Genomic DNA, 121896 nt, shown 5'->3' with positions numbered 1-121896 from the left:
ATTTTAGAAGGATGCTATATAAATATCACATCATACAAGTCCCAATAGGAATATTGGAGTATTATCATGATACCATAAGAAATGTAAAACACCATAAAGTATCATAGGGCCACTATAAACCCACTACTGAGTCACAGACACTATAAACAGTCACATAAGGAATATTATAAGAATAATATAGCTAGTGATATCATAGCAGAGACAAAATACCATAAACTCACTATTGAGCACCATAAACACAGTCTAAGTCCCTATAGGAATATTATATCAATTTTTCGGTAAGCAAAACGTTCCAACGTCATTGTGTAGTTCCACGCTCCACCGCTAGATGGTGCTGCTGCTATTCAGTTCCCCGTTCCTGCCGGAGAAGCTGGAGGTGCTGCACCTCCTTCATTGTCTGAGTAAAGCACCGGGAGTGGATCCGCGTCTCGGTTCAATGTAATCCCGTCTCTCCCCGGCACACTCACTCAGTCGTCCGCCATGGCGACCACGAAAAGCCTTCTCGCCGGCACGGCCAGCATCTAAAGTCAGACAGAATTCACTACGACCGGAGGTGGATGTAATATCTTCCTTCAACTGGGAAATACATACGTGGAGAAGCCCGCATTTCTAAAGAAGGGGTAAGAGAATCCTGCAGCCCAAGTCCTCTGTGTGCTTTTAAGGGAAGTGATCAACTTGTTTGAGGAGATTAGGGTTAAATCGTGAGAGTATCTTCGCCTTGGTTGTTTTGTGATCTTGTGGACTTAGGTTGGAGAGAAATAACTACCACACTATGTGTAAAGCTTCATTTGCAATCAGTAAATGTCCCATCTCTCTCCCGGTGCGGGTTGCATTGCAGAAGGGTCGCTGCCCAGAGGCATACCTTAGCTGTATGGATGTATGCAGGCATTGCAGTCGCTGATGTTTCCCGGCTGTAATGGCTTATGCTTTGCTTGACATTTAAAATGCTCCAAATGTCGCAAATGAGTGCGCGTTTTATATCTGCCAGTTTGTTGCTATAGCAGCTGGTCAGGTGAGTCCAGGCGGTGCATATGTCACATCTACTAATGTCCTGAGGATTACAGCAGCCTGCTCTATTAACCTACATTACATTAATGATGTAAACATGACCAGATCTGTGCGAGGAAGGTCTAGTGGAGGGAAAGACCTCAGCACTATTATTTTCTCAATTTATTCTCAGTATCAGTATTTTAATGTGTTCTGAAGAGGTTCAGGTTACAGCACAGTAGCCTGCTGGTAGTCCTTTAAATTGAATCATACATCTCATTGTGCTTGATGAACAGATGTCATGTTGCCAGTATTTCAGAGGGAACTTTTGCATACTGATTCATGCTATGTGAGCCACACCCAAGTATCAATGTCATGTTGCTGAATACAGAGGAAAATGAGGCTTTTTTATTTCTGAGTTTGCCTCAGGTAGACAGTTGACTGGCTGAAGCAGCCTGTCCTTCAGCCATTCAGCTGTCAGTAAAGGAATCCAGCTGTGCAGTGTTGGCCCGCACTAAGGGGCCCCAGTGTGCCCCCGCATACAGAGAACCCACTGTTACAGCCCCTGAGACTCCGCCAGCCAGCACAACCAGCCAGCAGTCACGGCTCCATGTTACACACTTGTGGGGAATTTCAAGCAAACAAGTTCAAAGGCAGGGTAATTCACCCCGAGAAACACTCAGAGGTCTGTAAATGTCCCTCTGGCATTGTATCCTGATCTACTATGCTGCGAGCCTTATGTCACAGTCTGTCTGCAGGAACAAGGTGCCATTTGTACAACTAGATGGTGACTGTTTTGCGTGTTTCGCCAGAGCCCGAGTTACTTATTTAGAGGAGCCCGAGACTCATGACTGGTTGATTCATGAGCCCGGGGGCAGGGTAGGGTAAGTGTTGGCTGAAACAATCACTGTCTGCTCTTTCATTGCCCTCCGTTTCACTGGTCTTTTGTTTGAAGAGTGTTGGGTTACAGCATGCGTGGGTCATATAAGCCATGAATTTACAGACTTGACGTGAAACACTTGCCAATAATCAAGCCTGCAGGCCAGCGATGATGGCCTGAGGATCAAGTGTCATAAATGGCTGGGGTTGGGTTGAACAACATGCATGTTTCCATCCCCCCCCCGGTGACAGCATTAGCTCTGGTTTCCATCAGCCTAAGGGAATCTGTCTGCCCCCCCAGCCCAGCCATTGAGCTGGAAAACTCAAACAGGCCTCATGTCACGCCCACTGCCCTATGATGACAGTGTACGGACAGGTGCAGATGATAAGAACGTGCTCTCTAAACATGGTTGGCTGTGTGGCATCCCCTTTTATTCATCGACGCCGACTACAGTGTGCACTCATTCATTGCATGCAATGGTGGAGTGCCTTCTTAATGGAAACAAACTAGTTATGTGATCAGCTCTCAGGGAACAGGCAGACTGAATTAATCAGATACACTCTATTTAGTATATCCACCGTCCTTGGCCTACATTCTCCATGCGCTCTGCTGGATTGAATTATCCACTCTTTTGAAATGCCTTATTCAGCTTTCAGCTTGAACTTGGCAGCAGTCATTCACCTCTGTGGTGTCTGAACAACTGCCCACTGGCCTGCACACTCTGATGAACCACTTGGTGCGGTCTTGAGATGACATCAGCCGGCTGGAATGTGTGATGAAGAGAGAATTAAGCGGGACGGCAGGGCCTCAGGGGATCTGGCTGGGTAGATGGGGGGTGGATAGTGGCCTGCTCATGTGTCAACCTAGAATGAATGACTCCACAACTAGTCCAAACACAATCCTCCACCTGGGACGAGCCCTCTTTTAAACCGATACAGAGTGAGTCACACTGCTCATTATTATTCCAGATACTGCACCGCGTCTTTAATTTGAATATCAGATGGGACCCGCCATATTTGCTGCGGTTGCAAATGATTGGGGCTAACTATTCTGTGCACATCAGGTCTGCACTATGCCACTCAAAATGTATCTGAGCAAAGCATCTTTCATAGCAACAGTACAGTTACAACATGAGGTTTCTCTCTCAGGTTTCTTATTAATATTCACAGCTGAATCTGAATGAATCCTGTATATTTTATCTTTCACCTACTACTGTCTGTCTTTTACTCTGATTACTCTGTCAAGTCACAGCACAATCCAGTCACTGTTCCTTCAATGTCCACATTCAGATTGGACACGATGCCCTTGAGAGCAATTACAACCTAACTAAGCTCATGTATGTGTGTCTTTGGTCCCAATGCTGTGCTTTTACGACTTCCTGAATCAATTGTCATTGTATTGACTCTTTGATTTTTCACTCTAGCCTTGTGATTTGTTTGTCAAATTAAGGCTGCCTGATTTGTGCTTTGAAATCAAGAACACGCTTGGATCTCTTTTTATAGTAATTGGTTCTCCCAAAGGCTACAATTATCAGCCATTAGCTGAGAGTGCAAATACTTCATTTGCAATTACGCTCTTAGTGTGACACAGAAAGTTGTGAAGCCTGTCATCTGGGCCCTGGTGCATTTCTGTACCTCACCTACCTCACCAGTAAGAGGAGGGGTAGAGTCTTACTCCTCAAGACAATTTTTGATAAACGGTTATCAGATATCTCGTCGGTTGTGTTGTTTTGCAGACAGATGTGTGTGTGTGTGTGTGTGTGTGGGTGCAGGCATACGAGTGTGTATACATGTGTGTCTCTCTGTCTGCCTGCCTGACATGTTGTCCTCTGTGCAGGCTGGGCAGTTAGCAGAGCAGCGCAGCATGGCGGAGCCAGAGCCAATGGCCTCCGCAGCAGGCCAGCGTCTGGGAGCCCCAGAGACTCTGGGCATCAGCACCCTGGACCCCGGCCACAGACCCCCTGCCATGCCCCCCGGACGCCATGTCACCATCAGGGTCCGCATGCTGGATGACACAGAGGAGCTGTTTGACATCTCGGTGAGTTGTTAATTCCTCCCCACCCAGGCTCGTCTCCTGATGAGAATACTAATGGCAGAATGTGATTCTTCATTATTGCCTGCTGACGCGGTAGCAGAGGAAGGTTTTTCTGTTTCATCACTGCAGCAGCAGTCTGTTGTTAACCTGGTAACGGATTGGCATGGCAACTGAATAACATTAAGGTGCTGAATGAAACTGGATTGATCTTCTTTAGTAATGTCAGGGTTCTGCCAGCGTACCTCTTCATTTATTTTTTAACTGTTTATCTCCCAAGCTGTCTCAAACCTGTTGATACTATTAAAAAAATCCATTGGAAAGGCTGAACTGTTGTACTGCAGTCATCTATCAGAACAACTTTGTTCTTCTGCTGTGAAATTCTGGAGCTTGACAACTTCTCAGCAAACTCTTTTGGAAACCATAAGCCCCTGATATTTCACAGTTCTTTCCCTTGCACACATTGGTGTGCAGAACAGATGTGAGAGCCACTGCTGCTGTCTTAGATAGTGTAGTAAATATAGGCAAGCAAGAGAGAAAGAACAGTTTTTGATGTCCTTGAATGGGCAGAGCTGCCATATGAATTCCATTCTTGATTTCTGGATTGAGAGGATTCAAAGTGTTTCATTAAAGCCCAGCAGAGATCTATATTCAGACATTTCTGGTCGAAGCCATTTGCCCAAATTACGTAAACGTGTCGATAAAATGAGAGATTCATTTAGAATTTTCTATTATATGTTTATAATGCCTTTTAATGTAAAGTAAAGATATAGAAGTTGTAAAAACTAAATGTCGAGATACAAAAACAATGCTTTTCAGATATCAGTCACACATCGGTAACTGTGAATGTCATACACATTTTTGTATGTTTTACCCTTCACCTATTTATTATTTTGGTAGTACTATACCTGAATGTTAAAGCATGCAGAAATAGATGAGATGCACTGAACACTCCTTTCCCCCAGCATTCCTCTGAACTTGTGGTATTTCAGTAAGGTATACTCTCTGAACTTGATTTAGCGGCGCAAACAGGGTGGAGTAGGGGAAAAGACTGTTATTTTTCTTAGAATAGAAGAACTGGCCATGTTCTCTGACCACAATCCTTCCTGCCTGGAACAGAGCAGAAAGATGAGTAGATAGAGAAAAGAGGAAAGGAGCGGTGATAGAGAGAAATAGATACAGCATACACCGAGAACTTGTTTTGTGTGGATGAATGGGCCTTGGTGCAGCAGTAAAGCTGCCAGAAACCGACCTCTGTGACGGTGAGAGAGTGGGCAGTGCAGTGTGGATGTGTCCGCCTGGCTGTTTCCCAAGGCACTGTGGGTAAATCTTGTTCCCAGAGCGTGCTGCGAGGCTTCCTGTGCATGATTACTAATGTTTCTAGTGTTGTCATGTGTGGTGTGTACTTCATACTTAAAGCTCATTGGAGATTCTCACAGTGAGATCCCATTTGATTAACCGTGTGCATTGCAAGTCCTCATTTAACTCGGATTGTGCCCGATAGCTATTTTGTGTCTTTTGAGTCATAAAAGTGTGATTGGCTTTTAAGACACTATGACTAATTAGTTGCTGTTTTGCTCCATCCCTGCTCTTTTCTGGGCCATTAAAGTCAGCACCTTTGTTGAGGCCGCAGGCTAAACCCAAACATTTCTGTATCCGCCTTTGGCTATGTCTCAATTAGGGTTAGACCGATATCAGTTTGCCAATATCAGCCTTTCAGTAAAAATCTGATACTGGTCGAACTCTAGTCTCTGTCTTCTTCAAGTGAACAACAACTCTTTGGTCCACATTGCCACCTGCATTGAGGTTTAGTACAGTTTGATGCACATGGAGAGATAGCAGAAAAGTAACATTGCCACTAGAAAAATCAGGATGAGGAATTTACTATATTTAGATTCCTATTATGTGTTGGAACAATATTGTTCAGGAGGGGTAATGCATACATTTAGTCTTGGTTCTTCCACGCTTCGTTGGCATTCTTGTAGCCCCAACTGTGTCATGGTGATTTAGTTGAGCTGTAGTGATGGTGAGCTGTATCCGGCTTTTGTTACTGCTGCAGGGAGGCAGGGCTGAAATAAACTGAGGGAGAATAGAGGCCCAGCTAACAGAAAGCTTTCCTCAATGCTCAATTTAACACATATTCAATCTTTTATGTCAAGTCAGCACTCGGGATAGAAATCCCAGTTGTGTCAGTACTGTTTTGCCTAAGGGTGTCCCCAAGAGTACATTCTCCTAAATCATTGGTTCACAGTTTAGGTGAAAAGGTCTGATATCCTTTGAATAAATACAATGCAATTCCGCTCAATTTGTCTCATATTTACTCCAGTGTTGCAGTGGTTCTTCTTCTTGGGCATGTCTTTTTCTACATACTGTGCTTCAAGCCTCCAAAGCCAGTGGACCATTTTACATTTTGATGCTCCATCATTCATCGGTGCCTCCAGTGAAAATCTAGATGTCCAGAACACCTCCCCTCCTTCCATCCTGACTGATGTGTTATGTCCCAGTAGCATCCACTTGATAAAGACTGGTTGTTCTTTCTCCAGAGGCATAAGATACCTCAGCAGAATTTGCCTTTACAATGACGTGTGGATGCTGGATGCCGCCAGCACGAGGCGCTTCATTTTATCAGCAACTACCTGCTGCTTCTCCCACTCCCATCCCATAATGACCAGCTCGTTCTACACCAGCAGAAAACAGAGGATATACGGCTGAGAGGCTAACTTGGCTCAGTTCCATCTGAGATTGATCTTACCTCTGCAGCAATGAAGGAAGATGATTGCGTGGTTTAGAAATCACTTTTCTCAAGCATTTAGGCAATCTTTTATTCCACCAGAGGAACATTTTGCTCAGATAGCGACAGTTCATCTGAGATGGATTTATGCTCATTGTGACTCAAGGCAGGAAATGTTTTATATTTCACTTTAAGAGAAAAAAAAAACTCTAACCTCCCTCTGTAACTGATACTAAAGGCTACAGTTCCTGTTCCTCTGGTTCAGAGGGGTAAGTTTCCACCTCGCCAGGCAGGGTATCAGATGGTGGAGAAACAAAAAGGGGCCATCTAGCTATCTCGTGGGTCACATACCATGCTGTGGCCTACTTAGCACACTGGCTGTGAACACGCTTGTGTAGATCCCGATGGTCTTTGGTTGTACAAACTTGTGCAGACAGACAGGCTTGGATCACACACTACTTGAGTCAAAACAGTCTGGTTGTACCTGTAATTATTGCTTTTCTCATGGAAGTGTTTGCAAAAAATTAGAAGCCATCTGTCGGATTTCATTGAGTTCAGTAGAGCAGGAAATCCAGACTGTAGCCCTTTGTCTGTCCGGCAGTCCTTGGCCTAACATATCCTGACTGTCTCCATGCTGATGTTTTGATGCTTATGTTTGCTGATGGCTGGTGAAAGTTCCACTGGCAGAAGTTGCCTGTGATGAGTGTGAGGGCAGCATGTATTTAAGGGGTTGGGGGTTGGGGGATGGGATGATGAGGACGGAGGGGAGGGAGGAGAGCCATGCTCATGTGTCTGAATGAAGGAAACAGTCAAGCTCCATTAGCCCCTGTCAGACAAACCTTACTGGTAGAATACTGACTAATGCAACCTAACATGGAATGTTCCACTTGCCTTATAATATTGACATTAAAAACACAGGCGCACACAATTAGAGATCCAGACACACTCACTCTCTCTGTCTCTCTCCCTCTCTCTCCCTCTCTCTCATCCCCCTCTCTCTATCTCATGTTGCACTACTACTTTTGTTCTTTCTCCCTAACTATAAATGAGCCACCGAGGACTGTATTCTATCCTCTCCAGCAAATGGTCCGTCCATTAGAGCCATGGTGCAGACTCTGTAAAAGAAAAGTTTGCAGAGAAAAACCCTGAATTATTTAATTACAGACCCATACTTCTCTCTCTCTCGTTTTCATTTGCTTTCCATAGGACATATTCCAACCCTTTTTTTGCCCACCACGGACTGCGATGCATTACTTTCCTTGCCCAATTACAGATTATGTCAAGCGTAAATTGGTTTAATCTTAATACACAAGCGCAAGCGAAACGCACTCTCCCACACTTTCTCTAAAGCCACAAAGCCCTGTACATTATCAGCAGCAGAACGTACCCAGTGTAATGTCCTCAGCATCGTTTTCTCAATATACTGATCAGAAAACAAAGGGGTGGGGTGTGTGTGTGTGTAGGGGGGTTAATCCTGCCAACAGCCTCCCAATCCTCCCCCTTAGCATTATTAGCTTTGCCTCCACAACAATGGCTCGATCAGAGAGTTCAGATTACAATTCATCGGGTGAAGATTAGGATTTATTTTTTGTTTCTACATGTTGTTTTTGGATGTACGCCTCTAGCTTAGTTTGCACTCACTTGATATTATCCTCTGATAATCCATCTGCATCCTCTATAATACTCTGATCTAATTACAAAAAAAGAAATTAACGGCTGGATCATACCAGTTCATGATGGAATGCACACATATTAGATGCTTGAAAAAATGAAAGCCAATATATTACTCTATAGGAACTTCCTATTTATGTATACTACATATGTGATATAAGACCCCCTCCCCGTCCCAGCAGTAGGCAGGTCTGAGGTCAACTCATTCAGTCACAGTGATGTGGGATTCAGGGGTTCATGTGACGGGGTGCAATTCATCTCCCACTGAGAAGTTGACCCCGCTCTCCATGATATGCAATGCATTATTCCCATGGCGGCATCCATGGTTTACTGCTACCATTCGTAACATTTGTCAGGGCAGAGTAGATATTGATGCATGCAGTGAAAGTGAGATGAAATCGCCAAGAATTAGCCACCGATTTAGCTTTTGTTATTTCTCATGCCTCTGACAAGTAGTATCCAGTCTATTTTGGCATCTGGCGCTTAAGATATTGCTACTGTTTAGGAGATTCATTATTTTCATTATTTTCTATTTCTGCACATTCCCATAACTTAAGGATGTTTACAACCAGAAACTGCACAGGGAAAGCAGGGCAGGACCACCCAGGCTTAAGGAGACTGTCACAAAAGGAAGGACCTGCAGTTTTTAAGGCAAGTCTCTCACACCAGTCCAGAGGGCTCACCATCACCCCACCACTCATTCTTTCCCCTATTTGCTGTCAGCCATTCATTGCAACGGAAAGCAATTAGGACACTAAGCAGCTCCAGCGTGCCTTGTTGTCAGATGAATGGTAATGAGGTCCTGACTTAATGAGTAGAAACATGATGAAGGGCTTCTTTCAGCTCTATCTTCGGCAGCTTCAATATGGGTGCCCACCGACTGACTGGCCAGCCATGAGGAGGAAGAGCTGGGATGTTGCTGCAGGACTGCTCCTGTGCTTTTCTATAGGTAGATGGATTTATACGCATGGAGAGTCTGGGATATGTGGGAAAACCATGCTATAGGACATACTTGTCCCAGGCTCCTCTTAGATTCATATCTAAATCACTTCTAAATTCTGAGATTGTTGAGATTGTAATCTATTTTTACAGTATATACACTACCAGTCAAAAGTTTGGACACACCTGATTGAATGTACTATGTTTTTCATTATCTTAAAGCCGTTTTGATCCGTTTTGAACGGCTTATGCTTAAATACTCGAAAGTTGTTTCTTAGACAAATATAAATAGTAAAGTTGATGCCTATGTTTGAATTTCTTTCCAAAGCCTTTGCCTTTCCTTCAAGGCAAAGGGCGGTTACTTTAAAGAATCTAAAATATAAGATAGTTTTGATTGTTTGATGTCTTTACTATTATTCTAAAATGTGGAAAATAGTAAAAATAGAGACTGGTAGTGTATATATTTTTACTTTTGTTAGCCCGTCATTAGGTTAGCTATGTCAACTATCATATATTTTACCAGCAGGTTGGGTGCAGTGAGTAGAGAGGTTGCCCCTGTGTCAACATTTGCCCTGCTGAAGTGTCCTTGAGCAAAACAATGAATCCCCACCAGTTCAAAGGACCCTACAACAATCAATAAAGTGTATTATCATTATTATTATTATCGTTATTATTTTTAGCATTATTATTTGTCTGTCCCAGGTGTCACAGGCTGTGAGCTATTAGGAAGTAATAACTTTATAATGCTAATGGGCATAAAGAGTCACTAGTAGCATCACAATCAACATAGCTGCACCCTTGAAGCCTGTGTGTGTGTGTGTAAATATAATTTTACTCTCGGGAATTCCCCCACATGTCTTTCACATCCTTGCCTCTGCACGGCGAGACAGGTTGGCGTATAATTGAAAATTCAAGACGCATATTATTGCCGCATATTACAGACCACCGAAGTTTCTCAGTATCTCGTGTTTCACGTTGTGTATTTTCAAATGTGACATGTTGACTGTGGTTAAGGAAGGCAGAGCTCAGAGGGAGGGAGACAGTCTAGTCTCCAAGCGGTGTGCTAAATCCTGTTTAACTGTGAGCTGTGGTGGAGACACGGTCCGCTTCCCCAGCCTCACAGCGCTGGAGGGGGAGAATTGGCGGTGGTGGTGGTTGAATGATTCGGGCATGGCGTATGATTTGGCACCAGTATTTTCTGATGAGCTGTCATTGGCCAAGTATGAATATAAATGGGATTTGATTGGCCGTTCAGGAGGCAGGAGCATTCAGGAGAACGGGGCAACACCTAGGTTGTCCATAGCCACGAATCCTATTATCTACCTTTTTATACCGTGTCAATGAGTTTTCTCATCCCATTACTCTCTCCCCATTCTCTAATATGACTCATGCGCGAGTAACATTACGATAGGCTATATTAAGATGGATTGCGCTGTCACTGTTACCCTCCTCTAATGCAGATATAGTATAGTCAGTTTTACGTTTCTACAGTGTGGTAAATGAGATTTTGAAAAGAGAAAGAGAGATATGAGCTGAACTGGTAGAGAGATGCAAGAAGACGGTGACCATGGCAACCTCTTCCCCCCTAGGGTATAGGCTTGTCTTTACAGAGAGTTGTGAATGAAGGGATTGTTGAAGACTGTGCAGATAAATAGCGGCTCTCTGATTTTATCTCCCATGTTGACTGGGAAAGTGTTTGGGCCCGACATGAGAGAGAGAATCAGAGAGGAGCCTTGATTTAGCAAAGAGGATGGGAATTGCTCACACCCGGGCATCTGATGTTTGTCACTGCTCTCTCTCTGTTCAACGCACATATATTTCATTTGTTCACTTTTGGGAGCTCCTAACATGGGAACATTCCTTATTCAGTCCAGATTGCACTTCAGGACAGCTGAATTGCAGTAGATCTTAATAGGAACGCTTCAGGCCCCATTAATCTGTTGTTATATTCTCTTAGAAAATAAAAATGCAGCTATATCCTTATGTGGCCTGCTGCCATGGAAAGGAATTTGCCATTTATCATTCCTCCCTCTACTGTAGAAAGCATCCCGCTGACTGCCTGACATGACTAACCGTGTCCTTGGAGCTTGATATTCTCTTAAGGCGATAGTCCGCCATCCTCCGTTTGTGTTCTCTCTGTGTATACATGCCCGTGCATTTCGTCACGATACGAGTTCGCCGGTGAGAGGCCACACTGAAACCGTGCTCGCCTATGTGTCGGTTGCCATGGCTACCCCATGGAGGTGGATGGGGAGTGTCTTGAGTGAGCCTGGGCTGGCTGCCGTGCTGCAGAGTTCTGTCTTCCACTGATATCTGCTGCCATTTCCTCCACAGAGGGGAGGGGCGGGTGTGTGTGTGTGTGTGCGTGTGTGTGTGTCTCCATGCAGAGCTTTAATGTGAGTGTAGTGCGCTAGCATGTGGATACGCTGCTGCACACCAATTATGACTAACATATTCAGGAGACCGCCTCTCTGTGTGCTGTGTGTGTGTGTGTGTGTATGTGTCTGTGTGTGTGTGGCTATTTTGTATTCAAATCCCTTGACTGAAAATATGACTGGCAATAAGTTTTGAGAGATTATTAGCCCTTCCTGGTTTCAGTGTTGATTGACCCAGTTTTCCTGAAAGATGGCATTGTGTGTAGTGTGGCAAGGGCATGGGGGGGAGGGGGCATGCACTCAGTGTCACTATGAAAACATGAACAGAAGATTTGCGTGCCAATGTTGGGCCACCATATCAAAGGATGCGGTGTCCTCTAGCAGGCTCAACCATAAGGATGAAGGCCTTTTTCTAATCTTATACCGGTGAATGAAACGGATACATATTGAAGCCGGAAAATATTAAAAGTGTTCACTGCTGTGGAGGTGGCATTCATGTGCTTTTGCATCACTCTTGCATTGAATATCCTCAGCCAGAAAATACTCTCATCCTTTCCTCAGATGAACTCTGAACCCTCGGTTGCCTTTCTCATGGCATGAAATTGAAATCCCACAGCGGGATGTGGGGGGATTGTTTTCCCACGTACAGCCATCTTCCTCCCTCCCATCCTGAAATGTAATTGGGTCTTGGAGGATGAGAGCCACAGGAGAGGAGCAACAGTGGAATTATCTGGTGGCTGATGGCTCAGAATACTAAAGATGGTAGCGGATGAAGGGAAAAAACACAGATTTACTGGATGTGCACTTGCTCTCTCACTCAAAACCACCTATTTTTTCCACTTTTCACTTGAGTCATAATGTAGATTTTCATCAGATGATTACAACTCTCTATTGAATGGCTTGCATAATTATTTCTGTAACACCAAGGCATTTTAGTAACAGTGGATAAACTGTGTGAATGAATGCTTGTCCATCAGCAGCCCCATTTTTCCCAGATTGTAAGGATATTTTTAACAGTGTGCGGAAATTAGATTTCCACCGTCCGCCTGATAGGAATGTGCATAGCAGAACCGTGTGATTCCCTCTGAGAATTGGTTGTTACATTACTCGTGTCAGATATCCTGATAGAAAACCATTTGGGGAGGAGAGAGTGGGGGATTTCTATTGAGGGGATGTGACCGATTGACCATTCTTTGAATGGTAAATATTTCCATTACGTCAGTTTTTTGATGCTGTGTGGATAAATTAAGTGGTTGGAACTGTAGATTTATTCAGTGCCTGCAGCATTTGTTTTTATATGCAATAGCATCACCAGCATTTTCACCACCTCTGCATAGATCTTCCATTAAAATACAGCAGCATGATGGGCCTGGTAATAGCAATAAAATACAATTGATGGTGTAAACTCTCCATATTCTGAGCCACATAAAGACTTATGATAAGCAAACATGTCTGCTATAAACAAGGCTGTAGTGATAGAATATACAGCGTGACAACCCTGCATAGAGCAGCCCATTTACATTTCATTACAGTCACGCTGTTTCTTGGAAGGGCAAACTGATACAGCGCAGAGATACTGATGAATAGTGATGCTTAAGTTGTCAGATGAGGCCAAGTAGTGAGCTGGTGAGAATAATGCTACATCCTGTTGCTGCACTGGTTTCCATATTGTGCACAGGTGCTTTGGGAAAAGCCTTTATAATATGTCTTTCCTGTTCCCATGGTAACCGAGATGGTTGTCTTTGCGGAACCTTCTCATGTTTGTTTGGCTCAGACTGCACTGAACTGCCAGTCGACTCTGTCTGCCTGCCTGACTACATGCCTGTGTCAATTCACGAAGAAAGGATGAGACTTATGCAAACATAACCTGGAATCTCTTTGTTGGGTTTTGTGACAGATGCATGAAGGTGGATCCTCTGACGGTTTGTTCATGCCCATGCACCCAGTGTGTACATACATTATTCCACTGCCCTTTGATGATTGCATTCTGATCCTTTCATTAGGCTGTGATTGAACTATGGAGCAGTGTCCCTTTCTGAGTGAGCAGCAGCAGGGGTGGCAGACATCACAGTGCATGATGGGTGTGGCAGCGGTGCTGCTCCTAGCTAGCCTGCACTCCCTGTGATGTCCTCTTGGTCTCAAATAAAGGGTGAAACCCTCATGGGAACAAGTATACCTCAGCTGCACAGCAGCTTCACAGCAGCATTGCCCCTCTTCTATGAATTATGAATTTCTCATTGAGATTCTGAAGGCTAATTAGTATGTCAAAGCCGACTCGCTGTGTGATATCCTGGGATAATCCTGGTCCTGTGATGCTATATTTTACCCAGACACCCTGATAGTGGGCTGGCTTCACCTTTCCTGTTCTCATCTCCTGAAATATCCTCATCATGCCCTTGCCCAGCAGGAGGAGAAGACACAGAAACACAAAAACTGGGACTGGGCTTAGTCGCTGCACCACTAACTCCTCTGCTCTGTATTCATGGTATCTTCTGTTGTGCTTAATCGTCTACATGGGTAATTAAAATCCAACACCTTGTCACATTTCACCTTGGCCTTGTCCTCACAGTCAGCGCTCTAGCTATACGCCTGCAATGATGTCGCTCCCATGACGCGTTTGCTTGAAACATTTCGTAGCAGAATTCCTTGCAGCTCTACCTGGACCACTGAGTCCGCCTCCCACCACTCTCCAGCGGTAATTGAATTTGGGGCCTCTTGGGTAGAGAGAGGAGATGTGTGGGAGGCAGAGTGAGAATGAATGGAGCAAAGATTGAAGGGGAGAAATTAGAGTGTGTGTGTGTGTGTGTGTGAGAGAGAGAGAGAGAGAGAGAGGGAGAGACAGAGAGAGACAGGAAGAGTGAGAGAGACAGAGTAGAGAGAATGGTGATCGTAATTTGTGTGTGAGAGCGAAAAAAAGAGAGGGTGAAATCCCAAACCGGTGGCCCCAGCTGTATGTATGCCTGCAGGGAAGATATTGACAGGACAGCATTGCCCCCCCCCTCCCCCCAGTTAAAGTGGGAACTATTGCATAAGCTACCAAGAGGAACAGCAAACCAGAAGATTTCATCTGGCCTGGGGCAGCAAAACAGCCAAGTTCACATGGCCTTGCTCAGGTTCCCTCTGTAAGCTTTTTGTTTTCCCCTGCACTGCAGACTCTCTGAAGGTATGTTTGGGCTCCATTGAGCTTTAGACTGGGCATCCCTACTGTTGAGCTTTTCTCTGGCTGTCTCCATTGCTAAGTGACGCGCGGAAGTCCAACGCTGAAAGAATCAAAGCTCTGTCAATGGGGGCCAATGTGGGAATGCCCCCTAATTGATATCAAAGGGTTTGTCCCTGGGGACGTCTCCTTTCACAAAAGCAGCGGGGCAGGTCCGCTGTGGGCATTCGAGGTCTCTGGACTCTCTCAACAGCAGCAAATGGCTGCTTTGGGTTATCTGTCATTGCCAGGACTAGCAAAATAGCCAGTTCTGGCAGGCTGTTGTGGAAGTCATAATGAATCCTTTCTGTCTTGTGTCCTCTTGCATAGAAGTTGGAATAAGAGTGTTAATCATGTAAAGTGGTGACACGTATATCCCGTGTTACTTTGGGATTACTGTCTTTTCTTTTGGAGCACAAAGTGATCAGGGTATTATACTATGCAAAGGCCAAATTACATTTAGACCTACCCAATATTTCCTATAGTCATACATACAGGCCTCTTCTGCATATAGTTACTCACATGTGGAATAGTGGTATCAAGGATTTGGCGTCTAATCATTTTGTTTTGCAGGTTTGTGTTTGAGGGACAGGTCATGTGATTTCACTTGGCTTATTACATTAAAAGCCATTACATATTAATGATGTCTGGTCTGGGTGCTCATTCATACCGATGCTCAGTTGCTCCTCTTTCACCAGAGTCTGAGAAAACATGGAAGCATTTAGCCTAATACACATATATATTTAGTTAGGCAAATTACACTTGAATGACTTGCAGTGATGTAAGTGCAGTAATTAAACTACAGGGTCAAATCTGAACCATGTGGTTTAAATGAGATTATTGTTAGTAGTAGAGTCAAAGTGTCCATGCTTTTCTTTTCTTCCTTTTTCTTTTCTTTTCTTTTTGGCATTTCTGCTTGATTGGACAGCATACAATGGAGAAGGGAGAGAGAAGGCATCATAACAATAACAACAAAGTTCAGGCCTGCATTCAAACCCACAACACTGAGGGGACTCTGCTTGCGCCTTAACCCTCTGATTCACAGGGACACTCATGTTCACTTTTTATCTACTGAGCTGCAGGAATCCTGTAGCAGGCCTTGTCCTTGACTAAACCTCACCACCATTCACAATTGCATAGCTATGCTGTTTGCAACAACTAAATCTATCTGTGATAGCGCTCCACTAGTGGTAAAGGCGTTAAAGTAGCCAGAATGGACTGTTTCTGTCTCTGAGAAGCCTTGTTATCCACAGCTGTCCAAAGCCCACCACACTGAGTCCAATGTGCTCATCTCCAAAGCCAGTTGCATGTGCATATGTGTGTGTGTGTGTGTGTGTGTGTGTGTGTGTGTAACCCTCACCCTTGGACATACTAGTCACATCCTGGCTAGTCAGCTGAAGTCACAGTAACCCCCAGGCACATGGAAATGGCCTTGGGTGTGCTTGAGAAGTCAGTCTTATGAACTGGGTGCGGTGTTTAAGCCCCGTCTATTTTAGATTCCAAAAACCATGGTTATGGTCACAGTAATTACAACATTATTACACAGAGAAAGAGAGCTAAATGTTTCCCCACTAAATGTAGAGCACACATTACACTGTACAATAATCTAAATGGCACAATTTCGTGTGAAGATAATCACTGCTGTTTGTGTAGAAACTATTTTAGCCTAAACCACATACTTTCCTTCAGCTCAAGATGATTCCATTATACATTTTTTTTTTTCTCAGAGATTAGGAATCGCACTCTTTTTTTTTTTTATGTTGCCATGGTTACCGGTCTGGCTCTCTTTTCCGAGGGAGAGGAATTGGTATTCTGTAGTCACAAAGACCTAAATTCCTGCTGGACCCAGTGGCCTGCAGACATAGAGCAACACCATCCCTTGCTGAGGTTGTTTCTATTGCAGCATCTGTTTGTTGGCCTGTGTTTGTGCCTGTGTTTTTCACTGACAGCCTTGAATGTGAGAATTCACCTCAGGACAGCATCCACATTTGTCACACCGTGGAAATCTACTGGTGATGCTGTTGCCACAAGGCACTTCACACACAAGGCTGAAGTTTTAAATTGTGTCACATTCAAATCACCACAAAACTGAAGACAAAAGCCGGTATAATGCTGCAGTGAATGCCATGTGTCAAAACGACTTGACATCCGCACTGTACCGTTCGTGGCAGTGCCTTTTCCTGAAACCCAATCCCATGTCCTCCCTACAGTATGTGGCTCTAATACCCCCGGGCTTATGTTTAATCGGTGGATTTGATTAAGAAAAAGCAGCGCTCTTAAAGTGCAGCTGTTCAGTTGCACACAGTCATTGTCAGCTCTTTCATCTTAGAATTCAATCGGGGGGAAAAACACTACAACAGCACATCCAGTAAAACATCTTTCACAAAACCTGTGATTGTTTTTTTAATCATCAGCATCTGTTTTGATCATTTCAAAACAGTGTCTATTCTGCACTCAATACCTGATGTTGATTGAGACTGTTTTATTGAGTGCTGTAACACCTTCAAAAAAGTGCAGCCCTGTTGACATAGCAACTCAAACCCAGCCTGCTGCTCAGTGAGAATCAATAGGTGTGTGTGTGTGTGTGTGTGTGTGGAGCCCAGGGAAGTGACACCTTGATAAAAACCTGTTGCTCTGTCACCCAGACTGGCCAGACTCACTAAGCAGATGTTTCCTGAGGTCTAATGAACACGTACTTAATATTCAGCAGGCATCTTACAGTACAGTTGTTATATCAACCGCATCAGCGACGGTTATCTCAAACAGGAAGTGATTTCTTGGCTGTTGACCTTAATCCTTGTCCACAGGAAGCGCGGGCACGGGCTGCGGCTCTTGTCTCTAAGATCAATTATATCCTGACCGGGGAAATCCCAGCAAACTCTTCACATTCACAGGCTTGGTGCGATGCAGCCACCTGATAATTGGAGGTTTGTGGTAAATACGCTGAAATGCTTACATGGTCATTATGATTTATTGATTTTTGGCCTCCAAGCATCTGTGGAGTTAGATTTTTTTTTATCCAGCTATTGAATAATTAACTTTCTTTGTCAAAGGATTAGCCTATCCTTAGCCTGAGCTGTTTACTATGCATTCTGCAAAATTACTGTTTAGTTGGTTACTGTAGGTTGGGTTAGAGTTACATACAACAGCTTATGGATCAACTGGATGCAGTTGGGTAATACTCTTACCGAAGATTTTTACTATATATCAAAAGGTGTTATGGGAAGATTTTTTTGTGAGGTAGTTCTGCCATATTTGACAAGACTGGGGATGTCATGTAACAGCAGCTATCATCAGTACAGTAACTCACACTGCATCACTGCAGTGCAGAGGGCCTCTGGATTTGTTGCACTGAGGGCTAAGTAGTTTAGGGCTAATCTCGAGGAGGCAGATTGATTGGCCTTGCCAGTAAAGCAGCATCTGCGTCTGTCATTATTTATTACCGGAGGGGATTATGGGTAAAGGAATGTGCCACAGGACAGTACCAACAACCAGCGTGCTCCTCGAGGGACCTGCCTCCTCTCTTGCCCTGGAGAAGAATCTCCCTAACACCACCCAAACTCGGATCTGCTTCCACCCTAGTTTCCCTTCTCCACAGTGCGTCCCACCCTAAACCCGGTGGTGGTCTGGGGCGGGGTGGCGAGGCAGTAAGCCACACACCGTAGTTGGCTCCCCAAGTCTTTTGAGTCAGTCTGTGTTATGCCACACAGTATCCCCAGGCAGAAGCTGGCTCCCACAGTGCTAAATCATGAGCAGGGTGTTGTCGTCAGTCAACACGGGGCTTTTCTCAGGCTCTGTGGCGATTGGAGACTGGTGTGCTGCGCTCCTCTTCCCACACATAAAGTGTCCTGTTATTTGTCAGTGGATGTATTGAACCAGATGTCGAATTACAGTTGGCACTCTTCACTTCTCGCTACCCAACCTGTTACTTCTCTAAATTCATCCTGGGAGCTTGTTGCAGCTCTGCCTTGCATTTGCATTAGGCGTTAGGATTAATATTGTCTTTGGCTCTATGAATCTGAGCCAGGCTCTACATATTAATGATGCTGCATATTCCTAATAACGCTTATGCACCATATCTTATTAACATCCCGTCATATTACTTTGCTCTCTCTCTCACTCTCTCTGTCTCTCTCTCTCTCTCTCTCTCTCTCAATCTCACAGTCTCACCCACCACATAAGCAGATATCGCTGTGATTATGGAGATCAGTGTGTCTGTTCCAATATTAGCAAGCTGCTGTTTTTGTAGGCAGGGAGGGTAGCACATTTACTTACACTTAATTAACATGCCTTGGATATTATTTTTTACAGAAGAATGTGTCCCATCTGTTTTGTATCTAATGGATTTGTCCCAGTTTGAGGCATGATAAAGTATACCTGGCCAGCCTCTGATCTATGTCTGAGCCAATGCCCAGGTTGCTAATTCAACAGCTGTTGCTCTGCCTCTTAAAACATACTAGGCCAATAATTTGAGATTGCTGATGTTGTGTTACAGTCCCAGCAGTACAGTAGAGTGAATGTTGAAACACATATTAGAAATACAGACACTCTCTCTCTCCCTCTCTCTCTCCCTCTCTCTCCCTCTCTCGCTCCCTCCTACACCCAAACTTCAGGACTCGGGGGGGGGGGGGGGGGGGGGGGAGTGTCACGCTCGGTGGAGACGTAAATGATCTTGGTGTATAGTGACATGTTTTACTTGGCTTAGGTGTATGAGGCATGAAGGTAGCCACGCTTGGTTAGCCTGGGGCTTGGTGGACTTAGATGGATTTTTGAAACATTTCTTGCTTTCCTTCTCTTAATGTCTCACATCTCTCTTTTGTATTTTGCATTTAAATCTTGGCTCAAGCTCAAACATCACTTTCCAGGTTTACTGTACTTCCAGCTTGTTTTCAAGAGGCTGTTGTGGTTTATGCAGAGGGCTGATAACGATTTGATGCCATGAGTTGAAATAGTGCTGTTATGGAGGCCTTGCTGTTTTTCCCCCCTCACTTGGCTGTGTGGCCCTGGTCCTGATTTTTCTGTCTGTTTGTGATTATCCTAGACTGGCATTCTCTCAGATTCACTCATGATGCATTTATTGGCCTTTTGGCTTGCTGCTAGTGTGGCGCAGCATATGCCAGTTGTGATTACACTTTGCTTCAACCTGGTATACTGCCATAACTGATGTTACCTTATATAATATGAATGACTAAGAAAGTCCATATGCTGGGTAAGAAGATGGACATAAAATACGGCTTCTCTGGTGTGTCGATTTCAAATAGGCTTAATTGAAGAAACAAAAAAGGGAAATCCGCACTCCCAAAAAGATATTTTGATTGCTGTATTTTAATTGTTTCAAATAAAATATATATAGCTCCTGACAAAGTGTACAGGCGAAACATGGTCTTTTCAGTACCTTTTTGAGAGTGCAGATTTCCTCTTTTTATACCTTATATAATCCATCTGATAATGCTATCACTTCTCCTCAGCTCCGTTGCGTTTTCTATAACAAGGCACTAGGACTTGAAGGTCAAGTAAGGCATGGTTGGAGCCACATGATTGTTTAATCAATCCAAATCATGTAGAATTAACTCTTTGACATGTTTTGTATTCAGTTTATGTAAGAAAGGATCATCTCCTTGTTGGCCTGACCTTGTGGGAGTTGTTTCTGAGAGTTACACTCAATTAATTTCTTAATTGACCTATTGATTGCCTTCGCTTGCACAATTACAGTGTGGTTTTCAAAGCTGTATGAAAGAACCTCCACTGTTTCTCAATTTTGCAAGTACAGCACTGTGCAGTTATCTTTACAAAAAAGCACATGCATAAGAAAAGTCTCAACTGTATTTCCATTTCCACACTGTTCTGAACATGGAGTTTCTATAGCTTGAATTTGCTGTGAACCGTTTTTAATAAGCCTGCTCTGAGGGGCTGCTAACGCACATAAAACAAAAAATGTCTGACATCAACTTTAAAGAGGAGATAATCATGGTGATGAGAAATGATCGCCTTTAAGTGATGTTATGGTCTGTATCTGATAATGGCCATGAATACTGCCAGAGAAATGGCAGCAGCATCTCTCTGCAGATCCTCTACCACCGTTACCTGAAGGCTATAGCAACAGTATGGTAATAGCAGTTTAACATTCATTATTCAGCGCCTCTGTCTGCCCTTATCCAGCTAAACTAAACGTGGAGTTTCTGCCTCTGGAGCGACGCATCCTCCCCCCCTGAGTGACAGTAATCCCTGGCTCTGGGAAGGGGCTGGTAGTTGAGACTAGTAACCAGCATGGGTCCAGACTTTTTGAAGTGCTCTGAAAAGGGATTGAGGGAGAGGAAGGGAAAAGAGGGCCAATCTTTTTGGTAATTCCAGCTGCCTTAGAAAGCCCTCTGGCCCTCCTGTTTATTTTTATGACTCTCTAAGTCGGGCATGAAAGAACTTTGTGATATCTCGCATGAACTGTATGCTTCACTTAATACCATGTCTTAGTATATGCAAGTATAGCAAAACACATTTCCTCTAATCTGTTGGCGTCTTTCAGTGTGATCCTTTTGGTGGAACCTCTGTTGCAGCTTGTTTACCGTCTCCACTAACGGTGCAAACCCACAGCCGTTAAATCAATCCGGTGATTTGTGGCATTCGGACTAACAGTGGGAGGTCCTTGCACAAGGCACTGCGCTGTTAACTATTCAGCAGCGCAATGGTCACAACAGGACACTTAATTATACTTTATGCAAAATCAATATGTTTCTAGCTGCCCAGACGGTCTCCCTAGGAGGTTAGGCAGGCAAAGTGGGGAAAAAAATTGTCAGAGGAGAAAGGAGGAGGCTGTCACAGCTAGCTACCTCCATCTCAGGCTCATCCCGTATTGAATCCAGGGGACATTCTTTTCATGGTTGTCCTCTCTGGGCCTGCAGGCTGGCCCGCTGTGACAGAATGACTCTGACAGCTGTGGCAGCCCAATCGCCACTTTCCCCTTAGTTTTCATGTTGATATTTTTCATCTATGGCTTGGGGGTTTGAAAAAAAGCAAAGGGGGGAAAAGCAGGAAGAGTCTTTATCACTTGATGGTCAAATTATTTTCTCGTTCAGTCACATTAAGACTGCTTTTGGATGCGCTGTCACTCAGTATGTGGCTGTTTAGCAGGGCTGAATGATATTGACAAAAAAATTTAATTGCGATTATTTGACAGAATAAAATCTTTAAAACTGTTTAAAGAAAAGTGGTTTTGTTAAAAAAAAAATAGATGTCAGTGTACAGGATTTACTGAGTTTGAGTATGATGAAAGGTTTTCACCAATATTGTACCAAGGATTACCTCTAAAACACCTTGTTCAGAAATCCATTTTGTACGCCCCGCTCTCTTAAGCAATTAATTGGAGCCTCTGCGATTTGGAAATTGCAGAAGTTAATATTGCGATTTTTGTTTTTGTATTAATTGTTCAGTTCCACTGTTTAGACACCAGAACTGTAAGTCTTTTAGGTATTTACTTTTAGGTATAATGAGAGTAAAGCTGTTTGTCCTAATTCTGAGCACAGACAGCTCCCAACAAAGGTGTGTACACACACACACACACACACACACACACACACACACACACACGTTGTGAGAGTGTGCAGGTGAAGGAGATGGTACCGTGACAGGATTATCAGCAGGCCCGCCTCCCCCCGATCCTTCTCACTTTGTCAGCTTGCCGCTGCAGTCGAGTCACCCTGGGCACTCCGGCAGCACATGACCTGAATCTCAATGAGTTATTACTGCCTCTGACCCCTCTGTCCTATCCTTCCCTTACAGTGCATGCACCTGCTCATGCAAGTACACATGCACACACATACACACACCACATGTACAGACACATGCAAGCATGCCCACGCGTGCTTTAAGGCATTTTAAATTGCTATGATTCCACTTTATTGCTCCGGAGCTCTGCCGTGGTAAACACAACAGAGCTCCTGACAGGCGGCGGAGCCTCCTTTTCACATATGTTTTCAATAACAGCACCAGTTTTCAATAACGGCACCAGGAGGAATCTGTGTGGGAATATATCTGCCTGCTACTGTAAGCAGTTCTGCAATCTCAGCCCAGTGTAGAGCAGCGTTATCAGAACAGCCATAGTACACTTTAATGTATCCAAAGTCATTCTCATTCTCATGGTTTTTCACACACACTGCTACTTCACATGTGCAATGCAAAAGTTATGATTTGTGAAACAACTACATCTTCTGAAATCAATTTATGGCCTCCAAAAATCAATTCAAGAATATATTTGGTATCATTTGAAAAATCAGCAGGGTTTTTATTGAGCTGAGCCGACTTACTCTCTTATCAGATGAGCACAGCAGAGAGTTGGGCTCCTGAAAGTGACCCTTCCCCAAATCCCCATTTGCTTATTCTCTTCTCTAAACCACACAGTCTTTCATCTTACTGTGACCTCTATCAGCTTGCTGTGATGTTTCTGAATGTCACAGCCGAAAAACATTCCAACTGTATGATGACCGCTCCATAACAGTCAAGGGAAAGCACAGCCAGCATGTCCCAAGAAGCATGAAAAGACAAAATCGAATTGTAAAGTCCCTGTTGTTTTCCAATCCCACCCAACAATGGCTGACCCCCCCCCACCCCACCCCAAAGCCATCACCATTCCTCCAGTGCACCACAGCCATGACTCTCATATCTAACCAGGCATGATTCCCTTTGTTCTCCCTCCCTCATCCTGGGCCTAAAGGCATTGGCAGACTGTTTACCACCCATACCACCCACCCCCACCCCCACCCACATCCTCACCCCCAGGAGAAGTTTGGTGTGCACTGGGCTGGCTCACTGTGGGTGAAGTGGACCATACCAACGCTTCCTGGAGGGTTAGACTAGGGGAAAGGCAAAGCTTTTTACACCTGACCTCACAAAGGTTTTTTTTGCTGACAGGAGTTTACTAACAAGAGGTAAGGAGGAGGAGGGAAATGGGGAGGAGGAGGAGGAGTGGGGGGACGGCTTGGTCTAGCCCCGAGTAGAAAACCCAAGCAGACATGTGTGCAGACATTGCTGTCATCTTTATTTACCCTCCTCCCGTCAGCCAGAGCATGTAGAGGTCAGTGTAGCGAAGAGAGCATGCCTGGCCTCACACATGTAAACAGTAGTAGCGTCCTATGAGCTTATGTTCAAACACGATGAACCCAGACAGATACTTCCTGAGCGTCTGGCCCTGGAACCGGGACCACCGGATCAGGACGTACCGACCGACACTGGAATTAGCCACTACTATGTAAACCATCTGCAGTGCGTTTGTAGATAAAAGCCCCAAAGAAGAGCGATTGGTGACATTTCCTAGGCACTGTAGATCGTGAGAGAAATGTCAGCTGCTGAGCGTGATATTTCCTCGTAAGTGGTGTAACCTTTCTGATGGGGAGTAGACCCCATAATTTCTGCGAAGGGGCCAGAAATTATGCATGTGTGATGTGATTCAGCGCTGCATGTCTGGGTCAAAACACAGGCCCTACTTTGTAAACTTCAGTCTTGCTCTTGCTTCTATATATGCTCATGTGCTGCCATGCGCCAGTGTATCCATGTACAGTGCTGTGGAAAAAGTATTAGCCCCCATGTTTGATTATCTGCATTTTTGTACATTTTTCACACTGAATGTGTTCTTTTTATAGACTGTAGTAGTGTATAGAGCCTGGGAGAAAAAAATACACTTTGTTGCATCTCTCATTTGTTTGGTGTGCAACTGGGCTAGAAGGAGAGATATCTGAAAAAGATAATCATGGTGTGTGTGTAAGTCCATTCATTAACGTTACAGTGAGTAAAAGTGAATGGTCCGATAAGGTAGATTTGCTTCCAGATTTAGGTTCCTCTGACACAGCAAACTGTCTTGTCTTTAACCCTAGCCTCTGCTTCAAAGCTTTCTGAGTTGTAGCTCAAGAGGAGACAGCTCATTTAACCTGAACAAACAGTTGGGTTTTGGCATTGTTGGCCAGCTAACTAACTAGCCAGCAAGCTTATTTAGCAAAGCAACTAATGTTAATGTTATGCAACTACTAGCCATTATATCTTTTTAAAGGAATCTGATGTGTTAACAATACAGTGATAGCAGCCTGGCCGGACACTACGGCTAAAAAACTGTCAAGATGTCATTATCTTAACACAACATCGATCAGATGTATCAGACACCACACAGAAATGAACCAGTACTGTTGAGGCTACAGAGTTACGTTTCTAAATGCAATCAGATGTTTTCAGCTGCAGAAAACCTCCAGTATGGCTGCTAGAAAGCATGATACACCACCTGAAAGCACTCTATACTTTGGTTAACAATCAGACCTGATTTGGACAAGCCCTACCTTATTCATAGTATTCTGTTACATCACCACATGGCCATCTTGGTAGGAAAATAACAGGTGATTGTAATAAATTAAGAGGCAATTATAATCAAATGACAGCCACAGCCAATGAGCTCTATATGTGGTAAAGCACCATACTGGTAGGAAATGCATGTGACATCATGGGAATACTATAAATAGAAATCTAGCACAATCTGGCCCTTACCATCAGAGTGAAGATGTCAGCAGACAAGTTGTTCTTATGCCAGGTTCCTTCAGCACATCTCTATGGGATCTGAGAGTGCCGGGTGTATGAGTTGGTGTCCTCTGTACTGTGCCTGCGCCGTGGCGGCAGTCAATCACTATGACTCATGTGCTTCATTAATGACGGGGTTCATTGTGTCGGCTGCAGCAGTGTCAAATGGCAGGACTATTACTCCAGTCTGCAACTGCTGCTTTTAATCAAGCACTGCCCAGCTGTAATCAGCCCCGGGCCTAGCCCATCTCTGCCCAGCGCATGGTCATTTTGTACTGACAGCAGATTTATAAGACTGGATATGAGAGAGTGCACTAAGACAAAAACGCTCTTCAGCCTTCATGACGCTCAGCTCAGTTTTCTCTGCTGCTGTTTTTCCTGGAGCTGGAACACATTTGTTCAAATAGGTGCAGAAAACATCAGACACCTAGAATTCATCCTGAGTGTTTTTTTCTCTCCTCTGGGGGGGTGAGGGAGGGGGGGGGGGTGACTGTTGGACAGCAGTGTGTGTGTGTGTGTGTGTGTGTGTGTGTGTGGCAAGGGTGTGTTTTGGCTGGTGGCCTCTTCCCTCCAGCCTCCCTGTGGTCTCCCTCATCAGCTCGTCACCATATGGAAACAGCTGGTCCTCGGTGGTAGGATGCCCTCTGCTCTGCATGAGGCGGCCCGGAGAGAGACAGCAGTGCTACAGGAAGGGCGGCGGGGGGCCTTGTTTGGGGAAGATTATGGATTTGGTTGTGGAAGTGTAAACTCTCTCACTAAGCTGATACAGCTTAAGTTTTTATTCTGTAAGCATTAATGGGCGTGCAGTGTCACTATTCGTCTTTGAAACACTACATGGGTTTCCAAGAGGGTAAACCCTTTATTGTCAGCTGAAAAGAGGATGTTGCACAATTCAGTTGAACCGAGGGGATTCTTGTTGCTGCTTGTGACATAGCAACCAAGAGACTTATTGTTAAGTTTCAACATGAAGAAAAGTAGAGAGATGGGTGAGCACAAATGCCCAGAAACAGTCCTGAATCATTATCCAAGCCAGGGGGAACTGCTACTATAAACACTAGCATAGCTGTGATACGCTCTGCTCTGCTGCAAGCCAGTCACGAGAAAGCAGCCAGGCAGAAATTCTCCAGTTGTGTGCTGCCTTACAAAGCTTGGTGTCTTTTTAGGACATCCTCAACAGAGGACGGGTTTCCGTGGCAATCCCTGACATTTATTTGACCCCAAAATGGGGAAGTTTCTCTCTCTAAAGATGCGGTGGCCTTTGGGGTTTCCTTGGTGTTTCTGAGTTGTCTTCTTATAAATGCATTTGGCGGAAAGTGGACGGTTAAGTCAGTCTTCAAAGTGCTGTGTTTGTGTGTAGGGGTGTGGGCTGTGGGGACACTTACCCCATCCTGACGCTGTATCAGCCTCAAAGGCTGCTGGTCTATCACCAGTCCTTCAGCAGTGACACTGAAAACACAGATCAAAGTCCGGGCCCACCCCCCTCAGCTGCAGCAGGGAGGATGGAGGCTTTTAGCGGTCAACTGAGCCTTTGAGGGATAGAGGGAGGATGGCAGTGGAATTTAGACAGGCAGAGATGCCATCTATTCTGTGACACCAACAGCCGCGCAGTTTGTCAGCGCTTCACAGAACTGAAAAGCAGCGGCCCCTTTTGTCTGTCGCTGCTCTTTTGTGTCAGAGGTTCTTGAAGTCTGTCATTGGGGTTTTGTGATGTTTGGTGGTCCCTGACTTAATTAGAAGACTATAAAATGTTGCAATGTCTCGAGTAAAAATAGAAATAGTTACATGATCATAAAGATATTGCCTTGAGTTTATCCAAAATGATCGAACCATTCTTTTCCTCTTGTTCACAGCAAAGAGCGTCAGGCAAGGTGCTGTTTGACCTGGTGTGTTCCCACATGAACCTCATTGAGGGTGACTACTTTGGCTTGGAGTTTCAGGACCATCACAAGATGATGGTGAGTGACCTTGAAAAGGAAAGTCAAATAGAGCCTCTTCTTGTACTGTATATCCCATTTGTTTTATGATCTGCCTGCTTCGACCTGCTAAATAGTGATGTTTTCTCTTCTGTCCGCAGGTTTGGGTAGACCTCATCAAGCCCATTATCAAGCAGCTCAGACGTAAGTGACTTTATTACAAGGGTTTATTGTTAACTTAAAGCCTTTTCCATAGAAAGGCATCTTTCTCTATGAACATCATACTGATTTATCTGGTTAAATCAGCTTTGAAATCAGTCTACAAATATTTCAGAGCCACTACATGATCCATTTATTTTATTCAGGAGATCTTATTATTAATCCTCTATTACACTACTGTATACTATCTTATCATATGTTTTTACAACATGTGTCATTATGGCACTTATCTATCACACACAGGACCGAAGCACACAGTCCTGCGGTTTGTGGTGAAGTTCTTTCCCCCGGACCATGCCCAGCTGCTGGAGGAGCTGACTAGGTGAGATCCACAACCCACATGTTTACCTCTATCTCCCATTTATCTCTACATCATTTATGTCTGTCAGTGAGCGTGGAGCTATGCATTTATATATGTGAATCTAAATAATAAATAAGTGATTTGAAAATGTAGAAATGAAACATGTGCTCCACCCTCCCGAAAGATTTATTTCCTCCTCAGCTATGCAATTAACCCACGTCTCACGGCTGCAATGTTTCCCATTTAGCCCTCTGGAGATTACCGCAGAGCTAATGGTTTTCTGATTTCTGTTTTCTCATTGTGGAACTGGCTCATGACTAGCATGTTTTCACATTCATAGTGGGGAAATAATAGGCATACAGAAAACTAATGTTCCCCTCCCCCAATGGTGTATGCACTGTGTTCTCATTAAGTATTCATAAAGCAAGTTGATATCAGTAATTGTGACTCCTCAAGTAAAAACAGGCACATTGTAGATTTTCATAGATTGTTGATCTTTGCATTTAGAGCTTTAATATGGTATATTACATAATGGGAACCAATAAATTATTTTAAATATGTGAATAATCTGGCGCACCCCAGAAGTTTGTAGATGGACTCTTCATTAAATCATAAATATTATGCCATATAGTACATAGAAGCGAACTACGCATTTTTCTTTAAAACCCTTTTTTTTTCTTTAATACCATAACTCTGTTTGATATCCCATTTGAATTATACGGTACATTTAAGATGATCCAAGAGGTTCATTTGATCTTGCTCCAGTGTTTGAAACCGCTACCCTATCTGTCTTATTGAATCTGTCCTATTATGTTTTCTGCCTTGTCCAGGTACCTGTTTGCCCTCCAGATAAAACAGGACCTGTCCTGTGGACGTCTGACCTGCAATGACAGCAGCGCCGCCCTGATGGTCTCCCATATTATCCAGTGTAAGTCAGCCATGACTGTTTCCTTATGTGGCTCAAGAGACCAGCGAGTCTTGGAAAACACATTATGTTTTTCACGCAGAGCTTATCCTCAAACGTTGTCATACAGCACACTGCGCAGCATTGCAAATTGAGAATCTTTGTGTTGCTATGGATACCTTTCAGTCGGATGTCTGAGCGTAATCTGGCAGAACTGCTTCAGAACAGCCACACACATCGTCGTGCCTTGCCAGGGAACACTGTGCGCCTGTTCACAACCTGACATTTCTCAGCCATGATCTATCACCATAGGGATCTGTCAGAACAATGATCAAAGACAAGGTTGGCTCTGATGAAGATCAGTGAAACCTTACGTCTATATATAGACATGCAAAAGGGTGTAATTGTTATCAACCTAGAGTGTAGCAGGTAAAACATTGCTTTCACTGCTTTCACTAAGATAACACAATGTCTGTCCTCTCTTCTGTTTCCCTTTTTAGCTGAGATTGGGGACTTTGAGGAGAGCCAGTGCCGGTCACACCTCCTCAATAACAACTACATCCCAGATCAGATGGCCCTGATGGATAAGATCATGGAGTTTCACTCAAAGAATATGTGAGTTGCGAGGGTTGGATTCCTCTTGAAGACCATGTGTACAATCTTTAATAAGGCATTCCTTGGAACCAATAGTAGTTCTTTGTAAGGTCACTGAAGCACAACACAAATTATTCTCTTCACCCCTGAATGGGAAAAAGTAGTTTCAGACCTCATGCATGCCCCGAGGGGATGGTTTATAATGCAGGTGACACATTCAGGAAACTAACCATTGAATGAATAGGCTCTTTCTCAGACTGCGCTGTGGAATTCTTTATCATACTTAGACTAGGCAAAGCAAGTCCCTGTTAGCTGTTTTACGGCTTCTGCCCAGAGGTGAATATGGGATTGTCTACCACTTTATCAACAAGAGCCTGCATTACTCCCCAAAAAAGGAGTGGAATCTTCCGTCAACCCAGCCAAATGAGACACACAGCTGTTGTCAGGGTTAGCAGGTTAAAATCCTCTTACTTTTTTTTAGTGTCTATTCTCTTGTGTCTAATGCGCAGGTTTGTGCAATGAAATGGGCCCTTGAACTTGAATCTCCATCCCTCAGTACTTTTCCTAGTATCTGACCCCAGCTTGTGGGCAGTGTGCTGCTAGGAACACATCAATGGAAACCTTCCAGATCCCGTCCCACCATCCTCCCCCAAATTGTCCTCGTCAATGAAAAAGTTTGAGTGTGTGCCAAAGCGTTGTGACCCTTGTCTCACCTCTACACTACAGTGGCAGAGATGGAGACGCAGCAGGCAGCTGCCACATGAAAGGACCTCCATTAGATTTGACTGCCCTCTCTGACTTGCTGTTTTTTTTTTTCAAGGCTTTTCAGTTGATAACTGTAACCACAGTTCTTCTGGCTGGATGCCATGCAGAGAGTTAAATCTCTAATTAAGTACCACACACAGGAAACAGGAAGGCTTTTTCACTGATAAGAATTAGGAAAGTTAGTTAGTGTGCGGCTTTGCCAGCACCCCCCCACCCCCTTTCCTTCAAAACCTCTCTGGTGTCAGATAAACATGAGAAACCTAGATCCGCTTGGGCTCAGTCTTTCACCTCAATTAGTGAGATACACAGCAGGATGATTTGCTAGGATTTAAGTCATTTGTACCAAATTACTGAAAGAATAATCAGCGCTACAGTATGCGATGGGTAAGTCAGTGTACTAAAACCTGCGAGTATGATTAGCCCTGCAATTCTGTTGTGTCTTAATTCACCCTTTCTCCGCCTGTAGATGTTTTCTACAGCTGCAAGACCAATATAGATTAACTTGTTGCTGTTGTGTTGTGTGTTGCTAGTGGTCACACGCCAGCAGAATCAGACTATCAGTTACTTGAGGTGGCCCGCAGGCTGGAGATGTATGGGATTCGCCTCCACCCTGCCAAGGATCGCGAAGGCACCAGACTTAGCCTGGCCGTGGCACACACCGGTGTCCTGGTCATTCAGGTGAGTCACGTTAGTTTGTAGGTCAACACTTACATACTTAATGATGGATTGCGTAAAAAGTCATCTGGGTGGCTTGGATATAATTATGAAAACACTGTTGGTTTAATTGCGATAACCATTTTGTGTTTGGTAATTCTTTAGTGTTCTTCAGTTCTCAATAGATAAGTTTGGTGGTAAAAGTGTGAATATTATATTTTATTTTTATCCTGAGTTAACGGTTAATTACATCCTTTATCTCTGTAGGGACACACAAAGATCAATGCCTTCAACTGGTCTAAAGTGCGTAAACTGAGCTTCAAAAGGAAACGCTTCCTCATCAAGCTGAGGCCAGATCTAAATGTAAGTCATGCTGGTTGATCATGCTGTATAGATTTTAAATACAAAGCCCATCAGTGGTTGGTGTTGCAACTTATGTCTTTATGTGTCCCTCTTGCACCAGAGTTCATATCAGGACACACTGGAGTTCCTGATGGGCAGCAGGGACTGCTGTAAAGTCTTCTGGAAGATTTGTGTCGAATACCACGCCTTCTTCCGCCTCTTTGAGGAACCCAAGCCCAAGCCCAAGCCTGTGCTCTTCACACGAGGCTCCTCCTTCAGATTCAGGTAGAGAGAGGCTGAAGGGTGCATCATAAAGCATCTCTCTGTCTCCCAGGACAGCAGACGGATAGCGATTTCTGCCTGTCACTTAACAACCGCAGTCTACTACATCTCTACTGGAATGTCACTTTATTGCCTCACTTGTGCTTGTCTCTGCAGTGGCCGCACACAGAAGCAGGTGATTGATTATGTGAGGGAGTCTGAGTTTAAAAAGATCCCATTTGAAAGGTAAAGGCTCTACGTAATTTTGACATATTTTGTGCTGAGGCTCCTGGGAGTGTAGAACTCTGACCGCTGTCATCCTCTCCGCTAGGAAACACAGTCGGGTCCAACACAACAGTCGCCTGTCTCCGTTGCCTTCTCCACGCCACCATGAAGTGCCAACAGAAGTCAGTGTCTCAATCAGTCTTTCAGCACACACAGGCGATTTATCAGCATGGAGTTAAACAATGCTTTTGTGGAGTTGCATCCATCTGATGGCCAGCATATTATGCTTTAATTTACACAAAGACAGCCTTAATTAAGTCAGTTAAAGTTCATTCAAAATGCCAATATTTAGTTAGCGTTCATAATTGACTTGAACACAGTCATGGATATAGTGTACTGTTTTTTAGATTACTTAACTCTTGCCTCTGTCTTCCCCTCAGAGTGGTGCTCCCGGGGACAGAGTTGACTCTCCTCCTCGGCGTCACTGGAAGGAGTCTGCGCTGGTGAGTGCTGAAGACCCCTTGGCCTCGCGGACACGGGCCAGCCCTTCCAGCCAGAGGAATGGCCGTGAGGATAGACCGGGGCCTGGGGCCAGGCCTGGGGCAGAGGAGGCAAGGGGCTCCACCAGACAGGCCCATCCAGAACATCTGAGTACAGGTCCAGCATCTCGGGCTGCTAAGGGCAGCAGCTCCTCCATCCCCTACATTGACTGCAGTGACTTAGATAGTGAATATGATGTGGCCAGGGTCCAGGCTAGCAGGTCTCGCACTAATCACAACTATGGGGAGCAGGCCATGCTGCAGCGTGGGTCTGGCACTGGGTGCATAAACGGGGCTTTACAGTCCCAGCAGGATCACTTTCTGGGTAGGATGAGGTACAGGGAGTGCAGTTCCCCTGCTAAACCCCCACTCAATATGAGCAGTGAGTTGGATGAAGCAGCCAAGCAGTCATACCAAAGTGGTCACCAAAGTTCTGTCCATAGCGCTATGGTGGACGTCAACGTCCATAGTAGGGAGTGGTGCAGCGGCAGCCCCCTCCCAGTCCGACACGTGATGGGTTCAAAGAGCGCTGCCTCCAGTCCTGTCATGAGCGCCTCCCATCGAACAAGTTCCCTCAGCCACGCTGAGCAGAACGGTCTCAGCTCAGCTCCCCCTCAGTCAGATGACAGAAACCGTGGCGGTAATACTTACCAGGGGTCCCGCAGTGATGAGGGTCTCCCCCACTGCGGCAGTTACTCCCCTGTCCCAAGCCGCTCTCCTCACTTACAGAAGCTCCACAACATGCATAACCATTCCAACACAGACGCCTATAACCCGAACCAGGGAACATCCACACCATTGCACGAACCGCGCCCCGTCTTGTCCCGGGCCGAACGCATGGCTGCTCTAGAGCGCCGCATGATGGCCAATGGCCTCTCAGCTCCTGGCAGGGCCAGGGCCAGTCCAGCGCAGAAACGCTTAGGGCAGGCTGGTGTCACACACATGGGAGCAGTTCAAATGAATGATAGCTGCACCACCAGTGGGTCAGAGTCCAGTGAGTCTGAGGTGGAAATCACCAGGGGAAACCCCAGCAGCCCCCTGATGTATGGTAACCCAGTTGAGGCCAACACTTCTTCCCCCATGCCCAGGAACAAGTACTCCTTTGGCAGCCTCCAGCTGGATGAGGAGGCAGATGAGGATGGATGCCATGCCTTTGGTGATGAGGATGGGGGACAGGTATTCAGCTGTTAGTGTACAGAGAGCTTCATACCTTCTCCAGCGGAGAGTTCACAGGGCTTCCTCTGGGTACAGATGGGCTGGTAAATTTCAATTAAGTGGTGTCCAGTTGGTGATAGATTATTTGTGTCAGGAGACCCGGGTTTCTATACACCATGGGCAACTCGGTCTTCCTAAGCACTAATAGCACTAATAGAGGCACTGTCTGAACTGAACTATAGTCTCTCTTCCATTGGGATGCACTACCCTTTGTAAAATGGCATGGAAAATGGTCGGTTCAGGGTTTTCTTGTCCATTACACGGAGGCTGTATCTTTCAAGCTCCCTGTGCGTTGATTGTATTAACATATCTCTGAGGAATATTAAAGTGCCATGTTACGTTTTAACACTGTATAGCTACTTATGAATGAAAACTGACTAGAGAGAATTAGCGCTCTGTTTGTATCAGTTTTAAAACTTGAGGATGATAAATAGGGAATTTATTACTGCAGTTGCACATTTTCTTATTCTTTGAGTAGACTGGACTTGCACTTTAAAACGGAGTCTGCAACACTGCATTGCAGAGCCGTTGAATGCTAGAGTTCAGTTGCTCAGTCTCAGATGCCTTCATTATGTCTTCCTATAGGGAAATAAACTGACAATAGATTGGTACTGTATTTTTTATTGGTTAGTTTGATGAAGTCGGTAAAAGTTTTGTACAGTTTTCTGTGTAACGCACTTGTGTGCTCTTGTGATCAACATGTTGCAGAATTCTAAAAGAGGCACTGATTGTTTAATTTGTAGGCACTAATGGGAATAACCATGTTGTCTCTTTGCTGTTTGTACAGTATCTGGCTTATGTCTGTTGTGAAGTAGTAGGTTCTGTCTGTGGTAGTTGGTGGTGGAGTGGCATCTAATCCATATGCTACAAATACCAACACCTGATTGGCATCCGATATTGTTTATGTTTACAGTAACCTCTGGACTTTATTAACTTCCAGTGAAACTCCAGTTACCTATCACTTTTTGTTCATAAATGTGATATGAATACAGCAGTACTCTAATATTACCTTATAATGTTTTGGCGAATATTATCTAATAGGCTTAGAGACCAGCAGTGGCCTGGTCAAGCTGAGGTTAACTGTGAATTTAATTTAGTTTGAGTAAAATGTCTGTTGCAGTGGTAGCTTAGCCACTCCAAATCAGTTTATGACCCTTAAGCCCACTGTTGACATCCTCCTCTGCACTTGACCCTTGCTGGAATATATCTGGCATTAATTTGGTATTGTACTCACATAGCCGAGCCCTTCAAAAGCCAGGGTGTACTCAAAATTCACTGGTTTGCCCTTTTCCAAAGATTGCAAGGCTTGCAATCTTCTTAACAAAATGGCACTACACTTTTATTTTTGTTCTCTGGCTCTTCAAGTTCCTTTCGCGTCATTATCCTCATGTTAATTTGTTTTGCATGGTGTTATTTGATTAAGAAAGTGATGATCTTCATATCACAATTCTGTTCTTTCTGTTTCTTTTTCTTTGTCCAATGTAAGCACTGGTCTGTCAGCATGGAAGTGTCTTATCATGTCTCTTTTTCCCAGCTCTGACCGCATGTAAACCTGTACCTGTTCTGTCACTCACTATGTAAGGAGGAGAAAAAGCAAGATTACCAGTATCTGGGTTCCCTTTGCTGCAGCGAATCAGCTAACAGTTAAGTGTAGGCAGAGGACACGGGCCAGACTGGAGGAGATAGAACGTCAGGTTGAGGATGACAGGAGCTTGGGAATAGGGAGGGAATTCGGAGCAGGATTTAGTATGTGCTTTGTGTGTGTATGTGCGCTGTACGTGTGAAAGGCAGTTTAAGGGCAACACCTCAAAGCGCCAAGTCTCTCAGCTCATCCATCACTGTCGACTGCTTCTACGGCTCTCCCGGACATTTTTAGCATTGACGTCATGCAACATAATCATAGTGAGACATGATATATCTATTTTGATATTTAATCTTCATCGGGCCCTTTAATTTAAAATCTGTTTTAGATTTCTAAATGATTTGATGTTTCAGCGTAGTTTACATAAGCACATTATCAAGGCTGAGTCACGTGGATTGAATGAATTGACAGACAGCAGCACTTCGTGAAATCTAAGAGAGAGGATACGTTTGTTAGTGGGAGTTACTGGATCACTGCAGGGTAAGGGAGCCCTCTCTGGTGCACAAAGCTCTCCCATAGATCTGGAGTGACAGTCTGCCGCACATGGGGCAGATAGAAAAATATCAGGCTCAAGATTTGGTCATTAATCTCTAATCCATTCCAGTTATTTATGTAATGCAATGCTGTTTGTGACCGGCTGAAACTCCCAGGTCTATAGGCGAGGCTTGTGTGTGTTTGCAACCACTGCTGTCATTCAGGGTTTGTTTCCAGTGCATGCTGCGCTAACGCAGGGCTAAGGCATGGTGTACATCATGCTCTTCTGCCCTGGCTGCTTACCTATGTGTATGTGCTATACCTTTAGCGCCCTCAATCACTTCAGTCACTGTAATTTTGTCATTTTACATGACATACGTGAGAAGTCAATGTTAGAGCAGGTTTTAAGAATAGGAAATCATACGCTATCAGTTGGAACAAGTTTCAAAAAATGTATTTTTACGACTGATTGTGTCACTATTAGGTATGAATTGAATAGAGGGCTGATTTGTATTCATTGACTGGATGATGTACAGTATATGCTCCCTCATTACCAACTGACTGTTTTGGTGAAGTAATAACAGCATCATAACAAGTGTCACAAGATTGTTGATGAAATCCTAATATTCAGGAAGATCTTTGTGATATTTAATGTTAATGAGGCCTAGAAGAGTATGCATGAATTCAGAGACTTTTCTTTTACTACACTTTTCTCCTCTCTCTCACTCAGTCTCTCATCCACTCACTCACACAATGTCCCTCTTGACACTCACTGGGCTTTGATGCCATTTTTTACTCCCCTCTTCTCAGAGCGTTATACTCATTTAACATTGTATACGGTTGTGTGATACTAGTGTCAATAAAGATGACCTCTATCAAGTGAGATTTCTGAATCTTCTTTTTGAGACCCTGACATCGTTGTCTCGTGATCACCGTAGATACTAGACATTTCCCATCATCCCCCCGTAGTGCTGTAGATGTAGTGTTGGTCGGTGCGCTGAATGTCTGTATATAGTTTTTATATACATTCATTTGTAGATATCTTGTAGTTGTATTTGTGCGCCTGTGCTTGTGGTTCCCCCTCCTTCCCTCTATAGCATTTAGAGCAAATCCTAACTGGAGTTGTGCTGATGTGTTGTGCAAATTGCAAGCACGAGGTGTACTGGTGTGTGTGTGTGTGTGTGTGTAACCACTGTTCTGTTTATGCCAAAATACCCGAGGACAGCAGAGAGTGGTGGGCAAGTAACAGCTGTAACATAGTAAGTAAGCTTAGTGAACATCGTCAGTGTAGATGACACCAAGTAAGCTCTGCCTCTTGATCATCCTGCAGTATGTGTCTCAGCTCGCTTAATGGTGGAAACCAAGAAGCGGCACAAAGAGCAGAGTGCCAGAGCTGTCTGGACAGTAGAGTGAGTCATGACTGACTCTCACTAGCTGCAGGCAAATCCCCTTGCTAGACCTCATTAGTGTTTCCTTGCGTGGCTCAAGTAGACTCTAGACCTGGGTCAAATAGTGTTGGCAGATCATTTTAATGGTTTGCTTGAGCTTACTAAGTTGCCTTATGGGGGGGGTTGCCATGTAAGACAGTGCCAGAAACGTTAATCACCAATCAAACAATCACCATAAAGTCTTTCAAAGTGAATTTCCTGTTATTAATAATTTACCCTGACCTGAGTTGTCCTGATGTATCAAATGTCACACATGCAGTACTTCAAGCAGGTGAATGCAAACGCTAAGAATATTTGCAACTACTATTTAACCCAGGTCTGGTAGACTGTTGTGTTTTCATTTCATGTTTCATCATAAGCTTTAACTTTGCCTTTTTTTCTAACTTTGCCTTTTTGTGCCCCCCTTCACTGCGGTTCCTGCCTGACCCCCTGCAGGAGTGGTGTCCAACAGCCCGCACCTCTCCGCATCCTCTGGCCACTCCCAAGGCATGGTGAACGGTCAGAAGTCACTGGATCTGTGCGGTCACAGCCCGGACGGCCGGCAGCCCTCCCCCCTCACCAGCCCCCTGCTCAACGACGCCAGCAGCGTCCGCACCGACGACGAAGACGAGGTTCGGAGGAAGGTTTGTGGTTCAGCGAGGGTAATAATCAGCATACTGATAAGATGCTATGTTGCAGTATATCAGTTCCTGAGGTTTTGTGCTTCAAAGCCGCTGTCACAGACTTTAAATAGCACAGGACCTAGATTACCTGTCCTAAATAATTCTCCACTGGGACTGAAGCTGTGTACTTTCTACTAAATCTACTAAAAGAAATGGGTTAGTAGACAGGCAATACACCTGATGAGGCACCCAGCACTAGTTGAACGTACTGTAAAGCTTGCGGACTTACTCACAGTGAGATACTCCAGTTATTCTTGCTCAGTGTCTTCCCCTCTGATGTGATTCTTGCGCAGAGGTTCCCAACGGATCGGGCCTACTTCATCGCCAAGGAGCTGCTGACCACGGAAAGGACGTATCTGAAGGACCTGGAGGTGGTGACTGTGGTAAGACAAGCCAAGTCCGCTCTGCCAACACGCTGCTCCGCTGTTTGTTTTCTCCTGCGCTGTCCTCTGGGGAGAAAACATTGATTATTCCGGTTAGCTGCTCCATTGCAGAGCATCCGTCAAAACACACAGATAGAGTCAGGCGGTGACACAGGGATATTTTGGCAGATGTGATTTCATTTTTTTTTTTTTTTGATTCACCACCAGACTCATACTCTGAAATACATTTATCTGTCTCACTCAAGGCTGCGAATGATAAATTGTGTGTGTAAATGTATCTCTTTAAACACACACACACACACACACAACTGACTTCCTATTTCAGTCTGTTCCTTTAGCTTTCACCGGCTGTGTACACACAAACATATGGACACCTTTTTTATTTGGCATAATCTCGAGGGAAACGCAACGGAAAGCAGGATATTAAATGGGTGGAACCACTCGTTCCACTGCAAACAAGGAGGACATTCTTCTGAGGCTGTGTGAAAAGCCCTGTGGTTGTCTGAGGCGGCTCACACACACATGGAGAAAACCCATCACCGCTTTTCACTGGCTTTTTAAGGGCTGCAGCTTTTCTCATCTTCTAATGTTCAGAGAAGCCTTTCACACATCTCATAAATATTTGGGTTGGCTGGTCTCCTTTTTCGGCCTTGCTGTGTGTGTGTGTGTGTGTGTGCGTGTATGTCTGTCTCTCTTTCCCTCTTTCTCTCTCCCCCTCTCTCTCTCCCTCGCTGGCTGGTGCTGCTGCTGTTTGGGGTGAAGTCATCTGAAGAACAGCTGTTGCCCTCTGGTCTTCTTCCCAAGCCCTTCTAGCAACACTCAAGCTAGTTTATATCTGCTGCTGCACACAAACACACACAACATGCAATGTTTCACTTCAATTTGATCAGGTAGTTCTTAATGAAACGATCCCCGAGGGTCGTGTCGAGAATGATGGGCTATCGATTCCTCCATTCATCCCTTGGCAATTAAAGGATTTAAGAGAAGTCACAAGGCTTAGGTGCTACAAAAACACACAGATTAAAGGTCTTTTGGCAGCATCCTTTGGAAATCTACACCAACATAGTATTGATCTACGCTACTCCTATGATCTTGAACCGTTCAATCAGTGTTTGTGGGCATGAACAACTCTTTACCGAGCTTGAGACCAGAGAATGAGAACTTGAGTTGCCTGATGTCATGGAGAGTCTGTAGCTGTTCCACTACCAATGAATTTAACACTTGATTTGTCCACTTTTATAATATTTGCCTGACCTTTTACATCCAAGTGAGCTTGAAAATGATCTCATGTCTCTGGAAAATCTCTGTCCTCTCATTCTTGGTGATAGTGGTGTCATTGTGTCCCTTTAATTTAAAGTGGAGAGGCTCCAGACAGATTGAAGTATTGTTACTGTCTGTTGTTTCTAGCTTTGGTTGAGAGTTTTTCATGTTCACAAATCGGACTGAAATTCCCAGGGTTATAGGTGTAAAATATGTGTAATTGGATGGATTTCACCTTTAACAAACAGGAGGGCTCATAGTCAAGAAAAATATCTGCATTTCACTTTGTTAGATTGCTTTAATGTTGAAGTGTGTGTGTGTGTGTGTGTGTGTTTGTCATCTCAGTCGTTCCAGGACGCTGTAGGAGAAGACGAAGCTACTCCAGAGTCTCTGAAGAACACCATCTTCTCCAACTTTGAGCCGCTGTACAAGTTCCACACGGGTTTCCTCAGGGAGGTGGAGCAGCGACTGGCTCTATGGTGAGACACCAGCGCTGCGTGGAGCTGAGGCATTTTTCAACCCAATAAACATCGCTTTCCGACTTGCTCCAAAGCCCCCGTGGGTTAAGAACATGTTCGCTGATGTGTTGTTCGGATTTGGACCGATTTATCTCAAGTTCTGGCCCTTGTTTAATGAGTCTTATTGGCATTCAGTCTGTGAGGGCAACACAACCCCCCTAGATGACCTGAGGAGCTGCGGTCTCCATGGCAACAGTCGTGCTGCATCAAGGCCGGCCTTTTCTTGCCTGTGGGTTTCTGCTGTCTGATCTTCTTAATGATGTTGTGCTTTATCTAACACACACTGAATCATACGCGCACTCACATGGATGTACAGACACACGGACAGTGATGCATGAAGCCTGACAGGCTGTCAGAGTTTAAGGCCGTTAGCTGCAGACATATTTTTATTTCAAGACCTATTTTGGCCAGTCATCATGAGATCTCCAACATTAGAGCTGAAAGTGACATTACAGTCGGACTCTGGTGCTGATAAGGACCACATTCAAATGAGTACGCAGAGTATCTAGAACTGCATGTATCTGCTTTTTTTGCTTTGCATATTCAAATATAGTAGAGACGTATCGTAGCCATGTTGACCAGGATTAGAGAGCTGTCAATGGTAGATGAGGATAGATACATTTTTACAGACTGGATATGTTTTTCAGAAGGTTTTTTAAGTTACTGTTAAAATGCTGTACCAAATAAATTAATATTCTGAATGAATCCAGTGATGGCAGCCCATTACTCTTGCATCTGAATGGGGAATGTCATGCTCAAGGGAGACACCTGCTGGTTGATCTCTTCATCAAAGTTAAAAGAATCCTTTCCAACTTCATTGGGATTTTTCTTGCGTAAGCGCTGAAGCACTTCTGAATAATCAATGCACTTAAAGCGCCTTTGTATTCCTTAGTAGATTACTTCACTCTGCACAATGGCTCCATAAAGTTTCAGAGATAAAAAACTGCTGATGCTTATCTTTTTTAGGGAAGGACGTTCCAATGCTCACATCAAAGGAGACTACCAGCGCATTGGAGATGTCCTGCTAAAGAACCTTCAAGGCTTGAAGGTGAGGCACACTCCAACCACTGTGTGTAAATATATATGTAGAATATATTTACATATATTCTATTACTTTGACACCCATACAGTAGATGTGCCAGATGCCGACCAACCCTGTCTTTATTCTGTCCACAGCCGCTGACGACAAACCTGCATAAGCAGTCAGAAGCTCTGGTGGAGCTGGAGAAGGCGTGCAGGGCGTCCCGCAGGCTGGAGGGTCTCTGCAGGGACTTTGAGCTGCAAAAGGTCTGCTACATTCCTCTCAACGTCTTCATTCTGCGGCCCCTGCACCGCCTCATGCATTACAAGCAGATCCTGGAGCGCCTGTGCAAACACTACCCACCAACTCACGTGGACTTCAGGGACTGCAGAGGTACCGCACTTCACTCACTGTATACCAGTGTGCAGTGAGGCACGTCTTGGCCTTCCGGTACCACAGAATAACATAACAACCTGCAACATCATATTATGATGATCTAATGGTCTCTCTCCCGGCCGGTCTCTAGCTGCTCTGGCAGATGTGTCTGAGGTGGTGGAGCAGCTCCAAGGAAGCATGATCAAGATGGAGAACTTCCAGAAGCTTCTGGAGCTTAAGAAGGATTTGATTGGCATTGACAATCTTGTCATTCCTGGACGGGTGAGTTCAATCAGCTTTAAGAGGTGGTGTTGCTTAGATTCTCTCTCTCACTTTTCTTCACTTCCAGATATATTTGCTTTAATATGAAATGTTATCATTGATTGACACCGCTCATCTGTCTCATCAATTATTCCTCTTTGTCTTTCTCAGGAGTTCATCAGGTTAGGCTGCCTCAGCAAACTGTCTGGAAAAGGTCTACAGCAACGAATGTTTTTCCTGGTAACTCCCACTTTCTGAGATTAGGTCATATCACACTAATCTAATTATTTAGTCCAGTGATCTCAGTGGAAAAATAATCATGTACTCATTCTTTCCAAATACGCATTGCTCAAATGGTGTTGGCGGAACTATTGCAACAATACAGTTTTGTGGGGGAAAAAAGCACATTTTGCCTAGAGCTTTGACAGTCTTATGGTTTGATATTGTTGAAAATAGAACTTTGATAAACAAGGAAATAAATAATAATAATGTGGGTCTTGGGTCATAAAAGTCTATAAACCCCTGACTATCGGTTTATAGTTTCCTTATTGCTTTCCTTTGTACAAACCCTTCCTGGAGTGTTCTTGATGTCAGTGTCATTTAATGAGGATAACACAGATGTTTCTCCATAGAAGTCATTCCACTCCAAAGCTTAATGTCATTTAGGTCTATCAAAGATGGCTAATCCCAAATGGAGCTTTTTTATTTACTGGATTACATACTTTTAGCCCATGTAAACAGAATACAGAGTCAATGGCATTAGTTTTGAAAGACAATCAATTTAGATTTTCTCTGTTTTCTCTCTCATTTCCTCTGTCTCTCCCTAGTTCAACGACGTCATTTTGTACACGAGTCGAGGAATGACGGCGACCAATCAGTTCAAAGTGCACGGGCAGCTGCCGCTCCATGGCATGACAGTGAGTTGTGCCCTTCTCAAGTCTGTCACCAGCTTGTCATTACTTACTGCAAATTGAGCCGCCCATAACAGCTGAACTGTAGCTCTTTCAACATCTGCACCCAATCCCCACCCGCCCCACCCCCACCCCTCTCCCCCTCCACTTTGGGTACAACTGTACATCTCCATCTCTCTCACTTCTCTTTTTAACACCCCTCCCTCCCTTTCTGTCTATTTCAGTCCTTGCTGTCCTAGATACTGCTGCTCTCTGATGTGTTTTCTGTGTCTCTGTGCTCTTCCAGATCAGAGAGAGTGAAGATGAGTGGGGTGTGCCTCACGCCTTCACCCTGGTTGGACAGCGGCAGTCGGTGGTGGTGGCAGCAAGGTAAGACCAGTGGTTGACGACACACAGACTGTACAGTATGCAGTATCTGGATCTGACATGCAACCCATAGCAGCTCTGTGTGTATTTCTTTTTCTGTGTTGTGAAGATGATACTGTGGAGCAATTTCTGAATCGTTAGACATACATTCTCTTCAGCAACAGACTCAACACAAACATCTTGGTACAAGTACAAAGGCATATTTATTATTTACGCTGCTCACTTGTAACATAACCACATCAAATTTTCATTTGGCCAGGAAAATGAAAAAGAAAAAGCATTAGAGGATTACTTTTCATCCCTTTAAGCTCGCATTTACAGTTGACTTTCACTGAGTGAGCAGGTAGGGGCTCAGTGATTTGCTCAAGGACATTTTGTCAGGACACTTGCACACACATTGGCCATCACAGGGATCAAACTTGTGACGTTCTGGTTACAGGACAGTCTTTGTTACCACTAGGCCACCCTGTCGTGACTCATGCTTGTTTTGCTTCATGGGACAAGCTGAGCAGCTGCATCCTCTTATGTGTGTCTCCCTTCAGTTCTGTGGCGGAGATGGAGAAGTGGATGGAGGACATTAAAATGGCAATAGACATGGCAGAAACTAGCAACGGGCCTTCAACTGACCTGCTGGCCAGCAATCTGACTGACAATAGTAAGTTGGCACATACATAACAGAAATTAGGTTGCCTTAGGTTGACTTAGACAATGATTCACTTGTTATTTTGTATGGGAAATGTATACGGCCGTTGGTGTTGCTGGCCAACAAGATGCATAGGAAGAATTGGACATTACTGTCAAAAACCACTCTCACATTTGGGGAACATACCTGCGATGACAAGTTAATGTACTGCGTAAGTGCTGTAAGTAAACACCTTGAACAAATGTGAAAAAGACTAATCCGCTCCTCAGCACGATTGTAAGTATTATTAGTTAATCCCAACACCTCAAATTCCAGATACGCGGGACTATGGTTGACTTCTGATTGATCTCTGTGTTTTAGCACCCTTCTCCCCCACATCATCCTAGTCGTTGTCTCGTAGTAACAGCCTCCTGACTTTCCCAGAATGCCCTGAGGACTCCTCGGTGGAGGCGGAGTCTGAGGACGACATGACCGCGTCGCACAGCTCCCTGGAGAGGCCCGCCCCTCACCGTGGTAACACCACGGTGCACGTGTGCTGGCACAGGAACACCAGTGTGTCCATGGTGGACTTTAGCATAGCTGTGGAGGTACCAGCCAAACCTCGGCCTCAACCTCAGACCTGCCCCTCCCCTCCTGCCTCGTTCTTTCTCTATCTGTATCTGAGTGTGTGCCGTATATCCTATCTTAATTCACTGTGTGATAATCTCTCAGTGGGAACAGTATCCTCCCTCGCCACCTCAGCTATGCTTATAGATAGGACTTCATCTCCTAAGTACATTTTTCTTCAAGGCTTTTGTATGGATACTGTATGAGAGAATGACTGTCTTTTAGATCAATTGAATTTTTATCTTAAAGTGTATGTTAAAGCTGCTTATTCTCTCTATTTTTAACCTCAACAATCATCACAGGCATGATCAGCCGCTCAGTGGAGGGTACTGTTCCCACCTTTCCCTCCTTTGGCTAATAGTAGCCAGCGTGACATCCTTATCTAAAATCAACTGTGGCTTTCCTGTGTGGTTCTGTCCTCCTTTTCCTCCCCTGGCACTCCAAATCTCTGACCGTCTATAAATAGAGAGAAAGAGAGAGAGCAGTATGTAGATGTGCTAGACGTCCTCATCTCATACTAACAGAACGGATCCTATTTGGGATGTAGCCTCTCTACAACCCAGCTGTGCCCTGATCTAGTTCTGCTCTTCCTCTGTAGCGGTAACAACGTCCTCTTCACAGCCTTGCCTGGACACACCGCCGGCCCTCGTGTTTCTCCCTGCCACTGCATGCGTGTGTTACACCTACTCAGTCTCTCTGTGTTTCTGTCCTTTCCTCCCTCCCTTCTTCCCTCCTTGTCTCTTTTTTTTCTCTGTCTCTCTCTTTTCCCCATGCGTCTGTGCATTCTCCGTGGTAGAGGACCCTAGTCCAGTCAGTGAGAAAGTGGCCCCCCTGGTGGGGCCCCCCAGTGGCCAGGGACCAGTGCCTCTGGCTCTTATCTGCTGGTACCGTGTTCAGAGCCTCTCCTTTAGTGAATCCTGCAGGAGTCTAGAGGTAAAGGAGCCAGGCAGACAGGAGAGGCCCTGTTTATGCGTTCTGCATAAAACTATGACTCATAGTTATAAGAAATATACTTCATTTGGATAGCACCAGAGTTGCAAAAGTGCTTTACAGACAAAATTTATGGAATTTGATTTGCTCCACTGCCTCCATGCTACATTCCATGTAGATCCGTGATACAACATTGATTGGTTTTATATTAAACTTTGATTCACTGAAGATTAGAAATATAATCTGTTTATGGTGGAAGCAGTATGGCAATTGAACATAACATACCAGTAGAATACAGTTGTCAAATGTCATATATTTTCCTCAGACCATTATTATACCAGGTACCAGGCTTAGAAACATTATTACTGTGCATTTGACAGTAGAAAATAAGTTCAGAAGTTTGATTTCTTTAGTTCTTCTTGCATGCTTTCTGTCAAAAATCCAAGTATCCTAGTAGTCTTATAATGTTTGGGAATATCTGTAGTTGAAGATTTAGAACAATTTCTTTCTGTCTGTGTAGAATCAGCTGTCAGGAAACTTGCTGCGGAAGTTCAAGAACAGCAACGGCTGGCAGAAGCTCTGGGTGGTCTTCACCAATTTCAGCCTGTTTTTCTACAAGACCCACCAGGTGAGGATCATCTCAACTTCCCCAGTAAAGATACCAGATCCTCCCCCACATTCATTCTCCTCCTCACTCTGCACCAATGACAGTGTTTACCCTCTTCTGCACTTAAAAGCATCACGTCTCCATGTAGAATGTCAGATCTGTGTGCCGCGTTAGAGGTTTACGCATTTTTATCAGCTCGCTTTCTGGCACTGTGGAATTCATTACAGTTCCTGCCCCAGAAAATGTTCAGTAGCTGCCTTCGAACTTTGAAGATATTTTGTAACAAAGTGAATCGAATGTTTTAAGTTTGACTGTGTTCTCCTCAGGATGATTATCCCCTGGCCAGCCTTCCTCTGCTGGGCTATTCCGTCACTATCCCCTCCGAGTCTGAAAACATCCACAAGGACTACGTCTTCAAACTGCATTTCAAGTCCCACGTCTACTATTTCCGATCCGAGAGTGAATACACTTTTGAAAGGTACGGTGCACGTTCATCCAGATGCACATATTGCAGTGTTTTGTTGTGTGGAGGATGTTGAAGGACTGACGAAAGCCCCTTTTCTGCCGGTAGGTGGATGGAGGTCATCCGCAGCGCCACGGTCTCTTCCAGTCGCACCCGTATCCTGAACCGGAAAGAGTCCCACCCTCACTGAGTTGGTTCACCTCGTTTCCGCACCCCCGTCTCCCAACCATACTGTCCCAGGGATCTGGCTCTGTCTGCAGAGCCCCAGCTCCCATGGGTGGCGTCTGCCCCCCTGCCGCCACTCAACGTCTGTCCCCCGGACTCTTGGTTTTCTTTTCTACACATATCTGGGACATTTGTACATTGAGCAGTGTCCATGCACATTTGGTGCTTTTTAATGCTTTAATGGTGACATGTCCGCTGGTTTAGACTGCATCAGAGACTGCATTTTTTGGCATTTTTACTCAACTCTGAAACCTCTTTTTTAGGATGTCATTTTATACTGTTTTCTAATGGTCTGAACCACTTCCTATCTTTCTGGTTTTACATTTTGTCATTGGTTGTTTTTACAGCAGAAACATGTTGATATAGATATTCAGCGTTCTTTCTTAGATGGTTAAACTGTCACTGCATTGTCATAAGGTTTTTGTCTACTTGTTCATTTTATGGAAAACGGCTGCTTTGAAATATCCTATAACTTCAGTGCCAAACTGATTTTTATCAATGTCCTGGACTTTCTAATGCTATTTTATTACATTGGTGATGAGGAGGGTCTCCTACCATGAGATTTTAAAAGTCATGTAAAACAGGCCACCCTTTAAAAGTCGGTGCTTTGTTAACACTTGGCTCAGCACAATGTGTTCTTGTCAAAAACAGTGATGAAAATATCAAGCTATTTTGTTGTAATATTGACATAACTCTAGAATTGATCACAATGTGGCCAGGTAGCTACCATCACCACTAATGCCGTTTCAAGTAAAGTGAATATTCCTATTTGCTGATCTTTGTTGTATGGATACTTCTGAGTTTGTTTGTTTGTTTTTTTTAATTAAGTCTGAAGTTCGCCTTCAGCCGAATGAGAAAATGTGAGACATGTTCATAATCTGTGTATTATGAAGGAAACTGTAATGGAAAGCTTTAAAGATTATGTGTGAAACAAAATATAAACTTTCAGTTCCAAGCGCCGTTGCCCTCACTGGACTAGGCTGCCTCCCTTATATAGATAGATCTTTTATGGGTCTAAATGAATGGAAATATGCATATGACAGGGTTTTGCAGTGTAGCATTTGAGATGGAAAACTTGGAATTGCCGTGTTTTTCCAGTCAACAGAGAGCTCTTTGGAAATGAAAGCAATAAAAAAACTCACTTTAACTTAGATTTGTGTTGCTTGTGTTTTGTTGCAGTTCAAGAAGGACAACGGCATGTTGATGTTTTCACCAGCATCACCTCAGGTTACTGTGAAAACACAGTAGGCATATTGCTGCTCTTCCTGCTTGGTTTCTGTACATTCACAGTTATGACCTACAGATGGCATCATAGCTCAAGGAGTTTAGTTCAACCGCACTACAACCACAATAAATGTGTTGCTATACTTAAGTCTTAACCCAATTTATCCTCTTCAGGGTCACAGGGGGCTTGAGCCTATCCCAGCATGCATTGGGCTGAAGGCAGGGAAGCACTCTGAACAGGTCACCAGTCCAACACACAACAAAGATGACAAGCTGTTGATATCTAACCCGATTCTAGAGATGATCACAAAGTGCAACATAGTTAGTTACCACCATGTCTTGTGTCTTCCTAAATCAATCTGAAAGTCATATTCACCCAGTAGAATACAGTTATCAAATGTTACATGTTTTCCTAAATGCGAGAAATATTCATAGTTTGTTGACTTAAGGAAAGTAATGCATATAAAGGAATATTTATGAAACAAACTAAATGACAATTAAAATGTGGTGTTTCAGGCATCATATCCCTCACTGAATTAGCCAGCTGGCCTAATGTGAAGAGACCTCTTTGGTTTGAAGTAAATATGTATAGTTTATTGCAGTGGCTCACAGTTGGGTTACAGTTTTTAAACACCAAAGCACTCATTGGAAATGAACATCATGTCCTCATTAAAACGTGGTATTGTGTTTTGCTGTGGTACCTGAGGTAAGAAGGTTGTGACCTACAGATGGCATCAAAGCCCAGTGAATGTAGGTGTCAATTGATTACAACTTTGAGGTTATGAGTACATTGCAGATAAGCCTTAATTAGTCTAGAATGAGTCTTATGACTTATTTGCATGATATATGCATTAGATAGGCTAACATTCAGTGAACAAGCTTAATTACCTCTGCCAAGGAGGTTATGTTTTGGGTGCCGTTTGTTTGTCTGTTAGCAGGACGGAAAAAAGCACGGAAAAACTACTGGTCCGATTTTCATGAAACTTCGTGGAAGGGTGTAGCATGGGCCAAGGAAGAACCCATTAAATTGTGGAGCGGATCCGGATCCGACTCACGAACAAGCAATAATAGCACAAACCTTGGCGGAGGTCTGCCTTCTCCGAGTGCCCTTCTAGTTACTTTATATTAACTCACTATTTCTCTGATATTTTGTGAAAATGTACACACTGGTGTGAATTGACAATAAATATTAGATGCCAAAGCAGTACGCCCTGAAAATATAATAGCTATGTTCCCCGGTGTTCTGATTTGTGTGTCATTATGAAAATATTGATTAATTCATGCATACAGTAAATGCTTGCTGTCCAAAGTCCAGGCCTGAAAGCCAACAGAAAGCAGGGTGGGCAGGCCTTTAAGCCGGTAAGGGGCGGAGTGCGCCGTGGAGACAGCCAGATTATACACCTCCTGTCTGGCGCAGGACGGCCAATGAAACACTACACGAGATGATACTTTATTATGACAACACTACATCCAAAGCGAAAAGGCAGAGCTCCGGAATAATGCAACACACGTTCACATTTAAAAGCGATAAGATATGAGATCGAGAAGTCAGAGTGAATCAACAGCTACAGCACAGCATGATCCAGCTTCAAACTCACGGTGCGCGCTAGTGGGGATCGGAGGAGCGGATAAGCCGGTTGATGAACTTACTTTGTACTTTTCTGTTATAATTTGTCAATTCGACGGTCATTGATGATCAGTGGTGCGCAGCGATGGCGACTCCAGCGCATCCAGAGACCAGGAAATTTACCCGGGGTCTGGGTAAACCTGGCACCGCGGCCGAACTCAGGCAAAGTGTCTCTGAGGTTGTCAGGACGTCCGTGCTGGTTGTAAGTACACATCTAAAATCCCCCTCCATACAGTGGTCACTATTCTGTGGTGTGTGTGTGTGTATGTGTGTCAGTTGTACGCGCTTTTTCGGCCACGAGGTTGCTGACTCTAGATCAGATGGGGCAAGTGTGGAGTTTGAGGCTGAAGAATACAGCTCTCTGTAGGTAATATTAGGCACCGTGTGTGTGTGTGTGTGTGTGTGTGTGTGAGGGGGAGAGAGAGAGAGAGTGAAATTTTGGGTGGATCCTTGTATTTATGAAAATGTATAACACATGTTTATGACACAACTATCTCTCTTGCTCGTAATTTATAAATACATTTGTGCATCTCCAAAACTATGTTGAATGCACATTGTGAGCAAAATGCCATAAAGTACCTGTAAAACTACACCTGTCCGGTCCAACTGTTACACTAATGTTTTGTCTTTTCCCTGAGAAGCTGTTATGAATCTGTGCCTGATCAAGGTGTTTGTGATGTAATCCGCATCAATGAGGGCATCAGTTTTCATAGAGAAGCACTGAGATGCCAGCTCCGCGTAAGGGAAAGCACTTGGCTTCAGTTTCATGCTTGGTACACCTGGCAGTATCGAATGACAGTCGGGTAATGATGAATTTGACCGTCCAGCTTGGAACATTTGGCCAACGGGAACCCGCAGCACCCCTCGGTATCGGTTTCCCAAGGGCTCGGAGGGAAAAAGGAGTTGACCCCTTTGTGTGTCCGAGTGTGTTGGGTGTTTGGTGTTCGGTGTGATTGTTCCAACTTTCCTGAAGAAGTTGCTAGGTAACTGAAACGGACACCGTCCAGGCTCTCTGTCAGGGAAATGGAATCCTGAGTCAGGATCCCAGACATCCAACCACACCTTCATATTATTTATTCATTCTCTCCCTGGTGCTCTGCCAGAGGAGCCTGAGGGAGGAGAGCAGAAAGGAATAGAAATATGTGTGTTGGGAAATCAACATGTTTAGGATTGAACAAATCCCATAGTAATGCTGCGTAGGACTCTCTTCTGTGGTAAGAGGACTTTCTTCTGTGGCGTCCTGCAGCCCATTTGCTGATAAACATATGGTCAGCTTCAGCTATCTGAGCTGTAAAAGTGAAGTGGAAGTGTAGTTGTGCTGTTGAGTCCAAGTGGTGTCAGAGCTTCTCAGTGGGACAAGAATGTGATTGTACACAAGGCTGCTGTCCACACGGCTTGTAATTAATTCCTCCAGGAAACATGTAAATACCCCAGGAGGAATAGAGGGATCTGTTTCAGGGACATAAAGGGGAGATTGTGGCCGACCCCCCTCCCATCGTGGATGATTGTGTTTCAGTCGGCATTGAAGCACAAATGTATTGTATGCCTTATTATTGTTTGTTGTCATTTTGAAAGATAACAAACCAAATGCCCAGGAACCAATTATTATTATAAAAATAGATCCTCTGTTTGCATCAAATAACATCAAATTATATAGTGACATAGCCAATGGCCACACAGGGATTTCTAAACTTTGTTTTAGAGTCAAGTGCATGGTTCTGCGCTCTTCCACTCCCAACAATTTGTGCTGTTTCGTGAAGCCACACACTGGCCAGAGCCCCTTTGTTTATTGTTGGAGTGGCGAGCAGAGGGACGTGTAATTGGACAGAGTCCACAGCTGAGACGTCCCTCTGTTTCTCCACACTTTAGGCATGCTGAGAATACTATTAGCTCCATAATGGCTGTCATCAGCTTTGAATTTGTTGTGCTGGTGGCCATAATGTGCTCCGAAACAACACAGGAACTGCCATTCCACCTTGCTTTGTGATGAATTAGAACTGAAATGGTTATTGAGTTAGTAGAGAAATGTCTGACCCCTTTTAAAGAATAGCCTATTCTTGTAGGTTTTTTTATACACTGCTCTCAACAGTATACAAAGGCTTTCTTTTATCAGAAATCATTAATATAGTCACATAACGACATTGGCTAATGGGCATAACAAATCAATGGCAGTTGGAAATATTTGGTTAATGTATAAAGCAGCTGGGGGCAGTTGTGTAATTGCAATCAATAGTTCAAACTGCCATTCACCTAATGGTGATATACTTAGATGCTCAGTGTTCCTGCTATGTGCCTGACCCCAGGGAGCTGTATGGGTGTCATTATGTAGGAGTGATGTCATTAGCAGCCCATGGCTAGTACACACACAACTGACTCTCACTGTGCAACCAGGAGGGTCAGTATGACTGTAACAGGTGCTCTGGAAAAGTGCATCACAATATTGACAACATGGACGGCTTTCAGCGGTGTGCAGATGCTGCAGTTGATGCGTGGCCTGCTCATTGGGCATGTGGCTTTTAAAAGGCGTTACCCATCCTACAGAAAGTCACATTTAGAAAGGTAGATTACTTTGACGAGCCTCTCTGAAACCCTTGTGTTTGTGAGAATAGGCAATTCAGATGCCCCGCAATCTGTTTGGCAGGCAGAACGGCAAAGCATTTCCTGTCTCATGGGTTCACCCAATCAAACCGAGCTACTAAAACATCAACAAACAGAGGTCATTCTTCTGCTCTTAATGCATGTAATCGTCCCATTTCCCCTCTTTTATGTTCTCTACGCCCTCTTCTTATCCGTGCCATTTCTGCCAACGTCATGTAACAGGGCTTCATCTTATTTTGTGTTTGCTCTTGCAGTGATGAATCCCCCGCTAAAATGCATTGAAACCCCATAGGAGCTGCTGTGTGCTCACACTGTGGAAACTATGACTGACCTCTAACTTTCATAAAAACTGCCATACAGCTGTTTTCATTGAGCGGACACTTTAGCGTCATTCATTCAGTGAGGTCAACAGTTCAAACCATGGCCTGCTCTGCTCTATATGATGAAGTACTATACTTACTGTACTTCAGTGAATCCTCTAGTTCTTATCAGCCACACTTGCACACCTCTCCGTTCCTTTTCTATTTCAAGGCTTGATAGATTTCCCAGGATGCGGGAATCCCAGGAATACCTCAGGTGGGTGTGTAGAGAATCGGGCCGCCCTGCTGACAGAGGGCACATTGTCTTCCGTGTACAGTTTTCACCTACAGTATGTGCGTCGGGGACTTTTTCTCAACTCCAGCCTTGAAAGAATCTGTTTCCTCTTTGATTGTTCTTTGAGATTAAGATAAATACTGTCATGATGTCATGTCAGATATGTTAGTCATTCATGCCGCTTACCAAATTGGCGCATAGGCTAGGTAAATTTAAATATGTGCCTTGTACAACTGTGTGTCTAATTATAGTTTTGAGTATATAAGTTATAAGTTTGGTTTTCATGAATTACTTCTCTTAAATCATCAAATTGCAAGGATTACAAACATGCTCCTATCTTGTTCATAAGAGTGTGTTTGGAGAAGAGCGGAGGACGCCGGTAGCTGTCACTTATGCTGCCAGGCCGGGCTAGTCAGAAGATTACAGGGCTGTCAGTGTTGTGTGAGGCCTAAGCAGCTTGGCCTCCCTCTGTATTCCTCTGTCTGTCTCATAGAAGGCCCACTACTGTCAGTCTGCAGACTGGAAGGCTGCATGAGCTGCCTGTGTGACTGTGATGGTAAATGGTACTCTACAAACCCAGGGAGGTAGAGATGGGAGAACAGATGAGCTCTCCAGCTGGGTCAATAATACATGAGGTTGCTCTTGTAACCCATGAAACCACTAAGAGACTCTCTCTCCCTCTCTCTAGACAAGACAAAAACTTAGGTACTATTAGGTAACATATTCCAGAGGCCCTACCAAACTTTCCAACACCTCAGTCTGTCTTAAAAATATGTATAAAACAAGCAGCTGTGTACCGTAGCACAGCTCTGTTCAATACAATGCTGCAGTCACAGTGTTGCATAATAACCAACAGCCTTTGTGGAGTTTTTGCACTTGTTATTTTACTGGAGAAACACAGATTCCAGTAGACAAAAAGACATTTTTGTACGACCTTGTTGGCAAGAAATATTGACATCCAATTCCAAGCTAGACATCTACCTTGTGTAAATGTTGCCAGTGACTTATTAATTTGTTGGCTGTCAATATCAGATGCATGCAGCCCCTGAAATTCATTAATCCTGCATTCTGAGGTCTATATCCTGCCATTTTGTTGAAACGGCATTGATCATCATTCCAGTTTATAATGCCCATGACCTCCTTCTGCTCCTCCTTGAAGAGACTCATCATTTTAATTGCTGGCCTGAGTTTGAGATGCCCTTGCATGTTCAGTTACAGATTGCTATGCTTTGTGGTCACTCTGCTTCAATCCTATCTACTTGGCATCTAAATGGGACAAGACAAGAGGAGATAATGGGAATGTGAGGTCAGCTCCTTCTCCATTTCGCAGAATTCAACTGATATACAGTCTAGCAATCATGTACCATTTTCTCCAGACATTTTGTCTTTAAATTAAAGCTCTGAATGTGTAACAGCAACTTAACTGGAGTGGAAACATTTGAACCTCACATGACACAGATATGAGCAGTGATGCATGGCTTGTGGAGTGAAGGATTCAAGGAAAAGTGAGAAATAAAACACACCCACTGAGCTCGCTATAAAATATGTCTGCTTGGATTTGGGCATGGTTCTTGGCAGTTGTGGTTTTAATGCAAACCAGATTTGCCACTCAAGGCTCTCATGGTCAGAGGGAGCTGCCTGAGAATTCCTCAATTGAGTGCATGAGTGTCGAGATAATGTAGACCATTAAGTCAAAGTGTGAGAGGATTTCCTCCAGCCAGGCCCTGACTAACCTTGGTTTTTCCACATCTCTAAATGCTGTAGTGGTAAAGCCAACTCAAATGATCTCATGGCCAGACAGACAGATTTTTTTCCAATGCAAAGGGAAAGTGATTAAACATCATAGACTTGCATTGCATTTAGCTATAAATCTCTTTGGGACAGCTAAGCAGTCAACAGATATTCTTTGTAAATCTAGCTGCCTCGCTACGCTAGCAAAGAATGTATTTTCACCACCTGTCAAACGAAATAAGTGTCAAATATAAATTTCAAACCAAGAGGGAATCCTGAGATGTGGTTTGTGGTCATATCAAACCTACAGATTATTTAACTATTTCCTGCTGATAGGGGAAATGGCTCAGTGTGGGAAATAGTTAACTGTTTTTCTCCTGACAAATCAGTGTACTCTCCAATCTGCAATACACAGAGCCCGAGGCACAATAGTCCATTGATTTTTGATTCAGTGGCTACACCCAGGACTCCATTTTTGTGTACTGATTTAATGGTTGTTACATAATTGTGCCTCATTAGATTGGCATTTCCATTTGCACAGATGTTGTAGATAAACATCACTGTTGTGTTTGTCCGTGTGATTTCCACCCAGAATAGAAGAAAGAAAGCTCATTCTACCATGAGCTCAGTCTCCAAAATCTTCCCCACCTGCCTGAACAGGACGTGCCCATGACTTCCCATCTCCCATCTTCTTGTGGGACAGCAGCGGCCTGTGTGTTCCTAGATAGAGCCGGTTTCCTGCACTGGCTGTACTGGGGCTGGCTGGACAGGCAGGCGGTGCCCAGAGTGGGGCTGACGGAGACACCGCCCACTGTGTCTGAGTGCTGTGCCTGATAGAGCAGAACTGTTTTGGAGCGCAGGGGAGGTTACCATAACAGAGAGGCAGGCTTCTTAAGAGCCCGGCCAGTGGGTGTTTTCCTGTTAGCAAGTGCGGGCCGCTGCTCTGGGACCTGCTTCACACTCACCACCTCACAACATATACATTGCCATAATCCTACAGGATTTTACTGGCCTCTTACCCGATATTTGAGTATTTTCAAAATGCAGTAATGATGGCGTTGCCACCCTGTAGTTTGGTTTGGAAACAGAATCACCTTTTTTTTTAAATATCCAGAGCATTAGCCCAGTCAAGGCTTGTTGCTGAGGTGAGGTTTGTTTTGAAGGAGGCTGGAATGCTCCCTCCGCAGCTCTGACAGTTTGTTTAGCTCTGGCGCTCTCTTGTCCATCCAGATGGAGAATAGTGTGGAAGAGCAGAGTCTTTGGGTGGTCGCTGTTGTGGAAGCTAACATGCCTCCTATGTTGCTTTAACCGTCTGAATGCTCCCTCCATACATGTACAGCACATCCAGCTGAATGAAACATCAAACTCCCTCTCCCATCTCACCGTCAAAGACTATAACTGAGCCAAACCTGCCTTTGGAGCATGATTGCTGCACTACTAGAGTATACATTATCATCAACAGTTTACAATGTTACAATCAAGTCAGCAGAATATTGCTTTGCCTCCATCCTCCAGGCCATTAAGGCTGCTATTTTGAGTCATCGGGGCACACACCTAAGTGCAGATGAGGAAGACTGAGTCACTTCCTCCCCGGGCTTTTCTTCCCTCTGTGATTATTATGTGGCTCATCCAGTTTGCATTCCTCTGTAAACTGATAACCGCACTGTCATCTTTAGCTGTGATCGAATGAGGAACTGTGCAGCATGATTAAACAGACATTTCACCTGAGAGGGAACCTTTGTTGTAAATGTTCAGGTTCGTAACGATATACAGTGTCTCATTTTACGGCAGGTTAGATCAAACGCATAACCTAAACTGTCACTCTGACCTTTGCGTGTAACTACCTTATTTTTGAGAACGGCCCTTTTAATTCCAGACACTATTATTGCTTAATGACATGAGTTATGCTTTTTACAGCTTCCCCTACATCTAAGTAGAGGAGTGCAGGGTCTCCATTAGCCCCAAGCTGCTTCTAACAGCCATATCAATGGCTCCATTACAGACAGGTCCTCCTCACATGGCCCAGCCCCCACAAGAGCAAGTGAATGAGAGAAATATAGCAACTGTAGGTGGACACTGCTGTACCTGCTCCCACTGATTCATTGGTTTTGTGAGAGGCCAGTCAGAGTATTAGCCAAGAGGTGAAATTGGTCAAGGCTAAAGCTCCACAGGCAAAATCGTTGCTCTGCACACGTGCACTGGCCCGCAGATTAAGCTCATCGGATTATACACTGAAAAGCACTACACTCCTGACCGGAGACAGAACAACACATCCATGTTGGCTGATGGAAGAGTGTCTAGAAAGAGCAGACTAATGACTTGCACATTTCAGTTTAAGAGCTTGTGTATTTTTTGTGAGGTGTATTTATTCTCTCAGCCCCCTTGATTTGTCTATAAAAGTAATGTTTCCCTCCCATCCTTCACTGCAAATGACCATTAACTTGTAATTGTGGGAACAGGGCTGTTACCATGAAAGATGAAATTGGAGGGTGAACTAAAGGCAAAGCACTCTTAACCATGTCATTATTTTTTTCACCCAAAGGATGGCATGTTCTCCTTTTCTTTGAATCATTGCCAATTATTGTATTTGTGTATCTCAAGTGTGGGAGTGAGTGGGAATCTGCCTTAATTGTTTGACATACACAAATAGACAAAAGCTTCCACACACTGTCTCCAATGCAAGTTTCACATTTATTGTGACAAAAAAAGCTAAGCCACTCTGAAGCAACTCTCAAATGGGCCAGCACAGGATTCAGCAAATCACAGTGCTGTGGTTGCATGCATAGGGGGTTTATGTCTATACCCCCTATACACTTGGGGGACAGAGCATTTGCCATCGCTGCCCCGACCCTCTGGAACTCCCTCCCTTCACACATCAGAAACTCGGACTCACTCCCTTCATTCAAAAATAAACTCAAAACCCACCTTTTCAAAAAGGCCTACAATATCTGACTCCCACTGCCTCTTCAGAACTGAAATGCACACTCTTGTCATTTTTACCGTCTTCATTTATCATCATTACTTTGTATCAATGGTGGTTACCACAACATATCGACATTTGAATATGACTTATTTTAAGAAATGTCACAGGACATATGTTTGAAAGTGTGCTGTTTAATAAAGGATTGGCTGGAGGATTGTGTGTGACTGATGTGACTGCCAGCGTATTGCTGGTGTCAAGCAGCCAGCCCATTCTCAGTAGGTTAATCTGCTTTGAGCACCATGTCATATCTCTTCCTCTGCATTTGGCTCCAATAAAACAGGCTGGCCTCTCTGACATTGCCTTGCTGTGGTCACTGACATCCCATTCAGACTCACACACAGCTTGCACCAGGATCAGCCGCTGTCGGATGTGGTGTAACACAGAGAGAGGGATTAGAGCACAATTAGCCTGCACAATGGCTGGTTTCCTGGATTTAGATTTCTAGGTTTAAAGAGAATCTGTAAATAGAAAATTTTAGATGATTAAGAGTTGCTTATTTACCTCTCTTATCATAAATCAGAATTCAAGAATTACTTGAGGCAGAGGATGGGTCAATTTTAGATGTGAGTCTCATTGGAGTGGAAATGGTCTGCTAAAGTATTTATTTGTTCTGTATTGAAGATGGAGGGCTGCTGTAGAGTGTTTGGGAAACTACTTAACATTCCTGCTCTGTGCTGCTGTCTGACTGCTATCAAACCTCCAAGATGAAAGTGAAAGTTAGCATTGACGTTGTTATCGTTCATCTGGGATTTCCCTGGAAAGTTTAGTGCCTTATCATGCCTAGAGCTGTAAGTTATGTGAATTCACCCAAGGTACCAAAGGAGCGGCTAAATGCATCATTATTCACTTGAAAGACTTGAGGTAGATAGCTAAAGTCACTTGCTGCTTCATGGGATGTTAACCCTTGCCTGTGATATTTCCCCCTCTCCCACAGTGTGTGCTGTTAGCTTGATTAAATGGGGTTTAAAATCTTAGCGGCCCTCGGTGCCGGTTCATATGGGTTTGTGCAGTGTGCAGTGAGGGAGTGTGTATGGGACCTGCCACAGCCAGAGGGGATCAACTCTAATGACTTTTGACCAGGCGGGCTGCATAGCTGGCATTCCTCACTCTGACACTGTAGGCCTGGGAGGGAGAGGAGGAGTGGGGGTGGCAACCACAGGGGGCGGGGTCCCAGCACTGGGTGGAGTTGGGACGGGGTTTGCATCCAGGTTTCCTCGTGTTTGGATTAGGTGTAGACTTGGCCGGGGCAAAGAGAGATCCAAAATAGACTTTGAGTTCCAGCTGAGATTGTGAAAAATGCATTAAATGGGCTGTGGAGATGTATTCTCTGCAACACTTACGCTCAGAAATACAAACGTTAGAGAGGCTGTCTGTTGTAAAGTGAATCTTGATGAGGTAGTTGCCCATTCAAGAAAAATGCATATGAAACACTGAGCTCTTTTTTTTTTTTTTGAAAGCTGACACAAGCCCATTGTGCGCTCTCTGCCCACAATAAACAAATGAGTTCTGTTTAAAGTCATGGAGATCTGGGGCCTTTATTTATAATAATTCCTTCATCTGCTGTTATATTCGCTGACATTCAGAAAAACGAGAGGGAGGAAAACTAATACAATAGCTTGAAGACATAAACAATAGTCTTACGCAGTAGGAAATCATATGACCCTGGTATTCAGTGTTTGGTTTGTCTATCCGAGCCCCTGCACACAGTAGAGACGCAGCTCTCCTTCAGGCTTTGTTTTTGTTTGCTCCCCGTTTGTTTTTCAGCGACTTAGCATTAGGAAGCGGGATCGCTCAGAGCGTGCACTTTGCTGCGGCCGTATCCCTGGCTGGGATGGATAAATAAAGTTAGCTCTGCGGTGTTTATGGATGAGAAGCGATGTGGCTGTATGCCAGAAGGCCTGCTCCTAATCACACTTGTTTGTGAAGGAGGCCTGCGAAGTGATCCTGGATCCTGGACACTGCACTGTTTACATCCCGGCCACGCGTTGTGTCGTCCGATGTGCCTAAAAACAGACGCCCTGCGAGGAGGCGAGGGTCACGAGCGCACAGCATCACACTCCTGTTCCTAACCATGCATACCGCTGTCCAGATAAAGAGCTCAGTATCCCTGACTTCACTTAATCTCCTATTAGTGTCTCCACTCAGCCTTACAGGGGCCAACAGCACCATCCCCCACTCATAGAGCAGCCTGTTGAATTTACTACACCCTTATGACTGGCTGTGATGACTTGGGTGTTTCCCAAAATATGATAAAACTATCTCATCCAGTGTTCTGTTGGCCAACTTACTCAGAAAGTCCCTCAAACTAATTTCCTCAACATTGGTCCCAAAACATTTTGCACAAAACCATGATTCTAACAAACCTCTTGAGCTATCAAATACAATTCAAAATACAATAGATTCTAATGGGATTCTATTTTGGAGCTATTGGATTCCTAAAGGACCTTTTTGGCGACTCACTCGAGACCCGCAAAAATGTCCAATCCACCTTAGTTGCCATAGCAGCCACACTGCTTATTGTGTTATTAATCTGATCCCTGAACCTCTCTGAATGGCAACAACAGAGAGAGGATCAGCTGCAAATAATGAGATTTTTTGCCATGAGAGAGTTGCACTGGGAGCTGCAGTGCTGCTGTACTGCATGTGTGACTGTGTGAGGAATGGAGGGGCTGCGGCTGTTCAGAGTGCAGAAAGTGGCCTATTCAAGACACAGACAGGCCATGAGACAAAAGTATGCAGTTCAATATTGACTGTCCCAGCCAAGCCATTCTAAAACAGGGATGTATCCCATAACATGTGTTTCCTCTGTCAGGAAGGGTGGGGGCCTCTGAGGGGGTGGAGGAGCGCCACTTGGTAAAGTCTACTCCCCTCTGTACTACCATGCAGTTAGTTCAGGCAGTACCAATGGATTGCTAAAGCTGGAGGAGGCAGTGTGCCACTCCTGGACATTGTAAACCATTATAGAGCCAATCCCACAGTTATGAAGCAGTCAAAAAGAACCAGATTGCCAATAAAGCACTGATTACCACAGAATTAATTACTGAGATTTATTTTTTATTTCTCATTTTAATGACTAAACTTCTGCTGATTTCTTTTTAGGTGAATGTGTGTAATCTAAATTTATTGTAACTTACAGTAGGCATTTAAGGTACACATTTAAGGTAAAGAGTTTTGAACTGTATTTGCATGTTTTTTTCATATTTTAAATAACCGTTGTCGGGTATTTGAGTGCCTTGCAGTCGTCATGTCAGCGTTTTGAATGACATCCATTTCTGAAGCAGTTTGGATCAGAAAAATATTCTAAGTGCGGTGCCAACTGTCCAGTCACCATCAGTGTCGTAACAGCTCCTCATAACACCTCTTCTGCTGATAGCCATCCAAGAGACTTAGCGGGACCCCAGGGAGCTGTGTGGCATTATAGTTAAAGCCACAGCTACTTCAGTGGTGCAGGTGCGCGGACATGCGTTCAACTCCTCCTCCATCCTCTGTTTCCCTTGATTGTCAGCAGCGTTCGGTGAAGCAGGCTCAATAGGATTTCCACTGATTACAAACAAAGAGCCAACTGAGATTAGCTGATCCTCAGCGGATCCCAAACTCCTACTTCCCCCTCCATCCCCACCCCATCTCCCCTCCACACGGCATCTTCAAGCCTCGACCAGAACACGCAATCTGCCAGCACTCCAGTTATTCGTGACAATCATCACCCAATTACACTTCACAGAAAATGTGTTGATTAAAGATTGTCGTTTCCTTCACTTTCCTCCTTAATTTCCTCTGTTTTCATTTCCTATGTTGTCTACCATAAGCACTGTCTGTGTGTCTTTGGTTCCACTTTCACGTCACTTTAAATCCTGTCCCATGCTGGTTTGCAGTTTGGGGGCTATAAAGATTAGCCTCCCCTCCGGCTCCATCTCAGCCTGTCTCTGTACACTTTCTTCCCAGCATGCCCTAGCTTCTGTGACAACAGCTTCCTGCCATTCTTCCTTGCTTCCTTCACCTGACACCTTCTACATATTACACACACTCTGTGAACAGTACATAGGAGATATCATGCTGCTCTGTGGCTATTGTATAAGCACTGATTACAGGTTGAAAGGAGCAGAGCTGCTTTTTAATCTGCTCAATTTAACTGGCTTATATTGTGGGGTTCTTGAGGAACTCTTGGTACATGCCATCTGTTGGGCAACAAGAAGTTAATCCGTTAATGACAAATTCTAATGGGGTTTTTTCCAAAGCTATTTTAGGAAAGTATCTCCTCGCTACACCAAACAGAGAGAGCGATATACATGGCAAAAGGTTAACTGCAGATTGTTCCTGGGTTGCTTTTAAAAAGATGCCACACTTAATAGATAATCTGGCTGTTAATGATTTAGAACTTTGTTTGTGAATAACAGACAGAGTGCCTCTTAATTTTTGGAATGATTTGTCATGTTAGCTAATGCCTGCAGTATTTAGCATACAGGATTCTTACAGCATGTCAGGATTCTTACGTAATTCAATAAAAGCACAGTTGATGCATTAATATATTTCCCCCTCCTCTCTGCTCCATTCACAATTAATAATAAACTGCAAGAATATTTCATAATCTATCAGTCTGCTAATTAACTTGGTTAAAGAGTGAATATCACACAGTTTAAGATTTTATATACTTATACTATATACACTATTTGTGTGGTATAGCACAGCTCAATTTACAACTCTCACAACTCTTTCCAAACAGTAGAAGCCAGTGAATCAAGATTGTTTTGTGGGTGGTCATCAAAATGTGTATTGTTCAATGCTTCACTGATAATGAATTAGTGACTTTATGGACTGAATGTTTGTCTGAGCTTTTACAGCTAAATTATCTTTATTTTAGAAAGTTTAAACTTGGGAATATGATCAATCTCGTAAATCCAGAGGATGGTTTCTGATAAGTCACTAACGCAGACTGAACTATCCGAAGGTGGAAAGTGCAGAAATTAAGTGGTTAAGGTTTACCCTTTAAAGCTATTGTGAGTAACGGAGCGTGTCTGTTGTGGCCCTGCGGTGGCTTCAGGCTGGGCCAGTATGGGCTTGTTTCAGGATCTCTCAGCGCTCAGTCTTCATGCTGCGTGTTCGAACCCGACCCGCACAACAAGACTCTCTCTTTCCGCCTCAAATCCTCCTCACACCTGCATGGGCACTGACCCGCCAAGGGTTGTTTAGGTCAAAGTATCGTCGCCACAGTAAGTGATGACATGGTGCTGTCATCTAGGTAACATTTCTCACTTTGTGCAAAAACATGATACCTGGATATGTTGGGTTCCCACCCTATGCTAAATGAACCTCACGTAAAGCTAGTACATTGTAGATATCACAATGTTATCGACAAGCCCATGTTGCCCTCGTTCTACCAGCAGTTCTGACTCTTGTTTGTGAGCTTGAATGGGTTTCTGGAGCTGTGTAAATATACGGTGCAGTTTGTCCACGGTCACCTCTTCTTCCTGTGTAGTGACCGTAATGTTGGGAGTGATTGTTTTCACACTGATCTGCTGGAAATGACATCAATGTGATAAACAATGGCTGCATTATGCCAATAGACTGAGCGCAGTTGGATGACAGTGAGGAAAAGCTAAGTGTTGTTGCCTGCTGTGCCAGTCTGTATAGTATCATGTACCAGCAGTAGTCAGGGGATAAAGGGATCAACACTCTGCTTACTTTCAATGAATGGGAGTATTGTGTCACTAATAACCTATAATCATACCAGCATTTTCCTATCATTTAATTAATTTTCTTTTTTTATGAAAATACCAATTGAATGCTTCACTTAATTTGCGGTATGAAAATGAACATTGCCCAAATTGAGTAAAAAAATCATCTGTGTTTCAGTGTAGTATAATCCCATTCCTGTAGGTGGCAGTAACAGCATTCATAGATTGATGTTGCTTTTTTCTCTAGAAAGAGCTCATTTGTGTGTGTGTGTGTGTGTGTGTGTTTGTTCCTGAGAAATACAAACATGAAGTCAAGGCAACTGCATTTTAATTACCATAGATAATCTGAAATGGTGCAATGCGATCAATGTTGTGATGCACAGATAGCCTGAGTAGGCAAGCCGGTTGTCATTTTTTATGAGGCAATCAAGAACGAAGCCTTGACGCCTTTTTGCCTCAACCCTGAAACCACATCACAGCATATTCTTCCAGTTTTTAAACTGTTTGCTGTATCTGCTGAGCCAAAACACAGCTGGCATGGGTAAGAGGGTGACAGGCCCTTGAGGCTTGGCACCGCTTCAGACTTCTCTGCTGGTGCTGCAGCAGGCCTTGTGGAAAGGGCAGCGTTTGATTAGTAGTAGCATCTATTATGATAAACTGAACCCACAGTAGCCACCACAGTGCAGATGCTTGGTACTTCGAGAGACAGAGACACAGTGTGTCTGTATGTGTGTGTGTGTGTGTGTGTGTCTGTCTGTCTGTGTGTGTGTCTCTGTGTATGTGTGCCTGTCTGTGTGTGTACTTTTAATTTCTGCCTGTGTCCTTTGTGCAACATATATTTATACTGCGCCCGGCAGCAGCACTACAAAGTAAAGGAAGCGGTGCCCCTTAGGAAAATGGGCCATTTTCTTCTCCTGGGATAAATAAACCATCCCAAAATACCAAGTGAAAGGAAGAGGATGTGGCCCCTTATATTTGTCTTGTACCATTTTAAGAGGGACAGGGTAACCTGGGTGTCAGCTCCAGGTCAAATCAACACTTCAATTAAATCAATGTAGTAGTTAAGCAGAAAATGCTCAAGGTAGGTCCTACTGATCACTAGTAGTGAATACACTTAATGGCCTATTCAGACAAGTCTCTGGGTCCACTCTGCTCTCTGTTGTGTGGTGTCTCTTGTTCAAGTATTTTGGGTTTGTAATGTATACTCGTTGGCATCCAAAATGTGAAGCATTTGGCTTGTTTAAATTCCAGACCTATCTGTGCAGCCCACCCACATGCATAGCTATAGTACCCCCTAAGCATAGGTCCATCATTCTGGGTTTCTCTCAATCAAGAACCCTTCAGCAACTAATTCCAACAATAGATACTTATTTTTACTCTGGTAAATGGCACACATAACATTATTTGAGCACCTCCTGAAAGTAAGTAGCACTCCTGACTTTGTTTTCCCTCACTGAACCTTTACTTCTTTCATTTGTGTTGGTGAAATTTACAGGAGGTTAACATGAATCTGACAAATATCCATAAAACTCTCCAGGGTTCAGGAGTTTTGATTGAGTTTGAAGGAAAGTGGGCAGAGAGAGAGAGGGGGTTTTGTTATGACAGGGTTTACACACACATCAGCAGGAAACAGCCACTTCCCTCTTCGGGTCCCTGGAGAGCTCCAGCTGGGAGCCAGCCTGTTCTATCTGCCCTGCTCTGCTGGATGTGTGGGCAGTGGGTGATGTCACTGTTGTCCACTGTATTGTGGCCTCTCTCTACAAACGCATGCCCATACACACACGCACGCACACTTCTTCCTGCAGAGCCCCACAGCAAACCCTGGGCATGGAAACATGGCCAGCTGTGGACTTGACCTTCACCCTGCAGAGCCTCTTCAGATGAGATGCCAGCTCCTCCTGAACTCCCCCTACTCCTCTGAGCCACGCAGGGACGTTTATGGTCTTGTTGTGCATAGGACTCTCTATTCTCCAGTGTAGAAAGGCGAAACTGAGGCTGACCCTTCTCTGTCCACATGTGCTGGCTTTGATGTTTTTAATAAGGCCCCACCCACCCACTTGCTGCTAACAGCTTGATATTGCTCTATCACTACATGGGGTGCTATTAGGGGTTATTGCAGGCCAGTGACAGCATCCACATGCGGCCGATGTGGACTGTGGCCAGTGGCCCCAGGTGGAAAAGGGAAACAGTATCATGATAGCCGGTTTCCACGGCTCAGTGAACACTGAGATTCCCCCTGATGCTTCACCTCTCATAGGTCTCTGAGGACCTCAGAGCAGTATTGATTGAGATGAGAATTGTAATCAAACCATGCAGTCTGACATCATCGCAGTCTTACTTACATATCTGTTACAAAATTCTCTGGTTACAGGCCGGCAGTCACATGGGTCAAATTTATGCGTACGTTCACTTGGAATAGAACTCAAAAGCAGAACCTGACAAGATGTGGCTGAAACCTCTCTGTCAACCATTGACAGGTCCCATATTATTCAGTTTTCATGATTTTGTTTTCAAATATACAATACTATGGCTCACGATAACAATAATGTTCTTCCTGATTTTTTGCAAATAATGCAGTAGTACAAAGGGTATTTATTGAATGAATTTGAAGACCAAGTCCTCACAGGCAGAACAATACTGGACCCTGATTGGCCGATGACACCACATCCTCAAATCAAATTCAAATGATGTACACTTTTTGAGTAGAGGCATTCTGGGTGCTGCAAACTTGCCTGATTTAAAGGATTATACCCATTGTTTATTATAATCAAAACCAAATGACAATGTGCTGACTGGACTTAATCTGAAACTGTCAAAAACAAACTGTAAAAAAGGATGGATTTTTAAAAATTCAATAACTTCAAATTCAGCCACTCAAACAAAATCAAATTTTGACAGTGTCCATATTAAACATCTTTGATCATATACTGTATGTATATAAATAGAGGGACATTTTAATTCCTCCAATAGGGTCCCTTTAAGTGGTTCATTTGAAATTAAAAAAGATGCTTGCCATTATCAATTTTAAAATACATTATGGGGGTTGTACTCAGTATAGGCCAGAATAGAATAGCCAGTTGGAGCCAGTTGGTGCAGCTCTTCTGTAACCACAGCAGCAGTAATCCATGCTGCCCAGTACATCCAGTTGTGTCTCAGACTGGGTCTTATCTCCTCGGCAGCAGCTGCAGAGGGGAGCAGAGCAGTGCATGGGTCCACGGAGCCTCCACATCCCACAGAGGCTGTTCACACTCCAGCATCCACAGCATCCCACGCTGCGCCTCGGCACACTTTAAATCCCCCAACCATTTTTACTTTAGCCTTGCCCAGAGCTCCGACTCTGATTTGGCATGGCTGACGCAGTCGCACTCTGTACTGCTGCAGCCTGCCGCTGGCTATTTCAACCGCAGACATGCACAGTATAGATATCCTCTAAGCTGTGCTGGGGCTGTGGAATGAGTTGCATGGCAGCCAGCAGTATTGTGAGGTTATATTGAGACTAGGCGAGGGGTGTGTGTCGGGGTCAACTCGACATGTGACTCGTTTTCTCAGGTAGAGGATAGTTTTCCTCTCCAGGCAGCGTTTGTTGTGAAGAGGCTTGTTGCTGACGGTGCTGTTTGAGACCAGGGCAGCAGAATGAAACCCTGCCCAACCAAATGACTCAGCAACCTCTTGTCTGACCTGAATAATTTATCACTAGTACAGTATGAGCCTATAGCAGCATACAGTACACACACATACACACACACACCTCGCTCCAGCAGACGTAAAGGCCCTCTAATCAGCCAGTTTCCAGTGTTGCAGAGCTGTCTGTGCCAGTGTATAATGTTAGCGTTTTAGTAGCAGCCAGTCCACCCTCTTGGGGATGCTTCTTAGAAGGCGCTCTTATCCCGAGCCTTGTGATTGGCCGATGGTGAATGGGTCTCCTCAGAATGTAGATTACCAGCTGTAGCTCCTCATGGGCTGTTCCTCTAACATATTCATTGGGTTGTGTGAAATGCACTGCACAAAAAAAACTGCAACACCCACCAGCTGAGCATGAATCCAGTGTGTGATGTGTTTGTCAAAATTGCTTTTTGACCACCTTGTCTGGTTTTATGGGCTACATTTTCTTGAATGCCTTTGTAAAGTCACTTAATATAAGTCTGCTTACAATTTAATCACATGCAAAAAACAAGTTACCTGTTTTTAGGATACATCGCCATGTCTGCAAAGTTACAGTAACATCATAAAGTTTTCCAAGTTTGAGAAATATCATACAATGCCTTCCGCTACAGTAGTATTGTTAGTGTGTCAATGCATTGTTGCGGACGTGTCACTGCATGCACAAGAAGAATCCGTATCCTCAAGGCAGGAGATTTATATTCACCAGCTGTGACACTTCAAACAATATCTTCTTGTAGTCATGAATCATTGTCCATTTCACCTTGCTCTTATTTATGTTGGTGCTCACTTAGTAATAACTGTCAGTTAAAACTGACAGCTCATCGTTCCAATAGAGATAAAAACACATTTGAGAGGACAAAGACGGTTGTGTTCTCAGTCAGACTTCAGTGAATTGTTAGCTTAGGAAAGGATATTTCTACTCAAGGCTACTGAATAGAAAGCCAGACTTGATACATCTGTGCCATACATCTAGATTTTTTTTATACACATTACTTAAACTATGTGTAAATTAAACATTTGGGCTCACACGGCCCTATGGCAAAGGCTTAAACAGCACTCAAAGGCCAAAAAAAGACTTAAAGTTAAAGAAAATCTGTGTCTTTAGTCGCCTCAAATACGGGATTTATGACTTTGCAGTTTTACCAGTTCTGCACCAGATTACTTCTTGTTATTCTATATGGTAAGCCTAAAATCCCTCCTTGCAGCGACAGGGGGATGGAGGGAGTGAATCAGAGGTGCTAGGAAAGGGATAAACTAAAGAGGGGATGTATTTCTAACAGATCAATGAGCATAATCAAAGTCTTCTCTCTCCTTCCCCTGTCTCTCTCTCTCCCTCTCTCTCTCTCTCTCTCTCTCTCTCATTCACTGAATCCCCTCATCTATGGGCTCAGCTGCTTGCCTGTGCAGCTCATCCCATCGTACAATTGAATGTAGTTCAGTGTGTCAAGCGCTGCTGAAATATTAACACGGTAACAGCATACAGGCACAAAAGCATGCAAGCATTTGTAGCTTAGTGCACCAACATGATGTGAGGAAGCCCTTCACTTTCTCCAGACGTGAGTGTGTGTGGTAATGTGTGTGTATGGGAGTGCCTTTGTGCATGCATGTGTGTTTGTGCCACAATTAATGCTATTGAGTGTGACTCAGTGTAATGAAAGATGAAATGCCTCCCAGTCCAGTTGATCTGTTAGAGGAAGCGTCCAGATTGACATCAGTGTGCAGATGTTATAGAATATGTTCTGTACATTATATCAGAGCTTCAGAGTTGAGCATTATGCAAGTGAGCACAGTTGCTGCTGGGGGGGGGGATGTGCTGTATTTCAGTAGCTGGAGACTGGAGAGTTACATATATGATTCTTTGACAGTTCCCGCTGGGGTCAGTGGGGTCTTCAAGTGTGTGACCCGCAGCTGCAGGAAGCAGGGAGACGGGGATAAATAAACCAAGATGGACAATGTCCTGTTTCCTTGTGTGTCCTCCCTTTCCTGGTAATCAGGACGTGAAACACGGGCGACCACAGCAGGTAGCCTCTCTCTGTCAAACAGCCTAACAACGTAATATTAGCTTTGACAGCTTTCACAGTTTGGCCTATCTGTAGTATTTTGTAATAATGCTACAGATCTATAAGTGATTGGAGAGTGTGGAAGCAACTCAGTTTGACTATGGGTCGACAAGACCTGCAGGAACACATATGGTTAAACTGTAGAGACAGAGAAGTGATTTTTCAGATGTTTTCCATTCAGACATATTTAACTTATTTCTAATGGGAGATTATTGCTTCCCTGCTTTCATCCCTTTTGTCTTCCTGATCACATGCCGGAGACATTTTAATCAAAGGCCATGCTAGTGGATGAATCATTCCCTGGCATTTCAAAAGCCTGCGTATGATCACATTTTGTCATCCCACTCCCAATATATCTGTTTGAACTTGGCAGAGCGGGCAGTACAGCATCTTGTGATCAAGCAGCAGCTAATCTTTTATAGAAAAAACTCCCTACTTGATGTCTTGGCATGAAAGGTTTAAATCCTCCCATGTCCTTGGTATGTTTTGTAAACAGAGATTTCTTTGAGGCTCAAGTCAGTCCGTTGGGTTTTCCACCATATTTGGACATTTTACATTCAGGTTATTTAATTTAAGTAAACGTGTGACACTCTTGTTTTTATTTTATTTATTCATATTGTCATTTTTCGATGGCAATATATGCTGCTGACTGCTGCATATTACATATCCATGCTATGTGATTCATCCACTTGTTCTGCCATTGGCCCTGGTTTCTCAGTTGAACTAAATATGCAGTCAGCCATATTGCTGTTTGCCTGACCATGGAAGCACTCTCTCCCTCTGGATATAAGACTACATTTAATACAACCCATTTATTTTATAATTACTCATTTGGCTCCCGGAAGGAGTCTCCCTTTGTGGAGTAAAAATGAAAGGAGTTACTTCATGTTATGTGTAGTCAAGACAATGCAAATATGGAAATAGAAAGAATGAAGGTTGCAAAGAATTTGGATATGCAGAGAGTGGCTGACAATGAGAATGAGCCAGTGAGTGAATGAGTGAGACAGATGCAAAGAGCATCTGCAGATACAAGCTTGTGTTTCACCGAAGCTCAGCATTGGTTGAAGCTGCAGCAGAGCTCACACAGCATCCTTCATCCCCCCCATCCCTCGCTCTCTGCTCTCCCTCTCTCTCACTCACTCACTCACTCACTCACTGTATCTCCTCTGCTGACTGAGGTATTCCTACAAACACAGACTAGGGCAGCTAGGGCTTACAGTGAGACTTTCCTGTGAGCCGTCCTCCCAGGCTCTCTCTGGATCTCTTTTGCCCAAACACCGGCACTCTCTCCCTGGGTCAGAAGCTGTGGATTTGTGGGGTCTGGGCTGGATGATGGACCAGGCTGGAGCAGGGGACGATCAAGGAAACTGGGTCACCGGCAAGCTGTCCTGACTGATGCCTGTTTGGACCTGGAGTAATGGGGTGCACCACCAGCACGGTTGTGTTTGATGGGCTGCGCACTGTCTTAGAGAGGAACTGTAGTGGCTACATCTGTAAGAGTGCAGCCGAGCCCATTGGGCCGTCTGAGGCTGAGCGGGCGCTGAGTCGGAGAGAGTCGCGTGCATGGCCAACACCGAGAGTCCTGAAGGTGTGTGTGTGTGTGTGTGTGTGTGTGTTTGTGTGTGTGTAGACTGTGCATGTTTGTCATTGAATTGTACAGCACATTCATGTATGCAAAGCTATGCATGTGTAGCTGAGCAGTTTGAATTTATTCTTACCACGTGCTGCTGTGTATGAAAAAGCTTGGCAAATGAAAACTATGCTATGTGCTATGTCTAAATGTCTAAATCTAAATGTCTCTGTAACACATGCATTCAGTACTGGAGTGATCATCCTCCTCATATAGAACTACTTGAAGTGTTTTCAAAGCAAACTATCTGAACTGTGTTTCTTCACCCATTCATATGACATCAAACCTTCTTTCAAGAAAGCAAAGTACAGAACATGAAAGTGATCAATGATTCATGCTGTGGTTATGTTAGAATATGTATTTGCATGTTCCCCAAGTGCATCCTTTTCTTCTGTGAAGGAAACACACCCATATTGTTACAAAATTAGATTTGAATGGTGCCTTTCCATATATTTGATTATGGTTATTATTATGATATGGTGATGATCATTTAAATTCATACAATTGCATGTCTGTTTCAGCCAGTGAGGTGAATATATATACACATGAGTGTAACCGTATAAAATGTAGGGCAATAGGAGGGCTGGCTCTTACCTCTTGCTTAAGCGCTGCATGGGATAAAGCCTCTGTGGGAGGGGGTGGGATGGTGTGGATGATGGGTGGGATGGGTGGGAATGGGATGGGGTGGGTGGGGGTGAGGGGAGACAGTGAGCTCTGTGTCTGCTGGAAATCAATCACCGCTCTTCATCTGTGAACCGGCGGGCTTGGCAAGGCTTCTGCCGCTCCGTACCAGCTTGTCTTGCCCTTCTTGTTTGTGTTTACTTAACTGTGGTGTGTGTGTATGTGTGTGTGACATCTCCTTCTTCTTCGCTGGTTTCTGACAGTCATCAGGTTCACAGTAGTGAACGGAATGACAGGGACCGGTTGAGAGCAGGGAATTAGGTCAAGGGCATGGTCGCTTCCCTTGGCTCAGAGATGGTCTCCTCATCTAGCCGGGGTCAATTAATCCTCTCTCAGCATTTAGCAGTCTTACAAATCGATAGTTAAAAGAGCACAGGGGATGGAGCTGCTTGACACAGTTTTTAAAGCATTCACATTTTGGTCCATGGACATTGACCTTGCCCTTGTGTCTAAAATTGAGCAGTAGCAGCACACACCAACTCCTTTTTGTATGGGAAGAGATATTTCTCTCCATTATTTTGTATTTTTTTTTATCACTATTTGCACCTTTTGTAATCCTTGTAAGGCCTGGCTATTGAAAGATATGAACCATTGCTTTTGCCCTTTTAATTCCTTTGATTGCGGCAGGTCATTATTACTGTGAGTGGGAATTTAAAACAGATGATGGGGTTAAAGGCCACACGCACTCATTCTCGCATGCGCATTAACAGAACAAAGTTATCTGTGGGAGGCTGATCTGTAGTCTGCAGGCACTGAGTAAGTCATTAGCTGGCCTGTTTTGGGAGTTTAACTGCTTTGTTATTTCACTCACTGATTACACCAGCGCACCCTTTTCCTCCCTCATGGAAACTCACATCTCATGCTCTTCAGGAGGCAATACAGATGCCTTTCAGAAATAAAAATCACTGATTTAAGGGAGATAATACAGCAATGTGTATGCTTTTGTAATTCGATAGTGTCGTGTTTCGTCCATATTCTCTACAAAAACTCCCAAAAAAGCTATGGTGCATCTCAACGTTCCTGTTTGGTCATTCTTAGCTTTCGGCTTCCTTCTTATATTTCTAAGAAACGTTTGAGGCCAAGAGCAATACTGTAACACAAAAGCTGAATCGCCTGCTAGTCTTATCAATGGAATGTTGTTGCAAGGAAAGAAAGAGAAAGTGGTGACGTCAGTTTGGTCCGAGATAAAAGTGCCTTTTATCGGACGATGTTTTCAGGAGTAATGCTTCTTAGACCTCTGATGGTTTCGCTTGCAATGAACCATGTCTAATGAGTCAATTATGCTATGTTTATAAGTTCCTTGTGTTAGGGAGTCTATGAAATAAAATACCTAACTAGGCCTGCATGCCATCTCCGAAAATCAGCCACAGTGTTATTCCATTTAATAGATTAAATTACTTGAATAATGATCCACTCTCCTCCTTGGCTAAGTGGTCTCACTGACTTATAACTTACTTGTTCGTGATTGAAGCATGTGCTCTTAATATAGTATTTAGATATTAGGCTACTATAATTTCCATAGAGCCTGCTCTCATGACTGAATACCTGCTGTACAGACTACATATCCTTCCACACACACCGAGTCTGTTTGGTTGAAGTTTTCCCTTTGATACCCATCTAAAAGTGGAATGTCTGACAGACAGGAAGAGTTGCACACACACACACACACCATGTTCACCAGCACATCTACATGGAAAAGAAAGTGAATAAAGCATTTCTTCAGAACAAAGACAACCAGTAAGACCACTCTCCTTACAGCTTTCATGTCTTGGGCTAATGGTCTTACAGTAAAACAACAGCATACTTTGCTCGGCTAGGCCATTGTTTTCCCTGCTATGATTGTTTCCTACTTTTCAAGGCGTTTCAGGCATCCTGAAGTTGCTCCAGGGACGGTGTTTTTTTGCCCGCTGTCTTGCTGATTGAGACAGAGGAGCATTATCTCCAGCACTTAGGCTCATGTACCAAGACCTTCTGGCAACAGCAGCTTGGCTCGATTTTCCCACAGACTCCAGGGCAACATTGTTCATATTCAGCACAGCCAGTTACCTGCATGTTACATTTAAGTCTTGCATGGATCAATAGAGCTGTCTTATATTCTTGCGCTCAATCTGTCTTAGCCTTTAGTATCGTAATAATATAGTGGTTTTACCACGATGTAAGCATTATCACTAAGTGCATTGCTGTACTGTAACTCAGGGAGCGTGAGCTGAAGTTCTATAACGGTGTTTATTTTCTAGCTGTGTTTTATCTCATTTTCAATGCCATTGTGTCCTACTGTAGTGACGTTAACAGAGGGTGTAGACATGCCATGTTGTTATGATTTTCCTTACCTCCATGGTAAAATCTCATTCTCACCTGCTGCCTCAGCGCTCCCTGTGGGACCGACTGAAAACAGGCTGCTGGGTGGTGGGTCCTGGTGCTAGTGCTGTGGAGCGGAGGTGAGGGATGGGCTGTGTTTTTGTTACATTCCAGGTCACACCCTGTTTTGCTCTGGATCGTGCTGGGAAGGCCCACTGATTGCATCAAGCCCTTGTTATGTAACTGACCGGCCCAGTCGTAGTCCTGTCCAGGCTGAGAATCGCCACTGGATGGGTGCGGGCGGTGTCTTGCTAACTTGGCCCAGGCTGGACAAACACCACTATAATGAGACTTGGTTGTATCTGGGCTCATATCATCTGGAGTGGAGATAATGCTGCTTTATCATTACAGCATGCGCAAAACGCTCTGCTCTATGCAGTGCTAATGAAATTTGACAGTGGGACAACACTAATTACACATAAATTTCAATTTTATTACATAGCCAGACTCTTGTGTAAGATGATGTGGCATTGCCAATTAAGATTGATTCCTGTATTTTTCCACATATAAATCCTTATTCTTAGTACTGTAATAGGGTGACTCAGTGATGACAAAAAATGAAACCTAATAAAAGTCTCAAATGGCTCTAGAGGAAAAGAGAAGATCCTATCAATGAATCATGCTTCACAAAATGAAACTGTTTTTGTTTTGTTGTTTCAACACTATCCCTCTGTATTAATGACTTCTCAGAGTCAGAGACACAGCATTCCAGTGTATATTCAATAAAAACTATCTCTTTACCATACATGTGTACCGCCATTTAATTTACACATGAGTAGAGAGCATATTAAATTGTATTTGAGCAGAATCCACTTTTTCAAAACAGTCTTGAAAGTCTGGTTCGGGCAACCGGAACACATCCTTACTCAACACCAGCGTTTTCTCTGCCACTACAAAAAGCACAGTGGGCCTCCCTGCTCAGACTAGGTGCCAGCTTGCCCCAAAAGATTTCATTTGTATTGGTTTCAATGGGCAGATTTAGTTTTTCTTAGTCTGAATTTTATTTCAGTGCCAAGAAAAAAAAAAATTGTGGGGAAGCACTGTTCCACACTATGTCGACTCTGAACACAGCCTTTTGTACTCCATAGTTGTTGTCAGTCATCTGGGAATACAGTAGCAGGGCTGCAGTGCAGAAGGGAAGTCTCTTTGAAGTTATCTCTTATTGCTGCAGATAGGAGCTGCCAGGGAGAGGAAGCCTGTCTTTGTACAAACACATTATTCCTTGGTGATCAAAGTCAAGCAGCTAGCACTCTTAATGGCATTGTTCCCTATGCTCAATTTAATTACACCTAACATTAAAGGAAATGTCCAACTATAAATATATATCTAATCAATATGCTCTAGTGTGGCTGAATGTATATCCCACAAAAATATTTTTATAATACAGTGTCTAGTGTTTTATCTCTGCAGAATCTGTATAATGACTTTATGGATTAATTTGTGTGTCAATGAAGCAATAGCAGTTAACCATATCATAAATCATGTAGATTCCCCAGAAAGAGAGATACAGTAAACAAGTGGGTCTTTCTGATAAAATTGGCCTTAGGATTGTGGTTGAGTAGGAGGAGTAGTGTGCTGTGGTTGCACAAGTGTGTACTCCCTTATATAAAGTGAACATCCAAACAGGAATCCTGCTTAAGAAAAACAGGCGCTGACATATGTGGAAAGTTGAAATAGCAAATGCGATGTTGAAGCATGTTGCATTATCTTGCCAGGATTGTTTTTTTCTCTGGAAAACACCTGCCTGCTTTTCCCAAAGATGATATTCAGTCACAGCTTGTCATTCATCAGTGTGTGGTAGCAAAGTGACAGGGAAGACAACGCTTATCTGAGACAGGAAGAGTGTGTGATGATTCACCCCTGCTACTCTTAAGCCCAGAGAGAGCTGACATGTGTTCCTCCAGGAAGACGCTTTCTCGTAACTCACTCCACTATGGAACCTGTCATGATCCCCGACTCTCTGCTCTCTCAGTGTGTCTAAGCCAGCATGGGAAGCTAGCGGAGGATTAGCTAATATCCCTTTCACACGCACATCCCATGAGTATATACACTACCAGGCAGAAGTTTGGACACATTTTTACTATTTTCCACATTTTAGAATTATAGTAAAGACATCAAAACTATGAAATAACATGCAGTGACCAAAAAGGTGCTCAACAAATCAAAACTATCTCATATTTTAGATTCTAGTAGTAGCCACCCTTTGCCTTGATGGAAAGGCAAAGGCTTTGGAAAGAAATTCATACATAGGCATCAACTTCACTATTTATATTTGTCTAAGAATCAAATTTCAAGTATTTAAGCATAAGCCTTTAGATCAAAATAGCTTTAAGATAATGAAACGTATAGTACATTCAATCAGTTGTGTCCAAACCTTTGACTGGTAGTGTACTATATGTATGCTGATCTGGGTCCACACCGCCAAGGAGGCAACTTGCAACAAGCCTTTTACAATGCAATGCCCTATGAGCTGTAACCTTATACCATCATCACAAGCAGATGTGTTTACATTCTGCGTTTAACATGGTGGACAGTATGATATGCCAGACAGGGACAGCACTGAACTTTCACACCAAGCGGAGCAGAGTTTGACCCGGCTCTCAACTCTGATCCTCATCAGGGTCATTTTGTGTGTTACGCAGGTCAACCGTCAGTGTAGAAGGAGTATAAGGTGCTAAAGAGCCTGAGGCTACTGTGATCAGTGACTAGTCAACTGCCGTTAGGTGGAATTTGGGGAGGGGTGGGGGTGCTGGGGGGGGGGGTTGTCTGGGGTCTTATGAATATGTGGGGCCCATGGGGGCAGGGGACAGTGGGAGGGGAGCAGCTGTGGAACTGGCCTGGCCCCTCCCCCTGGCGTTAAAGTCAGACGCAGGCGTGAAAAGATAACATCCTCCCCTGCTGTGGCCCACCAAGGAATCTGGAGGGTCAGGCCCACTCCAAGGTGGGTTGACTGGGGCTGCGTCACGTTGGAATGCCCCTCAAGCAGTTGGATCAACAACCAGCGGCTCGTGGAGACAGAAGTCGGGTCTAATCTCTCTCTGCTCAACCTCTGTGATTACTAACAATCACTATCTTAGATTTGACAGCTACAGTCATGCAGTGGAACCAGCAATGAAACATTCAGTGAGTAAAGTTTATCTGTGACAGTGTGTGATGACTAATTTGATTTATGGCGCGGAATGGAACAGCTTGGCCTTAGGTCATGGTCTTTAGCAGTTAATGTGGGTCAAGATTTGTCCATGTTTTTTCTGAAGCGCTCGCTACAAACTCAATCTGATGAGCCGAGTCTGGCAGCTTAACTGTGATTTTGACATGTGGAAAATCACTGCTAAAGCGCCGCTGCTGATTCGCTAGTGGATGCCCTCATATGTATTCTCCAGATGCTTGACTTGGTGTCTTTAATATTGGCGCACACACTGATGAAAGTGCCCTATTGTTGCCTCATTCTTCTCTTCTAGCTTGTTCCTCATGTTGAAAGCGAAGCCAGCTCTTATTCCAGCTGTCCCACAAAAGGCGTGGACAGTCCCTGGTCAGACTGTAATACTTGAGGAATGTGTATCTTTTGTTTGCCTTTGTCAACCCTGTGTCATTGTGCAGGTGGATGGCGCGGGGTCAGATATCTTCAGTGTGTGTGTGTGTGTGTGTGTGTGTGTGTGTTGTTACTCCCCCAGGCAGTACAGCTGAGTGTGGGAGGGGCCTTCTCTCTCCAGCCTGGGTGTGAGTTCAGGCTCTCAGACTCCCAGAGACAGAGCAGTCCGAGAAGGGAGGGTGTGTGAGTGTGTGTGTGTGTGAAGGAGAAACTTTCCTGACTTTTTCCTGCACAAGGCTTTTCTCCTTTGGATATGCTGGCTGTCCACTTCTCTTTGGGATCTAGCGAGGAGATATCTTGCCACAGCTGCTGTTGACAATGCAAGGAAGGGCTAATAAAGCGCCTAAGAAGGAGTTGGTCATTGAGTCTCCTCAGCAGTACAAGAGCTTGGCTGCAGCTGAGACTGAGGTAGACACAGTGCCACAGGTGGTGGTAAGTCACAGAAGAACTAGACTATGCTACTTTTTGGTTTATGTTAAAATATTTGAGTTAGAAAGCTGGTCTGATTTACAAGTAGATGTTAATGTCACTTATGTAATGTCATAACCACAGTTATAAAGTCCTAAAGCAGGTGCCATGAGCTTCTGTGCTGGTGATCTAATGCCTGAATGCCCAGTTCACTTTTTGTCATATCTTTGATTGTACACAATGGTGCCAACTCCCATTTTAAAAAGTACTACGTTAGCACCAGCAGAGAGGAACGTTGGACTTGACTACCTGGATGGTCGCAGCACACCGTTACATTTCCTAGAGTTTATGATGGACTGTCTTGTAAAAAGTTTTATTTGGCTCAAAAGTCAACCGTAATGACAGGGGTAAAACCCTCCTGCGGGTTGAATTTGTCCAGTGGCTGGGTCTCTACTGAGCCATCTGAACAGTCAGTAGCAAAACATTTAATGTATCAGTGAGTAGAGAGTCATTACACAGCACAGTCATTACACAGCACCATTGTTTCAGCCTGTGCGAGGCTGCAGTGATGGGAGGAATGGGAGCCGCAGCAAAACAGCTGCTATAGCACCGTGGAGAGGGAGTTGAAGAGATTTCTTCAAAAGTTTCTGTTTTGTGCTCCTCCCAAGGATTGCTGTCAGTTTGTGGACTTTTTTTAAAACTGTGATTTCTTTTGATGAAATGGAGAAATACAATACAATACAGAAATAGCTACACTATTTTCAAATCGACATAAAACAGTATTCTGAGTCTACAAGGCCTACACTCAACAAGTGTTTTAATTAGCAATATCCAATAACTTACATGTTAGTTATGCAATTTAAAGCTGGGCAGTAACACAGGACTGAGTCCACTGACTGTGGTCAGCACTGTGGGCTGAGGGAATGACTGAGCTTCTGGTTATGAATGGTCATTTTCTTACCCAGTGCTTAGTGTGCTGTGTGGTTGGCCTTCTCTGGCCACTGACATAAGCATGTGGAGGAGCTCAGTGCTGCTGAGGATTGTGGGAGGGTATGGAGGGAGACAATAGATCAGATTATAGTCAGCAACGAGAGAGTGGGTTTAGCAATCCATCAATGGCGAGCAGAGGAAAGCATCCCTAATAATGGGGTCACATCTTTTAGCGGCTAAATATCTGTATTTTTAAGCCTCTTTAATTGCATTCAGATTTTGAGTGCAGCAGCTCGAGCTTCAGCAGGTATGTGGGGCAGGAAAAGGGTTTTTGATGTGGTGATGTGGTGGAGTTACAAAATGCATGACTACTCCTCAAATTTCATTTTGTTAAAGACTCCCATTGTTGTTGTTGTTTTTGTTGTTGTTTTCTTCATCATTTTCCATCATTCATCATTGACTCCTTTCACCTCTGACCTCCAGTATGTCCCACACACAAGGTGTTTGGGAATCCCCCCTGTTTATCAGCTTCTGTGTCAGAGTCGGTGTCGTTTGTCTCATGGCTCGGACATGTCAGGTTAATAATGATCCTGAAGCAGTCGTGTGTTTATGATGTTCTTAAAGGCTTAGGCTCACACTTTGTCTATTACAGGCTGTCATCGCTCTGCCCTGCCGCACAACACACCCGCAACTCTGTGATCATAGTGATGTAGAGATTTTGGTTACTGGAGCAGGACACATACACACACACGCCCACACACACACGCCCACACACACACACACACACACACACACACACACACACACACACACACACACACACACACACACACACACACACACACACATACAGCTTATCTGTCTGGACTGTTATCTACCAGAAGTCTTTAATCATCCTTCCTTCCTGACTCACCTAGCCTGTCTGCCTGCATCCTCTCTCTCTCCCTCTCGTGGTAGAGACACCTCACTATGAGTCCTTTTAAGTGTGACTGGGTTGGGATGGGTACATTTTACATTTTGCATCCTCTCTCTCTCTCTCTCTCTCTCTCTCTCTCTCTCTCTCTCTCTCTCTCTCTCTCTCTCTCTCTCTCTCTCTCTCTCTCTCTCTCTCTCAAACTGTCTCTCTCGCTCTCTCTCTCTCTCTCGTGGTAGAGACACCTCATTATGAGTCCTTTTAAGTGTGACTGGGTTGGGATGGGTACATTTTACATTTGTGTTGAAACCAGTTCTGAGTAAGCCATTGTTCATCTTACGAATGGCTGATAATGTCCCAACCCGCTCCGACTGGCAGACATGGTGGCACCTTCTCCTGTCTCTTATCCGCTCCTTGTCGCTGAAACTGATACAAGAGCCAGTCCCATCCGTCCAGAGTGTGAGGTGCTCTTGCTCTGTTATTAACAAGGCTGCTAGCAACACATATTAAAGGGGGTCAGTATCCAAGACTCTCCCTCTGAGATCATGCTAGTATTATCAACCCCAGATGTGGAGGCAACGTGTGAGCTGTGCTGTCGCTCAGCCCTAAAGTGTGGCGACGCTACACTGTTCACTTCACACTTCACTATCTGGCACTAACTGGCTGCTAGATTCACACACACTTCAGCTCTAGATCCCTCGTCCTGTCAGCTGCAACTGCTGAGAGCCTGCACTCCATATAGCCATGTATCTAATGCCAGCTGTATCTTTGCAGCCCGTGTGCACTAGTGGATCAGTACCATAACAACATTATACAGCCACTATGCCATGATGTACCATAAATCTGTAATCACTATCTGATAATGTAGCCACATCTGCTCCTATGGATTAAAAAACATATACAGTATGTATATATAGTCTGTTTTGCTATTTTTGCTACTGCATGTGACTAATGTTCTCATGTAGTTTTTCATACTATTGATGTACATTATGATATGTTTTGAAGAACAAAATGGGTACAGATTCCCCCTCTGGAATGTAATACACATTCATATCTGTGTAACTTGTGGCATGGGCTTATGTTGACAAGAATATCAACAAGGAACCATTCTGTTTTCAAAATAACCGAAAAGTAGATTATGGGATGTTCAGATGTTCAGATAACTTTAAATCCACATGTTTCTTATGTCAACTAGACTAAAAGATGAAGCTGGAGGTTGGTTTCTTGTCTGCTGTATCAGATAACAGTGTATTTATTGTATGTAGTGTACATATTTGATTTGGAGTGAGTTTTTTGTGTTGTTGCAATGCTATTTCCCTCATTGCCTTGACAGAGATGTGATGTGTGCTGGCTGTCACGGCGCGATGAGCTCATCACGTCCCTCCCAGTGCTGAGGCGGATGTATTCTCTATGGGCGGATGGAGCCCTCATAGGGCGTCATGGTGTATCTAACAGATAGCATGTGTTAGTATAGGCCAAAGCTACAGTACAGCTAGATTTACTAAGATGCGTTTAGAGCCTATTCTGTCTATTCTCTGCTTCTTCTCTGCTCCTGTGCGTAGTTATATGCTTCACTTATTGCATGCTGTTTGTCAACTTTGAATGCTTGGACTGGGAACTTTTCTGCTCTTTTGGTCCATCGTAGGCCAAATCATCTGACTATCATCCCATCTAATGTTTAGCTTGTGGAGAGATAAAATCCTGCCTCGGGATGCCAGTCTATTGTTATTACATCTGTGGTGCATTTTCGATGCTGTGCTCTATCAAACCAGGCAGCTCGACCCAGGAGAGAACTGCACCACTATCACTTCTCCCAGATTTCCCTCTTTGCTCTCGTTGAACGTGGCCTTCACTTTCCGTGCACTGAATAGTTTCCATTTTCACTGCGGCACTAGTAAGCGTGGAGTTTCAGCGGAGGTGAGCTCCCTCCCTCCACCGTTGTGTCTCCCAGGATTAGGGAAGGGTTCAATTCACTTTCTATTCAGTCAATTTGCCAAAGTGGAAATTTTGGATGAAACAGATATAAAAGGTTTCCTATATCCGGTGTGTGAAATATATTGAAAATGAAGGCACTATCATTGGTAAGTGAATTGTAGTCTCAGTTTATGTTTTGAATTGAATCGACCCCCACCCTGCTCAGGCTCTCTCTTTGTGGGTATCAGTATCCTCTTGGAAGCAAAGTTGTAGAGTACATCCATTCAGATTTCTAGGCAACCAGGGATACATCACTCTGTCATCCAAATAAATCTGTCTTTTGATGTATGTGTCCCTTGGTTAGTATCAGACTGCAGTGTATGTGTGTAACAGAGTGTCTTGTCTGTGTTCCCCAGGTGAAACCCAAGGTTATCGAGCCGTTGGACTATGAAAATGTGCTGGTGCAGAGGAAGACCCAGATCCTCAGCGATGTCCTCAGAGATATGCTGCAGTTCCCCCTGGAGGACTTCCAGGTGAGTTTCACACCAGCACCACCTCAGCCACAGACAACAGGGTTGTATTGGTAAGGAGTAAGTAAGGTTTTAGATTTATAAGTAACATGAAGATGGTGGTTCTGTGTAGCTCAATGGCTGGTAATAGCACTGCCAGGGTTGGGGATTTAATTCCCATTTGGGCCACTTATGTTAAAAATGCTCGGGCACTTTGGATTAAAGTGTCCACTAAATGGTCTGTGTTAATGGCAAAGATAGAGATATTTCACCATGCAACAGAGAGGCTTCTAGGTCATGAAAAGGTCTTTACGAGAATGTGCTCCATAACCATACAAGGTCGTGCCTTTTAGTGTTATCTGCCCAGCATCATTAGTTCCCCTCCCACTTGCGTGTTTTCTTTGTTGTATTTGTTTGGCTTTTGCAGTCTTTCCCTTTGGCCCAGGCTCGGCCCGCGTTGTGAGTGCTGGGCGGGGTCGTTCACAGACGCTTTCCTTTTGTTTACATCCCTCCATGCTGTAGCGAGAGAGGGGTCAAGGGCCATCTGTTTAATTGGCTCATTCTGCCTCCTATGTTGTGACAGAGGAAGGGTTATCTCTAACCCCATTCTGCAGGACGTACGCTCGCACAAACTTTCCACGTTGGGGATGGAAAATCTGAAATGGAAATCTGGCCCGGTGCTGGCGCTTTGGGAAGTGAGACCACTTTGAAAGATGTCCTTACCAACAGCAGCAGTGAGACATACTGCATATCCTCATATCCTCACATCTGACCCTACCTCACTGTCTCACGGTCCAGAGGAAATTTCATAGAGACGGGGCTTTTATTGTTACAGCTTTCCCTCCACTGAGAGCTGTCTTTGTTTCACAGACCATGATGACTTTAACATCTTTCCTCCGAATGCCTGTGTCAGAGAGCAAGACAATATAAAGAAGTGTGATATTTTGTTGATTTATACAACACATTAACTGGTCTCTCTCTAAATGTCATATACTCTAATTATATACTCGTATGGAGTTTATATCGAATTTATAACATGACTGTGAAATAGTTATTGATGCACATTAAAATGCTTCCTCTCACTGTATGTGGAGCACAGAATCTGTAACCGGTTCCCAATCAGCACTCTCTCCGCACTGTGCAAACTCTCCTTAATGAGAATGGAGGGGGGCTTTGAGGAGAAGAGAGGGAAAAGGAGTGTTGCTAACTTTGGGTTTGGCACTGGATTAAGCCCGGGGTTGTTAAAGGAGCTTGGCGATTGGTGAAGGCCTGGCAGCTGGGGTGCTCGGTGACGGCCAGGCAGCCTTGACTTTGTCTCCTCTTATATCACGCTGTTCCAGTGTGCCGCTCTGTCTGTGACATACCGGCTTTATGCACAAACAGTACATTGTCAAGGGAATGACAGGTGATTCTGACTGAGGGGGAAAAAACCCCACTGAAGACACATTGACCGAACCTAACATCTGTTCAGGCCTCTCTGAGCTCTTGTTCAAGCAAGCTTTTAATCTGCTTCTGTGTCAGGACCTTTCGATGTTGGGGAGGTACTGCTAGTGCTCATTCACACAGAGAGACACTGCTAAGTGTATAGTGCTTGGTGATAAATCAAGGCTAGAGCAGGCAGAAAGAGCTCCTCTGACCACTGTACCTGTCTGTGAGTTGTTCTCAGTTGGTGTATAAATCCTGTTTTTGGCAGTTGCTCAGCAGCAGAAACCGCTATCAGGTCTCTACCTTGTCCTCTACCCCCACTGCTCAATCCAAAATCGTTTGTTGGAGCTTTTTTTCTTTTTATCAAATCGTATCTCAGAGAACAGCGAGTTAACTGTTTAGGGAAAAACATGTGAAGAAGTGTTTATATTATCTCCATCTGGTTTTGATCAGAGGGCTCTTGGCACAAGGGAGTTGTGTGCAGGTCTCTCTCCCTGTTCTCTCTGCGTGTCTTCTGGGAAAATTTGTCCAGGATTACAGAGAGGAGGTCCTCCCCTTCGCTCCCCGCCTCACTTCCAGGTGAACACCAGGCCTGTCATAAAGCCTGCGGATCGGGAAGACCTGTCACTGACTTTACCTTCAGGAATGTTCTGACACTATTCCTTTTCCTTTACTGCACCCGCTTCACAGTTGCCGGATGGTTTTGATAACACCACATGCTGTATGTCTTTAATATCAAGACACCAGGAAATGTGAGGCGGTAATGTCCAGAAGCATACATGTAGAATTCAGCACAGTGTCTGGGTCCAAGCTAGGTTCAGGATGGAGAATAGTATTACCAATAAAATGACCGAATGTCAATGTGCAGCTGTATCCCATGTTCCTCTTGGGTTCTTTTCACCGGAGGATCCCATGGTTCTCCCTGGCGACTCGTAGCCCAATTAAATGCTTCCTGTTGCCTACTTCCCGGCTCCCTCTTGCCTCCATGCCTGTTTGTTTCTGCTGCTTAGATTATAGAGATTACCATCTCCCTGCAGGAAACCTGGCTAGTGGAGAGGAAGGGGAGACCTCAGGTTCACAAATACGAGCTCGGTATTGTATTTGTTATAGTTGACACGGCCGGCACTCCGGCTAACACCAAATGCAAGCTCAGAGGAACAGGGGAGCAAAGGGAAAGAAGCCAGTTTCTTGCTTCAACCTGTGTCTCTATTTCTAATATCAATAAACACATATATAGACACATTACTGCAGTTCCCTTGAAATGGTCCTGAACCTAGACCATATAACTGATGTTGTCCCTTCACTCAGGCTCCACATTGAACCCTGCTTCTAATTTCTTATGCTTGATGTCAGTGCTGGCAAGCATCTACATGTTTAGATGTAAGTTACTGGAAATTTTGATGAAGCCATTGTTAAGCTGCACATGTCTGAAGTGACTGGGGTAGTAAGCTATAGGGGCCAGTTTATGGCCCTGTTTATTACTTTACCTCTCATGTGCTTGAGCCCAACCTTACTGCAGATAGTATTTGAGCATCATATACCATTGGTGAGATGCATCTAAGGAAGCTTTATATACCTCTCTTTAAGTAGGGGAATCACTTTCATGGTGTTTTAAGATGGTAATGTATATAATGTATATAAACTATAACAATGGATTGTACAATATATATTAATAACATTAGATGCTTTATTTGCATGATTTCATGATAAAAAAATAAAGAGGAGTTATCTTTATTCCATGTACTTAATGTTTGCAAGGAATCATGGGTAGTGTTATGTAGGGAAACTCCTTGGGATTGGTTACTTGTGTTCCCGTTCCTACCAGTAGCTATAGTTGAGATAGTGCAAACTTGTTCTGGATTTTGTAATATGTGGGGGTTGTAAGCACATTGGGTTGACTATCTGATGAGGTGAACACTTGAAGAATGTAGCGATGGTTTGGTTTTCTGTTTCTTCAGGTATAGTCACTGGTCAAAAATACTATAGCTTCGACTGGTTAAATCTGCAAGACTATAAATTAATGACATGTATCATATTTCTACTGAAAACCCTTTGTCGTCTCAATGAAGGTGTTGCTAAAAGATTAGAGGTGTTGTCTGTGTCCATAACAGTCATAGAAAACGCTCACAATTGTTAGATGGTCACAGGTAACAAGCATTTAACCAGCACTAAGCTAGTATTCACATGTGTCTTTTACCAATGTCAGCTGAACTGTCTGCACTCTCTTAGTGGCTGTATTTATTTTATTTTTCCATCCCTGCCAGCAAGGATTACATTCGGTCAAATGTACTTAGTTTTACAGAGTCAAAAATTAATCCTCCCTAGACCTGGCGGTGATTTTGTTGCTCATTTCAGTCTTTTACTCAGAGCAAGTTTAAATGTTGCAGCAGCTTCCAGAGAGCAGCTTGGGGAAAAAAGCCTCTATATAATAGCTAAAACAGACCTGTTGGTTGAGTTGTCCAGGAATGAGCCTGTGAGATTTACTGCTCTCTTGAATTGCTTATTTCACTTTTGGACCATTGCTCTAATCTTAAAATATACTTTACTGGAAGTCAGGTACCACTGTGGCATCTCCATTATGATTTACTGTTGGAGTCATTTTCATTGGAGTTTTTTAAATGGATGTGAGTCAAGTGTGGAATTTGAGGTTTGTTATTGTTTGGTTATATTTTTGCTGCAATTTGCAAGTCCTCTCTGCTGTGGGGTGTGAGGTGCTATTTGTGTTCTGCTTCCTGCAAGTAAAATTCTTGTAAAGAAAAATCCCCAGGGGGTCGAATGTCGGAAGAGAGCTCCAAAACACGTATTTTAACAGTTATTATCAGGAGGAATCTCCATCTTAATGAGATATTGTATGTCAAACACGGCTCGAAACTAGGTTACACTCCAAACTGGGATGAACTTGTCATAATGACTGAAGAACAACAGTAGGCGCTTAAAACAATATTTGTAGTTCTTGAATCCTCCCACATACTGGATCAAGAACACTGAATTTCTAGAATAGTCTCACTGATAAGTCAATTATAAAAGTACTCAAAGTGGATGCTTTCAAATTGGGAAAGCTGTCCTATCAGTAAAAGTTACTGAGATATTCTGGTGAATGAAATGCCTTAATAAAGGAAAAGAGAATTGTTTATTTTCATTTTAATGTACAAACCCTAAGAGCATACACTTTATACGCTTGATTATGTGTTTTTAAATCAAGCCAGGTAACAGCAAAGCCTTGAGCTTTGAATCCCCTCTGTGAACTTGCTGTGTGCCTTGTCGAGTTCAGACTGGAGCTTGTGGTCATTAGAGAAAGGCTTAAAGGAAGCATTAGAGGTGCTGAGATACTGATTCCTCCGAGAGCCTCTGTACACCGGTGGCAGAGAGCCAGACTCTGGGTGTGTCCATGGGTCCTGCAGCTTGACAATATGGACGAGCATCCTGCCTCCCTCACACTCTGCCCCTTTGAACCCTCAGAAAGACTTCAGCCCGTTCTCCAGCGTAGAATAATATTTAGAGGAACACTCAGTGCAATCATGTCCAGCTGAGGCCACATACTGTAGTGCTGGGAAAAGGTGTCGGGTTTGAGAGATGCCTTCCACATTTTGTTTTTTCATTTCGCTTTCAGTGTCGATCATGATTTGTTGTCCGTCGTAATTTTCCTATGCTTTATGTGCTTTAATTTTTCCATAAACTCACTTTTTTTCACAGATTTCCACGTTGAGACGCCAAGGAAGAACCCTCTACCCTACAGTGCCTGAAAATGCAGAGAAGGAGGCCCAGAGTCTGTTTGTCCAAGAGGTAGGCACCCACTTCAGAGCAATAAAAACTGCACCTTTGACCTGAGCATTCAGTGGTTTTATAGACGCTAAGGTCAAGTCAAGTCGAGTCAAGGTAATCTTTATTGTCTCAGAGAGAGAAAATTGTTTTGCAGTCGGGCATAAACACTCAAAAACCATACATCAGCACATTTACAAAACATAAAAACAAGTGAATAAGTAAAACATATAGTGAATAAGTGAAAACACTACAAAAAGATTAAAAACTGGCCATTCAAGTGTAGAAATAAGCACACAGATTACAATGGGTGTGAATGAATACTTAATCTGGAGAAGTGTATAGCAAGAACCTGAACTGGAAAGTCTGGTCCAAAAAACTGACAGAGAGAATGGAACTGGATCTGGCTATGTACTGCTGATGATGAGAGGTGATATTACTTGCAGTTGCACCACACACACACACACATGTTGACATGCTGCAGTATAGAGACATTAATGTGAGTCATCATGCAGGTTGTGACCTGGCAAACCGCAGCAGATCACGAGGCGTGGAAATGTTTGTTTAATGCGTCCAACTAAACAGAGCTTCCGTCTCACTTAGTGTATACTTTGTGACACAATGGGGTTTTATTGTTGAGTAACTGGCAACCAGGCTAATTATGGCTCATTTTTGGAGGCTGAATCCGGTCTGGACAATTTCTACTATATTTCTTTCAGTAACATCTATTTATGCCAGGGGACTAAGACATGATAAAGCGCAATTAATTTCCACAATCCACAGGCCTATCAAACTTCTGGTATTTTTCTCCAGACGTTTGTTTATAGTGCCTGTCTGTGCCGAGTCTTGAAAATGTCAGATTTTGCTTTGTGGTCTTCAAATAGTTCAACTGCGGTGTTGATGCTTGTCAGTATGATCATTTGTCTGGTCAAACATCTAAACTTGGGAATTATTTCCAGTCGGTGTAGATAATATGATGGATTATTGCTGTGTGTGGGGAAATGTATTTCCCCTAACCTGCACAGTATTTTACTGTCTGGCCCCTGCACACTGCTCTCACTGTCTTTTTAAGCCAGGGGCCAACTGGCTGCTCACAGTTCACCTTCCAGGTCAAAGGTCAGCATTTAGGGGAGTCCGGTCTTAAGTCATAAAGATACAAATCCTCATGGTCAGGTGTCGTGTGACATCACCAGGACAGCTGTGGCGATTGACCCAGCAAGAGCCTCTCTCTCTGTTTCCTATCGCTCTCCCGATCAGGTTGCATTCAGACTCCCTGTCAGAGCGTTTCTTGTAAACGGCACGCATTTCTGTATAATAGATACCAGTGTGCTGTTCTATCACTGCTGACTTTAACAATGAACAGATGTCTTCTTTCCAAACCAGGGAGATAGAGATACACTCCCTCCCAGTTTATGCTGGTGAACTTATGTGGTCAGTGCAAGTGTGCACACTCACCTTAAACCTGCTTTTTCTTCAATGACTATGACTTGTTGTATCTAAAAGATGATCTTTTGTTTTAATGTGATTTTGCCTCATTGTGATTCATGTCAGGCATACTGTAAGAAAATATTTCAGCATCCACTACATGTCAACACAAGTCAACACTGTCAACACCCTTTGAGGGTTCCCTTTCTCCTGCAGATGCTCTAATCTGATTGGACAGAGAGAAGAGGATTATCAGACTGTAAGGCTGTGTTAGACTAGAGAACCTTACATTATATTATACCACAGCCCCACGTTACTGTACAGTATGGGAATGACACGTGTTATAGGCCTATTTAGAGAGCAGATTGTAATTCATTGATTCCCCTTGTGTTTTCTCAGTGCATTAAGACCTACAACTCTGACTGGCACGTCGTCAACTACAAGTATGAGGACTATTCTGGGGACTTTCGACAACTTCCAAAGTAAGTCAGTCGTAAACAATCACAACACTATCTGCACTGAGGTAATGCGGCAGCATGTCATGACATCCTTCTGCTGGTGGGCAAGTAAGAACAACTACCAGGTGTGATGCCTGGATGCCAGAGATTTCAAAGTAAAAATCATGTGCAACCACACAATCACACAAAATATCTTCAGTGTTGTCAGTTTACCCTTGTCACGTTTGTTCATAGCCTACTCTTGGAAAGATGTTGTCATCACTCCATCCAGGGGTTTTTTTCACTACAACAATAGAGTGTTTCCTATTTACGTCACACTAAATATTCCTTGATTTCTGCCCGTGTGGAAACCACCCTCGCTGTCGGGAGACTGTCATCGGCTCCAGCCTCTTCCCTGAAGAATATCAGTTTTACTGTCAGTATGTTGGAATAACCTTGAGGTGACAGTGACACTGAAACCTTTTGTCACGTTTCTCGGGAAGTTTCTGGAAGCGTCTAGGGAAGTTAAAACAATACACTGTGACGTGGTTTCCCTGTTTAAATCTACATGCTATTTCCAGTTATAGTGATATTTACCTTTGGCTCATTTTCATTTTCCAGCATGCGCACCGTGACACGTCGACGAACAGTCATGTGCTGATCTTAACTGCTCCTGGAATTTGCATTTACCGCTGGCTTTCTGGCTTTTTTCCTGACTCTATTAAGATAATTGCAAAATACGCAATATTCCCTATTAAAAAAGATGACATAAACATGAGGAAAAATCGCATTATCTCAGTCACCCCACTTAAGACCACATGTGTTAAAAAGATTTTCAGAGTGACGAAAGCCAAATGAAAGCAAATTAGTAACATCACCATGGATATCTAGGACAGCCAGTATTGGTTCATTACTGTTAATATGTGAATCCACATGGGAAATTGCTCACCAAAAGAAAATTTTCCTTTATCACCTTGCAACCAAATAGGACTGGCTGAAACTTTGACTCTTTGCTTTAATGATGGAAACCTGACTTTGGTTTTTGTAAACCAATTACCAAAGTGCCATTTATTTATGTTTTTACTTTTATACGTTTATCTGATGATGACACTGCTCATCTGGGGGAGTAATCTGTAATCTGTAGTCCTTTATTAACTTTGTGTTGTTTTGTCATATCTTTAATACATAGATGCCTCTTAATGGGAATTAATTGTATTTTAACAGCAAAGTGTCCAGACCAGATAAACTGGCTGTCCATGTGTTTGAAGTGGATGAGGATGTTGACAAAGATGAGGTGAGTAACTTTATATCCAGCTGTGCTTCATCACCAGTGTGTAGAATGAATCTTTAATGATTTTTTCATCATTTGGTATTCAAGACAGAATAATGGACTGGTTGCAGTGTTCATCTCACACCTGAGGAATCCTTTTTCCAGATTACATTTTCACTCAGAATCATCAAATCTTCCAAAGAGAAACCTAGGCCTTTAAAACTTGCAGACAACTACACTAAATGTAGCTTATTCCAGTCATCATTTTCGCCCGGGGGAATGGATTTTGCTTTCCTGTTTTCATTACAGTTATTAGAGAGATGAAGGCATTTTTGTTTTAATAGTTCATTTTAATGCCAAGGATTAAGTGCAATTAGCACTTTGTCTCAAAAGGTTCTGGGTTCCTCCCCTTTTTTCTCATGATGAAGTGTTCAAGGCTCCAGACAGTGCAACATTTGGATCTATTCATCCTCTGCTAATTTATGTAATTTTGTGACTGACCGGGTGTGTATGTGTGAACTGGGTAAATGAGTATTTGTTGGTTTTGGAATGGCTTGTGGGAGCGCACAACAAGGAGGATAGAGACTTAACTTTGATGGGAGGCTTTTCCGGTTGAGAGTCTTCAAAGCAACAAAGACAATGAAAAGCTGTGGATGATACTGTTGTTATCTAACAGGCTACATGGTCATGCTGCCTGATGAGATGTATGATGATGAAAGTTGGCTGGACCAACCCTCTTCACATGCAATGTCAAACTGTGCCCCCTATAGGCAATTGAACATTTGCTGAGATGGGGTTTGAGAGCAAACAAGAGAGCAAATTAAATATTTCTGTTCCCTCTAACTGTGTGTTGTTTAATGCAGCTGTGATTGAGGAAAGTGCTTTCTTTAGAGCATGAGGCTGTGCCAGGTCGTCATGGGTCAGGGCCTTGTCCTGCTCAGCCTCACAGTCCACCTCCCATCTGACAGGAGAGGGGCGTTTCATCAGAGCTAATGACACGATCCTTCCCAAATCACCCTTCACTCACCATGTACCTCTCTCTCTCTCTCTCTCTCTGGCCTCCATCACTCCACAGCAGTCTCTACAAGATATCAAGGTTGCCTGTGCAGACGAAAGAAAAGGAATTGAACTCTTCCCCTGAAATCCCCAGAATAAATCATTTAGTGTAATGCTGGAAACTTTAAACACTACCTAATAGCACAGGCAATTGATTGTGTGTTTTGGATCTCGTGTGATATGGCTAGTCTTCTCTCTGTCTGACTGTAGTTTAGCAATGCAACAGTTTGGTTTGTTTTTTTTGCTGTTTCCTGACAAAATGTTGTGCAGCAAATTGGAGTTCAGAGAGAGTGAACCCAGTGATTTGTCTGCCTCTCTGGGGAACGGTGAATATTGTCTAGACATTGATGAGAAGAAGCAGGCCATGAACCTTTCCAGATGCTTCTCAGATCACTCCCCAAGACATGCTGAAAATATTCTAAATGCTGCCAACACTTTTACTGTATGACAGAAGGAAAAGAATCGATGCTAGAATGTGACATCTTGAAAGTCCATTCGCTGTTGTCAGAGTGTAAAAGTGTCTGGGATGCAGTTCCTCGCTGTAGTCCTTCAGAGACGGGCAGCATAACCGCTCATGACACCTCTTCTGTTCATGCACAGCTGATCTAAAGCAGGGCAGGGCTGCACAGTTTGTGCCCCATCTCCTCTTCCGTCACCTAATTGGTTTATTGACGCAGATCATTATAGCCGGTGGATCAGAGATGGCAGCCATGTGTTTGTTCATGTGTGATCTCTGCCAGGGAAGGAGGTGATGTCACGCTACCCGCCTTAGACGTGAGGGACGATAGGGTCGATTTGGTCATGGATCTGTGGTGAAGATCGAGATATTTATTTGAGTTCATGGTCATAGTTTGTTGAATGTTCCTCTGCCTGCTTGTTTGGACTTAGATAGACCTACAACATGCTGGGCTCCGAGTCATATCAAACCACAGGATCGAGGGCCTTGTGATGTGCAGAGTTAAGCAAGGTTTTGGCAGGATGTGTTAAATGTGTTGATGGTGCAGCACTGCAAAAAATATCAAACTTAACAAGTCATTTAGTCTAGTAGAATCTTCTTGAAACAAAATCTGCCAGTGGGGTTGAGATAATTTCACTTGTTTCCAATGCAAATCAGTTTGCTTCAAGAATTTCCTTGAATCAAGTGACATTATCTTGATACTAGTGGAATGATTTGCCTTTCAGCCTTTCATTTCAAAACATGAGTGAAAATAAGTGAAATTATCTCACCCCATTGGTAGATTTTTTTCACATTTAAGGAATCAATGGATAAAATAACTAACTTTTTTTTTTTGCAATGTGCACAGTACGGGTGTGTTTTGAACGTGTCTGATCTCATGTCTTTGTCTCCTGCAGGACACGGCCTCCCTGGGTTCCCAGAAAGGCGGGATCACCAAGCATGGCTGGCTGTACAAAGGCAACATGAACAGTGCCATCAGTGTCACCATGAGGGTGAGCCAGTGGTGATACCAACATAAGTGTACAAATGACTAAAATTACTGATTACATCCTGCGTACCAATTATGTGGTAATGGTGAGGAGTTTTGTGTCCACACACTTAACAGGAGGATGTAGATTTCTGCCAGGAACTTAATATTATATAATATTGAGGATGTGGACTTCCAAGCAACGTTTCCTGAAATTGTTATCAAAACTTTGCCGTTTATTTTATTTTCCTCTCACCGTTTCAGTCTTTCAAGAGGAGGTATTTCCACCTAACCCAGCTGGGGGACGGCTCTTACAATTTAAACTTCTACAAGGATGAGAAGATCTCCAAAGAACCCAAAGGAACCATTTTCCTGGACTCCTGTATGGGTGTGGTTCAGGTACAGTCTGAAATACTCCTCTGACTTCTGATCTCTGGCAGAATGGCAGCGATTGTTATACTGTAGCATACCTATCCCCGCCAAACGGGATATCCATGTTGGCTCAGTAGTAGTCTTGTTGCTTCGGGAGCTCAGGGTCTTGGGTTCACGCCTGGATCCCCACCGGACGTTAAAATACTAACATTTACCGGGAATAAGCTGAGTTTACGGACATACCTAGCTACTTCCTTTCCACTTCTCCCTTAAAATGTATTTTCCAACATGCAGGGCAGAATTGGATGTGACAACACAAATTGCACTAGCAGTGTCGGGCTGCTGCTGAAATGTTTCTCCCTGTATCTGTGCGACCCTCTCTTCTTGTCCATTGCCCTGAAACCTGAGCTCTCTCTTCCGCCTCCCCTCCCCAAGGTCATCCTCTACTGCTGACTCTCAGCTGCTGAAACAAGGTGAATGCTGACGTCACACCGCTGTGCACTTGGCAGCAGCATCACAATCAATACCACATGCTAGCAGATGCGTGTGTAGCCCAAGACAGGACTGGATGCCTCATTGTCTGTCGATCATGCAAATAGACGGAAAGGTCCTGTTTTATTTTTACTGATCGAACCACTCAGCTGGTATTCATCAGATATCTGTGATGGAATCGGTTACAAGAATGGAGGTTGAGCGTTGAGCCAGGACTGCCGGGGGTGAATTTAGTCTTGGAATGGCTTAGGGGGTTTGGAGGTTTCAGTCCAGTCAGATGAGAGACAAAAACAGATTGCCTTTTTTCTCCTCAGGGTCCATTCTTTAAAGAGGAAAGGATGTTCCTGTGTGTGATGTGACTTTGAGCTTCACAAGCAGGTTTTTTGCACCATTCTGTCGTCTCTGGCAGGAGATAGTCAATTATCCCTTGATCATGACACAGAGCCGTTACTTTTATCTAAAAATTTAAAAAAATGCTGTGTTGGCGTTGATAAGACTACTGCTAATTAGCCCTAAAGTCGGTCAACACATTGCGCGGCCTCGGTTATATCATGTTCTGCTCTGTTGAGTTGATCTAAAGTCTCAACCGCAGCAACTGCTCTAGGTATGGATCTGCAGATGTTTAACTCTGCTGTTGTAATGGCATGTGGAGTGATGTCACACTCCGCCTCAAGCTGCTATAGCACACTCTGTCCTTTGTGTGTTTGAGTGTATATTGGCTTTTTAACAAACACACAAAATCAATTATCTCATGTTAATTCTATCTGTATTTCTCTCTGTTTCGGTCTTTCTCTCGCTCATTCACACACACGCGCCCTGAATTGTTCTACCTGCCGTCTGTGTGTCCAGCCATTCCCTTTAACTGCACTCACTCCTCTCCCTATACTCACATTTTCCACGATTGTTGATACGGAATCGGAGGGAGCAACTAACCTCTAACCCTATCTTGGTTCCTCTCCCACCTCTGCCATATTTGATGAATTTGCACAGCTGCAGTCCCAGCAGGTTAAGCATGTGTCCCCGCTGGCCTACGAGGATTGAATCCCGCCAGAGTTTCTCTCTCTACTCACTCACTGTCTAAATGGACTCATTTCACTGAGGATCTGAGAAACGATGCTATTCAGGGAATTAAGATGGTCTTCCTATCTGTCAGACGATTAGAATAACTCTGTCGATCAAGACTCCAGTTTTATTTCTGACCCAAACACCCTGTCTCCTCCCCCCCACCCAAAAAAAAAAATAAAACCCTCATGTTTACTCAGCAAGCCTTGAGATAATGACTCTCCCTCCCAATTACTCCCACTCTGCTGTTTCAACAGTTCAGCCAGGCTATAGCGATAACCGCGGCATAACAATCCACTTACTGCTGACAATAATAATGAGATGACTTCCCCGTCCCTATAAAGAAACCCCGCTTGGATGTTTTATTGGAATCTATAAGCGACAAAATCCTCGGCAGTGTCGCAGCAGTGGCTAAATCAGCAGTTGTAGGTTTATGAATGGGCTTTAATGGAGATATGCTAAAGCCCAAATGGTACAGTGACATCACTCTTCCTGGCTGGTTTGGAGGTCGTAGTTCAACTCCGCAGCTCCGGCCCAGTACTGTTGACTCCGCTCAGCTCTGCAGCCCCGGTCTCTTTAGAAAAATCTCTGCTCCAGTCCTGGCAGAGCGGGAGGCTTTGTTACGCATATGGAAATACTCTCTCCCTCCACAACTCGCTTTCTCCATTCACTCTCTGTGGCAGTAAAACTAGGTCTGGGTCTAACTGCCCACCTCTCTCCAAAACAATGACACACTTTTTATAGATTTTTATTAGCTAAATAATGGAATTTTGAGTACGGTATATTGGGATTGAATATTTACTGTATGTACACCCATCCATTTTGCAAATTCACAGTGTTTTTGTAGGCTCAAAGGGCTTTTATGACAGTTACTTAATATAGGAAAACCGCCACACACACAGAAAGACTCAGAAAAGGAGGAAGAAAGGCAGAAGGCTACTAAGAAAGGAAAACAGTTTCTGCACGCTTCATCGAAGCAAAAAAAATACATTTTTTGACATCTAAAAATCCCAAAACATGATAAATTGAAATATACAATTTCCAGTGAGGGAGAGGATTTGTTTTCAGTAAATCTGTCGTAGGAAATCCTTGAAACAAATCATAAAACTGAGCATCTACTGCCTTCTGGCGAGTTAGATGTTAACTTTGGAGAGTGACATGGAACATTCTTTCAGCCCCTGCCATGTTCACAGTTGGGCATTTGTTTTTCAAATGTGAAAAACTAAACTTAGTCAATCAATCATTCAGTATGAAGCACTAACACACACTTGGCCCGCATGTAACCTCCCACTTTTCAATAACAGAAATCTCTGTGCTGTCTAGTACTTCTGTACTTTTGAATTGTTTTCATGTTCAGAGTGTGGTCCCGTTATTGCAGACAACTCTTGACCTTTCATAACATTCATGTTGCTTTTTCTAACTCCCTCACTGAAATCCAGTACGACCTCAAACAGTGGTGCTTTCACTGAGTCCTCTCCTCCTCTTTTTATCTAATCTCCTCTGTTTCTCCTGTGTTTTTGCTGCAGAACAACAAGGTTCGGCGGTTCGCATTCGAGCTGAAGATGCAGGATAAGAGCACCTACCTGCTGGCTGCTGACAGTGAAGGAGAGATGGAGGAATGGATCAACACGCTCAACAAGATCCTGCACAGCAGCTTTGAGATTGCCATGCAGGAGAAGAGGAATGGAGACATTCATGATGGTGTGTGTGCGAGTGTATGTGTGTCCGTCCGTCTGTTCTTTTCTTTCCAAGGCTTGTGGGATGAACAGCACAAACAAGAAAAGGAATTATATTTTGTGTTAGCCCAGTCAAAATATTATCCACCTTTCTCTCAAACCTGGAAATGTGCTTCTCATAGTGTTGTAATATAAAGAAAACATCCAGGGTTCACTTAAGAGTCTTTTTTGCAGACTGAAATCTGTCATAGACAAAGACAGTTGTCTTTGGCTTAATGCTCACACTGGCTCCTGCTGCAGTATGTAAAGAATGTATATTGAGGGTTTTGCTTCTTAAAAGTAGCTGAGCTAGTCCAGATAACATGGTCTACACATACAGAACGAAAGGCTTCATTCCAAAATGATATATATCCATTTTGGATATATTTTGGATGGTTTGCTTATTGGTCATTTCTCAATATTTTGTAAATACAACTGATTATAGGAGCTGAAATGGTACTTTTTTTATTATGATGAATAATAACTTCAATGATTATATCAATAATAACTCCAACCATACTTGGACATCAGGCAGATCAACACATCATTACTCAAACATCAGTGTACATACTTTAGTGTGTATAAATCAGATGTTGTTGGTCCACACCCCCTTCCATTAGCTGTGGCTCAGTTCTCCCCGGCTTCTTCCCTGGCCCTCTCTGTCTAGTCTGTGGCGATGCGATACTGGACCACCCAGGCTTTTAATACTCACCTCCTGTCTCATAGGAGGCCTGGTGCTCGGAGGAAAGAGGCTGAATGCGTCTGCACAAAACGCTCCACTAATCTTCCTAACTCCTCAGCTTTTATTAATCACGCTATGCATGGGAAAAAAAACCCCAACAACCCCGCTTGAAGAGTGTCTGGGATCTGGGAGCTTTCTTGCAGCTCGGCATCAGGACCGGTCTCCCTCTCAGTCCTTACTGATTCCTGTACAGCTGAATTACTGTTTACTGAACATAACATGTTAGTGAGCGATTAAGGAGGTTTTGTGGTAGTGACAACAATGTTGCAACACTAGGGGTTTGTTTATCCACCGCATCTTTGGCCTGCTTCCAATGATTTCTCTTTTTTTTTTCCTAGATGATGAGCTTGGAAAGTCAGACAGCTCCTCTGGGAGCATGGACAGCTTTCAGGTAGGCTCTACTTTCACTGATTGGATGATCATACATTAGAATCTAGACTTGCTTCATGTAAAGCATCATCAGTTGGAGTTGCACCATGAAAACTTAACTGAGGTAGAGAGGAAGAAGGCCTTTGTTACCACAATCACATGGATTTAATTTATATTTAAGACTTACTGGTTACACACCTCATTTCCCAATCATTTGTTTTTTTGTTCTGAACATTAAACATACAGCTGCTGTTGTGGTGTGATAAACCAAAACCTCTCAGAGAGTAAATCCATTGCATGACTTTTCCATTCAGAACATTGGGTCTTCTGCAACAACCGCAACATCTGCAAATTGGACATCAGGGTGCTAAGGAGCAAGTGTCTAGATAGACTTTCACTCCAAGATGAAATATCCATCAGTGGAAAAAATTGACACCTACTATAACAAAATGAATGTCAGTATTCATATGCATACCTGGACATTAAGCACAGTATAGGTGTTTTGAGGATAGAACCTTCTGTGGTTTTGTAATGAAATATTGACTGATGACTTTCAGGTAGTTTTTCCAAAATGGATATTTGGCATTTTGGAAGGAAACTCTTCATATGCTGTTATAGTGCTGAGTGGCAGGCTATAGTTAAGCCATATGTGCATGGAAAGTGGTGGTAACAGTTAACTGGAAAACAGCTTGACAGGTTGTGCTGTGCTGCACTGAAACGTATTCACTGGTACCACCTGACTCTCACCGCTGGGCCTGTCTGCCCCAGCTTGACCAGCTTGTAAAATGCAAAGCCTCATTTCCAGATGGACGCAAATGAAAGGAATTGTCCTAATGATAAAACCAGTTGAAAATGAAAATCTCTTGAATAGTGCTTCTGCCTATTGAGCAAGGTTGCGGTTTGAGTCGAATGAGAAAGTACCTTTCTTATCCTCAGAGCGCACGAGATATTGAATCCAAGATGAGGAACGAAACCAGATTGAAGCTGTTCACCCTGGACCCCGACACACAGGTAATTAAATGTAAAGCTCAGAGAAATTCAATTATTCCCTTGTGCTAATAAGATAAAACGTAACATTACCTAATGTAATGTAACCTGCCTGCCTTTTACTCTCCTCAGAAACTAGATTTCTCAGGAATCGAGCCGGACATAAAGCAGTTTGAGGAGAAGTTTGGCAAGCGCATTCTGGTGAACTGCAATGACCTTTCATTCAATCTGCAAAGCTGCGTGGCCGAGAACGAGGAGGGACCAACAACGAATGTAAGATTTATCTTTTTCTGGCCACAATGAATAACACAAATATCATTAACCACCCTGAATAACGAGGCTAATGACAGGATGTGATGGTTTGTCATATTGGCCGGATGGCATCCCCTCATTATTTGTGGAGCTGAAGGGCTAGGTTGGCATGGCAACCAGGCTAGAGGCTCAGTAATGGCGAAGGATCTGTCTAATGGAGTCTGATGTCCTGCTGTCCCTCCCAGCAGAAACTGTCTGTTAAAGACTCAACATGCTCCGTCTCCACAGAGACACTGTGATACGACACAAACACACACGCACACACACACTCACGCACACACACACACACACTCACAAATGCAGAGCAGGCGAGCAGGCACTGGGAAGAGTTGTGTGCTCACTCAGCTCCCTCCACTGAAATTAAATTGGAATAGATACTATATATTAGATTCAGTATATCTGTAATTACTGTCTGGCGCACTGGTTGATTAAAAAAAAAAAAGATTGTTGTTGTTCTGATGCAGCTTCTCCTCTGTTCCTTCTCCAGGTGGAGCCATTTTACGTCACTTTGTCGCTGTTTGACATCCAGAACAGCAGAAAGATCTCCTCTGACTTCCATGTGGACCTAAACCACCCGTCCGTCAGGGTCATGGTGGCCAATTCCAACAGCCAGTACATGAATGGGGGTGGGGACACACTCCATGGGGGGCAGCGACTGGTCCACAGTGTGCCAGAGGCAGCCATGCAGTATCCCAGACAGGTAAAAAAAAAACTCCAAAAACCTGACCCGCTTGTGAAAACCAGACAATGCTTGTTTTTATTCAGATTTGGATCCAGTATCCCACCCAGCTCAGCAGCTTGCACCATGCCGATGTGGCACTGGTTTTCTATTCAGATCTGGACATACATATTTATATCTGTTCTAACATTTTCTGTTGGAACATGTTGTCACCACAGGGAGTGTTCTCCGTAACATGCCCACACCCAGATATCTTCCTGGTGGCTCGCGTAGAGAAGGTCCTTCAGGGGGGAATCACCCACTGTGCCGAGCCTTACATGAAAAGTTCAGACTCCACCAAGGTATTGACCCACCCACAACCACACACACACACACCCAGATCAGCAGCCTCCTTACCAGGTGGCGTGTCGCCCCATGCTCAGCAGATTGCATTAGATTATTCCACATGATAGATGATCAAATCATCCTTGTTTCAAGTGCTGACCAGTCGCACAAACACTCAACACAAACATTGGCTTTGGCTGTACAAATGTGGTTATGCACCATGGAGAGGCTACAGTGGGTAGTAATGCGATTCAGGAGAGAAAAAATACATTTGTGTGTGTATGTGTGCATGTGTGTAAGGGAGTGAGTGTCTGAGCATCTGTGTATCTGGGTGTGTGACCGTCTTCACGCACATGGAAGAGTGTGTGTGTGTAAGGAGTGCATATTCTCGAGACTTGTGTGTACCTGTGTTAAGATTGGCAGCATGCTGAATATGTTAGAGTGCTGAAAGTGCTGAGAGCCATCTTTGTCTTTGTGTGTCTGAGCAGTGAGGCTCCAATCCCACTTTGTTCTTCTCTTCCACCAGGTGGCACAGAAGGTCCTGAAAAATGCCAAGTTGGCTTGTAGCCGGTTAGGCCAGTACAGGATGCCTTTTGCCTGGGCAGCAAGGTACTTTCTGTTCTTTAACAAGGAAGAAATGTATCCGGTCTGTATGTGTGTGTGTAATGTCTGGTGAGAGATGGAATTGTTTGGATTTAATACTGAGAAAAAACATTTTGCTCGTAAGCTTTTCATCACACAATTTATGTACTTTTCCACTGGGGAAACAGCACTTAAATACCACACACACACACACACACACACACACACACACACACACACACACACACAAACACACACACACACCAGCAGTGTAGTGCAGCCTTTCAGGAAGACTGCATGTGTTCTGTCTCTGGCCAGTGAAAAATTAACATCCAAAGACTGTTCATAGAGTCAAGTCAAGTTTTAATATCAAGTCAGTTTATTTATACAGCCCTTTAGCCCAAGCATTTTGTTCATACAGGCAGGGAGACAGGTATGTGAGGGATGTGAGAGGTATTTCTGACTCAACCTTACTCTCCTCCAGGCCTCTGTTCAAAGATGCTTCAGGGACGCTGGACAAAAGTGCGCGCTTCTCCGCCCTCTACAGACAGGACAGCAACAAGCTGTCCAATGACGATATGTTCAAACTGTTGGCTGACTTCAGAAAGTTAGTAACACTCCTCTATTATCAATGATCTGATCAGTCTGAATTATTGTTAGAATGAGTTGAGCTTCAACAAAGAATCTATGTGTCTATAGGTTGTACTTTGGAAAATGCATGTTAGTTTTGAAAGCCTGTAAGAAGTTTGCTCACCTTTGCAAATATTGTGCTATACACTTCTGTCCTGTTCAATTCCAGGCTGCCTGCCTGTTTTCCATTTAGTCTTAGGTAGAGGATAACAAAGGCTTAACTGGTGCTTATTTTCCTTCCTTTCCTCAGGCCAGAGAAGATGGCCAAGCTGCCTGTAATCTTAGGAAACCTAGATGTTACCATTGACAATGTAGCCCCTGACTTGACAAGTAAGCCCTCCAAATTCAATACATCCAGCCGACATGAAAGATGAAAGCTTTCACTGTGCCGGCCAGATCAGTCACATTGTCTGCAGGCTGTTTATTTGGTCTCCCTCCCTCCTGCTTCTGTGTGTAGATTGCGTTACCTCATCCTACATTCCTGTGAAGCAGTTTGATATCAGTGAGAAGACCAACATCTTCTTTGAAGTGGAGGAGTTTGTGCCGTGCATAGCCAAATGCTCCCAGCCTTTCACCATCTACAACAATCACCTCTATGTCTACCCAAAGCACTTGAAGTATGACAGCCAAAAGTCTTTCGCAAAGGTATTATAAACATTGACTTTACAGTGTTGTTTTAGAGGTTCATTTACACTTGAAATAGAATTAGGATTTTTTTTGTCTCCTATTAATGTTAAGAATGTTTACACACAGTACACTATAAATATTGTAACTGCACAGCTTTTGCACTAACTTTCTTTAGCAGAGACACTTTGCTTGAAATCTGCAGCAGAAGTTTTCCCTTGTAGTGTGTCTAACTGGGTCAGCTTTGCTCACCGTGTCTGTCCTCAGGCTAGAAACATAGCTGTCTGCATCGAGTTCAAGGACTCAGATGAGGAGGAGGCTGTTTCACTTAAGGTAAACTCATATTCACATATCTCCTGGCGGTGTTCCCTGCTCATGAGTTTCAGGACAAAGTATAACCTCACCAGTCACAGGAGTCAACTAACTATTGTAATCATTCCTCAGTGCATCTATGGCCGACCTGGAGGACCCTTGTTTACCAAAAATGCCTTTGCTGCAGTATTACATCACCAGCACAACCCCGAGTTCTACGATGAGGTAAGACGCCCCGTGTCAAGCGACTTCACGCACACACACACAGCCTCGGTGATGTGTGGTGTGCAGATGAGGCAGTAGCATGTGTGTTTGTTCATCCGATGACTCTGTGTTTTTGTTCTTGTCGCTTAGTTTAAGATCGAGCTGCCAACCCAGCTCCATGAGAAACACCATCTGCTCTTCACCTTCTACCATGTCAGCTGTGATAGCAACAGCAAGGCCAGCACTAAAAAGAGAGACATGGTTGAGGCACAAGGTAAGCTCTCGACCTTAGGACACCGAATCTCCATTAGATCTCAACATAGACTTACACAGTTATTTCCACTAAATTCTCTCTATTTTCTCCTTGACTGGTCTTTGTGCCAGAAGCGGTTCTTCTGTGTATTCTGGTTGTTATTGTCGTGGAGTGCCATGCTGTTGGGTGATAACCTTCTCTCCTGTCCCTGACCCCAGTGGGTTACGCCTGGCTCCCCTTGCTGAAGGATGGCCGGATGATCATGAATGAGAGTCACGTCCCTGTGGCTGCCAACCTGCCTGCTGGATACCTCAGCTGTCAGGAGGGAGTCAGCAAGGTAATGTGCACCTTCACCGAGGGTGAAGTGAGGACGTCCCAGATTTGGTTAAGTGGTTAAAGGTGATGGCTTGGTCCTCTGCTCAGGGGGTATAAGGATATGTTGTCCTTTCTTTTTTATTCCTCAAATACCGCAAAGCTGAATTAAGTGTTCTGGAGATGTTTTGGAGATGACAAGACAGAGGGCCACAAGCCACAACCCACAGTGTTAAAAATGTGACACTATTAGTGGGATATGAAAAATTACAGCAAGTGGCCAAATGTCTGTAAAGATAAAGGCATGAAGATATTTTCAAATATGCACTGAATTATTGAGTAAATGTATATTTTTCAAAGGAACCCCAATCTTTGTTTTGCTGTTTCATTATCGCAGCATTCAGGTCCTGAAATCAAATGGGTGGATGGAGGCAAGCCTTTATTCAAGGTGTCCAGTCACCTTGTGTCCACTGTCTACACTCAGGTCAGTTAATGTTTAGTAAACTATGATTGTAGTAGTGCTGCTAACCAGTTAAAGTAGTGATTTAGTCTGCATCCTTTGAAATCGTTTTCTCACTTCTGACTTCATGCTGTGATTACATTACAGCCCAGCACCTTGAAATAACCTCATGCGTTCTGCTTTAATTTCTCTCCTCTGTAGGATCAACATTTGCACAATTTTTTTCACCACTGTCAGAGCGTGGCATCTGCAGCACAAGTATCAGGAGGAGAACTGGTCAAATACCTGAAGGTAAAGCAATGACACAAGAACACAAAGACTAAGGTGGAACGGTCCCTTTTCCCATGTCTCAGTCCCAGCTGTCTGCTTACCTGTCTGTCTGTCTGTCTCTCTCTTTCTGTCTCTCTCTTCTTCTGTGGTGCTGATGATCCAGCTGCCACGCATCACTCACTCTCTTATCTCTGCTCTGATTTCCTCGGGATATTTGGAAATTAGTGTTTGTTTATTCTGGGCAGGGTGGGACAATGTTAACATGACTGTAGCCTCCAATCCATGGGAATCTCAGTCCACTGTCCCCGCTGCTGGACATTGACATGGAGAGAGACACTTGGTTCAGTGTATCTCTTGGGTGCTAATGTAAACACGACAGTGCGCACAAACAATGGCCAGAGGGTCAAATGCGAGGTCAGGTGGAGCAGCCGTGTTGACTGGCAGCTTGCCAAATGACTTGGCGGGCCGTGTGTTGGTGTCCTGCACACAGGTAGTGATGCACCGGTGGCCACGCTCTGCCTTGTTCCAGGAACTGGACCGTAAGGTGTGGGCCATTAACACAAGGTTGTTCTCTCATGTCCTCTTGTTGTTGTTATTAGATTAGTTTCCTCTTGCGTCATGCTGTATTAGCTTTCACTCTTCTTTGTCGGAGCAGCAAGGATATTCAGAGTCTGATGGAATATGACCTGAAGCACCTTTCCCTTTTTGGATTACATCCTAACCCATCACAATATGTAAACGCTAGACATCACTGTTTTACACATTTAATCTCCTCATTATGAGTCCACAATGTGCTAGTAATTTTCTATTATGGGACTGTACTCTTCATATACACAACTCTTTGATATTGCACCATTTTGTCACTCAGAGTCTTCATGCCATGGAGAGTCATGTGATGATCAAGTTCCTGCCCACCATCCTGAATCAGCTGTTTCGGGTGCTGACCAGTGCCACCCAAGAGGACGTGGCTGTCAATGTCACCAGGCAAGTGCTCTTGGTCTAATTAAAAAAAAATATGTCTTTGACTTAATCCATGTCCATGGTTGGATTATTGAAATTATGATAAATTCTGATAAAAACCTTGTAACTCAGTATTGGTGATTTTCATGTTTTCACTTCAGTTGAACGATTACATGATCTTCTGTGTGTAGAGAAAATTCTCCTATCCTGTGGTTTATCAAGCTAAAAACAAGGCTGCTTTGCTTAGCTCCTGAAAAGTTGACATTGTGGAGATACAAGGTTCACGTGACAATCGACAAACTGGAATTAAATCTTTAGTGTTCATACCATGGATATCTATAGAAAGTAGCTTTTGATATATCCCATAAAAATAAAATTGATTTCGGCAGCATTTTTCAATAAATAACTTTTTTTTATGAAACCCAACTTTTGCTTTGAGATTTTGCTTTGAACATAACGTTTGTGTGTAAGAACCTTTTATAAATGAGGCCTCTAGTCATCTCTACTCTGTCTGCTGTATATGATTTGACCTGACAACTCCACCCTTCAGCACTGTACAAATATGTTTCCGCTGACATGCTTTGCTGTTCCTTGTAGAGTCATGATTCACATCGTTGCCCAGTGCCATGAGGAGGGGTTGGAGCACTACCTGAGATCATACGTAAAGGTAAAATTCACAGCTCATCTCATACTGTATATCCCAACTCCTCGATATCTATACATTTTTGTAGCACTAGAGAACTGATGTGGCTCTCTATGTGTCTCTGGTGCAGTATGTTTTCAAGACAGAGCCACACACAGCCTCCACCACCAGAACAGTGCATGAGGAGTTGGCCAAAGCCATGACCGCTATCCTGAAGCCTTCCACTGACTTCCTCACCAGCAACAAGCTGCTCAAGGTAACACACTTGTACCGTTTAAAGGATTTATTTGACTACACAGTATTTAATTGTCATGGAGGTGAATTACCTCTATAGTTCACTGATTGCTATATGTTTTTTTGCCTCTGCCCTGTAGTACTCCTGGTATTTCTTTGAAGCCTTAGTCAAGTCCATGGCTCAGTACTTGATTGAGAGCTGTAAAGTGAAGGTAAGTCTGCCACAACACATGCATCTGACATGACTCACAGAGGTGTCTGCTCTTGCCTGCTTTATTACAGCTTGAGTGGTCCGCTGTAGTTTACAACATGCCCAGTCTTGCGTACAGCCACAGTACCACAGTCAAAGCATTTTGTGTCCACAGTCTGTCCCACACTGCTGTGCATTTAATTGGTTGCATTTGTTCGTACCCCATAACCAACCACATCCCTGTGTTTACCCTCCATTGGCATAACCCTGTGTAATCTAGAGGCCACTGTGGAAACAAATAGTTTTCCACAAGTGTAGGTCAAACCAAACTGGAAAGGGAGCGACTAAATCATGGCAAACCCCCCCCCCCTCTGTGGTGCTGTGGTGAAACTGGGTTGTATTACATTATTAGAGTTATGTACAGCAACCATTGTACCAGTGACCTGTTTTTGCCCCTCAGCTGTCCAGGAATCAGCGCTTCTCGGCCTCCTTCCATCACACGGTGGAGACTCTGGTCAACATGATGATGCCACACATCACTCAGAAGTACAAGGACAACCTGGATGCTGCCAGGAACGCCAACCACAGCCTGGCGGTCTTCATCAAGGTCAGGATCTACGGTTTTTAGTTTTGAGACTTTTAGTTCTTGACAAAGTATATATTGGTTGCAGGATTGAGAAGCACAAGACAATTTATACAGTGCAGTCACCACAGAGATACATACAGTAAAATCCTCAGTAAATTTCTTATTGGTGTAATGTTTTTTTCATCTCATTCTGCAGCGCTGTTTCACCCTGATGGACAGAGGTTTTATCTTCAAGCAGATCAACAACTATATCAACTGTTTTGTGCCTGGAGATCCCAAAGTACAGTGATGATTGTTATTTATTAACATGGTCATTCCATTGTTCATATACTGAATTCATAATAATCATAATCATCATCTAGATTACTTACTTATTTAACTTATTTATAATACATGTTTTGAAAGTGTCACTAAGTGCTTTACAAAGAATAACATAATAATAAGCCATTTTCATCATTTAATAGGTTGGAGAAAGTCATTCATGCTTTTATCTCCTTACATTTAGACTACTGTAACTCTCGTTATTCCAGCATCAACCAAAGGTCTCTTTCATGTCTCCAGCTTGTTCAAAATTTTCTTGTTTTTATTGACTTGCTTGTCTTTTATCATGTTATTTTTATTATATTTACTCTATATTCTTTCTGCCTTGTGGTGCCTTCTTGTTTTTATGTGTTTTTATTTTATGAGTATGATGTTTGCTTTTACTTGGTTGTTAAAGCACATTGTACACTTTATTTTAAAAAGGTCCTAGACAAAAGTTGATGAGGATGATGATGATGCTGACAATGATGATGATTATTATTATTATAAAATGCAAGACATGATTTTAAACAAGTTAACATAAGTATAAAACACACAATAATAGGATTGGTAGAAACAAATTGTATGAAAGCCTGTATATAAAAATGTGATTTAAAAAAAAATAAAAGGTGATTTAAAAGATGTCACCAATTTTGGCAGTCTGAGCTCCACAGGCAGCTCCAAAACTGATCCAAAACTTTGGGGCCGTGGCAGCAAAGGCTCGGTCCCATTTTCACACTTTAGCCTAGATTAATGTGTTTTGGACAAGGTTATGTTTGAGTTCTGTTTTAGATTTGCCTATTTGCCTCACTGACGCATCTGGTGTTTCTAAATGCAGACACTGTTTGAGTTCAAGTTTGAGTTCCTGCGTGTCATGTGCAACCACGAGCACTACGTCCCCCTGAACCTGCCCATGCCTTTTGGAAAGGGAAGGATACAGAGATTTCAAGGTGAGGAGTTAATTAAATTATTAGATTGCTTCTAGTTCTGCCTGTGTGCTTACTGCTTGTATTTGAGAAATCAATCAAACCAAACTGCTTTGCTGTCCAAGGCCAACACTAATATAACAGTCCTAATGGATGATTTTATGGATTGCCTCATGTATTAGTCTCTACAGCAACCAAAAGACCAAGAGTCAGTTGTATTAAATTTACACAGTATTATACATATAATCTATATTTAAATGGGTTTTCTCTGTTACAGCAGTCTTAAAAACCTGAACTCAGTCATTTAGCCGCCAGCATCAGTGCATCCTCTTAGTGTGGAATGGTTTGTTTGTCTAGCCTTTTCAAAATATTGTATAAATAGTGTTCATAAATATGAACTCTTATTGGCTTTTTGTGTAGGTGTGGGTGGGTGCGTGTGCAATTGGAGGTTTTTTCCGTTTGTGTCATCAAGTTTGGATATTTCTCAACGGTTTGGAATTTATGTCTTGCAACAAGAATAACCCCTAAGGGCACATCATTTCTCTCATGAAATCAAATCTCATAGGTTTTAAAACATGCATGCTTAAAAGTGGATACTGTGACTCATATACGACAAAACAAGACCTTTTAATTTGACTGTAGTTATTTTGATGCACCTTCTGTGTGTCGCTTGTGATTGGTTTACTTGTCCTTCATGCTCTGTGAAACCATGTCTATGTTAATTTACTCATCTGAGCACCTGGCTCTGTTCGTTTACTGGCTTTACTCCTGGCTTTACTCCTGTTTGTCTTTTTCCACAGCAATTACTGTCGATATGTCATTGTCATTGTTGTGAATTATGATTTTCATCTCTAACAGCTCAATCTTTCAAACATAAGGTGAAACATGGAAGTCTAATCCTTTATGTGCATATAGTTGGGTTGCTTCTCTGGGTGTTTCTAGAACTGGTTAGATGAGAGAAACTTTCATGCAGGATGTAAAACAGATTTATGGGATTCATTTGTTTTTATTCACCAAGAATCAATGTCCAGCAAGGGAAATATTTCACATTCTCACAGGGGTTTTAGTACTGGTTATGTTTTGTATCCTGGGTTGCTGAGCTGTCTGTGTATCTTCCCTACTTGTTTTTAATGGCATCATGTTAGGGTTTTTTATAGGATTCAAATAAATGAGAAATGTACTGTCATTGTTTGGTTCTTTGTTTTTACTTCACCTCCTTTATCCTTTGGTTTCCTCCACTTACCTCTCTGTTAGCCAGTCCTAAAGTCTCGTTCCTCCTCTTCCTCCTCCCAGACCTGCAGCTGGATTACTCGCTGACAGATGACTTCTGTAAGAACCACTTCCTGGTCGGTCTGCTTCTCAGGGAGGTCGGTGCGGCGCTGCAGGAGTTCAGGGAGATTCGTCAGATATCCATCCAGGTGCTGAAGAACTTGATGATCAAGCACACGTTTGATGACCGCTACACCTCCAAGGTCAGCAGCGCCTTCTCTCCTTCTTTTCACTGTGATTACAGTATGAGTCATGGATGTGTTATCATGAGACATTCTGCTGAGTGATTGATTTGTCTTCCAGAGCCAGCAGGCCAGGTTGGCCACCCTGTACCTGCCCCTGTTCGGTCTGCTCCAGGAGAACGTGAACAGGGTGAATGTGAAGGAAGTATCTCCATTCACCATCAACCACTCCAACAATGTAAGGGAGCCACCTAGTGGCTGTTGATCAGAACATGCATCCCATCTGTCTCCACTAAATGCTTGTTTCTGGGGCTGAAAGATATTGACAAAACATCTAACTGTGATTATTTGACAGAATATTTCAATTGCGAATTGTGATTCATATCATCACAAGTTTTTCTTGTTATACATTGTTAAAAACTTTTAAATTGTTTAAATAAAAGTGATTTTGTTAAAAAAAAATAGATATCAGTGTGCAGGATTTACTGAGTTTGAGTATGATGAAAGGTTTTCATCAATATTGTACTTGATTCATGGACCAAAGATTACCCAGAGCACTAAAACGCCCCTCTCTATTAAGCAATTAATTGCAGCCTCTGTGATTTGGAAATTGCAGATGTTCAAACTGCGATTTAGTTTGTTTTTCGATTAATTGTTCAGTTCTACTTGTTTCCCCTCAGAACGGCAGAGATGATTCCCTCCTGGCCAACGCCCTGATGACTCCTCCCAGGTCCAGCACTTTCCTGGACAACAGCCTGCACAAGGATGTTTTTGGAGTCATCTCCGGCACCGGTGCGTAAAAAGATGAAAACGGGTGAAAACTGCCCAATAAGACATACAGTTTGTACAGGTGTGAATGTTAAACTGCTGTTTATTTCTTACAGCCTCGCCTCACACGTCGTCCACCCCCAACATAAACTCGGTGCGCCATGCTGATTCTCGTGGCTCGCTCATCAGCACTGATTCTGGGAACAGCCTGCCGGAGAAGAACAACGACAAGGTCAACGCTCTGGACAAGGTACATCAACAGCTGTAACATCCCCATGAAGTAATTTCAAACATTATTCACTAGAGATCAAATTTAGATTCTACTCTGAGATTTATTGTATTCCTGTGACAGAGGTCCCCTTATTATGACAATGCCAGTAGTGCCAGAGAAAGTCACTCTTTCTTAACTTGTCCCATTAACTCCCCCGCCCTCGCTGCACGGCCGGCTGTGGCAGAAGGAGAAGTTTGTGCGGAGACACTCTGTCAATGTCCTGCGATTCTTTACGGAGACCGAGGAGTCCATGCTCTCTGCACGCGCCAAGCGTGTCACCATGGACTTCTCCCTGCTCTCTGTCCCCAGTGTGGCAGAGAGCGTCCCGCAGCCCAGCCTTTCACTTCAAGTACAAAAAAACGCCTCCCTCCTTTACTCAGTCATCCTCCCTCCTAGGAGTGTCCCATCTGGGAATGTGAGAGTGTGTGTGTTTTTGCCCTTGCCACAAGCCCTTTCTTTGCCAGATGATTGTCAGGCTTTACCCTGTCTGTCCTCTGGTGTCATGAAGCAGAGCCGCTGTACTACAGGGCTTCATGGGGTTTTTCTCTGCTCTGTTGCCCTCCAGCTGTTGATAGCCATCCAGCCATTGGGATTTTTTCACTTTCCAATTCCTCTCACGTGTGCCGTGTCACTCTTGTTTTCATTCTGAAAGACAGCCACATGATAAATCGGAGAAAAACGCATTAAATGCTAAGCATAGGATTTTCATTTTGTATGCGTTGTTTGTTTCATCTTCTCAAGGAACTGTTCACATTTGTGATGTGTGGTAGCATTTATTGCAATGCGTCACACAGTTAGCAAAAGGGAAAAAGGAGGACACTGATAAGTAATCGGTTTTTAATATCAACCAGGAAGAAATTATATTTCAGAATCTCTCTTTGATGAAATATTGCAGGCAGATAATTGCATCACAGCGTCACACTCTTTAGTCAACTTGTCTGACTTATTTGGGGCAGCTAACTTTAGCCTCCAAGTTCCCCACTCTGCAAAACGCCCTTTAAGAAAAGCCATGGCCTCATCCTTTCCATGAAGTCATCCACAGCCAGTTTCATGGTCTAGACTAACTAACTGGCAAAGGAACGTGCTTGGTTATTTTGCCAATCCCTCGCTGTGGTAGAGCTATTTGCTCCACTGCTTTGGTTCTCTTCTCTCCCTGCTCTGTGTCTGGACGTGAAGAGGTAGTGACTGTTCGGTCCATGCATAGAGCCCCGCTAGGTCTGAGTGAGTGACTGCACTAGAGTAGTTTGACCTCTCCAACCCCAGGCCTTCAAAAAACCAATACATCCTGTGCTAATATATAGGAAGTAAACATATTTAATAGTGTAGTGATGCGTAGCTACTTTTTTTTTTTTTAGCTTCTTAATACAGAAGTTCCAGTTTCCTGGACACAGACCAAGACTGATTTGACTAGGCTTTGATCTATGACCAGGAAACCAAAACTAAAACATACATTCGAATTTCACGAGACATAGAAATTGCCATAAGCGAATGTCTCTTTGATTGATAAACGGTAAACTGACAATCATTTCTGTAAATAGCACTGTGCGTTATCTTGAGGGAGCACAGTGAGCTAGACAGGGCCAAGAGCACAGACAGGGTGATGTGTCTGTCTTTCTGTCTCTGACAGTGTCTTTGTCCTTCAGAACCAGCCTGCCGCCGCCTTGGGCAGCACACTGCTGCGATGTGACAAGCTGGACCAAGCAGAGATCAAGAGCCTCCTCATGTGCTTCTTGCACGTGCTCAAAAGCATGTCTGAGGGTAAGATCTCAGTCGGGATTATACACTATCTCCCACTCTCTTCCTCTTTCCCTCTCTTTCTGTCTATTTCTGTCCCTATCTTTCTCCCTGACACCACACTCACTCACATGTCTGCAATCCAAATCAACTAATAGCCCGTTAATCTCTGTCCCCTTGCAGATGCTCTGTTCACATACTGGAACAAGGCTTCGTCTGCGGAGCTAATGGACTTCTTCACTCTAGTCGAGTAAGACCTCTTGGTTTGTTATCATGAACCCCCTGACATTATATGTATGGTTGGTAGGTTTGCAGTGACTGATTCTTCCACTCGCTTCTTTTCTCAGAGTTTGCCTCCATCAGTTCAGATACATGGGAAAGAGATACATCGCCAGGTAATGTTGTTGTCAGTGCCTGAATCAGGTGCATGCAGTGTGATGAGTGATGATCTTTTTAAAGCATTTTAACATTATTAATGGTTGAATTCATATTTAGGTGATACAATTTAAAGCCATTGTGTTTATCGGCTTATATTTGAAAAATCTGAAAATGTATCCAGGGGCCGGCCTCTACTGTAAAATGTAATTACCAATGTGTGTGACTGCTGAACGCTACAATTGTGTGTTGTGTATACTTATTTGTGAACTCTTTGTCCAAATGCTTATGTTTGACTGTAGGACACACAAATCCAAATTCATGCAAACACACATACTCTCTCCACTATGTGGGAGTTCTGGCCTTGACTCACCGAGGGCTTCGGGTCTCCACTCTCTCTCTAACCTCCCACCACTCTCTCTATCTCTATTCACTTAAATGCTGGCAAGTTTAACATAGTGAAATAAAACCTGGCTCCTGCCCTCTCCTGCTTGGGTAAGACTAAATGTGGAATGGACGTTCTCACACTAAATGCATGATATCTTCTCACCTTATATAAATTGCCATGCTGTGACACAACTACTTGCTCTCTAAACTCTCATATAGTGTGTGCGTCTGTCATTCTTACTTGCATGGCATATGCTACAACTCACTGCTTTAACACTGCTTGTACTGCTTTGATAATCATCACAGTAAACTGCATGCCAAACATGCAATCTACAACTTTTCCTTATTTATCTGTGCTCAAACTTACTGCATAGATTCCACAGTGAAGATTATGCAGGATAGCAGTGGGTATATGTGTAAAATTTACCCCAAAATGTTCAAATAAGATGTTTTCCAGTCTTCTGAGTTGGAACTTTCTTTGTTCCGGTACCGTTAAAATCCCATAGGCTAAATCTACAATGCTAAAATATGCCGAAAGATTTGGATAAAAGCAAATCAGATTTGGTTTCAAGGAAATGTATCCAATGAAGCCTGTAGAACAGAGTTGAGTATTATCCACCCTAACCTGCTTGACTAACTCTGGCTCTGCTGGTAGTCCACTCATCTAACAATGTCCTGTTTCCTCATCAGGAACCAGGATGGGGCGGGACCCATAGCACATGAGCGGAAGTCTCAGACTCTGCCTGTGTCCCGTAACAGGGCGGGAATGATGCATGCCCGCTTACAGCAGCTCAGCAGCCTGGATAACTCATACACTTTTAACCACAGTAAGTGTCCCATACTGTACTTTCATCAAGAAATCCTCTACCGGAGGACCCCCCCACATCCACCACCCCCTTGCTTCCCCCTCTGTAGTCTGACACATCATGCTTTTCAACGTCATCGTCATCATCATCTTCCTCTTCTTCCCCATCCTATGTGTTAAACCCAGCCCGTTATCAAACAGACAAGTTTGATGGTGCAGAATATTACCAATATGGGTCCATCATCATTAAATTCAATTGTGATTGGGGCTCAGCTGGCTGTTTGTAGCATTACACTGACTTTACCGAAAGAGGTTAAGCTATGTGGTAAGTCTGTTAAATGGTGCCATTTAATGAAGTTAATTTCTTTGTGTTTTCAGTGTAAGAAAGATTTCAAGTGTTCTTGGAATATCTGTAGACCATGGTAAGAATGTACCAGGTTGACAGGCAGTTTGCAGACTTTTATTGGCTCTGTTCATTTGGTTGAATTAAGAGCATGCCCATTTTTAGCTGGAAAATAGCCTTTAAAACCCTCCAGTCCCTCTGCCCTGCTCATTTGCTCTTAACTTTAATTTCATTCTCTGAAAAGAATCCATGTAAAATATCAAGGGTTTCATTCCAAAATGCTGTATATGTATTTTGGGGGAAAATGCTGCCTGAAATTCATCCATAAATATAAAAAAAAAAAACAACAGATGTTAGCATTCTCAAAATGCTGCTATTTTGTAGACCAAATTCTCACAATATGTTCCATACCAACATGCCACCATGTTATTTTATAATAGCGGGTATCACTTTTTTCAGATGGTTGATCTCATTTTGGAACGAAACTTTTATCTTTTCAACTCAATGAAATTTCCCATCTTTTTAGCAACAGCTTTGCCTTTGATACTAATGTGTCTCTTATTTTGATATAATACATACAAATATATATATATACCTTTTTAATTGGCCTCTATGGAGACCCTATTTGAGATACTGGGAGTGTGTTGGTGGTGTGAAAGGGCTACAGCTTTGTGTTGTCTCCTGTGCAGCCTACAGCCACTCTGATGCGGATGTGCTAAACCAGTCGCTCCTGGAGGCCAACATTGCCACTGAAGTGTGCCTGACCGTCCTGGACACACTCAGTATCTTCATCATGGGTTTCAAGGTAACATACATACAGACTACTTGTCATGTATTTACTTGATTTGTAATCTTAGTATTTAATTTATCCATTTCACACAGTATTTAGGTATGCAAGTGTCTAACAAGAACATTAATGCTGCTAATGAATGTCAATCTCTGGTTCTGATTTCCTTCAAGTTATGGAAGCTATGCTGATATTCTCTTTCTCCACAGACACAACTGTGTTCTGACCATGGCCACAACCCCCTCATGAAGAAGGTGTTTGAGGTCCACCTCTGTTTTCTGCAGATCAACCAGTCAGAGACGGCGCTCAAGCAGGTCTTCACTTCGCTGCGCACCTTCATCTACAAGGTGTGAAAGACGTTGATGTCCGGGCTAACAGTGGTCTCTCTGTCTTAGCCATTCACCATATCTGACAACCTGTCTGTCCTCCTGTCTTTTTCTCTCCCCCTCTAGTTTCCCTGCACGTTTTTTGAGGGCCGTGCAGACATGTGTGCTTCGTTCTGCTATGAGATCTTGAAATGTTGTAACTCCAAGCTGAGCTCCATCCGCAGCGACGCAGCGCACCTACTCTATTTCCTCATGAAGAGCAACTTTGACTACACAGGCCGCAAGTCCTTTGTCCGAACGCACTTACAGGTAGGACAGTCCCTCTGTGGATCTTAGTAGTTCTCTGCATAGGATAAAAAGAGCAAAGCTTGGCTGTTAACATTAGTTAAGCAATATTTGATAATCCTTCACCTGTCCTTTCCCTCAGGTGGTGATCGCTGTCAGCCAGTTGATAGCTGATGTCATTGGGATCGGAGGAACCCGCTTCCAGCAGTCTCTGTCGATAATCAACAACTGTGCCAACAGTGACAAGACCATTAAGGTAAGGAACTCCATTAATGTTCGTCATTATGTTCTGGTTTCACTTAAATAAATAATTTTTTTAGGAAGTAAAATATATTTGAAGTACTGTAATCAATAAATGTCTTGACTGGCTGCTTTCTCCTCAACAGAACACAGCTTTCCCCTCAGATGTGAAGGACCTGACCAAGCGGATCAGAACGGTCCTGATGGCGACAGCTCAGATGAAGGAGCATGAGAGAGACCCGGAGATGCTGGTGGACCTGCAGTACAGCCTGGCCAAGTCTTACGCCAGCACACCTGAGCTACGCAAGACCTGGCTGGACAGCATGGCTCGAATCCATGTGAAGAACGGAGACTTGTCAGAGGTCAGTGATGAGAGACGCTGCTGTTTTGGCTTGTATCTGGGTGATGGGTGGATATAATTTCAGATATTAAGTACTGACAGGATTTATTTTCATCCAGTTTATTGTGTACCGAAGGTCTTGTGTGGATGTTTGGTGATATTGTCTTGTAACATGATGAATTCTATTAATATCAGTTTGCCCTGGTTGTTTTTGTTGTCTACAGGCAGCCATGTGCTATGTGCATGTTGCAGCACTTGTGGCAGAATACCTGCGGAGAAAAGGTGCTTTAATAATAATCTGTGATGGAAGTGTTGCTCTTGCTTGCTACATAACACCACTGTTATGTGTATTCAGTGTAATTCACAAGAATTTAGCATCATCCTCTAGAAAATGTTTACATTTATACTATTTCACTATTCTAGTCCTTGCTGACTTCATACCTGTAATCTTTCAAAAAGTTGTATTTGTTGTATGGAAGATTGGGCTTATCAATAAAATATTACCACGTCTCATGTTGTCTCCAGGCATGTTCAAGCAGGGCTGCTCAGCATTCCGTGTGGTGACTCCAAATATTGACGAGGAGGCATCAATGATGGAGGATGTAGGCATGCAGGATGTCCATTTCAATGAGGTTAGAAATACTTTACCACTACTATACTACTATACCACTGACACAAAAAGAAAGTAATAAATCACTGTCAGTTTACTTTGAATGTTCAGCTGACTGTGCTGAGATTGGAAAAAAATAAGCATGCGCTTAGATAGGTCATCATGACTTAATTTGGCTTGACTTGATTTAGACTTTCAGGATTTCATATTCAGCCATATAATTATGCTTATCTTAAGTGTGGCTTATACACAGAGAAAAACATTTAACATTTATTTCCTATCACTTATCTCCAGCAATCCTCCAGCAACACTTAGAGACATTTCATATTTTTAATATTCATAGTGTTTTTTTTCCATGTAACAATGAGCCTTTTTGGGGGGTGGCATGTTGTGATGTCAAAGGATCTAACAAAACTCATGAAGATGCATAAATGTCTTGGTCTCCTACCATTTTCTCACCTCAATATCATGACTATTCATCACATTAGATTCTGTCAATGATAAGAAAAGAAAAAGGTGTGGACCTATCAAACCCTTTATATGTAAACTATTGGAAAGCCGCCTCTTTCATATTCAGTGTTTTCATCAACATGTTTTTTCATCCCTCCTGTTGAGCAGGACGTCCTGATGGAGCTTCTGGAGGAGTGTGCAGATGGACTGTGGAAAGCCGAGCGTTACGAGCTCATCTCTGACATCTACAAGCTCATAATCCCCATTTATGAGAAGCGCAGGGACTTTGAGGTACAGGCTACACGATTCATAATTTTATTCTCTGAGTCCCCACAATAAACTACTAATTTAACCTAGGGCTTGACAATTAGTATGTAAAAATCTGTTTTGTTTGTAAATTTTGCACAGAAACTGGCCCACCTGTATGACACCCTGCATCGTGCGTACAGCAAAGTCACAGAAGTCATGCATACAGGCAAGAGGTTGCTGGGCACCTACTTCAGAGTGGCCTTCTTTGGCCAGGTGAGTGAATCAGTCAAGATATCATCATATTCTGTCAGTTGACAATGTGGTGTAGGCCAAATAAGTTTTTAAGCTTTATTTTTCCTAAAAGGCCCATTGTTGATTTGATTTTACACTAACTGTATTTAATTCAAGCTTGATTTAAACGAGCACAAGTATTAATTTGGTTGCGGGTATTACAGAGTAATTAACATTTGCGCATGGGGGCTGCTGAAGGCGTTTTTATTATTAAGAGCATGACCACGTCCCGTGGCATTTTATGATCCACTCTAATACCCTTTTCTGCTTTTTATCCTCTTTAAAGGCAGCGGTAAGTTGTGCAGTAGACCCTGCTAGCCTTTCTGATCAGCCTAAGTCTATGTGTGGTGTGGTGCTTCTGTAATCCATTACATTTCTCAGTCATAGTTTGTTGCTTAAAGCTCTTAGCAGTAACACTCACTCACCACTACTGCTTTCTGTTTTGCAACAGCATTGCATGTTGCTGGTCCAGTGCTGTTTTGAATCTGCACTCATTTTTGGCGTTTCTGCTTCGGTGTTTCAAATCTTGTTTTCAACATTTTTACTGACCCAAATATTTGCTTTATTTTGTCAACTATTTAAAGAACATATTTTACCTGAAAATTTGAGCTGGGTGAGGTTACCTCTAACAGTGTGCTTTAATAGAAATGACAACCTCCACAGAGCCATGTCTCTCTCGACATGGTGGTCTAACTGGTGGTGCAGTAGTATGAATACTCACAGTGCTTTCTACACTCATCATGGTAGATAGGTAGTACTCATGGAATAACAATATTTTTTTTCTGTTGTCCACAACCCTGTAGCAGTACCAGTTTACTGACTCAGAGACTGAGGTAAATCAATGTGAAAGCCAACAGTGCAGTTGGACTGCAGTAAGGTTTAGGCCGTGTTGTGCTCCTTTACTAATGCAGTCAATGCTGTTTCACCTGCATTACTTATCTTTGACCCTTTAACTCCTCCTCTATTCCAGCCTCAGTGTTGTTTCTAATCGTAGTAGGAAACCAGTGAAAGGCTAATAGCAGGATTCCATCTTTCATTGGGTGAATGCATGGCTTTATGCATCTGATCAGGAGACACTTTACTATTTACACAGAAGACAATTGATTAACGTAACGGCCATATGGAAAACGTCCACACCCACTGATAGTGTGAAATCCGCCCCCCTACCTCTGTCCTTTGGTCTGTCTCACAGCATTGAACTGATACCAGTTAATGTCTTGCAGTGTAGTTTGTTTTTGTCTCTGTGCTTGGACATTAGATAGAGGGGTGTGTGTCTTTGGAGTCTGTCATACTCTTCAGTCCAGAATTTAGAGTCTTAAGAGTATTTTACCATTTTCATTTTAACAAATTGTCTGAATGACTAAGTGCACTCACAGCCCACATATGTTTTGTTATGTTGTTGTTTATTTTTATGTTATCATTATATAAAGACACAATTTGTTTCGATTTATTGTTACAATAACAATACATTTGTGTATCTGACCATTGAGTGTGTTTTACCTCTTCCCAGGGTTTCTTTGAGGATGAAGATGGTAAGGAGTACATCTACAAAGAGCCCAAATTCACCCCTCTGTCTGAGATATCTCAGAGGCTTCTGAAGCTGTACTCTGACAAGTTTGGACAAGAGAATGTGAAGATGATTCAGGACTCTGGGAGGGTGAGATGTTTTTTTTCTGTTGGGGATTTTATTTGTGATTAGGATTGATTTTCCCAAAAACCTAATTTGGGCTACAAGTTTCATACAGAGTTTCCCCATGGTACCAATCTTTTGTAATGCCATGTATCTTCTGCAGATCAACCCCAAAGACCTGGACTCCAAGTATGCCTATATCCAAGTGACACACGTGACCCCTTTCCTGGAGGAGAAGGAGCTGGTGGACAGGAAGACGGACTTTGAGAAAAGCCACAACATCCGTCGCTTTGTGTTTGAGATGCCTTTCACCATCTCAGGCAAAAAGCAAGGCGGGGTAGAGGAGCAGTGTAAACGCAGGACTATACTAACCAGTAGGTAGCCCTGTCCATGTAGTAGACTTTTAAGCACTTACAAAAGTAAGATATAAGTAATATTAGCCATAAGTAAACAAGATGACATTATCTTCTGATTCAATAATCTTAGTAAGCCAAGAAGTGAGATCCATTCTTCACTTGAGGCCCCTGCTGATATGAGACAATTGTCAGTCACCTTGACTCAAAAACAGAGATAAATGATTGTCTTGGTGTTCCACACATTTTCCTCCTGGACTATAGGCCATTTCCTCCAAAGGCCTATATATTCATACAATAAAGCAAAACAGGCATTTAAATACACTCTGAGCAGAAGGCCATTCATATGGGTATACAGAGTATACAAGTATGGAACATTTTGATTAGATTCTGAAGATGTCAGCTCTTTGCCAAGGACTTTTCCTAATCCTAATCACACTGTTTTATAGTTTTATGGTGCGAATGATCCAAAAGTTCAACCTTATCTCTTATCTTCATTATCTGAGAGCATGTTACTGCATGGGTAAACCCTAAGCTGTAAAAAAAAACTCAGAAAAGCACATGCAAGAGAATATTTATGCGCTGGCAAGCATGACAAGCAAGCTGTTCACCATTTCCTACCTGCTCCCCATCCCTCTCTCTGTCCCACAGCTACACATTGCTTCCCCTATGTAAAGAAGCGTATAGCAGTGATGTATCAGCACCACACCGATCTGAACCCCATCGAGGTGGCCATCGATGAGATGAGCAAGAAGGTGGCTGAGATCAGACAGCTGTGCTCCTCCAGTGAGGTGGATATGATCCGCCTGCAGCTCAAGCTCCAGGGTAGCATCAGTGTCCAGGTGCCTGCTTTGAAGTTTTGTCAGCATACACACACACACACACACACACACACACACACTGGACACACTTGGTTCACAGACATTCCCTTTATGAAAAGATTTGACACAGCTCTTATATCCATCTTCAGGTAAATGCTGGACCACTTGCATATGCCCGTGCTTTTCTTGATGATGCGAGCACCAAGAAGTATCCTGACAACAAGGTCAAACAGCTTAAAGAGGTCTTCAGGTGAGGTGTTAATGGTTAATAACGGGGTGTGCAGAGTTTAATCAGGTTTTGTTCTTTGTATAATTCTCCACTGAGGCACATTAACACTATTTATTTGTGTGAGCAGGCAGTTTGTGGAGGCATGTGGCCACGGCTTAGGCATTAATGAGCGACTGATCAAAGAGGACCAGCAGGAGTACCATGATGAGATGAAAGCCAACTATAGAGATCTAGCCAGAGAGCTCTCCGCCATCATGCACGAGCAAGTAAGTGCATTATTACTGAGGCTACTGTTACTCAGCTTAAATATCAATTTAGTTACTTTTGCATGCAGCACTACATTTTCTATGCTACTATCATTGCAGCTGTAATCTGCTTCCGAGACAGATTTTGGAGTGTGAAGTAATCGGAGTGCCATTCATAAGATGCTTGCTAATCTGATTGATGACACGCTCTTTGATAACAGCTTTTTCTGTTTTTCCCTTGTGCTGACATGAGCAGATTGGATGGTAACGCAATACGTACTAGAATAATAATCCTCATTAAGTATGTGAAGTAATATCTATTTGTTAATATCTTGTACCTCCTCCTTTCCCTTCCAGATCAGTCCAGTGGAAGATGGCATGAAGAGCGTTCTTCCTGACTCACTTCACATCTTCAACGCCATCAGCGGCACGCCAACCGGAGCCACCATCCAGGGCATCCCCAGTTCCTCCTCGGTGGTATGACACTAGCCCGGGTGACCCCTGACCTCAGCGGCCCCACACTCGCCAACCAGGCATGCCAGTGATGCCATATAGCCCTTATCTGCAACCCCATTCAATGCTTCCCTTCGGTCATCTTAGAGGGAAACTGACGTAAGCAGAGACAACTTTGAGATTCTTTCGCCCTTCTCCACCACTGTCTGGCTTTTTGTACGGGCCTTGAACCGAGGCATTGGACCTGTTCAGTGTATACACATCGTATACACACGGAGCGGTGGGTGTGGCCAATTACATTCTTCTCTGACAGTAGAAGAAGAGGTGAAGCCAGGCCAGCTGAGCAAAGAGGGAGGGGACCGTGCAGAGGAGACAGAAGAGCCATGGTGTCGCTGCTTTATGGCCAGACAAATGTATGATTAGGCAAAACCTGTACTGTCTCCTCTATGACCTGGTTTTACCCAAGAGGATTGGGCAGTTTTCCGTGGAGACATTCCTGTTGGAATCTTTAATATGCATGTCATTACTCCACCACCCCCCCAACAATTGTACCTGTTTATTTTGATAACGTTTCCCCATTTTGTTTTGTATGTACAGTATTCCACTTTTATAAGTCTCTATATTGATGTCTTGATGAACAGTATATGCTGCATACATTGACACTCATCTCCCTGTACATGAAGTTATATTTCTACAAAGCTGCAACTTTGCAAAAAGAGCCTCCTCTGAATATGTTAGCATTCAACCTTAATCACTTCAATGTCTTAGAATGGGAGATTTTTGAAATATGTAAAGCCATTGCATACAATAAGTATATTCCAAGTTGTTTATTCTTGTATATAAAAAAAAGGAGTGTGTGCAATATTTTTCTTTTGCAAAATATCTTGTTGTGTGGGGCTCATACACTGTAAAGATGATGTTCACCTTCTTGCCAAAGCGGTGAGGTGTGGAACCAGAGACTAGGCCTACTGTGGAAGTAATATGAAGCTTTTACCGTTTTAGTGTTCATTGAAATGTTAATGAAATTGTTTTATATTTGGGAAGCAATGTTTTTTTGTTTTTTTTTATTTAACACAAAGTCACTGTTCTGCTGTAAACAGAAATGTTCCCTAATGCTTTTCTTTTAAATAAAATTCACTCATTTCTCTGCACTTCTACCCATGAGTCCTTGATTTACTTTTTTTGGTAGCACTTTACATTATACTGTCAGGAAGTAACTGGTAATTTCTGGTAATAATGAGTAGGCCTAATTGTAATTAGAATGGGTAATTTCTCTGTTAAATGCTGGTAATTTCTGGTGATAACTGGTAATTATTAGCATGATAACAGTACTACATTATTGTAGTAAGTTGTGCAATCATTGCTGAATAATTACGCACTTGGACTCGCCCTCAGCGGCGAGCGGAGACGTCAAGCTTTCCAATGTCACCAACAACCCTGACCAAGTACCTTCGTATGCGTCTTTGAATGTGTAAGATTATTCTGAACCATTTCTGAGTCACACAGGATCACAATATTACAGTTAATTGTCCCGGTGCGAACTCGGTGTTGTGCGCTTGGTCTCCCGCACCGGATAATATTCTTAAAGCCACGTCACTGCTCTCTGTTGCACTTGCTCATCCTATTGTCTGTCTGATGCGGGCTGCCTTTAGTGATGACGATAATGGTTTTAAGTGCCGCAATTAAGTTTATTCTCTATTATGAAGTTTATTGTTTATTCTTAACTTAATTCTTGGGATTCAGTCCAGTAATATTCATCTGTTAAACCCACTTCAACCTTGCAATTATTAATCGCTGTTTATTTTTATGGTTTATCCATATCATTGATCCTTGTTAAGTGCCTTTGATATTTAAATCGAACGGTTGTATTTGGTAATGTAATGTTTTGGATACTTATTAAGCACAAAATTTGTACTCTGTAATGGATGTGATTTAAATGTAGCTAAGT

The 121896-nt window shown here is 43.5% G+C and overlaps 2 protein-coding genes across 2 annotated transcripts; both read left to right on the top strand.

Moving 5' to 3' along the window:
* Positions 1-459: 459 nt before the first annotated feature.
* LOC139655867 (FERM, ARHGEF and pleckstrin domain-containing protein 1) lies at positions 460-47206 on the top strand. Its single transcript, XM_071533260.1, has 27 exons — positions 460-620; positions 3704-3904; positions 27209-27313; positions 27433-27475; positions 27734-27812; positions 28622-28719; positions 29196-29310; positions 30585-30732; positions 30976-31071; positions 31172-31335; positions 31489-31557; positions 31643-31718; positions 31977-32193; positions 37290-37477; positions 37810-37899; positions 39505-39638; positions 40644-40725; positions 40854-41091; positions 41225-41355; positions 41506-41574; positions 42162-42251; positions 42532-42614; positions 43154-43266; positions 43678-43841; positions 45311-45418; positions 45724-45875; positions 45969-47206. Exons 2-27 carry the CDS (start codon positions 3731-3733, stop codon positions 46048-46050), a joined length of 3108 nt encoding a protein of 1035 aa, XP_071389361.1. The 5' UTR covers positions 460-620; positions 3704-3730; the 3' UTR covers positions 46051-47206.
* A 1557-nt stretch (positions 47207-48763) lies between these two features.
* Positions 48764-121105, top strand: LOC139656075 (dedicator of cytokinesis protein 9). The gene is made up of 55 exons (XM_071533564.1): positions 48764-49138; positions 81077-81193; positions 86288-86377; positions 88178-88260; positions 89440-89509; positions 91895-91990; positions 92230-92364; positions 95418-95592; positions 96687-96739; positions 97654-97728; positions 97837-97977; positions 98504-98716; positions 98914-99036; positions 99546-99628; positions 100086-100208; positions 100482-100561; positions 100689-100876; positions 101123-101188; positions 101300-101392; positions 101522-101645; positions 101843-101961; positions 102334-102420; positions 102598-102687; positions 103535-103650; positions 104224-104293; positions 104400-104525; positions 104644-104715; positions 105154-105300; positions 105476-105559; positions 106418-106529; positions 107799-107977; positions 108078-108194; positions 108637-108748; positions 108841-108974; positions 110639-110753; positions 110913-110979; positions 111077-111124; positions 112182-112318; positions 113329-113444; positions 113636-113773; positions 113879-114061; positions 114180-114293; positions 114424-114639; positions 114842-114899; positions 115143-115249; positions 115846-115968; positions 116086-116199; positions 116504-116509; positions 117021-117050; positions 117728-117874; positions 118011-118221; positions 118852-119042; positions 119171-119271; positions 119378-119516; positions 119853-121105. The coding sequence occupies exons 1-55, from the start codon at positions 49022-49024 to the stop codon at positions 119976-119978; spliced, it is 6297 nt and encodes a 2098-aa protein (XP_071389665.1). The 5' UTR covers positions 48764-49021; the 3' UTR covers positions 119979-121105.
* Positions 121106-121896: the final 791 nt, after the last annotated feature.

The sequence above is a fragment of the Centroberyx affinis genome, unplaced genomic scaffold (assembly GCF_046629955.1).
Source record: "Centroberyx affinis isolate AG114_WGS23_722 - 3 ecotype Tasmania unplaced genomic scaffold, CSIRO-AGI_Caff_v1 ptg000166l_1, whole genome shotgun sequence".
Taxonomy (NCBI): Eukaryota; Metazoa; Chordata; class Actinopteri; order Beryciformes; family Berycidae; genus Centroberyx; species Centroberyx affinis.
The sequence above is the reverse complement of the archived record's forward strand: the minus strand, read 5'-3'. Positions and strand labels throughout refer to the sequence as shown.

What these genes read in the sequence shown, in the direction of transcription:
- LOC139656075 (XM_071533564.1), top strand. Translation starts at nt 49,022, where the DNA reads ATGGCGACTCCAGCGCATCCAGAGACCAGGAAATTTACCCGGGGTCTG. An exon ending in AGGAGGCTGTTTCACTTAAG is followed by an intron (nt 101,189 to 101,299) that starts GTAAACTCATAT and finishes ATCATTCCTCAG; the next exon opens with TGCATCTATGGCCGACCTGG. An exon ending in AGAAGCGCAGGGACTTTGAG is followed by an intron (nt 115,969 to 116,085) that starts GTACAGGCTACA and finishes AATTTTGCACAG; the next exon opens with AAACTGGCCCACCTGTATGA.
- LOC139655867 (XM_071533260.1), top strand. Translation starts at nt 3,731, where the DNA reads ATGGCGGAGCCAGAGCCAATGGCCTCCGCAGCAGGCCAGCGTCTGGGA. An exon ending in GGTCTCCCATATTATCCAGT is followed by an intron (nt 28,720 to 29,195) that starts GTAAGTCAGCCA and finishes TTCCCTTTTTAG; the next exon opens with CTGAGATTGGGGACTTTGAG. An exon ending in ATCTTGTCATTCCTGGACGG is followed by an intron (nt 41,356 to 41,505) that starts GTGAGTTCAATC and finishes TGTCTTTCTCAG; the next exon opens with GAGTTCATCAGGTTAGGCTG.